Genomic DNA, 144,179 nt, shown 5'->3' with positions numbered 1-144,179 from the left:
ATCCCAGGGGTCCCCAGCAGCGGGACTCCCGCGATCAGGCATCTTATCCCCTATCCTTTGGATAGGGGATAAGGTGTGTAAGCACCAGAGAACCCCTTTAAAGCATTCCAGTAAGATTTTTGGCTTACATGGTGCAGCATAGGCTATTATTAGAGAATAATGTAGGGGGTTTTGTATATACCTGGTGCTTACCTTTTCTATCTGATTCGATAGACATGGGTTTTAAACCATGTTTGTTTCTGATTCATAACAAAACTGAAATTGTAATGCTCCCTATATTTCTATTGAATCCTCTGGCTTTGCAAGGAGAGGGGTGTTTCAATTCACCTAATGAGACCAACCTATTCACCTGGCTAGACTCCAGCGACAAGAAGCCTAAACTGCTGAGACTCAAAATTGAGTAGTCATTAGTTCACACTATATGCAGTTTTGATGTGTTTTCTTATTCAGGGTAGGGTCACACATAGCACATCAGCCAGAACGGACTGACCGGCTGGTCCAATAGGACATCGTCCGAGGGCCCGGCCGGGATAGGGGCCCGCTGCTGCTACTGAGAATCCAGGACACTCGTCCCAGATCCCCAGCAGACTGCTGCCTTTTCCGGTTTGTGTGATACACGCACATACAGGAGAAGGTGTCCCCTCTGTCTGAACCGCATCTGCAGCTTACACAGAAGAGACATGACCTCCTTCCCCACGCAGCACCCGGTACAGGCGCCGATGACGTCACTTATCAGCGCCTGTACTGTGGAGGGGAGAAGACGCGGCCTCCTGCTGCTGAGGAGATCGCTGCGTGGGACATCAGGTGAACATAATTTTTTTTTTTTTTACTCTGCCTATACCTATGGGGAAGGGGGAGGGGGTAACTCTGCCTATACCTATGGGGAAAGGGGGAGAGGTAACTCTGCCTATACCTATGGGGAAGAGGGGGGGCGTAACTCTGCCTAAACCTATGGGGAAGGGGGGGTAACTCTGCTGCCTATACCTTCAGGGAAGTTAAAGTGTTTCTTACATATATAAATTTTAGTTTATTGGGGGCATGGCCTGGATGCCGGCGTGAGTGGTCGCACAGCCTGAGAGCTCCCACTGCCCTGCCGGAAAATACCCTTACCCCTGAAACTCACCCTGTCTGGCTGGTCCTCGGCTGTCTCGGTCCCTCCAGAGGTTCGGGAGGGTGGGGTGAGGCTGCGGACTGACTCCGGTGCCTCAGAGTGGTCCGGGAAGCCTCTGGTGCCTGGGGCTGGTGGCGCTGGGTGGAGGTGCGCGGTGCAGCTCCGGGAGCAGGGTAGTTACTGGCAGAGGTCACCTGGTGCCGGGCGGTGCTGCAGTGGCCTGGTGGGGGCCCTCCTGTCTCCCTTGGCCATTCTGAAGAGAACGGGCACCATCTTCAGCCTTCGTGGGCAGGGCCTGTGCACGGCTGCTCCCGCCGGCAGGTGAAGAATCTCTGACATCACCGGGGGAGCAGGGCTGGAGCCCACCGCATAAGTCCTATCCCTCCTGAGTGAATACTGCCTCTGCCTGCATTGCCCTCCGGGCCCCTGTGGAACTTTCAACGCCCCTATCTGGGGGGCCCTCCCTATCTGCCACCTGCCTTCAGCTGTATATTAGTGACTTTTTGCCTGATCCTGGCTGTGAGGCTTGCTGGGACTTGTGGTGCTACCTTGGCTATCTGGGGCTGCCTGACCTCCTCTGCTGTCTCTTCCTAGAGACTCTCTACCTGCTCACTACTTGGCCTTGCCTGGCTGGGACTTATGGTACCTCTGCTGTGTTTTTTGTGGGCCGGCTCTGGGAGATCCTTCTACTCTCTGGACTGTGTTCTGGTGCCTATCTACCTGCTCCGTGTGTGGCCTGCTTCAGCATGGGTGGCTCCTGCAGAAATAAGAAGCCCAAGCAAGATGCTGAGGCCCTGCGGCCGACCTCTGATGAGGATGCCTCTTCTGATGAAGGGTCCTCACGCTCCTGTGGCCCCTCTCAGCGAGATCCCGATACTCCGACCCCCCTTAACACCAAGGTTTCCGCACAGGCAGCGAAGGTCCTGGGCCGGTTCTCCAGATCTCAGGACCGACCCCGGGTGATTCTCCTGATCCGCCTATCTCCTTATTTGAGGGTTCTCCGACCCCCCCTACAGCCACAGTCCCCTGACCAGCCTGTATATGATGCTACAGCCATGGATCATCAGTTCTCTGAGTTGCTGGTTGCCTTCACCTCCTGTCAATCCATCATGGTGACCAAAGTGGATGAACTGCGCCATGAGACCCAAAAGCTTTGTGAGCGCACAGGGGAAGTGGAGCGCCGAGTCTCTACACTGGAGGATACAGTCCATCCCTTGCCAGAGCGGGTTGAATCTCACCAGTGCCAGGTCACAGGAGTGATGAATCATATGGACGACATGGAGAACCGCCTGAGACGTAATAATATCCGCCGCGTTGGCCTTTTTGGCTGTTTCTTGAAACATGGCTGAAGGAGATTCTTCCGGTGGACACCTTCTCTCCTTATTTCTCCATTGAGCGGGCTCATAGGGTCCCTGCTAGCCCCCCTCCCCTCCTGGCGGTCCTCCTCATCCCTTCCTGGCCAAGCTTCTGCACTTCAGGGACAGGGATGCAATTCTCCGTGCAGTGCGCCTCAAGGGTGAAGTCCTTTCTGGCGGAAACAGAGTGCCCTCCTATCCTGACTTTTCTGTGGAGCTTTGTAAGCAGTGGGTGTAGTTCACTGAGGTCCGGTCTAAGCTCCGGGCAAAGGGCTACCGATATACGATGCTGTTTCCTGCTTGTCTCCGGGTGGTGGATGGGAATTCCACTAAGTTCTTCACTTCCCCGACTGAAGCCCTTCATTGGGTTGATGCAGCTCCTCCTGTCCAACCACCGGATTGAACTGTCCTGGACTGTCCTGCTCCTGGCTGCTCTCCCGTACTGTACTCTAGTTAGTTGTTAGGGAGGTAGGGTTGATAGGGTGGCCCTAGGTTCCGGCTCTTTAAGGCTTCCTGGGGTGTTACTCCTAGTTACTGGCCTTTTTCTAGGAGATGGTGGGGTGGCGGGAGTGCCCTTACTGTTTTAGGCTCACTTGGTGTCTTGACGACACCCGCACCAGTTGTATTCAGGGTATAGGTCTAAATTGTGTTAGGGCTTAGTTGTTTTCTATGTCCCGTTTAGTATTAGACAGGGGTTCATGGGGTTTGTTATGGTTCTGTTTTGTTACATTTGTTACATGTTTGTGCCCTGTCTGTCTGTCTGTTGCGTGTATGTGGTGTGTGTGGTCCCGGGTCCTGGTCCTTCCTACTTCCTTCCTGCTTTTTCATTTGGACGTCTTCTGGGATGGGGACCCTAAAGGTAGTTAGCTGGAACGTCAGGGGGCTTAACTCCAAGTTCAAAAGGGCCTTATTCCTTGACATTGTGAAACGTCAGTCCCCTCACATCATCTGTCTACAAGAAACTCATATTACGGGCCAGAAGGTACTTGCCCTGAAACGGGCGTGGATAGCGCAGGGCTATCATGCCTCATTCTCCAATTATGCTAGGGGTGTCTCTGTTTTAGTTGCCAAGTCCTTGCTGTTGCATGTCTCTCAAACGGCCTGCGATCATTTTGGCAGGTTTGTCATTTTACACTGTTCTATAGGCTCCTTTTCCTTTGTGCTTTTCTCAGTTTATGTGCTTGGTATAATATCTACTTTCTCAGCATACTCAAAGGAGCTGTCCCTAAGGAGTTCTGATTTAATCCAGGAAGTACAGTTGGTTTTTACATTGTGAAAAGAAGGAGGTTTAGGGAGGTTTATTTATGACATCACAATTAACATGTTACATTTTGATTGGTTGTTTGATTATTGTGTCCATATATATTAGCATATCTAGTGTCCATTAATTTCTTTCTTGGCCAAAGTTCATTTATGCAGCCCTCTCGCTCTTTGCCCTTCTTATACAATCTGCATTTTCCTCAAATGTTTTGACTCCCAACGTCTCATCTTGGGTCTTCTAGCGTTGCTCCAAGGTTATTTAGTCACAAGTAGATTGCAGGCTCAGGAACATGGTGCATAGTTTAAAAAGTAGGTAACAGATATCTTTTTTCAACACTAAAAATGACATATAAATACATAAGTATTAATGTATATATTGATCGGCAGTCAGAATCATTTTGATCAACTTGACAGGTACAGGATGAATGAGGAGTGTTTGACCCCTATACTACTTAAATTGTTGCACTCAATTGCTGTGTAGGAGTCTCTCCCAGATTCCATGAGAGAGGCGCTGATAGTTGTCCTTCCCAAGCCAGGTAAAGACCCTCTGTTGCCCGATTCTTATAAGCCGATTTATCTTTTAAATGTGGATATTAAACTCCTGGCTCGGATATTGGCTAACTGCCTATGTGGTGTTATCTCCTCCCATCATTCATCCTGACCAAACGGGCTTTATGCCGGGTAGGGCAACTGATGTGAATGTGAAGCGCCTTCAACTCAATATCGCGGCTGTGGGGGAGGGATTTCCTTCTGGCGTGGTAGTTAGTTTGGATATCTATAAGGCTTTTGACTCGGTGGGGTGGCCCTTCTTATGGGAGGTCTTGGGTGCCTTTGGGTTTGGTCCCCGCTTCTGTGCCTGGGTTTGGTTGTTGTATGACAGTCCCAGGCCCTGGGTTCGCACTAACATGGATGTATCCTCCCCCTTTATCCTGGGTCGTGGGACGAGGCAGGGGTGCCCGCTTTCTCCGTTTCTTTTCGCTTTGGCGGTGAAGCCTTTGGGCGCAACCATCCGTAATGACCCTACTATCTGTGGCATCCCCCGGGGATCAATTGTGGAGAAGGTGTCACTTTATGCAGATGATACGTAAGTGTATTTGGCGGATGCAGAGGGTTCTCTACTGTCCTTAATAGATCTTTTAGACCGGTTTGGGTCGCTCTCGGGTCTACGGGTGAACTGGTCTAAGTCCTCCTTAATGGCACTTTCCTCTATGATTTTTCTCACTCCCTCTCTACCGTCTGGGGTGCAGTTGGTCTCCCGATTCAGATATTTGGGGGTGGAGGTTACGGCATCTCTGACAGATTATATCTCCCTGAATTTAGATCCACTATTATACTCCACCATTGAGCAGTTGAATGTCTTGTCCTCCCTTCCTCTTTCCCTTGCTGGCAGAATTAATATCTTCAAAATGATTTACCTCCCAAAATTCCTATACTTCTTTCATTTAGCCCCAGTTATTCCCTCTAAGAAATATTTTAGTGTGCTTTGTGGTGCTCTGGGATCCTTCTATTGGCAGGAAAAGCCTCCTAGACTTGGTCAGGCTCTTCTCCAGGCTCCAAAGCAACATGATGGCTTAGCCGCCCCTGATGTGTATAACTATTTTCTTACCTCCCAACTTGTCTATGCAGCATGGTGGATCGAACTGGATTTGTCGAACTCGGCATCCGCCCTGGCTGGGGCACTTATGGGTTCGTATGAAGCCCTCACTAACTCACTGTACAGGTACCACTCTCACTCTACTTTTTCTCTCCCCCTTATGACTATTGCTAAAGTCTGGTCCGTGGTGTCAGGTAGATTTCCGCAGCCTCTGATCTCTCCTAGAGCACCTTTGTGGGGGAATGTACATTTACCTCACCTACATGGGTTACAGGGGGCCAGTTTCTGAGGTTCTCGTGGAGTCAAATTTGTGATCAAGCTGCTCGCAGAGGATCAAGTTTTCTTATCCTTTGCGGACATGAAGGAACGCTTTGGCATCCCTGGAATCTGCCTTTTATAGGTATCTTCAGTTAAGGCATGCAGTTCAGGTGCAGTTTGGCTCCCTGACATTAACTCCGGCCTTTTCTGAAGTGGAGCTTCTCCTGGGCACTACGGACCTTTCTAAACCTCTTACTCAATCCTATGCTCTCCTTCAGTCACTGGGGCTTAGCCCCTTTCTACGGGCCTTCCCTAAATGGGTGGAGGATGTCCCGAATTTATCTGAATGCCATTGGCGGAAGGTGGAGGGTACTTATTATTCTACTGTTGTTAGTAGCAGGGACATGCTGATCCAATCTAGATACGTCTTGCGGCTGTATAATACTCCTGCTAAGCTGAAATGTATTGGTGTTTCTCAGTCTGATCTGTGTTTCCAGTGCTCTTTGGAAGTTGGTACCTTTATCCATTCTGTCTGGGATTGTCCTGTCATCGCCTCGTTTTGGAGGGAGGTTGTGGGGTTCTTGGCAGATCATCTGGACTTCCCATTTATACTTACCCATATGGTATGCCTGTTAGGAGTCATTAATGACATCGTTTCCAGTCCTCATAGACGCTTGTTAATTCGCTTTCTGTTATTCTGTGCCCGTAAGGTAATGGTGATGTCCTGGAAGATACCTCCTCTCCCCCCCCTATCTAGGTGGCTGAATCTGGTGAATAGATATGTCCCATTGTACCAGGCTTTGTACGTTAATCGCAAATGCCCCAGGAAGTTTGACCAGGTGTGGGCCCCCTGGCTTCTGCTGGATGTCTCTGGTGACTCTCCGGCTTGTTGATCTAGTGTATCTCGTACAGTGTGTTATGGTTTCTTGGGTCGGGGGGATTGGGGTTACCGGGATGAGTGCGTGTATAAGTGGATGTGTGTTTGTTTGAACTGGGCTTTCCCTGGTTTGGTCCCTGACGCTTCCATCTCGTTGCTAATGGTTTGCCTGAATGAATCTTATCCTCCCCTATGGTGGTGGCATTGGGCTTTCGGACCCTAAGGGGTGTGTTATTGTTGTATACCTTGTTGGTTGTTTGTTATTTAACATGCAAAACGATAATAAACAAATACTTTTAAAATAAATTTTAGTTTATTGTGTGTGGGATCTGGGTGGAATAGGGGCGTGGCAGAAGATTGACGAGCTGCAGAGCCCAGCAGGGGACCTTGCCTTTTTTTGGTCCAGGGGCCTTGAATGTTGTCAGTCCTCCCCTGCGTATCGGCATTGTATTTGAGAAGCAATCTGCTGCTAAAAGCTGACACACAGAGATCTGAGAGTTGTGTGTGCGTGCGAATTGTACTTACAGACATTGCGGCCGCTCTCGGCCTAGCTCAGGGAGCTGGGGGAGCGATCGCGATGTCTGTGAGTAAATTGTGAATGCTCCCATAAGCAAACAATGCAGGACACACAAACACAGCAGGAGGCTCACTCAAGGGATGGTCAATAGCGCATCCGCAGTGTCAAATATACTGCGGATGTGCTACGTGTGACCCTACCCACAAAAGTGCATTTTTAAAGGAAATCTGTAAGTAGTATAACCCACACCAAACCTGTTTTACAGACTTGTAGTGCGGGTGATGCTGATTAAAACGGTATTCACATTGCGTAGATTCACCCAGCCGTTCCGCCACAAATTGTGTTTTTCGATATATGCTAATGAGGGCCATGGGGCATGGGCGGAGCTCCGATCCGAGAATCGGGCACCCTGACGTCATCTTCGCCGGGTGGCCGCTGCGCCCGGCTCCTCAATTTTCATAAAACCCCTCCCTGCTCCTTCTGCCGTGTTATAGTACTGCACATGCGCCGCTTACTGTGTCCTCCTGGAGGCGGCGTTCCCCTTGGCTTCACAGCTGCAGACATCGTTGCACAGTAAGCGGCGCATGTACATCCCAGCTCTTCACTCACCTCTGTCCTCTGCTGCTTCCTCTCAGCTCCAGCGCGCATGCCCCCGCCGCATGTTGATGTTCTGATCTGTGACTTCTAGTCCATCTGGCAACAGACTCTGCAATTTTTGTCTCAAGAATCCTCTTGCATGAAAACCCAGGCCAATAAACAAAGAAGATCGCCTCCGTCTTTTTCTCCGGGTGATAAAGTATAGTTATCCTCCAAGTACATTAGTTTCAAAATTCCCAGTTACAAGTTGGGTCCTTGCTTCCTGAATCCATTCGAGGTCCTGCAAAGAATTAACCCAGTCTCATATAAACTCTGTTTGCCATCTTCGTATTCCAAACTCCTTCCATGTGTGACTCCTCAAGCCTCTGGTAATTAACCATTTTTCTCAAAAGAACACTACTTGTACTCCTGTTTCTGGTTCCTCAGATGCGTTTCCGGTTAAGAAGGTTTTGGCCACGAAGACTGTGCGAGGTAAGAAATTCTTCCTAGTTGACTGGAAGGGATTTGGTCCTGAGGAGAGATCCTGGGAGCCCGAGGAAAACATCCTTGATCGTGGTCTCCTCAAACGTTTTCTCAGCCCCAAAAGGAGGGGGAGACCAAGGGGGGAGGCACTGTGACAACATGTGCTACGGCCACTCACTCTGGCCGTGAGCGCATTGTCCCCTTATCGTCCCCAGCTGGCGGGGCTGGAATTCACATTGCAGGACACGCCCGCATGCGAATCCCAGATCGTCACACACCTCTGCTGCTTCCTCTCAGCTCCGGCACGCGTGCCCCCACCTCCTAGGGTGTGCGCGCGCTGGAGCTCCAAGATATTTGTATTGGGTAAAAAATACCAAAAATAATAGAGAAAAAATTGCCATTGACAGTGCAACACCACAAAAAAAAACACAAAAAAACTAATTTTGTGCTATGAAGCAATCATAAAAAAAATAACAAATATATTGTTAAAATTTCATGGGGGGGTGCCATTAAAAGTTATCCTTTATTGATATGCATTAAAATCCATTAAGAATTATGTGCATAAATATATCCGCCACCTCTACTCATCCATACCACACTCAGTTGGACTTGGAGCGGTGGAATACTACCTCTCCTTTAGGGGGAACCACCTGAAATCTCATAGTGAATTGGTCCTGGAACTGCTGCGCTTCACCCTCACGCTTAACTATTTCCTGTTCAACGGCAAGTATTACCACCAGCTCAGGGGGACTGCAATGGGGAGCCCTAGTGCCCCCAGTTATGCAAATCTCACCCTGGGCTGGTGGGAGGCGACACAGGTCTTCGCGTTGACAGGGAATGTTATGCAGAACGGGCCCTGTTATGCGCCCATTTTATAGATGACATCTTTATTTTGTGGCAGGGTGATGCGCAGCAGTTCGAATCCTTCATTAGGTCCTTGAATGTAAATACTTTGGGCCTAGCCTTTACATATGAAGTCAACAAAAATGTTCTTCCTTTTTTGGATATTAATATTAACATTGAACAAGATGGTAGCCTTCGCACTACAATCCATCGTAAGAGCACAGCTACAAACAGCCTCCTGAGGTGGGAAAGCTGCCACCCGGGACCCCTCAAAAGGGGTATCCCGCGGGGGCAGTACCTCCGTCTCAGGAGGAACTGTTCTAAGGAACAGGACTTCATCAGGGAGGTGAGAGAATTGAGGAACAGGTTTGCCAACCGAGGCTATCCACAGCATGTTTTGAAGACAGCGTATTAAAACGCCAGAGGTGTTCCCAGACACACTATACTTACCCCAAAACCTAAAACAGAAACTGCTGAAACTATGCGGATTGTGGCGACATTCGATAGTTGTGCAGGTGAGATGAGGGAAATAATTACGAAGTATTGGGATATTTTACGTATGGACCCAGATTTCAGAGATGTGATCACAGACCCCCCTCAGATCACATATTGTAGGGGCAGAAACATAGGGGACATGGTTACTAGGAGTCATCTATCTGTCCTTCCGGCTGAACTTCCATCATGGCTAGATAGGATCCCACGCCTAAGGGGATGTTTCTCTTGTGGGCAATGTAAAGCATTCCCACAAATTCAGAGAATAAAAACCTTTGAAGACTGTGTATCTAAACGGAAGTTCAGCATTAAGGACTTCATTAACTGCAGAACCTGAGGAATCATATATATGGCTACCTGCCCCTGTCCCAAAAGGTACATAGGTAAAACCTTTAGGGAATTGAGAAAGAGGGTCTTGGAGCACATGGGGGATATACGTCATGATCGAGACACACCTATAGCCCGTCATATGAACTTACATCATGGGGGTAGGGAAACAGAGTTGAAGTTCATGGGGATCGAGAAAATAGACCCACCAGAGAGAGGGGGCGATTGGGATAGATTACTCCTACAGAAGGAAAGTAGGTGGATCTATGAGTTACATACCTCCCAACCGATGGGCCTTAATGAACAACTACATTTTGCTTGTTTTCTCTAGGAGACCTATGTCCCCCATACTGCTTCCTTGCCCTTCACCAACTCACACCAAACAGCCCATTACCCATGATGTTTCACACCTGTAGGTTATCAAGATAGCTTTTGTACTTTCTAAAACACTATCTGCATAGGATCTGGATTTCTATGCTGAGTATCATCAATGGGCTTTAGCATATACACCCTCCCCGATTGATCCCTCCTCTCCCCCTTGTCCCCACCTGTGCGGTAAGTGTGAGGAAGTAAGTGGAGATCCTAGTGGATCTAAAGTTAGTCTTACCGCTAGTAAAGGGTTCAATAGGACAAGTAGGAGGTTCGGGAGCGGGCCCGTCCTTCTTAGGACGGTTAAACCCGCCTAGGAGTAGGGTGATCATCTAGCTAGATTAGGAGAAGCTAGGGTCCCTAGGCTCCTGCAATTATCCTTCCCAGTTTATTACTTTTACAGGTTGGGGGAGAGGAGATAAGAAGATAAATAAAATATATATAAAATATATAAAAAATATGAATAACCAATAAATAACCTATTATACAGGGGTTATATATATTTTTTTTGGTTACTTGTTAACCTTGCCATTTATGGTGTGCCTGGGACCAGTTTCGGTTCAATGTGCTCCCTCTCAGTGATGGAGTTGTTAGATAACGCTGTCTTCCAGATTCGAATGGTGTGATAGGTCTGTTCCTCAAAATTAGAACTCGTTTAATAACGGGTTAAAAGAGAATAACGCCTACTGATGGGCCCGGGAGGGACCTCCCCCAGACGGCATCCACCTCCCTGGAATCACATCCAGGGAGGAGGATGCACATCTCATGTGAACCCAACCTTGCTCCTTATGAACTTAAGGGGAGCATGGAATAATGGACTCATATGTGCCACCAGTTTATTATACAGTGTTGCTCTTGGCAACTACCAGGACGCCACGGGTAGCAACTTCTATCCAGGGACCCTGTGCCTTCTTATAACACGGGGCACCTGGCACCCTTGGCGTCCTGCATTGCCTAGCAACGCTTTATATCCTGATTGTTTTTTATTTTATTACATAAAAAAACACTCACTTAGTGACTGATAACAATGTGGTTACTCTATGTATCTACCTGGTAGCTGTCACCTGGTTCTTGGCCGAAATTACATTTAGTATATTTATCTCTTGCCGTGGCCCAATAGCGCGCCGTGTCAGGAACTAGGACCCGCCTGTGACGCCATCAGCGGGCGTGCCCGGATGACGCGGCGCCGGGCTTCCGGTATATGACGTCAGACGCCGGAAGTATCCGGCAGTGAGCTCTGAGAGCAGTCATACGGAGACCGCTCCCCGCCACTGCGGGTATGCGCTACACCGGAACTTGCTGTTAACAGCAGAACCGTAAGTAGCCCAGTAGTGGCACCTTGCTGGTTTTCTTTCAGGTACTTTGGACAAAGTAAAAAGCAGCACATTATGTGTTTTTCCTTAGGTACCAGAAGCAAGGTGCAAAAACCAGTGAGTGTGGGACCTGAAGAAATATGTACCATCTAAGGGATCATGGTCTATAAGAGATATATTGATTTTGTATATATTTTCTTTATAGGTACCGTGGGCTCGGAGTTCTGCTGTTTTGTCTTTAGAGAGTGAGAGCACAAGTATCGGGTGCCCCTCTCATATATGATTTAAGCCACTTTGTTTTGCAATTTACTATAATACAACTTTTTGATATTTTCTGGGTAATACTCCTGAGGACGCCCCTATATTGGGGCAGAAACGCGTTGGGTTTGTCCCAGGCATCAAGTGCAAATATACTAAGTATTGAGAAAATCCACATAATTGTGGTAGTTGTTTGATGGTATCCTACATACTTTTGATTATTTGAGGTGGCGGATATATTTATGCACATAATTCTTGGTGGATTTTAATGCATATCAATAAAGGATAACTTTTAATGGCACCCCCCATGAAATTTTAACAATATATTTGTTATTTTTTCTATGATTTCTTCTATAGCCGGGAGGCAATTGCTCGGTGCAGGCATACTATTATTAATGCATAACTATTATATATCTGTGCTATGAAGCCCAGGCATGTAAAGCCCAGCCAGATTGATAATCAGGTAATGGTTTATAGCAGTTGATACAAATAGATACCTATCTTATAGTAGAGGGGATAATATGAAGTATTATCTAATACACTTAGGCTAGGTTCAGACTACGGAGTCTCCAGGCAGAAAATTTTCGTCCCGAGATTCCGAGTGTGGCCAGCGCCGGCTGAATCAGTCGGCGCTAGGACCGCGCGGACACTGCAGTCTCCAATAGACTGCAATGTGTTCCGCGCGAATTTCCACCTGAAGAAAGAGAACCGCCCTTCTTCAGGCAGAAATTTCCAAGCGGATTGTCCGTTCACAAATTCCGAAGTGTGAATTTGTGAACGGAAAACCATTCACTACACTATACATTTTAGCAAGCGGAATTTCCACCTGCAATTTCAAAGCAAAATTGCAGGCGGAAATTCAGTAGGCTGAACCTAGCCTTAAACAGAGGTGGTTCTCATTTAAACCAATAGAGATGGTGGTAAGATAACAGGCAGATAGATGGAGTAAGGGAGGGGAAGTGCCCACTAGCAATGTTGCCCATCCCTCTGTCCCTGCCTTTTGAGGGATATACCTCCTTAACAGGGTGGCCTCAACCACGGTGCCGGACCCTACGCTCCCTAAGTGAGGGGGGAAAAAAACAAAAAAATGGGTGACAACCTGGGGCTCCGGAAAAAAACAATATTAATAACCAAAATTGTGATACAAGAAACCTGTGCATTTAAAATCTTAAATGCTGCTAAATATGAATTTTAGCGCGTTTCGCCTGTCCATTCAATACAGGCTCATCAGGGTAACAAGGTTGGCAATATAAACCCTAATAACATAAAATTATTCAGCCACAGTACAGATAATATTATAGATGGTATAGATAGTATTATGGATGGTAAACAGTCTTAATAGCATGCAGCCATATGTAGCTCAGCAACAGTGACTTATTGCCCATGTAAAAAAACGGATCTCAAAACCCACACAGAAACTAGTAATCAGCTTCAGTGGCTTAAATAGTAGATGGAGCTACTAAATCAATATATTCCACAAGTTGCCCTCTTCAGACCTTAGATGAAAGCTAATAGATAGTGCAATCCTAGTCATTAAATAGCCCCTTAAAAAGCCCCTTAAAAATGCAGATATATATCATTGATAATAGCTGGGTTTGATAACCACAATAAGACAGATAGAATGCAAGAAGTAAATAGTCTCTAGGGGGGAAACAAGCCATATGGACACCAATATCTATTAGTAGTTCACACTCACAAAACCCGAATCCATAATAGATGCAGAGTGGGTGGTAGAGAGAAAACCCTGTGGTGTGTAATGGCACACCATCGGGAAAAAATACTTATCCCCCTCAGAGTGTCTCTGTGCTGGAGCGATGGCTGGAGGTACGGGCTCTATGAGATCCTGCTGCGGTCTGTCTAAGGGGATAAGGCCTGTAGTTTATATAGCGCGCCACTCACCTGGCTTCCGGTCTCTAATTCCCGAGCCTGATAGTTAACCATGCCGATCTGCAATGAACAGCGCAACAGCGGAAGTAGAATTCCGCATCGTGTGCCTCTCAGCAGTCACATGAGCGTTCCAACGGCCGGAAGTAGGTCCCGGATCAGTAGTGTTCCACAGTATTCAGCGGCATAGCGGAAATAAAGGTCCATATCTTATAAATCACGGCCATCACATGTGCGTTCCATTGGCTGGAAGTATGTCCCTAATTGTGATTTATTTGCGTTCCATAGAACAATGATCTTAGGCAACTAATGGAGATCTTCAGATTTATTAAAATTAATAATATTTAGTAGCATATCACCAATTTCTGGGGCTAGTAATCTAGAGAAAGTGCCTTAGAGAAAGCGTTCCTGTGAGTTGCCTTGCCGTTTTCTGACCTCATTGTTCCGTGACCTGACCTTGCTCCTTTGCCGCCTGCCTACTGTCCTCCTGCTACGTTCCTGACTACGCTCCTGCGCCACCTGCCCTGACCTTCTGCTATCCTAAACTCAAGTTGCCATATCCTACCTGTGCCTCGAACCCCCTCTGCCACCTGTGTGGTCAAGTCATGCAGGGGTAGAAACCTGGGTGCCGCCTGCCGCTGCAAGACTATCCCACCCTGGTGAAAACCAGCGCCACCTTAGACCCTGCTCCCCTGTACGGCCCATGTCATCTGCCACACAGGTCCAGCAGATCCACTACCACAAGTGTTCCTGTCTACTGAACCGTGAGTGTTAGAGTAAGATCCGTCCATAGATCCCGCTGAGATACCTCTGCCAGAAGTCTCGGATCCCGCTTCCGTTGTGGTGCGCCAGTCTCAGCAGTTGGCCCAACAAGCGAAGCAACTTACACAACTGTCTACTATGATGCAACAACTCCTAGCCATGCAGCAGCAACAGCAGCAGCCGCAACCTGATCCAGCATCTTCAGGCTCCAATTTGCATTTACCTCTACCCTCAAAGTATTATGGTGATCCTAAGCTGTGTAGAGGCTTCGTTACACAGTGCTCTATGCATCTGGAGCTCATGTCAGACCAATTTCCAACAGAACCATCTAAGGTGGCCTTTGTAGTCAGTCTTCTGTCCGGGGGAAAAACTTGGCTTGGGCTTAAACTTTGGGACCGTGGTGACCTGGTTACCTCCAACTTGACGGCATTTCTGGCTGAATTCCGCAGTGTCTTTGAAGAACCCGCATGTGCTTCTTCTGCCAAGACGGCTCTTCTGAATCTCTGCCAGGGGAAATCCTCCATTGGTGACTACGCGGTCAAATTCCACACTCTGGCCTCTGGGCTGGCATGGAACGATGAGGCCTTGGGTGCCACTTTCAAAAAAGGATTGTCTTGCAGAATAAAAGACACCCTCACTGCCCGAGATCCTCCGTCTTCCCTAAGTGAATTAATCCATCTTGCTACACTTATTGATGTGCGTTTTGCTGAAAGACAAGAGGAACTATGCTTGGAGAGGGAACCAGTTCGTACCCGGAGATTTCCTCGTTAGACTCCTGTGTTTCAACGCCCATCTCTACAAACTCCTGTGCCTCTTGCTGAAGAGGCTATGCAAGTAGATCGTTCTCGCTTGACGCAACTGGAGAGATCTCGATGACTCAATGAGAATTTGTGTCTGTATTATGCTAGCCCGGAGCACTTTCTCAAGGACTGTACAGTTCGCCCTCAGCATTCGGGAAACGCTCACACCTAGGGCACGTGGGAGAGGCGTCCCTAGGTGTGAATACTACTTCCCTTCGCCTGACCATTTCTGTACAAATCCACACTTCAGTCAAGTCATCATTCACTACTTCTGCATTTTTGATAGGCAAGCCTTTGTTCATCTACTCTGTTAATGGACAACGTCTGGACTACAAGGTGCTATTCCGCACAGAACCTCTCATTACGCAAGTGGGTGTTCTGCATCAGGAAAAGATTGAATTCTATGTGCTACCTCACTGTACTTCAGAGGTTCTTCTATGTCTCCCTGTCACGATTCGGCTGGCAGGAGGTGGATCCTCTGTGCCAGAGAGGGATTGGCGTGGACCGTGCTAGTGGACCGGTTCTAAGCTGCTACTGGTTTTCACCAGAGCCCGCCGCAAAGCGGGATGGTCTTGCAGCGGCGGTAGCAACCAGGTCGTATCCACTAGCAACGGCTCAACCTCTCTGACTGCTGAAGATAGGCGCGGTACAAGGGAGTAGACAAGAGCAAGGTCGGACGTAGCAGAAGGTCGGGGCAGGCAGCAAGGATCGTAGTCAGGGGCAACGGCAGGAGGTCTGGAACACAGGCTAGGAACACACTGGGAAACGCTTTCACTGGCACGATGGCAACAAGATCCGGCAAGGAAGGGAAGGGGAAGTGAGGTTATATAGGGAAGTGCACAGGTGAATTCACTAATTAGAACCAGGCGCCAATCAGCGGCACACTGGCCCTTTAAATCGCAGAGACCCGGCGCGCGCGCGCCCTAGGGAGCGGGGCCGCGCGCGCCGGGACAAGACCGACGGAGAGCGAGTCAGGTACGGGAGCCGGGATGCGCATCGCGAGCGGGCGCCTGCCGCATAGCGAATCGCATCCCGGCTGGGAGAGGTATCGCAGCGCACCCGGTCGGCAGGTCTGACCGGGGCGCTGCAATTGCGAGAATGTTGCGAGCGCTCCGGGGAGGAGCGGGGACCCGGAGCGCTCGGCGTAACAGTACCCCCCCCCCCTTGGGTCTCCCCCTCCTCTTGGAGCCTGAGAACCTGAGGACAAGACTTTTGTCTAGGATGTTGTCCTCAGGTTCCCAGGATCTCTCTTCAGGACCACAGCCCTCCCAATCCACCAGGAAAAAATTTTTTCCTCTGACCGTCTTGGAGGCCAGAATCTCCTTCACGGAGAAGACGTCAGAAGAGCCGGAAACAGGAGTGGGAGAAACAAATTTGGGAGAGAAGCGATTAATGATGAGTGGTTTAAGGAGAGAGACATGGAAGGCATTGGGAATACGGAGAGAAGGAATAAGAAGGAGTTTGTAAGAGACAGGATTAATCTGGCACAAGACTTTGAAAGGACCAAGATAGCGTGGTCCCAGTTTGTAACTGGGGACACGAAAGCGGACATATTTAGCGGAGAGCCATACCTTGTCTCCGGGCGCAAAAATGGGGGGAGTTCTTCTTTTCTTATCGGCAAACCTTTTCATGCGGGATGAAGCCTGTAAAAGAGAATTTTGGGTCTCTTTCCATATAGTGGAAAGATCACGAGTCACTTCATCCACAGCGGGCAAACCAGAGGGCAAGGGAGTAGGGAGGGGGGGAAGAGGGTGACGGCCGTACACCACGAAAAATGGGGACTTAGCAGAAGATTCTGAGACTCTGAAGTTGTATGAAAATTCGGCCCATGGTAGAAGATCTGCCCAGTCATCCTGGCGGGAGGAAACAAAATGGCGTAAATAGTCACCCAGGACCTGGTTAATTCTTTCTACTTGCCCATTGGATTGGGGATGATAAGAAGAAGAGAAGTTTAATTTAATCTTGAGCTGTTTACAGAGGGCCCTCCAGAATTTAGACACGAATTGGACGCCTCTATCCGAGACGATCTGTGTGGGCAAACCGTGAAGACGAAAAATGTGTACAAAAAATTGTTTTGCCAACTGAGGCGCTGAAGGGAGACCAGGAAGAGGAATAAAATGTGCCATCTTGGAAAATCGATCAACGACCACCCAAACAACAGTGTTGCCACGGGATGGGGGTAAGTCTGTAAAGTCCATACCAATCAGAGACCAAGGCTGTTCGGGGACAGGCAGAGGATGAAGGAGACCAGCAGGCTTCTGGCGAGGAGTCTTATCCCGGGCACAGACAGTACAGGCCCGCACAAAATCAACAACATCCGTCTCCAGAGTCGGCCACCAATAGAAACGAGAGATGAGTTGCAAGGACTTTTTGATGCCCGCATGGCCTGCGAGGTGGGAGGAGTGACCCCATTTGAGAATCCCGAGACGTTGGCGTGGAGAAACGAAGGTCTTCCCTGGAGGAGTTTGCCTGATGGAGACTGGAGAAGTGGAGATCAGACAGTCAGGAGGAATGATGTGTTGCGGAGAGACCTCTACTTCCGAGGCATCCGAGGAACGAGAGAGAGCATCGGCCCTAATGTTCTTGTCGGCAGGGCGAAAATGAATTTCAAAGTTAAAACGGGCAAAGAACAACGACCACCTGGCCTGGCGAGGATTCAGCCGTTGGGCAGACTGGAGATAGGAGAGATTCTTGTGATCGGTGTAAATGATAACTGGAAATTTTGATCCCTCCAGCAGATGCCTCCATTCCTCAAGTGCCAATTTAATGGCCAGTAGTTCTCGATCCCCGATGGAGTAGTTCCTCTCCGCCGGAGAGAAGGTCCTAGAAAAAAACCCACAAGTAACAGCATGCCCAGAAGAATTTTTTTGTAGAAGGACCGCTCCAGCTCCCACTGAGGAGGCATCAACCTCCAATAGGAAGGGTTTAGATGGGTCAGGTCTGGAGAGCACGGGAGCAGAAGAAAAGGCAGACTTGAGCCGTTTAAATGCGTCTTCCGCTTGGGGAGACCAGGACTTAGGATTGGCATTCTTCTTGGTTAAAGCCACGATAGGAGCCACAATAGTGGAAAAATGTGGAATGAATTGTCTGTAATAATTGGCGAACCCCAAAAAACGTTGGATAGCACGGAGTCCGGAGGGGCGTGGCCAATCTAAGACGGCAGAGAGTTTATCTGGGTCCATTTGTAGTCCCTGGCCAGAGACCAAGTATTCTAGGAAAGGAAGAGATTGACATTCAAACAGACATTTCTCCATTTTGGCATAAAGTTGATTGTCTCGAAGTCTCTGAAGAACCATGCTAACATGCTGGCGATGTTCTTCTAAGTTGGCAGAAAAAATCAGAATATCGTCCAGATACACAACAACACAGGAATATAAGAGATCACGAAAAATTTCATTAACAAAGTCTTGGAAGACGGCAGGGGCGTTGCACAGGCCAAAGGGCATGACCAGATACTCAAAGTGTCCATCTCTGGTGTTAAATGCAGTTTTCCATTCGTCCCCCTCCCTGATGCGGATGAGATTATATGCACCTCTTAAGTCCAGTTTGGCAAAGATGTGGGCACCTTGAAGGCGATCAAAGAGTTCAGAGATAAGAGGTAGGGGGTAGCGGTTCTTTACCGTGATTTTATTAAGTCCGCGGTAATCAATGCAAGGACGTAGGGAGCCATCCTTTTTGGACACAAAGAAAAATCCAGCTCCGGCAGGAGAGGAGGATTTGCGGATAAACCCCTTTTTTAAATTTTCCTGGATGTATTCAGACATAGCAAGAGTCTCTGGGGCGGACAGAGGATAAATTCTGCCCCGGGGTGGAGTAGTGCCCGGGAGGAGGTCAATAGGACAGTCAAAAGGCCTGTGAGGGGGTAAAGTCTCAGCTTGCTTTTTGCAAAATACGTCAGCATAGTCCATATAAGCCTTAGGGAGACCGGTTACAGGGGGAACCACAGGGTCACGGCAGGGAGTACTGGGAACCGGTTTAAGACAGTCCTTGAAACAAGAAGTATCCCAGCTCTTGATCTCTCCTGTGGACCAATCAAGGGTTGGGGAATGGCGTTGAAGCCACGGTAGTCCAAGGAGAATTTCGGAAGTGCAATTGGAGAGGACCAAAAACTCAATTTTTTCGTGATGAGGTCCGATGCACATTAGGAGGGGTTCCGTGCGGTAACGCACGGCACAGTCCAATCTTTCATTGTTAACACAATTGATGTAGAGGGGTCTGGCGAGACTGGTCACTGGGATGTTGAACCTGTTGATGAGAGAGGCCAAAATAAAATTTCCTGCAGATCCGGAATCCAAGAAGGCCTTAGTAGAGAAGGAGAAGGTAGAGGCAGATATCCGCACAGGCACAGTAAGGCGTGGAGAAGCAGAGTTGACATCAAGAACTGTCTCACCTTTGTGCGGAGTCAGCGTACGTCTTTCCAGGCGGGGAGGACGGATAGGACAATCCTTCAGGAAGTGTTCGGTACCGGCACAGTACAGGCAAAGATTCTCCATGCGGCGTCGTGTCCTCTCTTGAGGTGTCAAGCGAGACCGGTCAACTTGCATAGCCTCCACGGCGGGAGGCACAGGAACGGATTGCAGAGGACCAGAGGAGAGAGGAGCCGGGGAGAAAAAACGCCTCGTGCGAACAAAGTCCATATCCTGGCGGAGCTCCTGACGCCTTTCGGAAAAACGCATGTCAATGCGAGTGGCAAGATGAATGAGTTCATGCAGGTTAGCAGGAATTTCTCGTGCGGCCAGAACATCTTTAATGTTGCTGGATAGGCCTTTTTTAAAGGTCGCGCAGAGGGCCTCATTATTCCAGGATAATTCGGAAGCAAGAGTACGGAATTGGATGGCGTACTCGCCAACGGAAGAATTACCCTGGACCAGGTTCAGCAGGGCAGTCTCAGCAGAAGAGGCTCGGGCAGGTTCCTCAAAGACACTTCGAATTTCCGAGAAGAAGGAGTGTACAGAGGCAGTGACGGGGTCATTGCGGTCCCAGAGCGGTGTGGCCCATGACAGAGCTTTCCCAGACAGAAGGCTGACTACGAAAGCCACCTTAGACCTTTCAGTAGGAAACTGGTCCGACATCATCTCCAAGTGCAGGGAACATTGTGAAAGAAAGCCACGGCAAAAGTTAGAGTCCCCATCAAATTTATCCGGCAAGGAAAGTCGTAGGCCGGAAGCGGCCACTCGCTGCGGAGGAGGTGCAGGAGCTGGCGGAGGAGATGATTGCTGAAGCTGTGGTAGTAGCTGCTGTAGCATCACGGTCAGTTGAGACAGCTGGTGGCCTTGTTGCGCTATCTGTTGCGACTGCTGGGCGACCACAGTGGTGAGGTCGGCGACAACTGGCAGTGGAACTTCAGCGGGATCCATGGCCGGATCTACTGTCACGATTCGGCTGGCAGGAGGTGGATCCTCTGTGCCAGAGAGGGATTGGCGTGGACCGTGCTAGTGGACCGGTTCTAAGCTGCTACTGGTTTTCACCAGAGCCCGCCGCAAAGCGGGATGGTCTTGCAGCGGCGGTAGCAACCAGGTCGTATCCACTAGCAACGGCTCAACCTCTCTGACTGCTGAAGATAGGCGCGGTACAAGGGAGTAGACAAGAGCAAGGTCGGACGTAGCAGAAGGTCGGGGCAGGCAGCAAGGATCGTAGTCAGGGGCAACGGCAGGAGGTCTGGAACACAGGCTAGGAACACACTGGGAAACGCTTTCACTGGCATGATGGCAACAAGATCCGGCAAGGAAGGGAAGGGGAAGTGAGGTTATATAGGGAAGTGCACAGGTGAATTCACTAATTAGAACCAGGCGCCAATCAGCGGCACACTGGCCCTTTAAATCGCAGAGACCCGGCGCGCGCGCACCCTAGGAAGCGGGGCCGCGCGCGCCGGGACAAGACCGACGGAGAGCGAGTCAGGTACGGGAGCCGGGATGCGCATCGCGAGCGGGCGCCTGCCGCATAGCGAATCGCATCCCGGCTGGGAGAGGTATCGCAGCGCACCCGGTCGGCAGGTCTGACCGGGGCGCTGCAATTGCGAGAATGTTGCGAGCGCTCCGGGGAGGAGCGGGGACCCGGAGCGCTCGGCGTAACACTCCCTTGGCTCCAACGTCATTCTCCGCAACTTGATTGGAGATCTGGAGAGATTACTCGCTGGGGACAGTTCTGTCAAAATCGTTGTCTCAGGCCAGTCCAGCCTAAACTTGTTTCTTGTCATTCTCCTCTGCCAGGTCTGCCTCTTTTGTATCAAGATTACTCAGATATCTTCTGTGAAAATCAGGCCGAGACTCTCCACATTGTCCTTAGGATTGCCCCATTGATTTACCTTCTGGGACCATGTCCCCACGTGGAAGAATCTAACCTTTTTTCTGTTCCTGAGACTCATGCCATGGCTAAATATATCCAAGAGAACCTCCAAAAGGGATTTATCCGAAAATCCTCCTCTCCTGCCGATGCAGGTTTCTTCTTCGTATGGGAGAAGGATGGTTCTCTCTGTCCATGTATTGATTATAGGGGACGTAACAAGATCACAGTCAAAAATCATTATCAACTTCCTCTAATCTCTGAGCTTTTTGACCGTCTTCGTGGTGCCAAGGTCTTCACAAAATGGGATTTGCGGGGAGCTTACAATCTGATTCGTATCCGTTAGGGTGACGAATGGAAAACAGCCTTTAACACCCGTGATGGACATTATGAGTATCTGGTGATACCTTTCGGTCTTTGCAATGCTCCAGCCGTTTTTCAGGAATTCATCAATGATATTTTCCGAGATCTTCTCTACACCTGTGTTGTCGTGTATCTTGATGCTATCCTGATCTTCTCATCCAACCGTGAGGAGGATCACACACATGTTCGTCTGGTTCTTCAATGCCTCCAGAATCATCTATACGCTGTACTGGAGAAAAGCCTTTTCGAGAATTCAAGTCTTCCGTTCCTCGGTTACATTGTTTCTTATCAAGGCCTGCAGATGGATCCTGTTAAACTGTCTGTGGTTTTCGATTGGCCTCGCCCTACAGGACTTCGGGCTATTCAACGCTTTCTGAGATTTGCCAACTATTATTGTGAGTTCATCCCACACTTCTATTCCCTGGTTTCTCCTATTGTGGCTCTCACCAGAAAGAACTCTAACTCTAAGTCGTGGCCTCCTGAAGCTGAAGAGGCCTTCACATGCCTAAAGATTGCATTTGCTTCCGCTCCCGTGCTTTGTAGACCTGACCCAGAGAAACCTTTTGCTTTGGAAGATGATGCCTCTTCCGTAGAAGCCGGTGCCATTCTTACCCAGAGAAACTCCAAGGGTAAGACTGCAACATGTGGTTTCTTCTCTAAGACTTTCTCGTCAGCAGAGAGAAACTACTCCATTGGAGATAGAGAACTACTTGCTATAAAACTTACCTTGGAGGAATGGGGTCATTTGTTAGAAGGGTCTTCACATCCGGTCAGTATCTACTCTGATCCCTGTAGGTCCAGCCGTTCTCCTGCAGGAAAAACTTTTGTGCCCACCAGATTGAGACGCAAGGTTCTGAAATGGGGTCATTCTTCTTTGTTGGCAGGTCACCCCGGACTTCGCAAGACCATACTTTTAATCTCCTGGCACTACTGGTGGCCACATCTTGAACGTGATGTTTCAGATTTTGTCTGTTCCTGTGTAACCTGTGCCCGTGACAAAACTCCTCAGCAGAGACCTGTGGGACTCTTTCAGCCTCTGCCCATTCTGGAGACTCCCTGGTCTCACATCGCTATGGACTTTATTACCGATCTGCCTCCTTCTCAACACAGTCATTTGGGTGGCGGTTGATTAGTTTCCCAAGATGGCTCACTTTATTCCTGTACCTGGTCTCCCATCTGCTTCACAGCTGGCAAAGCACTTCCTGCAATATATTTTTCGTTTACATGGTCTACCAAATCATGTCTTTTTCTCCCGATGATAAAGTATGGTTATCATCCAAGTACATTTGTTTCAAAATTCCCAGTTACAAGTTGGGTCCTTGCTTCCTAGGTCCTTTCGAGGTCCCGCAAAGAATTAACCCAGTCTCATATAAACTCTGTTTGCCGTCTTCACTTCGTATTCCAAACTCATTCCTTGTGCCACTCCTCAAGCCTCTGGTAATTAACCGTTTTTCTCAAAAGAACACTACTTGTACTCCCATTTCTCGTTACTCAAATGTGTTTCAGGTTAAGGAGAACTTGGCCACGAAGACGGTGGGAGGTAAGAAATTCTGGAAGGGATTTGGTCCTGAGGAGTGATCCTGGGAGCCTGAGGAAAACATCCTGGATCGTGGTCTCCTCAAACGTTTTCTCAGCCCCAAAAGGAGGGGGAAACCAAAGAGGGGGGGGGGGGGTACTGTGACAACATGCGCTCCGGCCACTCACTCTGGCCATGATCGCATTGTCCCCTTCTCGTCCCCAGCCGGCGGGGCTGGGATTCGCATTGCAGGATGTGCCCGCATGCGAATCCCAGCTTGTCACTCACCTCTGTCCTCTGTGGCTTCCTCTCAGCACCGACGTGCGTGCCCCCCACCTCCTAGGGCGCACACGCACCAGAGCTCTAAGATTTAAAGGGCCAGGGCACCCGCAATTATCTATTGCACCTGTCACACTATTATACGTTTCTGCATCTTCCACTTACCTCTGCCGGATCTTTGTTGCCCTAGTGCCTTAGATAAAGCGTTTCTGTGAATTGCCTTGCTGTTTTCTGACATCATTTTTCCGTGACCCGATCTTGCTCTTTTGCAACCTGCCTACTGACCTCCTGCTAAGTTCCTGACTATGGTCCTGTACCGCCTGCTCTGACCTCCTGCTATCCTGACCTCGAGTTGCTGTATCCTACCTGTGCCTCGAACCTCCTCAGCCACCTGTGAGGTCGAGTCGTGCCAGCAGTAGCAACCTGGGTGCCGCCTGCCGCTGCAAGTCCATCCCGCTTTGCGGCAGGCTCTGGTGAAAACCAGTGGCACCTTAGATCCCGCTCCCTGGTATGGCCCGTGTCATCTGCCACACAGGTTCACCAATTAATTTCCAAAAAAGATTTGAGATGCCTGTCTGCTAGAAAACCCCAAAAGGCTACATTCAAATGTGCAGATTACCCGCAAGTTTCCCACTCCAGGTTCTTCCGCCATGGCTCAAACCTGCAGCAGGAAACTGGTGGGTTATCTGCCCGTTTGAACCCTAAGGTTGGGATTCCACTTTTTTTAGAAAACTGCCACTACAGTTTTTGAAGCAAAGTCAGAAGTGGATTCAAAAGAAAAGGAAAATATAAGGTTTATGCTTCTTCCTCTTAGATCCACGTCTGGCTTTGGCTTTTAAAAAATAAATGCACCCCTAAAAGAATTTAAAACAGGATTAAGAAATGTTGTTCACTATTTAGGTTTTTCACAGAAATTTAAGCAAAATGGGGGAAAAAAAAAATATTCTCAATTCAATCATTTTTTTTTCTGTGACACAACAGCTATTAACAAAAAATATCAAACAGATATTTATTACCCCGATTCTGCTGTTTTTAGAAATATGTGTGGCCATGATACACTGCACACAGTGCACTACATAGATTTTTTTTGTCTTTCTTCTTATAAGGATGTTTTCAGTTTGCCATGCAGGGTTTACAAAGAAGTTGAGGTGCCAAAACATAAAAATCACTCCCCAAAAAAAAATCTCATAGTTTAAAACTACACCCCTTAAAGGGGTACTCCGCCCCTAGACATCTTATCCCCTATCCGTGCCACGCTCCCTCGTGACGTCACGCCCTCCCCCTCAATTCTTGCATTGAGGGGGCGTGGTCATGACATCAAGAGGGGGCATGACCGTGACGTCCTGAGCCTCTGTTGCCACAGCCCCGCGATCAGACATCTTATCCCCTATCCTTTGGATAGGGGATAAAATGTCTAGGGGCGGAGAACCCCATTAAGTAGTTTCCCCCATTAGGTAGGTGCCACCAGTGTTTCCCCATGTACATAGGCTCCTGGTTAGTAGTTTACCCCTGTAGATCACCCCCTGCACGTAGTTCACCCTGTAGATAGACCCCAGTAGGGTAGCTCACCCCTGTAGATAGGCACCAAGTAGGTAGTTTCCTCCTGTAGATGGCTTCTTTTTGGGTTGTTATCCTCAATAAAAACTTAAAGCCAATCAAATGCCTGATGGGAGGCAATTTACGTTGCAGCATTCCATACTTTGGCAAGTCAATTAAAATTCTATCCTGGGGTTGGGGCACATAAGTCTAGATCATTCAAAGGAAATCACTGCTATATACAAAAATATTTATTTACATTCCACTTTCAAATATTACGTTTTTGAAATATTATCATTTACACGACAGGACCCATACATATATCTTTGCAGTCCATGTATGTAACTTGTTATAAAGGGGTACTGAGGTGGAAAAAAAAATTCAAATCAACTGGTGCTAGAGAGTTAAACAGATTTGTAAATTACTTCTATTTAATAATCCTAATCCTTCCAGTACTTATCAGCTGCTGTATACTACAGAGGAAGTTATGTAGTTCTTTCATTCTGAGCACAGTGCTCTCTGCTGACACCTCTGTCCACTTCAGGAACTGTCCAGAGCCAGAGAGGTTTGCTATGGGGATTTGCTCTTACTCTGGAAAGTTCCTGACAGAGAGCACAGTAGTGAGACAGAAAATAACTCTACAACTTCCTCTGGAGCATACATCATCTGATAAATACTGGAAGGCTTCATATTAAATAGAAATAATTTACAAATCTGGCACAGTTGATTTAAAAAAAAAAAATGTTCTCCACCAGAGTACCCCTTTAAGGATTTGAATCTTACCCCTTCACCTTTGTTGCTACTCATCAGCCTCCACATCTTGTTAGATAAGAGGATAGACTATATTTGGACAGGGGAAAATGGAAATTTACAACAGCAGCAGGCGGCACAAGAACTCCGTTCCCACATTAAATGTCTGTGTGCATCCTTGCATGCTATAAACTTTTTTTTAGATGCTATTTCATGTTTTTATAATATACTCAGCATTGCTCCATCAATTTTATGAGTCTCTTGTCTTCTGCTGACGGATTACTATACAACATTTATCAAACAAGACTTCTTTTCATGTGTTTCTTTTATGATGATGCACCAGCTCGCCTTGGCACCAAAAATATAAATTCTAGTTCAGGGCTGAAAAATTCACCAGGCAGAAAATTGTGATATTTGGACCTCAAATTAGTTTGGAATAAAGACACCTGAGAAAATGTTAATGTAAAGGCCTATTATCAGTAATTACTAATTGTTTTATAGTATTTAAACCAATTAACTTATACCGCTTCTATGTATCACTGTTCATAGTAAACTGCAGAATATCCTCACTGAATTTCCTCATGACATTCAAAATAGTCAGGAATCTGTGGTTGTATCTGCAGCAATCTCCCACTGACATAACCAATTGACATTTCTTTGGTTCCACCTAGAAGATTGAACATGTTCAGTCTTCAGTCAGAATCCAATTCCTTGTTGGAAGTTCTGCTACTGAACTTCCAACGTGTGAACAGAGAAGCGGAATTCCCATTGAGATCAATGTGAGGCTGTTGTAAACGTAACTTTCTGATGCTAGAAAGTTAAACAGATTTTTAAATTACTTCTATTTAATTATCCTAATCCTTCCAGTACTTATCAGCTGCTGTATACTACAGAGGAAGTTATGTACACTGCTCAAAAAAATAAAGGGAACACTAAGATAACACATCCTAGATCTGAATGAATGAACTAATCGTATGAAATACTTTCGTCTTTACATAGATGAATGTGCAGACAACAAAATCACACAAAAATGATCAACAGAAATCGAATTTATCAACCCATGGGGGTCTGGATATGGAGTCACACCCAAAATCAATGTGGAAAACCACACTAGAGGCTGATACAACTTTGCAGTAATGTCCTTAAACCCTTAAAGTGCATTTTTGCACTTTCGCTTTTTCCTCCTTACCTTTTAAAAATCATAACCGTTTCAATTTTGCACCTAAAAATCCATATGATGGCTTATTTTTTGCACCATCAATTCTACTTTGCAGTGACATCAGTCATTTTACCCACAAAAATCTACGGCAAAACGGAAAAAAAATCATTGTGCGACAAAATTTAAGAAAGAACGCCATTTTAAATTTTGGGGGCTTCCGTTTCTACGCAATACATTTTTCATTAAAAAAAGACACCTTAGCTTTATTCTGTAGGTCTATACGATTAAAATGATACCCTACTTATATAGGTTTGATTTTGTCTTACTGGAAAAAAAATCATAACTACATGCAGGAAAATGTATACGTTTAAAATTGCCATATTCTGACCCCTATACCTTTTTTATTTTTCCACGTATGGGGCGGTGTGAGGGCTCATATTTTGTGCCATGATCTGAAGTTTTTAGCGGTACCATTTTTGTATTGATCTGACTTTTTAATAGCTTTTTATTCATTTTTTCATGATATATAAAGTGACCAAAAATACGCTATTTTGGCCGTTGAAATTTTTTTGCACGTACGCCATTGACCGTGTGGTTTAATTAACAATATATTTTTATAATTCGGACATTTGACCACATATGTTTTGATTCTTACTTTTATTAGGGAAGGGGTTAAATGATTTTTATTAACATTTTTTTCTTCACTTTTTTTTTGCAATGTTATAGCTCCCATAGGGGGCTATAACACTGCACACACTGATCTTTTACATTGATCAATGGTTTCTCATAGGAAATCATTGATCGATGATTCTGCTGCTTGACTGCTCATGCCTGGATCTCAGGCACTGAGCAGTCATTTGGCGATCGGACACCAGGACGTAGGTAGGGGGACCCTCCTCGTGTCCTACAGCTGTTTTTTCACCACGGCGCTCCTGACCAGCCCACGAAGCTAACCGGGAGCAGTTTAGTTTCACTTTAGATGCAGCGATCAACTTTGAACGCCACATCTAAAGGGTCACAAGCGGGTGGCACCGCGATCAGTGCCGTGCGCTATTAGCCATGGGTCCCGGCCGTTGCTAGATACCAGGCCCGACCAGCTGTGGCCCCACGTTATAGAAAGGGAGCGGACTCAGGGCGTACAGGTACACCCTGCATCCTTAAGGGGTTAAAACAAGTCAACATGAGGCTCAATAGTGTGTGTGGCCTCCACTTGCCCCTACAATGCCTGGGCATGCTCCTGGACAGTCTGTGGTGCAACATGGCGTTGAAGGATGGAGCGAGACATGATGTCCCAGAGGTGCTCAATCGGATTAAGGTCTGGGGAACGGGCGGCCCAGTCCATGGCATCAATGCCTTCCTCTTTCAGGAACTGCTGACATACTCCAGCCACTAGGTCTAGCATTGTCTTGCATTAGGAAGAACCCAGGGCCAACCGCACCAGCATATGGTCTCACAAGGGGTCTGAGGATCTCATCTCGATACCTAATGGCAGTAAGGCTACCTCTGGCAAGCACATGGAGGGCTGTGCGCCCCCCCAAAGAAATGCCACCACACACCATTACTGACCCACTGCCAATCAGTTCATGCTGGAGGATGTTGCAGGCAGCAGAACGTTCTCCACGGCGTCTCCAGACTCTGTCACGTCTGTCACATTTGCTCAGTGTGAATCTGCTTTCATTTGTGAAGCGCACAGGGCGCCAGTGGCGAATTTGCCAATCTTGGTGTTCTCTGGCAAATGCCAAACATCCTGCACGGTGTAAGCACAACGCCCACCTGTGGATGTCGGGCCCTCATACCCCTTTCATGGAGTCTGTTTCTGACCATTTGAATGGACACATGCACATTTGTGGCCTGCTGGAGGTCATTTTGCAGGGCTCTGGCAGTGCTCCTTCTTGCACAAAGGTGGAGGTAGCGGTCCTGCTGCTGGGCTGTTGCCCTCCTCCACGTCTCTTGATGTACTGGCCTGTTTTCTGGTCTCACTTCCATGCTCTGGACACCACGCTGACAGAAACAGCAAACCTTCTTGCCACAGCCCGCATTGATGTGCCATCCTGGATGAGCTGCACTACCGGAGCCACTTGTGTGGGTTGTAGACTCCGTCTCATGCTACCACTAGAGTGAAAGCACCGCCAGCATTCAAAAGTGACCAAAACATCAGCCAGGAAGCATAGGAACTGAGAAGTGGTCTGTGGTCACCACCTGCAGAACCACTCCTTTATTGAGGATGTCTTGCTAATTGCCTATAATTTCCACCTGTTGTCTGTTCCATTTGCACAACAGCATGTGAAATTGATTGTCAATCAGTGTTACTTCCTGAGTGGACAGTGTGATTTCACAGAAGTGTGATTGACTTGGAGTTACATTGTGTTGTTTAAGTGTTCCCTTTGTTTTTTTGAGCAGTGTATATCCAACTGTTTCATTTCCAGGAGGGTCACTAGAGCACATAACGCCCATATTGGATACATTGTGAACTGTTATTTTGTATAGTACTTATCGTGCACTGAGAGACCTTGCAACATAGACGTTATATGTATCAGTGCACACCAAAAGGGGGAATCACGGTGAGTTGATTAATTTATGATTTACTAGGTTTGTTTTTATTATATTTTTTATTACAAACTATTGGGGAGAGTGTAAGGACCCTGCACTATACCTCACAAGACACTTTAATAATAAACACTACACTTTCCTATACTGTAACATAAGTGTGCTAGCCTGGGAGATGCCAAAAGCATGCACGTGGGGCTCTTGGGTCATGTTTGACGTGGTGGCCACAACTCAATAAAAAATTGGCAATATGGTACTAGTCAGTAAAATAAGCCTTATTCTTAACACCTGAAGACTATCCGCCCATTCTTAGGTAGTGTGGGGTGTACAGTGTAGCTTCCTAACTAAACCTAACATGTTGAGCAGTCAGCTTGTAGTAAGGCTAGGTTCACACTGCCATCTTGCTCCGCATTCAGCTCTTCATTTGAGCCAAAAGGACCCTAAGGCTGGGTTCACACCACTTTTTCAAATACGGTAAATCCGCTAAAAAACGTATGGCAAAAACCGTATGCAACCGTATGACTCCAAATTAAAACGTATATGGTTTTCCCCCGTATGGTTCTATCCGTTTGCATCAGTTTTTGCCAACGGTTTTGCTATTTTGTTGGAATTAGTTTTCCAGCAATTTAATAAAGTTACTATTGTTCTATTGAATTTCCAATCTGTGCATGTGTCAACTCCAAAAACGGATTAGAAAAACCGTGTGTAACCGTATTCTGAAATTCTGTGTACGGTTCTCATAGACAACAATGTTAAAAGAACCGCATACGGTTCGCATACGGTTTTACAACTGGAGTCAAAAACGTGGTCGACAGCGTTTTTGCCTACGGTTGAAAAATCGGCAAAACCGTATCTGAGGCAAAACGGATGCAACCGTACACAACATTTGGAATACGGTTTACAATGCATTCTATATGCATACGGTTTCGGATACGGTCGGATAAATTTTTTTGCGGAAAACCGTACACGGTTAACGTATTTGAAAAACGTGATGTGAACCCAGCCTAAACGTTTTGGCGCACAACTGACATGACCGGGTCCGGACTGATCCCATTGAAAGGTTTCTGTTGGGTATCTGGTATTTTTCAAGAGTTTAGCAAAGAAAAAAAAAAATAGAATATTCTGGTGGGTTTTTTCCTCAGCTCAACGTACTGACCAGTAATGCACACCAGCAGTGTGAACAGTGGCAGTGTTTCCCAAGCAGGGTGCATGCTGGGAGTTGTAGTTGTGCAACAGTTGGTGAACAATGCTGTGGGGTTGCCACACTAGTAGTGTCCCTCAGCACAACACAGACCTCTAAGCAGACATTCTCCGCCACGGCCACAAGGCGTGCCTACTAAAACTGCCCAGTTCCTGTGTCTTCATCGCGCATGCGCAGAGGCAACAACGCTTTATCAATAGTGCGCAAGGGTGCTTCCCTTCGGTAGAGCTCCGTCCCTGACGTCACTGCGCCGGAAGCTTTGCGCTCCGTGGCCCTCGGTGGCGTCGCTCCGCATACAAAGACAGGCCGCCGCCATCTTTCGTATAGGCCGGGCGGAGAGCTCGGGCCCCGGGCATGACCCCGCTGTCTCCTCGGGCCTCCGCCGGGCGGAAATGAGGCCAAGATGTCGGTGTCTGGGCTGAAGGCCGAGCTGCGACTCCTTGAGTCTATCTTCGGTAAAGAGCACGAAAGGTTCCGGATCATCAGCTGGAGACTGGACGAGCTGCACTGTGTGTTCATCCAGAGCACCGGGGGGGCCCTGACCATCCACTGCAACATCACGGTGGGTACATCCACGATGAGCGCTCACTGCACAGACCCCACAGCGCGGGCGGCTCCGGTACCGGACCCTATAGTGTTAGAGAGCAGCCTGTGACCACATTATATTCTGATGCCATCTACTCTATGATATGGTGCCCTTCACACCTGTGGGTCTCCTCCTGCTGTTGTAAAAACTACAACTCCCATCATGCTCCAGCAGCAGTAGCTTGGAATGCTTAATGGGAGTTGTAGTTTTGCAGCAGCTGGAGAGCTACAGGTTGGAGAACACTGCTTATGTTCTGGTGGGTATAGCTAGGTACCAGACCACCACACGTCCCAGCAGGTAAGGCAGTGTTTTATAACCAGGGAGCCTCCAGATGTTGGAAAACTACAACTCCCAGCATGCCCGGACAGCCGAAGGCTGTCCGGGCATGCTGGGAGTTGTAGTTTTCCAACATCTGCAGGCTCCCTGGTTGGGAAACACTGAGGTAAGGGCTGTGCTCCTCAATTGGCATCAGGTTGTCTGGAGCTCCCAACCAAGATCTGATGCTTATGCCCCCCCCCCCCTAAGAAAAAAAATGAAAATGTGGGAGCGAGGTGAGATACCATTTAAAATATTAGGGGCTGATCCCTCAAATCATTGACATCAGAAGTTTGCTTCTTTTTTTTTTTTTCCTTCTTGGTCATAGGAATTGAACGATGGAAATGGCGCCAAATGTGCTGGATTACGGCAAACCATCAGGTGTCAGCATCTACAGACTATGGCTGTCTGGGCATGGTGGGAGTTGTTGTCTTTGTAACAGCTGCAGGCACACTGGATGGGAAATACTGTCTTAGGGTACAAATATGCTGATTTTGCTACCCATTAAGGTCAATGGCTAGCAAAATCGGCTGCAGAAAATATGCAGCAGCTCCTGCATGTGCGTTTACCATTTACATGGGTGGATTTAAAGGGGGTACTCCGGTGAAAACTTATTTATTTTATTTAATCAACTGATGCCAGAAAGTTAAGCAAAGTTGTAAATTATTTCTATAAAAAAAAATTATAATCTTAATCCTTCCAGTGCTTATTAGTGGCTGTATACTACAGAGGAAATTCTTTTCTGTTTTGGATTTATTTTCTGTCATGATCGCAGTGCTCTCAGCTGACACCTCTGCCCATTTTAAGAACTGTCCAGAGCAGCATATGGTTGCTATGGGGATTTTCTTCTGCTCTGGACAGGTCCTCAAATGGACAAAGGTGTCAGCAGAGAGCACTGTGGTCATGACTAGAGATGAGCGAACTTACAGTAAATTCGATTCGTCACAAACTTCTCGGCTTGGCGGTTGCTGCCTTTTCCTGCATAAATTAGTTCAGCTTTCAGGTGCTCCCGTGGGCTGGAAAAGGTGGATACAGTCCTAGGAGACTCTTTCCTAGGACTGTATCCAGCTTTTCCAGCCCACTGGAGAACCGGAAAGCTGAACTAATTTATGCAGGATAAGTCCTCAACTGCCGAGCCGAGAAGTTTGTGACGAATCAAATTTACTGTAAGTTCGCTCATCTCTAGTCTTGACAGAAAAGGAAAAAAAAAGAAAATTATTTCCTTTTGTACTATACTGCCGCTAATAAGTGCTGGAAGGATTAAGATTTTTTTTTTTTTTTTTTTAGAGAAGTTTAACTTTCTGGCACCAGGTGATTTAATAAAAAATATAAATGTAAAAAAAATAAAATGTTATATATGTTTTCCACCGGAGTACCCCTTTAATTGCTAGATAGCATCGTGTTTCCCGCTGCGAGTTTTGAATCGGGTGGGTGCATTGCGGCAGATTTTCAGCAGTGTGGTCTGAAGCAGACCCCATTGATATTGGGGTCTGCTGACTGTATCGGACTGTTGGATAGGCCGTCACTAGATAACTCCTTTGTAGGGTTTTTTATGGACCTTCCCATTAATGGTCTATCCTCCAAATTCACAATAAAAAAAAAAAAGGAATACACTGTGGGGGAGATCTATCAAAACCTGTCCAGAGGAAAAGTTGCCCATAGCAACCAATCACATCGCTTCTTTCATTTTGCAAATGCCTTGTTAAAAATGAAAGAAGCGATCTGATTGGTTGCTATGGGAAACTGGAAAACTTTTCCTCTGGACAGATTTTGATAAATCTCCCTCTTTATGTACAGGACCATACAACACCTGGGGACTGTTCACCCAAAATAATTCTGTGGTCAGCATTCCGTAGACGGCAATGTGTTTCCAAAGGGATTGCGCCTAAAGAAATGACATGTCAATTGTTTTTGGCTGAATCTGCTTGCAAACGCATTGCTGTCTATGGAATGATCCTAGCGCCTGCTGACCACAGAATTCTTTGCATGGCCCTAGTGCCTGATATTTGCAGGATGTCCGCCCGTGTTGTCTTTTTAGACTTTTCACAAATTTTCTGCCATGTGGACATGGCCGAAGAGGAATAATGGCCTATCCTTAGGAATCCCGCCATGTGCACGATGCAGCAGAATCCCATTGAAAGCAATGGGATTACGCTTAAAAGGGAGTATTCAGCGCATTCTGCTCGGAAATTCTGTCGTGTAAACATGATAGAATTTTATTATACAGCAAGGATTTAACTTTGCCTTCTAACACACAGCGCAGACAGTTTTACTTTATTACGGGATGCGGTGTTTTATAAACATTGTGCACAATCCGACCCGAATACTGTGCTGCTGATAAAGCTCAGCTCATTAAAAGGGAGGAGCCAGGAGGGAGCTGTGTAGGGGAGCGGGGCTGATGAGAGGAGAGAGTGGAGTGCGGAGCTGAGGGAGGTGCAGAGTTGCGTCCTGCCCAGCTCTGCCTTCCCCTTGCTGTATGTTCGGCAATCTCTGAGGGGAGGAGTGAATGCTGAACTGCATGGGGCGCAGTTCTGTACCTCACACCAGAAGTGCAGCTGAAGCACTGCAGGAGGAGACTTCTCCCTGTATACTAGTGTTTTCTGTCTGAACCAGTGTTACCCACATCCTTACCCCCAAATCCCAGCCCCAGTATGATCTGTGTTCCCTGTCCTCCTGGCATAACCACAATGTGCTCCATGCTGGGCTCCCTGTTGCTCCCTGCCCATGTCACCCCTCTGCCCTGCTGGGTTTCCCTCCATTCACTGACTGGAGTGAGCTGAGGATGCTGGTATGAAAGCTGGCTCGCCCGGGCAAAGCCATCTTAGGCTGGGTCCACACTACGTTTTGTCCCATACGGGAGCGCATACGGCAGGGGGGAGCTAAAAGCTCGCGCTCCCGTATGTGACCGTATGCGCTCCCGTATGCCATTCATTTCAATGAGCCGACCGGAGTGAAACGTTCGGTCCGGTCGGCTCATTTTTGCGCCGTATGCGCTTTTACAACCGGACCTAAAACTGTGGTCAACCACGGTTTTAGGTCCGGTTGTAAAAGCGCATACGGCGCAAAAATGAGCCGACCGGACCGAACGTTTCACTCCGGTCGGCTCATTGAAATGAATGGCATACGGGAGCGCATACGGTCACATACGGGAGCGCAAGCTTTTAGCTCCCCCCTGCCGTATGCGCTCCCGTATGGGACAAAACGTAGTGTGGACCCACCCTTAGCAGGTTTGTAGCCATGATGGAGATAGAGGCTGACTTGTGCGTCAGGGGCAACTTCTTCTAGCTGTCATTGGGGATGTGGCCAGTAGGCAGCGGATGGGCAGTAGCAGACATGTTGCCAGGTATCGCAGAGCTGAATGGATCCCAGTGATCGCAATGTGTGCACCTTTGACTCTGTAGCTAGTGTAGAACTACTACTCCCAGCATGTCAGGGCATTCTGTGAGTTGTAGTTCTGCACCAGCTGCTACAGATCACTACTTTGTAGTTCAGCTTACCCAAAACTAGTACAACTCCCAGCATTCTTTGACATAGGCCATGGATCTGGAGATGACCCAAACCAAAACACTCCGCATGTTGCACTGTATAGTAGTATAGAATAAGTTAGTGTAACATGCTGAGTAGTAGTTAGATCGTAACTAACTGCAACTCCCATCATGCCCTAACATAGCCTATGGCCCTGCAGCTGATGCAAAATTTGTACTACATAACAAAAAAAATGTGGGTAGGGCAAGTCATGTTCAGTTTTTGGCTGAGCACATCCTAGATTTTATGGTTTCAGACCAAAATGTATTTTTGCGCCCCACTAATGAGCATCGTTGTTCAAGTGGGATAAACACTTCTGCTCCTTATACAGTGTGTAGATAACTTTTCTAGGCGACTTTCATTTTGGCATTTTATTTTTTCCTCCTCACTTTATTATAGCTATAACACTTTTGCTCCACCAATTGTAATTTTGTAATGACATCCATCATTTTACCACCGAATCTACAGTGAAACAAAAACATTTGCAATGCAATTTTTGGGCTTCTATTTCTACTTTTCAGTAAAAATTACACTATTTTTATTCTGTAGGTACATATGATTACCATGATACCCAATTTATATTTTGCTTTACAACTTTTAAAAAATAACTGTGTGAAAATTACTTTGCTTAAAGGGGTACTCCGCTGCTCAGCATTTGGAACAAACTGTTCCGAATGCTGGAGCCAGTGCCAGGAGCTCGTGACGTGATAGCCCTGCCCCCTCATGAATTCATGCCTGGCCCCCTCAATACAAGTCTATGGGAGGGGGTAGTCTACAAAATGGGAAGAGGGGGGAATTCAAATATTTATTAGGGAAGGTGTTAATTCACATTTATATTCTATTTTTTTTTTTAACAGTCCCCGTAGGAGACTTAATTTCATACACTATACAATGCTATAGATTCCTAGAGCCCTGAGACCAGCCAAAGCCAGGTAGGGACCCCTTGCCTGTCCTCTCAGCTGATCAGGACCTTTGATTTCACCTGGTGCCCCGATGAGCTCCTGGGATCGGATTGTATTACTTTTTAGACTCCATGATCCTCTCTGATCTTGGTGTCTAAAGAGTTAAAGGGGTACTCCGGTGCTTACACATCTTATCTCCTATCCAAAGGATAGGGGATAAGATGCCTGATCGCGGGAGTCCCGCAGCTGGGGACCCCCGTGATCATGCACGCGGCACCCCGATTGTAATCAGTGTCCGGAGCGTGTTCGTTCCGGTCTGATTACGGTCGACCACAGGGTCGGCGGCGTGTGACGTCACGCTCCGCCCCCTCAATGCAAGCCTACGGGAGGGGGCGTGATAGCTGTCACGCCCCCTCCTGTAGGCTTGCATTGAGGGGCGGAGCGTGACTTCACACGGGGGCGGAGGCGTGACGTCACACGCTGCTGACCCTGCGGTCGACCGATTACAATCGGGGTGCCGCATGCATGATCACGGGGGTCCCCAGCGGCGTGGATAGGGGATAAGATGTGTGAGCACCGGAGTACCCCTTTAAAGGAGTAGTCCAGTGGTGATTCAGTGGTGAGCAACTTATCCCCTATCCTAAGGATAGGGGATAAGTTGCAGATCGCGGGGGGTCCGACCGCTGGGGCCCCCTGCGATCTCCTGTACGGAGCCCCGACAGCCCGTGGGAAGGGGGCGTGTCGACCTCCGCACGAAGCGGCGGCCGACACGCCCCCGCAATACAACTCTATGGCAGAGCCGAAGCGCTGCCTTCGGCAATCTCCGGCTCTGCCATAGAGATGTATTGAGGGGGCGTGTCGGCCGCCGCCTCGTGCGGGGGTCGACACCCGCTATCTCGGCGGAGAGCCGGGGCCCCGTACAGAGAGATCGCAGGGGGCCCCAGCGGTCGGACCCCCCGCGATCTCAAACTTATCCCCTATCCTTAGGATAGGGGATAAGTTTTTCACCACTGGACTACCCCTTTAATGCTGGAAGTCGCCCTGATCAGGGATTTCCGGTATTGGCCATGGGTCCCTGCTGCTACACCCTGCATCCTTAAGGTGTTGAACTTTTTTTTCCTTGAGTCCTCTGAAAAAGGAAAGAGGCAATCTTATTGGTTGCTATAGGCAACTGCCACAGTCTGGCCTATGTCTGCTATGTAGTTTATGCCATAAGCAAAAATTTAGTTTAAAATATTGTTTTTTTTTATTTATTTTTTTATTATTATAGCTGTGGTCTTCAAGTACAAAACAGATTTAGTGTTGTCCGGGCAGTATGATTTAAGTTATTTAGTTTAAAAAAAAAAAAAAAAAAAAAAACTCCCTGAATTTAATGTGTTTAACAAAAAAAGGAGCGGAGCTCCAGGATACCAGCAGGAGCAGGGAAGCAAAACATAGTTTGTGGGAGTTTTATTTATTTTTCTTCCACCTCTGAACTTATATATAAAAAGGGCAAGAAGTTTTTGTGCCGATGTGCAACTGCTTATAGTACATTTCTTTTATGAACTTCAGTCTTAAATATTCCAATTCTATTGGATGCATTCACCACTCACAAACTTGCAGGAAATCATTTTATATTTTTTAGTTTTTTTTAGACTAAGGAAACCCCCATCTTCCTAAATGTGACTTTGTTCTTTGGATGTCTGCATGATGGGTGGCTCACCTGTGCAGCATGTTTCCTAGACCTCATCTGATGTAGATGAATTAGAGTTGTCAATGGCCGCATGCCTCAAACATCAGTGCCGGCCTCTATAGTTCTTGAGGTGGTTTGTGTGCTTAAAGGGGTACTCCGCTGATCAGCAACGCCCAGAGCCGGTGGGGGGCTTGTGGAATCACGCCCTGCCCCCTCAATGCAAGTCTATGGGAGGGGGCGGGCTGTGACATCACAAGCCCCCCCGCTGACTCTAAGCTTTCGGAACATTTTGTTCCAGATGCTAATGGGCAGAGCACCCCTTTAATATGAAGAGTAGAGCGGGTCTATTATGTGTGTACTCAAATGACTAGGTGCTGAGTAATGGGGCAGTAACTATAGTTTAGGAGGGGACTCTAAGGTATTAATACCCATAATGGCTCTGGTGGTGTAATCCTATAGTCATCGTTCTAAAGGGGTACTCCGGTGGAAAACATTTGTTTTTAAATCAACTGGTGCCAGAAAGTTAAACAGATTTGTAAATGACTTCTTCTATTAAAAAATCTTTACCGCTCCAGTACTTTTTAGCAGCTGTATACTACAGAGGAAATTCTTTTCTCTTTGAATTTCTTGTCTTGTCCAGTGCTCTCTGCTGACACCTGATGCCTGTATTAGGAACTGTCCAGAGCAGCATAGGTTTGCTATGGAGATTTTCTCCTGTTCTGGACAGTTCCTGATACGGGCATCAGGTGTCAGCAGAGAGCACTGTGGACAACACAAAAAAGAAATTCAAAAGAAAAATTTCCTCTGTAGCATACAGCTGATAAAAAGTACTGGAAGGATAAAGATTTTTTTAATAGAAGTAATTAGCAAACCTGTTTAACTTTCTGGAACCAGTTGATTTAAAAAATAGATTTCCACCGGAGTAAATAGAGGTCAAGGGTTCTTGTCATGTAATGAGGTAGTTCTGTCTGTGGTTGACATCCTGGATTTTTACACTTTTATTTATTTTATTTTTTTTATCCTGCGGCCTCAGTCCAGTTGAAGTTGGCCATTGTATTGTAGCAGATCCACACCAGATTGGAGGATAACTAGGGAAACATACCTATAAATAATGCATAGATTGGAAATTCCTTCCTGTTTCTAAAAATAAAGCGGCTATATGTTTGCATATTCTGCAGGTTTTCTGTGTTTTGCATGTGTAACCTTTTCAATGGATTTGCTATTATATAATGATGATTTCCTTTCCAACTAGGAATCGTATCCCTCTTCTGCACCAATATGGTTTGTGGAATCAGATGACCCAAATCTGACTTCTGTCTTGGAGCGCCTAGAGGATATAAAGAAAAGCAACACTCTGGTATGTTTACTGATTTCTTTTTGTGGAAAGCAAGAACTGGTAAACAGGTCTACCTTAAAGGGGTTATCCAGGAAAAAAACTTTTTTTTAATATATCAACTGGCTCCAGAAAGTTAAACAGATTTGTAAATGACTTCTATTAAAAAATCTTAATCCTTTCAGTACTTATGAGCTTCTGAAGTTAACTTTTTGTTCTTTTCTGTCTAAGTAATCTCTGACACGTGTCTCGGGAACCGCCCAGTTAAGAAGAGGTTTGCTATGGAGATTTGCTTCTAAACTGGGCGGTTCCCGAGACACGTGTCATCAGAGATTACTTAGACAGAAAAGAACAAAGTTAACTTCAGAAGCTCATAAGTATTGAAAGGATTAAGATTTTTTAATAGAAGTCATTTACAAATCTGTTTAACTTTCTGGAACCAGTTGATATATAAAAAAAAAAAAGTTTTTCCTGGAATACCCCTTTAAATCTGGAATCTGTTCATATTTTCAGCCACACTGATGAAATGAATTGATATTTTATAAAGGGGTGTGCAGGTATAATACTGGATAGGTGAAAACAATGCTCCAGTCTCCCATGTATAAATGGAGCGCTCCTGCTGCAGTCTCTCTGTGGAATTGTCAGAGGTATTAGGCACTGCAGTTGACCCACTTCTGCGGTCCCATAAAGCTTTTTTTGCACGCTTCATTGTGGGAGATGATTCTACTCCTCAGCCTTTCGTAGGTCAGCTGGTTGCCTGTGTACATGTACAACCTCTGTGATATGGAATGTCATTGTGCTTTGAGGAGTAATGTTTAGAAGTAGAGATGAACGAATTTACAGTAAATTCGATTCATCACAAACTTCTCGGCTCGGCAGTTGACTTATCCTGCCTAAATGAGTTCAGCTTTCAGGTGCTCCCGTGGACTGGAAAAGATGGATACAGTCCTAGGAGACTCTTTCCTAGGACTGTATCCACCTTTTCCAGCCCACCGGAGCACCTGAAAGCTGAACTAATTTATGCTGGATAAGTCATCAACTGCCGAGCCGAGAAGTTCGTGACGAATCGAATTTACTGTAAATTCGCTCATCTCTATTTATAAGCTGTCTAAGGGTACGTTCAGACGAGTAAGATCTGCTGCATATTTTTGCTGAATATTTTGCAGCCGATTTTGCTACCTATTAACTTTAATAGGTAACAAAATGAGCTGCAAAAATATGCAGCAGATCCTGTATGTGGTAACGTACCATAAGCTGGATTCACACACTTTTTTTTTTTTTTTTATTAAAAAAAACTTATTTTCATCCCTAAAGGACCCAGCCAATTTTATTTTTGCATTTTTTTTTTCCTTCCTTGCCTTCTAAAACTCATAACCCTTCTTTTATATTTTCATTCACAGACCCATATGGGGGCTTGTCTTTTGTGCGACCAATTGACATTGTAATGACATCACTCATCTTACAATACAGTGGTCTCTCAACATACAATGGTAATCCGTTCCAAACGGACCATCGTATGTTGAGGGATCCGTGCAATGTAAAGTATAGGACAGTGGTCTTCAACCTGCGGACCTCCAGATGCTGCAAAACTACAACACCCAGCATGCTGGGTGTTGTAGTTTTGCAACATCTGGAGGTCCGCAGGTTGAAGACCACTGTTAGAGGAAGTTGTACTCATCTGTCCCCTGCCGCTCCGGACCGTCACCGCTGCCCTGAATGTCGCCCTCCATCGCTGTCGCCGTGTCCCCGATGCTCCGGCAAGGCCTCTGCTTCCCCGGCATCCTCGCTCTCCGTCGCCGCCATCACGGCACTACGCACGCCACTCCTATTGGATGACAGGACGGCGTGCGCAGAGACGCAATGACTATGGAGAGAACCGACGATGCAGGGGATCCCGAAGAGGACGCGCCGGAGCCCCGAGGACAGGTAAGTGACCATCACCAGAGCTCACGGGGCACCGCTATCCAGTGGCAGCTGAAGCAGTCTGCGCTGCCGGATAGCCGTTTATGCGATGGCCCCGACATACAAAAGCATCGTATGTTGATGCTGCCTTCAACATACAATGGCCTCTGAGAGGCCATCGCATGTTGAAATTAACGTATGTCGGGGCCATTGTAGGTCGAGGGGTCACTGTAAAATGTTTGCTGCAACCGAAAAAATACTATTAGTGTGGGGAAATTGAAAAGAAAACTGCAATTTTGCTAATTTTGAAGGTTTTGTTTTCACGCTGTACGCTTTACGGTAAAAATGACGTGTTCTTTATTTTGTGGGTCAAAAAGATTAACATGATACCCATGTTTACATTTTCTATTAATGTACTGCTTTAAAAAAAAATCTCAAACTTTTTTTTTAACAATTAGTATCTTTAAAAGCCTTCTATTTTGACCCCCTATAAACTAATTTTTCCGTATACATAGCCGTACGAGAGCTCCTTCTTTGCGCTGTGATCTGTAATTTTTATCGGTACCACTTATGCGTACATGTGACTTTTGCTTTTTTCTACACGTTTATGCCATTCACCGTATGGCGCAGCGATACCAAACGTTTAAATGTTTTTAATGCATTTTGGCATAAAATGTGGGAGAAAGTGGCCATTTAAAGAAGTATCATGAGGGGGAAAAAAACTTATCACCTATCGCTGCACCCCAACCCCCACCCGAAACCCCCCCCCCCCCACAATCTCCTGTTTGGAGCCCGGTCTCTCCTTTACAGCGGCGCGCCACGATTCCCCTGCCCGGAAAAGGGGGGGCCCCCCACAGCACCTCTATTAGCCCTATGCTTCCTTGTGTCAATCTTTCCAGTGAAAAAAAACCATAAGCAAAGCTCCGACTCACCTAGGAGTTTGTGCTAATCCCGACACTACACGTACAAAGACAAAGGGCTGCAGCTACTTCCTCCAACACGCTCCAAGGCGTGGTACATAGAATTCCAACTCCATCAAACAGAGGATCCAACATGCGCTGCCCACCATAAAATAGAGGATACACTACTGTACCAGTGGCGTTTTTAATAATGTAAAATATGTAAAATACATCATGTTTTGAAGCCGGACCGGCTCTGAAGTGTTATCTTACATATTTTTTTATTGAAAACCCCACTGGTACAGTAGTGTATCCTCTATTTTTATGGTGGGCAGCACATGTTGGATCCTCTTTGTTTGGAGTGCGGAGTTGCAATTCTATACTTTTTAATGGGGCATCTGTTATGGAGAAGGGTTAGTTTGCCTTGGTTTACAAAAACATTATTTATTTTAAATAAACAAGATGAATGAACAGCAATTCTGATCCAATGGGATCCTGTTGAGAATACCAGAAAAGTTTAGTTTAGCCGCAGGATGCTACAGAAGAGGCCCCCTGTTTCAACACTCCAGCAGGATGAATAAACAAGGTGTGAATCTATCCTTACAGGAAGGATCGGGATTGGCTGATTCAACATGAGTCACAAAGCAGCAGAGGTGGGGAAGGAAGAAAATGATGTTAATTGCCTGGAGGTGTATTATGATACAGGAATAGTGCGGTCGTAGAGATCACACACAGAGCCCTTCTATATGCTGTTACTAGCAAGGTCGATCGGTCACTAACAAAAACACTGCAACTCTGGGGTTTTCCAGGGTTACACTATTGTTGGCCTTTCCTTTAGAATAGGGCAGGGATGGCTTATTACCATGCTTTTGAGTGCTCTATATACAGCATTTAATAAGCATTGTATATACAGCTCAGCAGGAGCCATAAGGCTTCCCGGTCTGGCAATCCCCTGATGTTGGCTCCAGAAGCTACTGGTGTCGGCAGACCCAAAACGGCTCTGCAGGGTCAGGGGTCTGTATTCTCCCTGTGACCAAGTGCTAAACTGTCAGCCTGTTACATGGGGAATCAGGATTGAAATAAATGTCATGTTAGAAGGTCTCAGTAAAGGTCTTTTTATAACTTTATAAACCTTTATAACCTTATAAATAAATAAATAAAATGTTAAGTGATAAAATAAAAAATGAGAAAATTACCTAAATCACTGGCCCACCCTTTATATGAAAATTACCATAACAAAAAGGGGGCACAATTTATATGTATGGCAGTGTTTTGCAGTCTGCAGTCACCACTAGAGGGCGCACATTTGGAGTAGGAGAAGGAGTAGTATGATTATGCAATATCTAAGGGATTTAACTGAGGGTTGGGTGCTGACAGGTTACCATGGCAGCTGGAGAACTATCAAAAGTTGCCAGACCTGCGATTACTGAATTCCTATAAATTTTGGCATTGTAAAGGCTCATTGGCAATGATCCATAGGTTTACGGTTTTATTTGCCTTTGCTAGTGATCTAAGTAGAAGGCCATATAAACCTTTTGATTTACTGATATGATTACTTATAGATAATAGGTGGGAAAATCCTCTTCTAAAACAGTTTGCCACACTCTGGCAGCATCTTCTCTTACAGAAAACAGAGGGGTCAGGTAGCTAAAATCCAAAATGCCTAATCCTTCTATGACCCAATTGTCTGCCCTCAGGAAGTCCGATTTACATTATATGGTGTGCCAGTCCAGCAGGCTGGAGCAATGGAGTACCGATAATACTGATCAGTGCTATGCTATGGCCCAGCATTGAACAGTGTATGCAATCTAATGATTGCATGTAATAGTGCCTTATGGGGACTAAAAAAATTGTGTAAGGAAAAAAATATAAGTAAACAAACCTAAACATATGGGGTATCGGTGCGTGCGTAAATGTCCGAACTATAAAAATATAATTAAAACGCACTGTCAGTGGTGTATATGCAAAAATACTAAAGTCTAGATTGCTTTTAACCTTTTTAGGGTTATACAAAGTGACCAAAAATACGCAATCAAAAAGTCCCATCAAAACAAAAATGGCACAAATAAAAACTTCAGATCACGTCGCAAAAAAATGAGCCTTCATACAGCCCTGTATATGGAAAAAATAAGTTATAGGGGTCAGAAGAGGACATTTTTAAACATACAGATTTTTGTACAAAAAGTTTTAAATTTTTTTTTTTTTTTAGGTAAAAAAAACTCAAACCTATGTAAGTTTGGTATTTTAATCTTACAGACCTACCAAATAAAGATAAGGTATAATTTCTACCGGAAAGTGCTCTGTGTAGAATCTGAAACCCCCAAAAGTTACAAAATGCCTTTTTTTTTTTTTTTTTTCAAAATTGTCCCACAAAAAAATATACACTTTATTATTTTTATTTTTATTTCCTCTTCACTTGATATCATTACCAAGTACAATTGGTGTTGCAAAAAACCAAGCCCTCGTATAGGTCTGTGGGTGGAAAATTAAGTGTTATGATTTTTAGAAGGTGAGGTGGAATAAAAGTGCAAAAAATGAGAAAACCGTGTCCTTAAGGGGTTAATGCCCATGGCCAGCTGAAAGAGAATCTATGGTCACGCTGAAAAGAGTTGCAGTAACCAGTCTATAGCTTAGGGGAAGCTAATTACATACCTGTTTATAGTGTAAGGATTGTGCTGATGTCCACCATTAACCCCTCAGATGCTGTAATTAATGCTGATCACTGCATCTACGGGTGTTCTGGTGGCTGATCTGATCGCCCGCGACTGTGCCGTGGGGATCAGATCAACCAAGATGGAGGCCGGAGGTCTCCTTTCCTGCCTCCTGCCGTCGTCATGGCTTCGAGCAGATCACCGAAGATTACAGAGAACACAGATGAGTGCTGTGTCTATGCATGGTACTGATCAGTATCTACAATCTAAAGGTCACAAAAAAAAAAGTCCGCTGTGTGGAATAAAATAAAAAAAATTTAAATGTGAATAAGCCCCTCCCCAATACAAAAAATTCCCCTCTTCTCATTTTTCAAAAACAGTAAAAAAAAAAATTTAAATCAACATATTTGGTATTGCCGCGTGCAGAAATGTCCCATTTATTAGAATATTATGCTAATGATCCTGTAAAGTGAACAGGGTAAAGGTAAAAAAAATACCAAAGTCTAAAATTGCTGATTTGAGGTCACATCACATCCCAGAAAAAAGGGGGGAAATAAGAATTATGGCTTTTTTAGAAGGCGAGAAGGAAAAAACAAACACAAAAATGAGAATTTTTCAGTGTCCTCAAGGCCAAAATGGACTCCCTAAAGGGTTATAAATGTGGCTTTGCACAGAGGGCATACTCCTTCATTAAATAGGCATGCTCCTGTACAGTCACTGCACGGAACTCAGCCAAACACAGCCCATATGTAAATAAAGTCATACTCCTCTGACAGATTCACTGAATCAGTCAGAGGGGACTACAAAGTAGGGATCAACCGATAATTATTTTTTAGAGCTAACAAAATCGTGAATATCGGTTGATCCCTACTACAAAGCAACTGTAAACAGGTATGTGATCAGCCTCCACATAAGCTATCTACTTGTCACGGCAACCCATTTAAGGGAAGGTTTTTTGGTCAAAAAAAAATTACCTATATAGCTTCAAATCCTGATTATAAAGTGTGTGCAGGATACTGTACATGTGAACGCACTCTTAAAGGGGTACTTTGCTGCTCAGCGATTGGAACAAACTGTTCCGAATGCTGGAGCCGGCGCTGGGAGCTTGTGATTTCATAGCCCTGCCCCCTCATGTCACGTCCCGCCCCCTCAATGCAAGCCTATGGGAGGGGGCGTGATGGCTGGCGAGACGCGACGTCATGAGGGGGTGGGGGCTATGATGTCACAAGCTCCAGCAGAGTACCCCTTTAAAGAGTACTTGTCATATCCCACAGTCATCTTACTCCTAAACCTGATCATGTACATATAATTTCTCTCTCAAATACCTTCTATCTGTTGCTCACTTGGTTTTTCATTCTTTGCTTTGGAGGGACCTTACTTTGCATGACTCCCTCAGTCTGCTTTGCTGTGCTGAGTGTCTCTATCCAATTACTGCTGACTTCTCTGTAACCCACCCCCTCCTCCTCTGTTTTCATGCTGCAGTTGGAGGTTAGGAGAGGGCAGAGAAGCGCTAGTCCTGTCCTCACTTACTGGACTTTGTCCCAGCCTGTGCTTCAGCTCGGACAAAGATAATGCTGCAGCCAGACAGGATTATGTTGTGGAAGGTATGGGGACATCTAGTGGGGTTTTTTATAAGCCATGATTGCTATAATAATGAAGTATACAGTAACCCCCCCGACCTACGATGGCCCCGACATATGATAAAATCGACATACGATGGCCTCTCAGAGGCCATCGCATGTCGATGTCAGCATCGACATACGATGCTTTTATATGTCGGGGCCATCGCATTAACTGCTATCCGACAGCGCAAAATGCTTAAGCTGCTGTCGGATAGCAGTGTAATGTGCCCCAGCAGGTTCACTTACCCGATGCTCCGGGTCCACTTCGCGATCCTCCGGTGTCTTGCGCATCTTCTCCAGGGTCCGGGCCTTGCTTTCCGGCGTCGTTATTACATCACTATGCACGCCGCACCGGCGCAGCAGCGTAATAACGTCACCTGAAAGCGAGGCCCGGACCCTGCAGAAGATGCGCAAGACACCGGAGCAGCGGGACAGCAGCGGGAGCCCCTGCGACAGCATCGGGAGCGGTGAGGACCTGGTCCGGAGCGACGGGGACAGGTGAGTATAACTTCCTATACTTTACATTGCACGGATCCCTCAACATACGATGGATTCGACAAACGATGGGTCGTTTGGAACGAATTACCATCGTATGTTGAGGGACCACTGTATTAGAAAGGGTGATGTTTTGCCAAGATGTACAACACAGGGATGTGGAATTCCTATCTCCTGACACCCGGACATGCAGTTCCGGGCAGGTGAATTTTTCCGGACCTAACAAGCGCTGTGTCGCTTTGCAGTCTGTATGGAGCGGGCTCCCGACTCGTGTCCGCTCCATACTCTGCAGCCCCCGGCTGTGGAAACTTGCAGAATGATCGCGAGGGGGGGCGATCCACTATAGAGGTAGTCGTAGGACTTACCTCTGCTTCCCTGCTGTCCCGGCTCTGTCATTGATAGATCCTGGCTGGACTAGGCTCTATCAATGGATCACAGATCACACAGATCAATTGAGTTCAATAGAACTCGATTAGACTTATAGGAGGAATCATTAGATTCCTCATACAGATGAATAAAGTGTTAAAAAAAACACACACATTAACCCTTACATGTTAAAAGTTCAAATCACCCCCTTTTCCTATATAAAAACATATAAACATAATAAAAATAAACATATTTGGTATCGCTTCGTGCGTAATTGTACAACCTATTAAAATATAACATTATGTATCCCATACGGTAAATGTAAAAAAAAAAAAAAAAAAAAAAAAAAACAGAATTGCAATTTTTATAATATCCCAGAAAAAAAAGTTAGTCAGATCAATACCAAAATGGTACCGATCCAAAAAACAGATTATAGCGCAAAAAATGAGCCCTCATACAGCCTGGTTTGTGGAAAGAAATAAAGCTACAGGGGTCAAAAAATGGCAATTAAAAAAAAAAAAAAAATTCTAAAGTTCAGAAGTTTTTCTAAATTAGTAAAACATGAAGTAAACTATAGAAATCTGGTATCGCTGTTATCAGGTGGCCTAAAGTATGAAACTAACATGTTATCTCAACCACAAGGTAAATGGCGCAGAAAAGAAAACCACCAAATCTGCAAAATTATCTTTTACTACTTAAATTTCACTTCGCCTATTTTTTTGGTTCAGAGAATGTTATAAAAAAAATTAAAGGTATCCTTATAGTAGGTAGTTATGGCTATGATAGGGTGAGGAGGAAAAAATGAGAGCGTAAAAGCGAAAATTGGCCCAGACAAGTGTATCGTCATGATCGTAGATTTTGCTCCATTTTAGTCCCGTGGACAAGTATTTTTTTTAAATAAAATTTCCACCCCCTGACAACATATAAAAGGTTTTTGCATCGGACAGTGCCCATTTGTCAAGTTTTTATGTCAAACATATTTAGAAATATTTAATTCTTTCATTTTACAACCCATAACATAACCCTTAAATCATGCGGTTTTCATTTTGACCGTTAAGCCTTATAAGCCAACCTTTCCTGTTGTGGAGAGAGAGCAAAAACGTAATGACAAAATGTGCTAAAAAGTTCTGTTATTCAGATTATAAAAATAAAACTATAGCTTTTATTCCGTAGATCAATAAAATGACATAAGTTTATATAGGTGTTTTTCTGCAAAAAAATTTTGTGCCAGAGTAGAAATCATGAAAGAAAAGTTAGGGTAATTTTTTTTTTTTAAATATTTAATGTGTGGGATAAAAAAAAATGTTTAGATATGGAAGGGACAATACAAAATGTCTCTTACATTCTCAGACAGATACTGACACCCATGGTAGCCCTGGGATCCTTCCACTGCATTGACAATAATGTTGCCAATAGGGGTTGGGTTGCACATAGATTGTGTACATGGTCACAATTTGACCACAGCGTGTAAGGGTAAGTTTACACTACAGAATTTTCGCGTACAGAATTGCACTACAGAGTTTTGCTGTTTGAACCTTGCAGAAGGCCCATTCACACCAATCACAGTACAGAATTTCATAGCACTGAATAGATCCGCTAAAAGAATGACTGACTGTAAAAAAAAAAAAAAAAAAAGAAAAATTCGGATTTACATGCATTGCATTCAGTGGTGACGTCAGATGGAATATCTGAGAGAAGTTTATGATCGGAATTCTGTGAGCGGATATTCCATAGTGTGTAATTTTTTTTTTTTTTTTTTTATTGAACACATTTACATATTACAGTTATATAAAGGTACAGTTTATATCCTGCACTTTATCTCCTATCTGTGCTCATTTTTAACCCCCCCCCCCCCCCCCTCTACAGCCAGAGGAATACAAAAGGAAGAACTGAGGGAAAGAAAAATATTTAGAATTACAGACTAGCATTAGGAGATGAGCTCTAGGATGAAGTCTAACTCCACCTCCTCCATTCCGCCCGTCTTTTGCCCAATAAACCTCAACTTTGATGCAATATAATAATTGAAAATTTGGGATTCCCAAACCTCAATCTTCAATGGGAATATTTAGATATCTTGGTTTTATTCTTACATGTGCTGATCCACATATCGGGTCATTAATTTTCCTTTCTTTTTCTTTAAAGTATTTATCCGGTACCCAGATCAGTGCAGCGATCAAATAGTGGAGTATCACTGGGAGAAGGACCCCCTTAACCAGCGTAATCTTATCCCCATCGCCAATGGAAGTTTTGCCAAGATCTTCCTTTTTCCTTCGATTTCTATATAATAATAATTTTTTTAATCAACTTCTTGATTCCCAGATAGTTTTTCTTCTCCCATTTCATGGACCTCTACTTCTATAGGGAGGAGGGCTGATTTTGACCAGTAATACTAAAACCGGCTTTTCCCTCCCTCCATTAATGCCAGACCACTCAAAATTTTAATTGGATTTAATTTTAAGGGCCAACAGTTCGAAGAACAGCGCAAACAATATCGCGGAAAGCTGGCCATAATACCCTCCCAAATTTCCTATGCACCTCGAAAGGAAGTCCATCCGATCCTGGTGTGCTGTTCCCTTTTAAAAGTTGATAATGCCTTTTCCAAATCTTGAATATTTATTGCTATATTTAATTCTTCTTGTTCTTTTCCACCTATCCTTGGAAAAGAAACGCCATTAAAGGGGTACTCCCACCCTAGGCATCTTATCCCCTATCCAAAGGCTAGGGGATAAGATGTCTGATCGCGGGGGGGGGGCCCGCCGCTGGGGACCCCCGCAATGTTGCATGCAGCACCCACCTGTTTCTTGGAAGCGCTGGAGGGTCTGGGTCACGACCACGGGAACGGAAGTCCGTGACGTCAGGACTCTGCCCCCGTGTGACGACACGCCCCGTCCCCTCAATGCAAGTCTATGGGAGGGGGCTTGATAGAGGGTTAATCTACTTGGTAGTTACAGCAGGAGCCTGCAAATGTGCTAAAATAAGGCCCCAAATGACTGCAGTAAAATGGCACATCAGCGTTCATTAAGAGGTAAAGGGGATCGAAAGTGGGGTAACTGAACAGGAAAAAAATTGAGGCAGTGTTTTGAGATCACTACCGCACAGTGACTTTAAAGGGTTATCCTACCTTTAACAATTGAACTTGACAAGGCTGCAGTACCTTGCCCCACTGCTACAAATAGTCTGAAGTTTACAAATATGAAGAGATTTGCTGCCTATGTAAACATTGAAGAGGCTGTAGTGCTCACACAAGCAGCTGATCACAGGAAGACCCCTACCAGTCTAATATTGATCACCTATCCTGAGAGTCGACCATCAATATTTAAATATTTAAAGGCTGAATAGCAGAGCGCACTGTGGTCAGACAGAAAATAAACTCAAAAAGAAAAGAACTTCCTCTGAAGCATACAGCAGCTAAGTACTGGGCGGATTAAGATTTTTTTTTTTTTAAATACAAGTAATTTACAAACCTGTTTTGACTTTCTGGCACCAGTTGATTTAAAAAAAAATAAACACAAAATAGTTTTCCACGGGAGCACCCCTTTAACCACTAAAAACTCTATGGATGGATGCAGGATGTAGCTTTATTGTGACCAATCCTTATAAATGACTAGCTGTAGACTCAGAACTGGGTTTGGTTGCTTGCATCATAAGAGCTTTATGAATGTCATCAAGTTTAATTTACCATATTCTAACATGGGTGTGCTTTAGAACTACGACAAAGGGTGTGTTGTGCGTGAGCCTTAAAATGATGACTTATACAATGTCATATATATATTAAAAAAAAATATTCTATTTTTTTAAACCCATTCACTATTAAGCGGGTTAATAGTGCAGGTTGAGGCTATTTTAAAAAGGCATGGAAAACATCAGTTCAGTTCCTGAGCAAAGTGCATTATAAACAGAATCACCTGCACTATGAACCTGTATATGTTAGTGTGGGTGCTGCTATCAGATTCTCTATGGGTAGGGTCTCACACAGTTCATACACAGTGGTATTTCACGCTGCACAGTGATAAATCCGCGGCATATTCTAGTATGAACAGACACACAGGGCTTCCCAGCAGCAGCCCTGTGTGTGCAGTGATGTTTGGAGGCAGGGCCAGCGCACCCACATGACTGACGCTCATGCCTGCATCCAAATGCTGTGTATATGTTAGATGTGAACCTACCCTAAAAGATTCCAAACGGAGGAAAGAGTTTTTCATTCTGTGGACTTGCACCGGTGTATTTCCTCTTAAACTTCTGTAATGTTTATATGAACTGCTCATTGCAATTACTTTGCATCCAGAGTCTTGTGACTTTTAAAATGCCATCACTATTTACATACCTGTGTGCATAAAATGTGTATTATGTAGTTACATGAACCAGCCATATGTACGTTAATGAAGGGCACAGGTGGATGAGATGCCTATAGTCTTAGCTGGGCTTGTGTGCTTGTTAGCACTAACCTGTACTTGTTTCTGTAGCTCCTGCAGCAGTTGAAGCGTTTGATTTGTGACCTGTGCAGACTGTACAATCTCCCACAACACCCTGACGTTGAAATGCTGGATCAGCCTCTGCCTACAGGACAGGTAGGAATCATTTCCTCAGGGAGGCATAGTTATGGGCTTGGCAAGACAGCACCGAGGAGAAAAGAATCTATTCTATTGATGCACAGCAAAAGAAAACAGACTTAAAGGGGTTCTCCGGCATTAAGACCTCTTATCCCCTATCCAAAGGATAGGGGATAAGATGCCTTATTGCGGGGGTCCCGCCGCTGGGGACCCCAGTGATCTTCCAGTGATCTCACCCCGTTAGAATCAGCCCCCGGAGAATGTTCGCTCCGGGTCTGATTACTGGCGATCACTGGGACGGAGCATAGTGACGTCACGGCTCCGCCCCATGTGATGTTACGCTCCGCCCCCTCAATGCAAACCTATGGAGGGGTGTGACTGCTGTTACGCCCCCTCCCATAGGCTTGCATTGAGGGGGTGGAGCCGTGACGTCACTATGCTCCGTCCCCGTGATCGCCAGTAATCAGACCCGGAGCGCGCACACTCTGGGGGCTGATTCTAACTGGGTGCGGTGTGGAAGATCACGGGGGTCCCCAGCTGCGGGACCCATGCCATCAGGCATCTTACCCCCTATCCTTTGGATAGAGAATAAGATGTCTTGGCGCCGGAGTACCCCTTTAATGATGTCCAGCAGTAAGGAGTTTATCCCCTATCTGCAGAACATGCAAACACTCTCCACCTCTCCCATAGAGATGAATGGAGAGGATGTGTTTCCACCAGCTGGGTGTGAATTGTTACTTCCTTGAGCAGAGCTGGGGCCGAGCCGGGGTCCCAGCGGTCGGACCCTCCGCGATCAGACATTTATCCCCTAGGGCAGTGGTCTTCAACCTGCGGACCTCCAGATGTTGCAAAACTACAACTCCCGGCATGCCCGGACAGCCAACGGCTGTCCGGGCATGCCGGGAGTTGTAGTTTTGCAAAATCTTGAGGTCCGCAGGTTGAAGACCACTGTCCTAGGGGGATATATTTCTTACCACTGGACATCTTTCAAATATATTTTGTTATAATACAGAATCTATATTTAAGTAGTGTGTACAATTGTATGCTTTGGCTTTAATGCAATTATAAAGGTTTTTGTACATTAAACAAGCGGACTAGCCACATCACCAGTCTGTCCTTGCTTGATAGCTTACAGGAATTTTCACATGAGGAAACAAAATTGTTAAATAAGTCGGGGTGCTTTAAAAAGTGAACATTTTTTTCAAAACCTGTGTAGAGGAAGAGTGATACAGTTGCCCATAGGAACCACATGGCTTCCTTTATTTTTAAAAGGCTTCTCTGAGAAATGAATCAATCTGCAGCATTCTACCTCTCCACAGGTTGTAATAAATCTCCCCAAAGCATACTCTTCTGCTAGGTCACCTCTGCTCCTCCATTTTCTCTAATGTTGTTGACAAGCAGGAAAGGCCTGCTCAGCCTGTCACTTGGGCACGTGTGCATGCTTTTTATTTTTAAAGCACCCTTCCACCCCCATCCCTTTCTTGTTGGAAATTGCTCTAACCCAGCTTAAGGGCTATAGTAGCTGTAAAGGTTAAAAGGTATGTATGAGAGCACGGACTACACGTGACAGGGGTTATTGAGATATCTAGCGGCTGATCCGTTGACAACCATAGAAAGTGAAGCTCAATAGGGAAGGTTTATTAAATATGGCGCAGTTGCCCATAGCAACTAATCAGAATGCCTTTTTAAAATAAACTAATTGGTTGCTATGGGCAACTGCACAACTTCTTACACAGGTTTTTTATAAACCTCCCCCAATATGGATTGCCATCCTTCCAAATGCTATGCTTTTCTGTAGTAAAATTGGACCCTTGATGTATTGAAATATGATGTCTCAGTTCTTAAATGAGAGAATTACGGTCATGATAAAAATAAAAAATAAAATAACTTTTTAAATGTCATCCCAACATGTAAAACGCTTTAATGGACTGAGCAAGAAAATAATGGATGTTTTCTTAGATAAAAGAAAATACATGACACATTACATCTTGCAGCTTACATGCCACCACTCTCGGAGCACATGAAAAAAATGTAATAAATGAGAAGTCTGACACCATATAGTTAACAGGCTATAATAAACATGAGTGGTCAAAATATACAGGGTGGGCCATTTATATGGATACACCTTAATAAAATGGGAATGGTTGGTGATATTAACTTCCTGTTTGTGGCACATTAGTATATGTGAGGGGGGGGGGGAAACTTTTCAAGATGGGTGGTGACTATGGTGGCCATTTTGAAGTCGGTCATTTTGAATCCAACTTTTGTTTTTTCAATAGGAAGAGGGTCATGTGATACATCAAACTTATTAGGAATTTCACAAGAAAAACAATGATGTGCTTGGTTTTAACATAACTTTATTCTTTCATTAGTTATTTACAAGTTTCTGACCACTTATAAAATGTGTTCAATGTGCTGCCCATTGTGTTGGATTGTCAATGCAACCCTCTTCTCCCACTCTTCACACACTGATAGCAACATCGCAGGAGAAATGCTAGCACAGGCTTCCAGTATCCGTAGTTTCAGGTGCTGCACATCTCGTATCTTCCCAGCATAGACAATTGCCTTCAGATGACCCCAAAGATAAAAGAGGGTCAGATCGGGAGACCTTGGGGGCCATTCAACTGGCCCCCGACGACCAATCCACTTCCAGGAAACTGTTCATCTAGGAATGCTCAGACCTCGGATGGTTCACCACCACATTACGGGTGTCAGGTCCGAGCATTCCTAGATGAACAGTTTCCTGGAATGTGGATTGGTTGTCGTGAGCCAGTTGAATGGCCCCAAGCTTTATGATCATCTTATTTGTATTCATGTGATAAAAGTTAGATTAATCTTTGAATATTTACAGAATGGCACAACAGAGGAAGTTACGTCTGAAGAGGAAGAGGAGGAAGACATGGGCGAGGTAGGAGAGAGTTTAATGCATGCAGTTACACAGTTTTGATAGTTTTTTTTTTTTTTTTTTTCTGGTCAAGATTTTATTTCTGGTAAAGTTCAGTGACCTGGTATCTAAGGGTTTAAACTGCCGTGATCAGAGTTCTTTAATCCCAGCCTTCACAGCAGTGTCATCTGCAATATATAGAGGACACTCACTGAGGCTAAAGTGGGTTCAGCTGCTGAGCCTATTTAATTCCTATGTGGTGATAACAAGCAGTACCAACCGATGGTTAAAGGGGTACTCCGCTCCCCAGCGTCCGCAAAATTCCACCTCACACCGGAACATTGCGTTCCTGGACGCTGTGTGCGGGCTTCAGTGTTCAGGCCCGCCCCCTCTTGACGTCACTGCCTGCCGCGTGCGTAAATGTTAGAACAATAAAAAATAAATTGTTAAATCGCACGGTCAATGGCGTACACGTATAAAAAATCCAAAGTCCAAAATGTCATATTTTTGGTCACTTTTCATACAATAAAAATTTTTATAAAAAGCGATCAAAAAGTCAGATCAATACAAAAATGGTACCAATAAAAACTTCAGATCATGGCGCAAAAAATGAGGCCTCATACATCCCCTGTATGCGGAAAAATTTTATATCGGTCAGAAAAGGACATTTTTAAACATATTAATTTTTCATGCATGTAGTTACTTATTTATTTTCCCAGAAGACAAATTTAACCCCTTAATTTTTATTTTTATTTTTCCATTTTCGTTTTTTTGCCTCCTCTAGCTTTAAAAAAAAAAGCATAACTTTCAATTTTGCACCAAAAAACCATTTGATGGCTTACTTTTTGCGCCACTAATTCTACTTTGTAATGACATTAGTCATTTTACCCAAAAATCTACAGCGAAATGGAAAAAAAATCATTGTGCGACAAAATTTTAAAAAATCAATTTTGTAACTTTTGAGGGCTTCCGTTTCTACACAGTACATTTTTTGGTAAAAATGACACCTTATCATTATTCTGTAGGTCCATATGATTAAAATGATACCCTACTTATGTAGGTTTGATTTTGTCATAAATCATTACTGTATGCAGGAATATTTGTTAAAAATTGTCGTCTTCTGACTATTTTTCCGCGTATGGGACGGTATGAGGGCTATTTTTATGCGCCGTGATCTGAAGTTTTTAGCAGTACCATTTTTGTACTGATCGGACTTGATAGCTTTTTATGAATTTTTTCATGATATAAAAAGTGACCAGAAATACACTATTTTGGACTTTGGATTTTTTTGCGTGTACGCCATTGACAGTGCGGTTTAATCAATGATATATTTTTATAATTTGGACATTTCCGCACACGGCGATACCACGTTTGTTTTTATTTACAGTTTTTTTTTTTTATGGGAAAAGGGGGGGGGGGATTCAAACTTTTATTAGGGAAGGGGTTAAATGGTCACTTTTTTTTCTATTTATTTTATTTTTTGCAATGTTATAGCTCCCATTTCGGGCTATAACACTGCACACACTGATCTTTTACATTGATCAATGGTTTCTCATAGGAAACCATTGATCAATGATTCTGCCGCTTGACTGCTCATGCCTGGATCTCGGGCACTGAGCAGTCATTCAGCGATCGGACACCAGGAGGCAGGTAAGGGACCCTCCTGCTGTCTCACAAAATAATTGCCAGTTAGCTCAGGAGGCTGTTCGGGATTTCCGTGGCGAAACTGTGGCATCCCGAACAGCCTCCTGAGCTAACTGGCAATTATTTAGTTTCACTTTAGACTCGTCTAAACGGTTAATAGCGCGCAGCACTGCGATCAGTGCCACGCGCTATTGGCCACGGGTCCCGGCTGTTGCCCCGCGTTATTGAATGGTTAGCGGAATCTGGATGTACCAGTACGTCCTGTGTCCTTTTAACAGGTTAAAGCTATATAAGTAGGGTATCACTTTAATCGTATGGACCTACAGAATAAAGATAAGGTGTCGCTTTTTTTTTTTTCCGAAAAATGCACTGCGTAGAATCGGAAGCCCCCAAAAGTAACTTTATTTATTTTTTTATTTTTTTTCTGCCGTTGATTTTTGGGTAAAATGACTGACTGACTGATTTTGATTACAGAGTAGAATTGGTAGCGCAAAAAAGCCATCATATGAGGTGAAGAGGAAAAAACAAAATGGAAAAACCCTAAGTCCTTAAAGGACATCTATAGTGCAATATAACTTATCCCCTATCCGAAGGATAGAGGATAAGTTATGGATCGCGGGGGTCCGAGCACTGGGGCCACCCGGGATCTCCTGGACGGGGCCGCGGCAGTGTACAGGAAAGGGGGCGTTCTGTCCCTGCATGACGCGGCTGCTGACACGAACCCCCTCCCCACGTACCCCATAGAGATACATGGAGGGGGCTTCTCTGCCGCAGCTTTCTGCTTCCTGCAGATTGCCGCGGCCCCATCCAGGAGATCCCGGGGGGCCCCAGTGCTCGGACCCCCCGCGATCTATAACTTATTCCCTATCCTTTGGATAGGGGATAAGTTGTTTTACGCGCGAGTATTCCTCCTATAAGGGTTTAAAGGGGTACTCTGCCCTTAGACATCTTATCCCTTATCCAAAGGATAGGGGATAAGATGTCTGATCGCGCGGTGCTGCCGCTGGGGACCCTTGCGATCTCCCTGCTGCACTCTGCGTTTGTTTAGAGCGTCTGGTGCAGCGCCGGAGGCTCGTGACGTCACGGCCGTGCCCCCTCAATGCAGATCTATTGAGGGAGCATGACCATGATGTCATGAGCGATGCGTGACCGCTCAGTCGCCGTTGTCCCCGCCGGATCAGACATGTTAGATGTCTAGGGGCAGAGTACCCCTTTAAGTAAATGGGTACCCACTGTGATGTAGACATAAAGTTGTCTAATAGACTCTGTTGCCCATAGCAACCTATCGCAGTGCAGCTCATGAAAAATGAAACCTGCTTTGCGATAGGTTGTTTAGGGTGACAGACAGGATTTTGCTTTATAAATCTGCCCCAGTGTCTTTTCTGTGCAGCATTTTCTGCACATTCCTAACATGCTTTCCTGTAGGAATCTTGCAGAGAATGCAGCTGATCCCTGCCACATTTGGCTAGTGGTCACAGGGCTGGGGCTTTGGATTTAGAAAGGAAAGGCTTGTGGGAGCAGGAGGAGGTGAGGGACCTCCTGGGTTAAATGTCTGCTGGGAATTAGTTTTTTCTTCTTTACATTGAAAATATCAATGACACTTGGATACTTGGCCCTTCTATAAAAGACTTGGGGAACTGTTGGAGTCATATCTAAATTTTTATTTAAAGGGGTTATCTGACCTTCCACCGTTTCTGAGATGAGGCATGTGACTCTGCTCTGTGTGCCTAGTAGCCAGTTTTTACTTATATTAGGTAAGGATTCTCCGTTCAATGATGCCCCCTTGTTTGCCACTTAGACTACATTTGTCATTAATCTTCAGTCTTCTCACGTCCACCCAACTACAGCTGCTGCAAGAAGTATACAGTTAATGTGTTACTTTTGACAAGTGTCTGGGGTACAGGGGGTGGGGGGTCTCTGTTGTTAAAGGAAATCCATCATCTGCACCAATGTATTGGTATAGGCTTATTGTGCTGGTGACCTGGAGGACAATGGTATTTATCATTTGCCGATGCATGGCCTTTTTCTGCCATTATTTCCCGTCTTTTTATGCAAATTAAGGGGCTTGGTGCACTGTGGGTTTTCCCAGGTCCCAAGTGCACAGTGATGTCCGGCCTGAAGCTTCAGGGTGAAATCTTTCCCCTGTAAAATCTCATGAGCAGAGGTTTCACTTTATATAGCCTGTCAGCCCCCGGCGATATGAGGGGAAATCCCTAAGCTTGCAACAGAGATTTCACAGGCGAGTAGGTTGTTTACTCTGAAGATCTAGGCTGAATGTCATGGTGGGCTAGGGGACACCCTGCGTGCACCAAGCTTATTAATGTGCATAATAGGAATAACACAGGGAAAAAGCCTCCTTGGGAAACAAAGTACCATTGTTATCAGAATCACCCGCACTAAAAGCCTGTTCCTATAGTAAAGTGCAGGTAATGCTGATGACAGTGCAGTCACACTTTTCTAAAGGGGAAAGGTTTTGTCCTGCCCTCTGCCGTCTATTCTAAATATACTTTTTAAAACACTGATAACCCCTTTTAAGGATATTGAAGACTTGGATCATTATGACATGAAGGAGGAAGAGCCAGTCGATGGCAAGAAATCAGAGGATGAAGGCATTGAAAAAGAAAATCTTGCCATCTTAGAGAAGATACGGAAAAATCAAAGACAGGACCACCTTAATGTATGTGTATATTCCATGCTTGATTTTTTATTTTTTTAAGATATCCTGATAGTCATTTCCGAATAGAAGGTGACTGTAAATGACTGAATAAGGAATGCTTTGTGTTGGGTCATGCTGCTCTATGTTGCTTTCCTTCTTCCACTGTAAAGACAAACAAGTTTTGTCCCGGTTAAATGTTGGTATCTCTCACTATGTATATGTGTGCCATTTTTCTTTTCTTCCTGCTGCTTCCTAATGCTACCTCTGGCTTTGCAGAGAGGGTGGAGTCTCAGCACTGCAGTTGCTGAATCCTGAGTGTTGTAACTGATGGATCAGCAACCTAAAAGCCCCCTAGTCTCCCTGTTAATGTAAACGTTACACACGGTCTGTATCACACAGGACACACTACAGAATCGGGTCAGATGTAGGACTCTGTGTAACTCTGCAGTACTTTGTTTATGGACTCGTCTGCTACTATGCGTTATATCCTGATTCCATAGAGATGGCAGCTGCATAGTTAGAACTGGGTGGAAAGGGGTCTGAGATGGGATGTAGTCTTGTAGTTCACTGGCGGTCAGCTGACACACAACAGACCACTTATTGTTACACAAAGTCATGTAGAGTTCTTGTGGGCTGAGTATCTGTCACGTGACCCAGCTACAGAAATGCAGCAGACTGGGATGAAACAGATGGCTCTACAGGTATACTGAGGGGATGAGTGTGCATTTTATGTGCAAAAAGAAAAACCCTGGAGTGCTTTTTTTTAAAGGCAATAATTATCTGATTAGTCGGGAGTAGATCAGTGACTGGATCTTCACTGGTAACAGAGCTAGAAGCAGATGGCTCCAGCCACTGTATAGTGACTGTGCCAGGTTACTTCAGCTCAGCGTCTGTTCACTTCAGTGGGAGTTGAACTCCAGTAACACTTAATTCTGTGTAAATCCAACCGCTGCTGATCAGCTATGGGATACAGGTAGGGTATGTCATAAATGTAACGCTACCACTGTATGTATTAGAAGCATGTGGCAGTAATTGTGTGCTACAGTTGTTCCAATTGTCTAAAGTGCGGTGACGCTGCAAAATAACACTTGTTTCCTTTTTTTTTTTGTATTAGGGTGCAGTTTCTGGCTCTGTACAAGCTTCTGATCGTCTTATGAAAGAGCTCAGGGATATCTACAGGTCACAGAGTTATAAAACAGGTCTGTACATTAATGACCCCCGTTCCATATGTTTTCTTGGCTGATGCAGTTTTGAGTATGAATATTTAAGAATAGGCAAGTGTTTCACATTGTAGTCTTATCTACCAACAAATAGCTCAGATCTATAGGACAGTGACTGTTTGCTTACACCTTTCAAACGTTTGAACTATTTCCCCTTTTACAGTCTTATGCTAGAAGTTGCATCTTTCAGTGCGGACAGGCTGCTTGTCTGCTAGTGTCCAACCCTGTACCCCCTCAGGCAGCTTTCATCTGTGGTATTCTCGATGGACACATGCATGGTTGCAAAGCCTACAAATTCTCACACCATTGTTTCAGATAATGTTTTGATTGTACGAACCATGTATTATTTGACATTCCTTTTTATTTTAATTTTTTTTATTTTTTTTTAACCAAATTCTGTTTTTGTTTCCTAGGAATTTATTCAGTGGAACTTGTAAATGACAGTCTGTATGAATGGCATGTTAAGCTGCTTAAGTAAGATAATTTTCTTGGCTCCTTCATTAGAGGTGATCTGTGTCCTGGTTTCCTGCTGTTTTTAGCATGCAATACACTTAGATAAGGGACTATCCTCGCTTATCCACACATTTTAAATGATGCTGGGGAAAAAACACTCACCTCAGTTGGACATAAGCCGCAGTGTGTATTTCCCATTTAAATACTTTGACATGTATTAAGGGAACTTTAGAAGTACATTTAGGTATATATCACACACAATGAATCAACCTGTGTAGAGGAAGAATGGTTGCCATGGAAAAATGCACCAATCAAATTGCTGCTTTCATTTCCAAAAGACCTCTGAAAAATTAAAGAAGCAATCTGGTTGTTATGGGCTACTGCACTACTCTTACTTTGCACAGGTTTTGATAAATCTCCCCCAGGGTTCCTATATGCAGGACCAGCACTGCAGAATTTGGGAATGGGAAACTCAATATAAACATTTGGGTGAATTGACCTATCTTGAGTAAACACTCGCACACCCCACTCTCTTGCCTCCCCAAACAGTCCGATAAATCTGAGGAAGGTACTTAGGGCCTGAAATGTAATTGATGTGTATTTACTTGGGTAGATTGTGATGAAATACTATCAAGCTGCTTAAAAATTATACAGTGCTGAGTTATTGTTAATATTAAGTAAACACTCTCCAGTGCAGGATTGTGCCAGATTTATCAAAAGGTGCAAACCCCTTGATAAACCCAGGTGCTTCTGAGACTGCCACAGAAATGTATGCCAGTCCGGAGCTCAGGTAGATGTACACCGATAGCAGGTGTAAATTATGGGAAATTCTTCTCACACAACAGCCAAGTCCAGCCAGATCGGGGAAAACGTAACAATTTTTTGCACACCTTGAAGTCAATAGCTTGTTGATAGTGACTTGCTAATATTGACAATGTAATCTAAAGCAAAGCAGCCAGTCAGTTTTATAAAGCCTGTCATTGCAGGAAGGAGGGTACCTCTCTGTCTCATAGGTGACTTTAATGAGTTAACTTCTTACTTTCAAAGAATGTTAGTTAACTCTTAGTCACCTACAAGACAGAGGCACTCTTCTTCCCTGAAATGGCAGGCTTTATAAAGCTGACGGCTAGTATTGACAATGTAATCAAGCAATCTGCAACTACAAACTTCTCCCTGTGCCAGAAGCCCATTGAATTAGGAGAGGTTTGGTGGCACTGTGCACATCGACAAATCTGCAGGATCCTGTCAGGAAAAAGAGCCTAAATTCTGCACCTGACAGATTGTATTTTGTGAACTGTTCCTGATCTGGCAGGGCTTGACTGCCCAGTATGCAGAATTTCCTATGCTATTCTTAGTATGCTAATAAACTGTTGTCAAGAAGTATATATTTTTTTTTTCTAGGGTTGATCCAGACAGTCCATTACATAGTGACCTTCTGGTCTTAAAAGAGAAGGAGGGCATAGACTCCATTTTACTGAATTTTTCCTTTAAGGTAACGCATGAATAGATGTCAGGTGGGTGTATTGTTCTAACACCAAAACTGCGTGTGCCAGGCTTCGATTATCAAACAGTTAAACACAATTATTTCTATGCATATCTCTTTATACTTTGTTCTGCATACTTCTACTTATGACTGATTTGAGACCCAGTGTGATGTAAACTTTTTCCTGTCAAGACATGTCAAGTTTTTCCAAATGACCGTAACTCTTTAATAATGTTTAGTTTCTGCTATAAATGTAATATATGTGTATATAACATCTCTAAAGAAAGTCATCAATGACAAGTTGCCCTTATGCTATGTAGGCAGTATTCACACATGGTACTCCCTAAACTTACAGTAAATTAGTAGAGGGCTGTACATTACTGCAGTGTTGTTGTACTATAGAAAGAAGATGTGTTCAGCTCACTTCCTTTAACCACCTTTGTACGGATCCACGGGGACTCCACCGCGTATGGATACAGAAGAAAAGATTGATCCAGCAGTGCAGTGAAAATTCCAGTTGATCGGCAAACAATAAAAGCAGCAGTACACACTTATGTATGCAGGGAATGAATGGACGCGTTTCGAGCAGCAACCTGCTCTTTATCACAGATACCAACTCGTTTCCCTCACTTCCTTTGAATAGGAAGAAGATAGGGAGAAGTTACAATGAAATGGTCAGCACACATGTGCATGATAAAATACAATTAAAAGCGAAGCACCATTGTTATCCACACTTGACCATTGCTCCTGGCGTGAAACATGTTCAAAAAGGGAGTTACCAAGAGCAACTGCACAATCACACACCATTGTAATTGGACTAGTGGGCGACACCCTACTTTTTAGTTAGAACATGGATGATATAAAGTAGCAAAAAATAGATATAGCAGACACACAAAATATATGTGCATGTATAACAGAGTGGTATGCAAAAAATAGTACTCACAAAATTAATTCTTGCCATTTTTTGTATATAAAAATATTTGTCAGATACCAAATTGCCACAATTAAGGAGTTGACTAAATGGCGCGATCTGAAATTTATTATATATTATATAATTATATATTAAATATTTTATAATGTTGATTCCCTATTCATTGAAATATAATTTTGTGATTATGTGGCATATCAAAACCTAATCAGTTAGGCTAGGTTCAGACTACGGAAACCCCAGGCAGAAAATTTCTGCCTGGAGATTCCGAGTGCGGCCAGCGCCGGCTGAATCAGTCGGCGCTAGGACCGCGCGGACACTGCAGTCTCCAATAGACTGCAATGTGTTCCGCGTGGATTTACGCCTGAAGAAAGAGCACCGCCTTTCTTCAGGCGGAAATTTCCAAGCAGATTGTCCGTTCACAAATTCCGAAGTGTGAATTTGTGAACGGCAAATCATTCACTACACTATACATTTTAGAAAGCGGAATTTCCGCCTGCAATTTCAAAGCAAAATTGCAGGCGGAAATTCTGTAGTCTGAACCTAGCCTTATAGAAAGGCAAACAAGGTGAAAGCCAGCTCACCCCGCCCCAGACAGTAGAGCACAGATCCAGGACGGTACCAGCCAATGAGAAAAAGGAGATCGGATCCAGCTCAATGCAGGTAAAATCGGGTTTAATCCATAGGACAAGGAAGGAACAAGTAAACACTTGTTCCTTCCTTGTCCTATGGATTAAACCCGATTTTACCTGCATTGAGCTGGATCCGATCTCCTTCTTTTTCTCATTAGCCTTATAGAAAGGATGAACAAAATGAATGAGTATAAAGAAGAAAACTGGAAATCCCTACTGCCAAAATGAGGGAGAAACTGCTGTGCCAAAAATAAATGACAATGCGTAAAACATTTTTTTATGAATCTACTCCGAATGGAGCGACAGTTCCTGTCTCATATTGAGGCCTATGGGAGCACACGTATCCAATGTGAACTGCCAGAAAGCCTCCCTGTTGGAGGTCACCTCCCCTGGGGCTTGAAATAAACTTTCAACAGCACAAGCCTGAAAATACGATCAGAAAAATTATGATCTGCAAAATGTGCAGATGCCCCTGACTTGGTGCATGTGGAGTTTTGTCATGTAAGTGCTGCAAAATGCGGCTCTTTATTAAATTTTTTTTGCATACCACTCTGTTATACATGCACATATATTTTGTGTCTCTATCTCTTTTTTGCTACTTGATGTCATCCATGTTCTAACTAAAAAGTAGGGTGTCGCCCACTAGTCCAATTACAATGGTGTGTGAGATTGTGCAGTTGCTCTTGGCAACTCCCTTTTTGAACATGGTTCTCACCAGGAGCAATGGTCAAGTGTGGATTACAATGGTGCTTTGCTTTTAATTGTATTTTATCATGCACATGTGTGCGGACCATCTCATTGTAACTCCTCCCTATCCTCTTCCTATTTAAGTGAGGGAGGTGAGTTGGTATCTGTGATAGAGCAGGTTGCTGCTCTAGATGCGTCCAGACGTACATTCCCTGCATAGGTGTGTACTGCTGCTTTTGTTTTCCGATCCATAAACTGGAATTTTCACCGCACTGCTGGATCAATCTTCTTTCCTTTTGTGGTACTAGGAAATGCCTCTTGCAAACAGTGGTTAAAAAGATCAGCAATAAGTTTCAGAGCATGCTGCATGTATTTCCATAAGCCAACACAACTTACAGTTGGCATTCTTGCATGCATTTGACCCTTTTGATTAAATCTTAGTTACTGTTAAGAACATTTTAAATAATGCCCAAGTCAATGTAGTAGTGTGCAATAGTCATGGTTTTTATAAGTAAAATATCTTTTGATCTATATTTTACCTTGCTCAATCTTCTGGCAGTTCTCTTGGAAGCTGGCATGTGTTTTCAAGATGAACCTGCTGCCCCTTCCCTCTTCCTTGTCCTGAGGTCTGCACAAACATTTTTACATTTTCAAAGATTTGTGGCTGAAGTGCATGCTCAATAGAACACTAATGCAGCCATGTTAACCTACATGGTGAGAGTACACAAGGAAAAACCTGCATTTTATGCCAAAAATAAACCTTTTTACATTTGCAAAGCTTTGTGCCTAAAATACATGCTTTTGTATAACCATAAATCAGCCATGTGGAACCTATATGGTGCAAATAAACAAGAAATAAGTTCAAAGACCAAAGAGAAATAGCTTTGCATATAAATAATTTAGCACCTTATATTGGCAGTTTGCATAGAAATGCTCCACTTCGGAAAAGGCTGCAAGCTGTCTCAGTTTTGGCTGGGTTCACACCACGTTTTTGTTAAATACGGTTCCCATATATGGCTGGGAGGAGGGAAGCGGGGCTTAATCGCGGCGCTCGCACTCAGACATTAAATACGGTTCCCGAATACGGCTATGAGCTGACCGGAGTGAACCGCAGCCTTCGGTCGGCTTCGTTTTCGGCCGTATGCGGTTTCCCGACCGTAGACAAAAACGCGGTTCACTCCGGTCGGCTCATAGACATACATTAAATACGGTTCCAGAATACGGCTGAGTGCAGGCGCCGCGATTAAGCCCCGCTCCTCCCAGCCGTATACGGAACCGTATTTAACAAAACGTGGTGTGAACCCAGCCTTTCACAGGTTAAGCTCATACTGGTGAAAGCTATAGTGTACACTGCACTGCCAAACCACTCAGGAAATGGGTCCAGATTTCTTATGACCAAAAAGGCTTGGCTACCAGGGTACGTTTGCAAAATTTAAGGGACATAGACCCCTAGTGGCTGCTAAAGATGTGAAAAATAAATAAATAAAATAAGCAATCTTTTTTTAAAGAAATGAATTAGGAAAATGCTTGGTTTTTAAGGGAGTTGTTTCTAACAACGAACGCTTTAAACAATGATTCGTTCAGTACAGTAATGAGACTGCTCTCTGCAACACCCTTACTTCACTGTGTGAATATACTCTTCCTAGCTGGGCATCTTCTACAATTTTCATTGTGATAAATGGAAACCTTTTTGTGCTAGGTTTAAAAATGTGAATCTGAAGTTTAGATCTATTATCTAGTTATAGTTAAAGTCTGTCGTGACATTATCTAAGAAGGGATAGGCCCTCTCAAAAGCTAGCCTTGCACAGGTGGCTTTTTTTTATTTATTTATTTTTATTTTACTAATGAAATCCATTACTATCACATGTTAGGATATCTGACTTCTGTATGATTTCTACTGCCTGACTTCGGAAAGACTCATCAACATATCTTTTTAATCCCTTAGGGACCCAGGGCGTTCAGGTACGCCCTGATGCCCTGGTACTTAAGGACCCAGGGCATATCTGCACGCCCTTGGGAATTTCGGTCCCCGCCGGGCGCAGGACCAGGATGACTGCTGATATGTATCAGCAGGCACCCCGTGCAAACCCCTGGGGGGGACCCTCAGCAGCGGCAGCTGTGCCGGCGGCAGGATACAGCAGGAGGTGAGGCCTGTTCACCACCTGCTGTTGCTTAGCAACAACTCTTAGCATGCACAGCCAAAGGGCATGCTGGGAGTTGTAGTTATGCAACAGCTGGAGGCACATTTTTTCTATGAAAGTGTACAGCCATCTGTTGCTTAAATACAACTACCAGCTTGCACAGACTACCAAAGGGCATGCTGGGAGTTGTAGCAGTGTGCCTCCAGCTGTTGCTAAGCATGCATTGACAGTTGAAGGGCATGCTGAGAGTTGTAGTTTAGCAACAGCTGGAGGCACATTTTTTTTCTATGAAAAAGTGTACATCCATCTGTTGCTTAAATACAACTACCAGCATGCACAGACTACCAAAGGGCATGCTGGGAGTTGTAGCCGTGTGCCTCCAGCTGTTGCTAAACTACAACTCTCAGCATGCCCTTCAACTGTCAACTGCTGGGTGTTGCAGTTTTGCAATAGCTGGAGACTCATTGCTTGTGAAAGAGTTTGTGTCCTGTGTTTCGCAACCAGTGGGTCTCCAGCTGTTGCAAAAATACAACTCCCAGCATGCACTGAGAGACTGCACATGAAGGTGTACAGCCATCTGTTGCTTAAATACAACTACCAGCTTGCACAGACTACCAAAGGGCATGCTGGGAGTTGTAGCAGTGTGCCTCCAGCTGTTGCTAAGCATGCATTGACAGTTGAAGGGCATGCTGAAAGTTCTAGTTTTGCAACAGCTGGAGGCACACTGGTTGCAAAACACTGTTTTAAGTAAAAAAAATTCTGTTGCGCAGCCAATGTGCCCGGGTCCTTAAGGTGAAAATGGGCTGGGTCCTTTAGGGGTTAAAAGTGTAGCTGTAATTTCAAAAAATGTCATTTAGAGCAGTGACAAGGTAATTTTAGTGCTCCCTGCTGTTGTGGATCGGAGTCTCCTCTATGGTGCACAGCTGTTTCTCCATTTCAGGGGTCTGGGTTGTAGCTGGGCTGTTTGCCACCTGTAGTTTCTGTCCCTTGTCTGGTCAATCACAGGACTGTTACTACTCCTCTCTGCTGTGACATGACATTGAGGCTATGTTCACACTGGGTAATGTCTGCACAGAAAATCCCTGAACAGAACATGCCGGCACTAGGACCGTGCCATGTCATAGACAGCAATACATTTCCGTGCACAGTCCAAGGAAAGCATGGACATGTTTAATCTTTCTGGGGACACCGGAATTTGCCAAATGTTTCTGGTGTGGAAATTCTATGTGAACAGCGCAACAGAATCCCATTGAAATTGTGAGAATTTCATTGTAGCCTGACTTTTGGTGGAACTGCACATGACTGAACAAACTGTACAGTGTTGTGTTGGTAAATGAAATAACACACATGATGGGAATAATCTAATAGTCTAAACTATCAAATGGAGGAAAGCTTGAGACTATGACCATCTAAACATATATATATTCCTTATCACTGATCTCTAGACATATAAAGATTTTTTTTTTTTTTTTTATATGCTGTGCATTTGTGCTTTTTAAGTAGTATTCCCTCAAACTAAGTGTTTTTGTGTAGTTCTTTAAATTTGTTCTGTTCTTTTACATTTGCACTATATTTATTTATTATTCTTCCTCTCTGTTTCAGGACAATTTTCCGTTTGATCCCCCATTTGTGCGAGTGGTATCCCCTGTACTTTCTGGGGGGTAAGTATCAAGCTTTTGAGGAAGGTTTAACTATAGGGTTTCACTGATCTTGTAGACTTCAAATGTAATAGCTAAAAAGCCGGTTGTGCAGAGTTGGATTTTCTTTAACCCAAACGGATCCGATTCCTCAGGAGGTGGGAGTAAGTTTTATAGGACAAACCACCTTTTTTTTTTTTTTTTTTTTTTTTTTTTTTTTATATATGTGCAAAAAACAGATGCAATCTTGACATGCACTTCTTTGGAAATAGCTTCTATAGTACCTCCAACTATCTGTCATTGGCTCCCTAGCTGATTTTATGTATAACTGAGTCCCCCGGCATTGCCTGGTTTTTATTTGACATAAGTAACTTGTGTACTAAGTTTCATCAAAATATCTCCAGCTATTTTGGAAGTTATTCTGGAACATACATTTCCCATAGACTTGCTTGGGACTTTAAACAAAAACCCAGACCCTTGCAAATGGAGGCTGGTAAGAGTTAATTTATCCTATGGTTGTAGTTGACATATAAGTAACGTGTACCAAGTTTTAGCGAAATCTTCTGTTGTTTGGAAGTGATGCTGGAACACACACTCTGTCTCGTTGCATGCTAGAGAGGGGCCAGAAGTGTTCTTGTTTCATATTGTTCTTTAGTAGAAATGTTCTGTCTTGTGCTTTTCTTTTAGGTATGTTCTGGGTGGAGGTGCTCTGTGCATGGAGCTTCTTACTAAACAGGTAGAAAAGAAATCTCACCCTCTAACTGTATTGTTAATTGTTTTTGATAAACTACTTTGTAAATCTGCTTAAATGCCACTTTATGACTTTTTTTTTTTCTCCCCCTCCATTACTATTCAGATCCTGTATTTAACAAGAGCACTCTTCCCTTTTTAAGCACTTCCAGAACATACTTACTTGTTACCCCCTTGCTAACCGCAACTATAGTGTTTTCTTGTTCAGTTATTCAAGTCGGACATAAAAAAAATGTATTGCACATTGTTTCCATTATGATAGTAAATTTCACATTTTTTTGAGATCAGGGGAAAATTAAAATAAAAAATTTCTAATTTGTGTCCTTTTTCCATTATTATATAGGGGTAGGGACTAGGGTCATAGCTTTAGACGCATTCCCCCCTTCTTTTTTATTTATTTATTTTTTACATCACTTTTAGTTCTCCTTTTTTGGGGGCGTTTTGTCACAAAAATTCTTCTTCTTTAACTGGTGCTGGCAGGATAAATTTAGCCCCCTGACATTGTCTGCAGCGCTAGTCTGAGTCTACTGCAAACCAACGATAGCTGTAGTTACCTGGCATTGCCGATCACATGATCGCTTAGCCGGAAAGTAGTAGTGCTACCTTCAGAGCTGTACGTACAGCACTCTCTGAGCCCTGTGCATACAGAGATCAGGAATGCAGGAACCATAATACCTGTCTCCTCTTGGGAGAGCCTGGCTGTCAGTGACTCGGTGTGCTGCCGCCACACTCTGCAGGGGCATTTAAGCGTGTTCGTGCAGCTATAACTGCATACTGCCTTGGTCTGCACGTGGTTAAGCAGTTTCCAATCGATAAGATCAAGATTTGCTATGTTCAAATTGAAGAAAATAATTTCACTACTGAAGGGATTTTTTTTTTTAATATTGTCCTGTAATATGTTTTATAGATTAAGACTTCTGACTGTACTTTACTCTTGTAGGGCTGGAGCAGTGCCTATTCAATAGAGTCTGTTATCATGCAAATCAATGCTACCCTAGTTAAAGGGAAAGCTCGTGTGCAATTTGGAGCCAATAAGGTGAGACTGAGTTTTAGCTGCTTGTCTAAAATCAATAAAATACAGTATCAATATTGCTAACTTTATTTATTTTTTCTTGTTTAGAATCAGTATAATCTTGCTCGAGCACAGCAATCCTACAAATCACTAGTACAGATCCACGAGAAGAACGGTATTTTCTACTTTACAGTAATGTATATAAAAGAGATCTTGAAGCTACAAAGAGCAGTAGGAGGCACTAAACTATACATTGTATGGCCACTTTATTAGAGATGCCATTAAGTGATGAAATTGTTCTCTGAAAAATATTGGTCCATGCACAAAGGATTGCTTTTCTTAGTTGCGGCACATTAAAGTACTGACATGCTCTCAACAGCCCGCTCTTCCCAGAGATGCTCTATAGGGTTAATTATGCTCTGGGGTTCATTTAATCCGGGGAAGCAAGGAGAACTGTCATGTTCCTGGAACTACTCTGACTATACGACCTATGTGGCATGGCGCATTGTCCTGCTGCAAGTGTCTTCTGCCATAAAGTGAATAGCTGCCATGGAGGAATGAACTTGATCATCAGCAATGCTAAGATAAGCCCTTTTGTCCAGCAATCCATTCACAGGTCACAGGATGGGGAAAACATTCAAACACCAATTCTGCTGCTCTGTACACTTCTGTTTTGTGGACCTTTCAGGTGCTAAATTCGATTTTGCCGAAAGAATGAACACGTTCATTCTTTTGGTAAAATCTGCCAGCAGAAGCCCATTTGTCAATGGGCTTTTGAATTTTAAAGCTTATTTTTGTGGAAAATAATGTCCATATCCTCATCACTTTTGCTGCCACGCGTTCAGAAAAAGGGCAGGTGTTCTAATAAAGTGGCCATTTAATATATAGTTGGTGCCAATGACTAGACTGTCTCCTTTTTATCAAAGTATATTGTAGAACTTTTTTTAATTGGGGGGGGGAAGCTTTTCCCCTCATAGGGTAGCATGATTGGACTCCCACCAATCCCAAGAATAGAGGGAAAATAGGCCCCAAATGGAGCATAGCGTGTGGGATATTGTCTGATCTTAAGCAAACACCTTAATGGAGTATTAAAGGGGTACTCCGGTGCTTAGACATCTTATCCCCTATCCAAAGTATAGGGGATTAGATGCCTGATCGCAGGAGTCCCGCCGCTGGGGACCCCCGTGATCTTGCACGCGGCACCCAGTTTGTAATCAGTCCCCGAAGCGTGTTCACTCCGGGTCTGATTACCGGCGACCACAGGGCCGGCGGCGTGTGACGTCACGCCTTCGCCCCCGTGTGACAAAACGCTCCGCCCCTCAATGCAAGCCCATGGGAGGGGAGCGTGAGGTCACACGGGGGCGGAGGCGTGACTTCACACGCCGCAGGCCCTGTGGTCGCCGGTAATCAGACCCGGAGTGAACATGCTTCAGGGACTGATTACAAACTGGGAGCCGCGTGCAAGATCACGGGGGTCCCCAGCGGCGGGACTCCCGCGATCAGGCATCTAATCCCCTATCCTTTTGGATAGGGAATAAGATGTCTAAGCACCGGAGAACCCCTTTAAAGGGGTACTCCTCCAGAGTGAAAAACCCTTTTTTAAAAATGGTGCCGAAAATTTTTATACAGAATTGTAAATTACTTCTATTTACAGATTTTTGATTTTTATTAAATAGAAGTTTAGAGCAGTGGCAAAACAAGGAGGGGCAGGGTGTGACTGAGGCAAAGAGTTTGAAAGGGCCTAGTGGATAGGCGGTAGTTGTCTTTAATTATTGTGCTGTGTTTATTTTATTAAATACAAGCTTAGTAGCCATTCTTATAACCCTCTACCCAATTATTGTGCTTATTTTTTTTACACAATGTATATCAGACCAGTAACTTTGTTCCTTTTCCTCTGCAGGCTGGTACACTCCTCCAAAAGAAGATGGGTAACTTGAACCGAACTTGGACCAAGATTTAAACCATTTTGTTTTTCTATTACTTTCCAAAACAGATCGAATATTGCCCTTTTTTGGTCCTCTGTACAGCATATGTTTAGTTTATTAGATAAAGGAACTGTCAGACCTGACCTGTATATTAGACCACGTCTGCTTCCCCGGCAATGAGAGCAGCTGCCTTTACTGAAGAGGCCACTCCAAATATTTTAACGTCCTATTTAATTCAGAAGATATAGCATAGTTACATCATTCCACTTTTATTAGACTGTTGTAAATTGCTTTCACTTTGTTCATGTGTTTTTGTTTATTCTTTTTCCTTGTTTGCAGAATGTGTTCTGCAAAATAAATAGCTTTGTATAGTTTCATTTAAAGCCAAACAAATGTTTGATACCTTTTGAAACATAAGAATGCCGTTTTAAGAAATTGATGTAGGTGACTCTAGCACTCTGGCTACAGTCGTATATGGGAGAAAATTGTAGCATTGCCAAACGCATTGTGGGTAAATTTAACTTAAAGGCCATGAAATGGAAATCTATAAATGTCTTGAAAAACATTAGCTTGGGGATTCTTTTTTATTTTATTTTTTTATTCATTTTTTTTTTCCTTCCCCTTTTTTGGAATGACTTAAATGATGAATCTTTCAAAAGAATTAAATGAAAAGATTTTACGATTTGTTCTGATTGAATGACGTGTCAAGTCCATATATAAATGTCTAATGTACATTTGCAATGAGCCCATGTGATGCATTAGTTACACTGGTCATCTGTCACCCTCTTCCAGGCTCTAAAAGGGGCAATAAGCCCTAAGCTACACTGGCATCTTGTGATGGCACAGGAACTACTTTAACTATATAGATTCAGCCTTTTTTCAATTTGAGTCTGTGCATTGGCGTGTGCTCACCAGTCCCCAATAGATGAAGTTCCTAAAATGTGCATACACATAACTGCACCCACACCACCCCTGCAACTTGGGCCTCAGTTCAGTCTATTGGTTATTGTTTCAGTAGTGTTGTTTGGGGGTTATTTTTGTTCCACCTTCTCCTTCATTCTTCTGGTACTTTCTTTACTCCTCTTTGAATATAGCACTATATCTGATGCCAGAGAAGCATAACAATGTTGCTTGAGAAGAGTATTAACTTTTTGTTTTGTTGTGACTTTTTATTCTTAACGGGTTGTTGCAATTCTGTCGATACAAGCGAATTGGCTTAGTCAAGAAGTTGAATAGGCCAGCGAGTGTACAGTTTTGAGTAAGAGTGAAACGCTGTGTTCACAATGACTTACAACTCCATACATAAGGAGCTCTTTGGATGTTGTGACCTTCAGACATGAGAGATCAGCCCATATTTTGTTTTTTCTCCTCGCCAAATGTTTTTTTAGTTTGTAAGTAGACATTACTTTTGTTGTATAGTAAGGATTAAAGGTGGGGTTTGCTTGACTTGTTGCCTTTTTTGTGTTTAATGGGGTGAATCTGTGCATTCTGCAAAAGGAAATGGGATTTATTTGGCCTCAAGTAAATTGTTTAATAAACTGTTTCCGGGAGGATACATTTTCCTATAGTAGTCTCTGACATTTCAAATATCAAACTGTGAATGGTAAAATAGAGCCATGAAAAAGTTTACTCCAATCTATATTTTCTTTGTGAAGATATTAGACCCATTCTAACCTTTTGTAGGTCTGTTTATTTTGATACTGCTGTTCTGTGCACGTGGGTTATTCCTTTTCTTTACAGATTGACCCCATTAGGCTTACTGCTGTTGTATCTTCATGTGTATTTGTTTACCTCTAACACTTGGTATAAAGGGCAAGTTGACACAAAGCTTTTGTTCTGGATCTTGCCATTTACTGTCTGACTCTCCCATAACATATATGCAATATTCTGCTACGTTGATGTATGTTTTGCTAATCTCCCATTTGGTTTGTTTTATCGCAGATATTTCTGTGGTACCTTGCAGGATTTGGCTAAAATATATTTCTCTCCTAAAGTGCTCCATTCTATATTTTTTGCCTGTACATATGTTTTTATAAGGACCCCCTGTTTAACATCTCTTTCAATGAACCTTTAGGCAAGACAAAAACCTGAAAATATTCTAAGTGGTATTGACTTTTTATAGGGTTTAGAAGGTTGCTGACTTGGCATGCTTTTGGGTTTTGTTTTATTTTTCTTTCTTTTCATTGCAGACTTATTTGGCAATGTACAGTAATCTGTAAACTTGCATCAAGTTTATGATTAAACCATTTTAAGATATAACTTGTTGATTCTGAGTTCTCAGTTATTTCCTATTTGCCTCTGTACAGTCGCAAAGCCTACAGCATACATGCAATAAAATAGAACATGAAACAGACATGTCTGAGTTTTTGCAAATTGATTGAACGGTTTATAACAAATGGAAGATGGGGAATGTGGTGTGCTGCACAATTCTACTCTAGTCCAGCACATTTGTGTGCATGCTGCCCACCTGCATCCATGTATTTGCCTATGAAGGTTGGCAGTGTTGGTTTAATGTGCCAGGACAAGTGCTGACAAGCTTTGGAAGATCAGCTAATTTTGAGGCTATTGTGGTAAATATATACTGTATATGAATTGAATTCACCTCTGAAGATACATTTTACAGCTTGCCTTATTTCTGTAAACAGGAACCAGAGATACATATCAGTGCAGCACTCTTCTTCATGGGCTCTTACAGAGGTAGTATGGGGAGCTAAACGTATCACCGGTCCACGGGATTCGGCAATAAACATGCCAAACTCCTCAATGCTCCAGCCCACACCTGGGACCCAGTTTAGTAAGGCCCAGACCAGGGCCCCATACAGTAGGTCATGTGAGGTCCCAGTGGTAGGACTCATGGCAATTACACACTTATCCCCTATCCTGTAGATAGTGGATGAGTTTAGTTCCCTTGACTACCCCTTAATGCATACCTTTCAGATGACAGTAAAATGCTTTTTGATTACTAGGTCTTGCAAATATTTTACATGATTTTATTATGAGTAGCTTTTTTAATTTGGCTCACACATTCCTCTGTTCTGCTGATCTGGGTCTTTTTATCCATTCATTGCAGGCTGCTCTGTAACCGCACCTCTGTATTTTCAGACAGGAATCTGATAAGACAAGACAGGACAGGAGTGAGCACAGAGTACTGCTAGTCCTGCCCTCACTTACTGGACTTTTTCCAAACTTAAGCACAGGCTGGGACAAAGATGATGCTGTAGCTGGAAACAAGTTTTCCCCATGATCACAACATTTTTAGCATGGTTTGACTGAAGAAAAATGCACATCATCTTTAAAGGGAACCTTCCACATGGAAAATGCAGTCCAATCTGCAGGCATTACTATAGAGCAGGAGAAGCTGAGCAGATTGATGCATAGTTATGTGGGAAAAGTTTTAGTATTGAAATTTATGTAAATTTCTGCAAATCCTCAAGTAAAGTGGGTAACCTTACTTACTGTGATTGACAGCTGTTGGTGTATGTGTGCTCAGTGTTTTCAATCATGAAGTCCACCCACATGACTACAGAATGAGCAGAGAATTTCATATACTAATGGCATGTTATCCTGGAACTTTTCCCTACATAACTAGCAGTCTGCTCAACTCCTGCTATAGTCACGTCTTAAAAAAAGGAAAAATCACTTGCTGGTAGCTGACCAGAAGACCTGTGGAGACCTGATCAGCTCAGAAGAGTGCGGGAGGGCCCTGCCTCCTCGCTGTCTGATCCGTGCTCCAATGCTACAGGAATCCATGGCAGCCTGTAGCAATGGAACGCCAATAACTCTTATCAGTGCTGTTCTATGGAGCCTCATTGTTCAGTGTTTGCAATCTATAGATTGCAAGTAATAGCCCCCTATGGGAACCAAAAAAGTGAGAATGTAAAAAAGTTAATGTGATTAAGCAGCTTGCTAAGAAGTTTAAATAGCCCATTTTCCCTTTTTTATTTTTTCTATAAAATATAAACACAATTGGCGTTGCCCAGTGTGTAAATGTCCAAGCTATTAAAATGTTAACAATAAACTGCACTGTCAGTGGCATAAACTTAAAAAAATGTCCCGAATTGCATATACCATTAAAGAAAAAAAAATAGTAGCAATAAATATCGCTGTGCTCAAAAGAAAAAAAATGTGCCTCATGTTGCCATATATACGGAAAAATAAGTTATAGGAGTCAGAAGAGAACAATTTTAAGCATAGTAATTTATTTTTTTTGTTATAAAACAAATAGTAAAGTAAAACAAAACCATATAAATTGGATATCATTTTAATTATGGACCTACAGAATGGAGGATAACGTGCACCCCAAAAGTTGCAAAATGCAGTTTGTTTTCTAGTTCACCCCACAAATTTAACCCCTGAATGATGCCGCAATTTTTCGTTTTTTGCGTTTTCATTTTTTACTCCTTTTTTAAATCCTTAACTCTTCCAATTTTTTTATACATTTTCCATTTTTAGGGCTTGTTACTTACGGAACTTATTTTATTTTGTAATCGCTCATTTTACCACAAAATGTATGGTAAGGGCAAAAAAAACACTCCATTATGTAACTTTTGGGGCTTCCGTTGCACTTTTCGGTAAAAATGACACTATTTTTATTCTGTAGGTACGTATGTTTACAATGATACCCAATTTATATAAGTAGTTATATTTTTCCACTGGCAAAATAAACAAAGTATTAGTAGGCTTAACCCTTTAAGGACTTGGCTCACTTTTGGCCTTAAGGAGCTGCCCAATTTTTGTTTTTGCACTTCCATTTTCTCCTCCTCCCTAAAAATCATAACTTTAAATTTTGCACCTACAGACCATTGGTATTTTTTTTTACGTGTACGCCATTGATTGAATTTAGCTAACCTTATATCTGATTAGTTGCGGCCCCTGGCTGTTGATTCCAGCCTGGGGCCGTAAAGTAAGTTTCTCTGCGTTAGGGCCCATCTGGAATTCTACAGAACGCAAATTCAATTTAGAATGGCCAAGCTGAATTTTAGCAGTGTGGATGGGCCCTTAGGCTATTTTCACACTGGAAATTCTGTGATTCTGCTCAAATGCCATTCTGCAAAGTTAGCTGAATTTGACGGGAATTTCAGCTAAATTTTGTGTGCGCTCAAAACACAGAATTCTGCCGAAATTCAAACTCAAGCGACTTCAATGGGATTCCACCCAGAATTCTGCAAATTTTAAAGACCTGTTCAGAATATCCTAGGGGAATGTTTCCAGCAGATTCTGCTTGGAAATTATGCTGTGTGAACATAGCCTTAGGGATAATGGGAAGGTTTTGCTGGAGGGCAGCTCACACAGGCTTAGGTGAGAGGAAAGCAGATACAAAGCAGTCTGCTTTGAAGAGTCATGGATGCGGTTTATACAAAGACATTTACAGAGCAAATTGTAGAAGCAAAACTAAGCAATTTAGTAAAATAACCCCCAATATGATGCTGCCTCCACCATACTTTATTGTAGCCTCCCTATTGGGTAGGTGATGAACAGTTGGGTTTTTTGTTTTTTCTGGAGACGCTGGGATTTTTTCTTTGGTGCAAACTCCAGGTGGCCTTTTGTGTCTTTCTTGCATCCATGACAGAATGCCCAGACTGGTGGTGGCTGCAGTGGTATTTGGCCTTCTGAAAGTTTCTCCCATCTACAAACAGGATCTTTTGAAGCTCAGACTCAGTCCTCATTGGGTTCTTGGTGTCCTCTCATACCAAGGCCCTTATGACCTGATAACTTAGTTTGGTTGGTGGGCAGGCAGCTATTGGAAGAGTCTTGGTTGTTCCAAACCTCTTCCACTTTATTCCCTTCCATGGAATTTCAGTGTAGCATAATGTTTTTGTACTCTTCTCCAAATCTGTGTCTCCACCTACACATGTTCTGTCAGTTCTTTACCTCCCATGATTTTTATTTGGTATACATTGCCAGCTGTAAGACCTTTTATATAGACAGAGCTGTCTTACCAAATCTTGTCCATTTTACCTGCATTTACCCTGGTGCTTCCAAACCAGGTGTAGAAACATATGAGATGTTCTCAAATAGGAGGCCATCAGAACTAAATTTGAAGGGTCATAGCAAAGGCTCTGAATACTTGTCAATGAGAAATTTCATGTTTTTTATCTTGAATAAATTTGCAAGAATTTCTAAAACCCTTTTTCACATTATCATTATGGAGCTTTGAGTGCAAATGTATTTGAGCCTGTGCCAAAACATGAAGGTCTGAAAATTTTGTATAATAAAATTTCTTCTACATTTATCAGAGCTTATCCATTGTCCTTTGCCTTATACCATACCTTTCTTTTGCTGTACAGTAACTGGCTACATTAACACTCTTGTAAAGCTCATTGGCAGGAGAGGCTTCTTAAAGAGTATCGAACACTCTGCCCTTAAAAAAAGAATTTCCGAGCTTTAAAAAGCTCTGTATCATACCTTTTCCCTTGCTCACATTGCCTGAGCTCCTGGCAAGAGAAAGTGGGCATTCCCCAGCAGGTGCAACGTCACTGAAGCCTGCAAGAGCTTTGCCTCACCATGCCCCACACACACTTTCTGAGTGGTTTATTGCCAGGTCGGGAGGAGACCAAACTTTTTGACTTGTGGCAGGGAACAGAACAGAGCCACCTAGTGGCTATTTTTTCAATCACATTAAAAACATATAAAGGTTGAGAATTTTAACAGCAAGTAAATAGCAAAGTGTCTTCTAATTACATAAGGAACAATATATTAAAAGTTTAGTTTTGTGATACTCCTATATATACAGTTTCTTCCTGTAATATGGCATTCATGGAGCGGTCTTAATGTTCTGGATTAGCAGGAGTAGAGATGAACGAAGTTTAGTAATTCGATTTGTCACGAATGGCTCGGCAGTTGCTGACTTTAGCCTGCATAAATTTAGTTCAGCTTTCAGGTGCTCCGGTGGGCTGGAAAAGGCTGATAGTCCTAGGAGAGAGTCTCCAGCCCACCGGAGCACCTGAAAGCTGAACTAATTTATGCAGGCTAAAGTCAGCAACCGCCAAGAAGTTCTTGACGAATCAAATCACTTTAACTTTGCTCATCTCTAATGAGGATAATTCTTTTCAGGCTAAGCAACATGGATCTGAGTTTGCTGACTCATTTTGTTGCTGTATCAGATTAGGATTAAGCTATTGAGGTGGTAGCGGAATTGATCATGGTCTGTTAGTCTCCCATCTTGCCCATTTTATGCCGTTAATGATTCATACCAGGAAATTGCTGCCCACTGAAGTGTATCTGATTCTCCTTTTAAACCTTTGTGCTATAATGAAGGTTATAAGGGTGGCACTACTATACAGTGTGTATGTATATATGTGTAAAATATATATATATATAATCTGTTATTTTATTTTTGAAAACTAATAAATGTAACATTCATATTTGTGCATTTGTACAAAAAAGTAAAGAATGAAAAAAAAATACAGTATGGATACAAAGGTGAAATAATGAGCCTAATAAATGTCTCTACCCTGATTGGAAATCTCTATAGAGGAAGGATAACAAAACTACTATACAGTTTTATAACCGATAATTGGAAAACTGCCTATAATTGCATGTATCAAGTCAGCAACAGGATTTAGGTTGGCAATGTGTTTTGTACATTTCTGATCGCTATGGTACTAAACAATAGCAAGCATTTTTATACAAAAAGTTTAAAATGACAAGGAAAGCTCAGTTTGAAAGCTATTAGAAATGTAGCTTGGCCTCTGGCCCTTTTCTTTCCCAGCCTGAATGATCTTCTAAGCCAATTTATGATTTGTACACATTTCTCACTTAAAGGAGATATCCAGTGGTGAAAAAGTTATCCCCATCCTAAGGATAGGTTTCTCATCGCGGGGGTCTGACCACTGGGGCCCCCTGCGATCTCCTGTACGGGGCCCCGACAGCCTGCGGGAAGGGGGCGTGTTGACCACCGCACGAAGCGGCGGCTGACACACCCCCTCAATACAACACTCTGGCAGAGCCGGAGCGCTGCCTTCTGCAATCTCTGGCTCTGACTTAGAGTTGTATTGAGGGGGCGTGTCGGCCGCCGCTTCGTGCGGTGGGCAACATGCTTTTCTACGAGCCCGGGGCCCTGTACAGGAGATCGCGGGGGGCGGGGGGGGGGGGGGGAGATACGTTTTTCACCACTGGATATCTCCTTTAATGAATTGCCTTTTCGTCATTTAAGGAATATCTGTAAGTGGGGTATTCTTGATATCCGCTATTATCTATATTTACACTCAAGCAATGTGTATTATTTGAATGATTTCTTGATAAAAAGATCTGTCCATTACATCACCAAGCAGGGGCCGCTCAGAGCATTGCCCTACTGAATAAATGAAGAAAAACTATGACCTGGGCAGAGCTGATGCTTATAGACCTGACAGTGATTCACAACAAGGGTACAGTGAACTCTCGGGCAGATCTTCTAAGAGAAGGTATCTTCTTCCAGGAGAGTGGTTTTTCAATCCCACAGTCAGAAAATCATGGACAGGTATGATGTCCTCAGTAGGAATTAATGGCCACGCTGGAAAACCACCAGCTGAAAAAGTTGTGTTCCCTGTATCTAGCAGATCACCCATTAGTCATGTATGCCTTCTTAGTGTCCTGGAAATGTGTCCTCATTTATGTCTAGCCTCTAGTTTCATTGATACACAAGGGCATTAGAAAAATTCAGTTGGAGAAATCCTCACTCCCGTCTGACCCAGAAGGCCATGGTTGCCAGTGCTATTGAAACGTTAGATCTGCATGTTCTGGAGGCTGCCATGCCAATTTCCTGCTACATAAAGGTGCATATCATCTGCGTCTATCCAAATTAGAGCAGACGGCCTGAAAGCTGAGAGGCACTGATTAAATGGTTTGTCTGGTGGTTCTTTTTTTTAATAGTTATATGGTGCAAATCATTATATTTAGCTCACCAGTTCTGTGCCTGGTTTCTTTTTCTTGTCTGGTGTTCTTTTGTAGTTATTTTAAAATCTTCCTGGAAGATACTGTTTGTTACTGGCGCTCACATTTTTCACTCAGTGTTGTCGGCCATGTTGTGAATGCCACGTCACTTACTCAGCTGTGACGTTTTCTGCTGCCCCTCCTCCCAGCTGCCGCTCTGCCCTGCCCCTCATGAATATGGTAATCACATTCACACTTTTTTTTTTTTTACTGATTCATCGGTTGTGGCAGTCAATGGCTAATGATCAGCCAATAGCTGTTCAGACCGGACTCTGCAGCAGCTATCTTCTTACTTGTGCGCATGTCTGTTCCTTGCTGTGCAACGTCCTTAGCAACTGACTTACTTCTGAGCAGACTCCTGCAGTGCTGAGAGACTACTACTATTCCCATCATGGAACAGGCTGGTTTCCATGATGAGAGTAATAGTTCCCCGGCTGCTGGAGTCTGCTGTCGGCTGGTGAGGCTACATTAGTGTTTGTATTACTACCCCCATCATGGAACAGAGTCTGTTCCATGTTTGGGGTAATAGTACAGGGGCTGAATGATTGATCGCACCGGGTCTTCTGACACCCGATGCGATCAGAAGTTATAAAGCAGGGGAGTGAGCGGCATGCTGCGCTACTCTGTGATGTATGCAGCCGGGGAATAAGACCACTGAGGGGGACATGTCAGGCGGTGGCTGCAGCAGAAAATGAATGAATGGAGCCGACATAATGGACATATTGGCTTCATTCATTCTCCGCCGCAGGCCGACATGTCCCCGCTGCTGCTCTGCTCCTAGAAGATGAGCAGCAGGCAGCCGGGGAATAAGACCACTGGGGTGGATATGGACATTTGGGGGGGGGGGGGGGGGATAAACTTATGCACACTGGGGCCAATAAATTATTAAAAATATGCACGGGGTGCCGGCCATTCAGGGCTTCCCGCGGGGGATTTAAAAATGAAAGTTTAAACAGTATATACATTGCAGAGTAGCACAGCATGCCGCTCGCTCCCCTGCTTTATAACTGTTGATCGCATTGGGTGTCAGAAGTGAGACCTGGTGTGATCAATCATTCAGCCCCTGTACTATTACCCCCAACATGGAACAGACTCTGTTCCATGATGGGGGTAGTAGTACAAACACTAATGTAGCCTCACCAGCCGACTGCAGACTCCAGCAGCCGGGGAACTATTACTCCCATCATGGAAACCAGCCTGTTCCATGATGGGACTAGTAGTAGTCCCTCAGCACTGCAGGAGTCTGCTCAGAAGTAAGTCAGTTGCTAAGGACGCTGCACCACAACAAGGAACAGACATGTGCAGAAGATAGCTGCTGCGGAGTCTGTTCTGGTCAGATATCGACTGATCATTAGCCAATGACTGCCACAACCGATGAATCAGTAAAAGAAAAAAAAAAAAGTGCAAATGTGATTACCATATTCATGAGTCGCAGGGCAGAGCGGAAGCTGGGAGGAGGGGCAGCAGAAAATGTCACAGCTGAGTAAGTGACGTGGCACTCACAACATGGCCGACAACACTGAGTGAAAAATGTGAGCACCAGTCACAGGAAGCCAGTAACAAACAGTATCTTACGGGAAGATTTTAAAATAACTACAAAAGAACACCAGACAAGGAAAAGAAACCAGGCACAGAACTGGTCAGCTAAATATAATGATTTGCACCATATAACTATAAAAAAAGAACCAACAGACAAACCCTTTAAGGAAAAATGTTTATCAGAGTGTGTCATTTCTACCTTACAGGCTGCCAGAAAACCTACCAACAATGTATGGGAGAATTTGGAAGAAATTGACATGCTGGTTACAATTGTCAAGCCGCTCAGAGCTGTCTATTGCTGCCATACTTCTGTTCCATTAAGATGGGTTTTAAAAAGTATTGATATTAAACACCTAAAGAGTAGGTCACACGTAACGGATCCGCTGATGACCCAACCCTATATTGGGGCTCTAGCTATTCCCCTCCATGTTCTTATCGCAGCGGCAATGTGCCTCTCCGAGCAGCCACACGCCGTGCGAGGCGCCTTGTGTACAGTTCCCACAGACATCACTGAGCCACTGCGTTGTCTGAGTACACTGCAAATGCGTGTGGTGACTTGCAAGTCCCTGTGTGGCTGCTCGGAGAGGCGCATTGCCGCTGCGAGCAGGACACGGGGGGGGGGGGGAATATAGGGTCGGATCCGTTATGTGTAACTCTACCCTAAGGGTGTATTCACACGTACAATATTATGTACAGAAGCTGCAAATTTGATTCTGCATTCAGTATTTTAGTTTATATTGAAATCTGAAACTCCTGCGCATCAAATATACACAGAATACTGATGATGATAAAAATACATTTTGCCTTAAAGAAATATATATATATATATATATCATAATTTTTTTTCTATAAAACTAAGATTTAGAAAAATGAACATATTTGGTGTTGTTACATATGAACTATAAATTGAATTAAATCTATGATAAAATTTCTGTATTTTATTAATCCACCTTCCAAAAGTTACAACTTGTACAGCAATAAACACACCCTCACATGGGTATGTGGACAAAGAAAAAGATGTCAATAAAGAGTCATAGACTTAACCCCTTAAGGACCCAGGGCGGATGAGTACGCCCTGTCTCACCGGTAGTTAAGGACCCAGGGCGTATCTGTACACCCATGGGAATTCCCGTCACCACTGAAATCATTCAGCAGGCATCCCATGCAAATGCCAGGGGTCGGACGAATAGCAGCTGGCAGAGGAGGGGTTAATATCCCCTTCTCGCAGCTCTGCTCGCCCACCTCGTTCAGTCAGTGGGCAGAGCTGTGAGAAGCTGTATAGTGCATGGTGAGATTGCTAGTAAAAAAAAAAAAAACTTTCCCCCCCATTTTTTTTTTTTTTTTTATTTTTATTTTTTTTTGTGCCAGCAGCGGGTTTCTTTCCCCCCCTATAACGGTGTGTGATTTATAATCACACACCATTATATATAAAGTTACACCAAGCACACACTACATACTACCGCTTTACAGTATGGTCATGACACGGAAGCGGTTTGAGGCCATTCAGAAATGCCTCCATTACACTGATAATGCGGCATGTCCCCCCAAAACCCCCGAGGTGATCCCGCCTATGACCGGCTTTACAAAGTGAGGCCAGTCATCCCTTACCCATGAAAACCTGTTGCTGGTCATGTATAAGGATAAGAGGGATGTCCTTATGCTGACCACTATTCATGGTAACGGCAGCTCACCTGTCCCTGTGCGTGGTACCACAACACCGGTCCTCAAGCCCAATTGTATTCTGGACTACAATCGGTATATGGGGGGAGTTTATCTCTGATCAAATTCTCAAGCCATACATGGCCATGCGAAAAACACGGATATGGTACAAGAAAGTTGCGGTCTACATGGTACAGGTTGCCATGTACAATGCTTTTGTACTGTCCCAGTAAGCTGGCAACACAGGGACATTCCTCCAGTTCCAAGAAGAAGTCCTAAGGCTCCTGATCTTTGACGACCGGGAAAGAGCAGGCCGGACTTCCCAAGGAACTGAAGTTATAGGTGCCAGGATTGTCCCAGGCCAACACTTTCCATAGGAAGTCCCCCACACTGGAAAAAAGGGACGATCCCAGAAAAAAATGCAGAGTGTGTAACAGGAGGGGGATATGGAAGGACACCACCACTCAGTGTGACACTTGCCCCGATCATCCGGGCCTCTGCATTAAAAACTGCTTCAGGGAGTATCACACTTCCATGCAGTACTAAATTTTCCCTTTTCATTTTAATTTCTCATAATTTGACCCCAATGTACCAAGTCCAGAGTACATTCCAAGTGTTAACCCTATAAACCACTAAATTGCCTCCAAAAAATGTTTCGGCAAAAAAAAAAAAAAAAAAAAATGATAAGACCTCTGGGGGTATTTTTTCCAAAAATGGGTCATGGGTCACTGAGTCACTATCATCGGGGACTTTTTTTTTAATGTTGCCTCAAATGCGCAGCGCTCTCTTTCCACCTGAGCGGGTGCGCATTTGAGGCAACAGGTTAGGGACGGCCACACACATCACATTCCCAGAATGATGATTCAGAGCATAGGGTTTGGGGTGGGCATATTTTTTTTTAGTTTTGGCTATGCTCTGGGTCATCATTCTGGAAACATAACCTTTATGATTTTACATCCCACTGTACCCCATTTTAGTTATTTAACCCATGTAACGCTCCTGGCTCCACAGGCAGCTATGTAAAAGCTCAAGGACCCTGACTGCGCTCCTGCTCTTCCAAGACCAGTGTGCCCCCGCAGAGCTGTTTACGCCCAGATATGAGGTACGTCCTTACGCCAAAGAAATGTACTTACAAATTTACAGTGACATTTTCTCCTGTTACCACTTGTGAAAATGAAAAATTTGGGGTAACCCCAGCATTTTAGTGTAAAAAATCTAATTTTTCCTTTTCACATCCCACTTTAATGAACATTTATCAAACACCAGTGGGGCTCACTGTATCCCTTGTTACGTGCCTTGAGGTATGTAGTGTCCAAAATAGTATGCCATGTGTTTTTATTTTTTTTATTTGCTGTTCTAGCACCATAGGGGCTTCCTTTTGAAAATTTTGTGAAAAATTGGAAAATTGCTGCTGAACTTTGAAGCCCTCTGATGTCTTCCAAAAGTAAAAACACGTCAACTTTATGATGCAAACATAAAGTGGGCATATTGTATATGTGAATCAATATATAATTTATTTGGAATGTCCATTTTCCTTATAAGCAGAGGGCTTCAAAGTAAAAGAAATGCTAAATTTTCAATTTTTTCATAAAATTTTGGAATTTTTCACCAACAAATGATGCAAGTATCGACAAAATTTTACCACTATCATTAAGTAGAATATGTAACGAAAAAACAATCTCGGAATCAGAATGAAAAGTAAAAGCATCACAGAGTTATTAATGCTTAAAGTGACAGTGGTCACATGTGCAAAAAATGTCCGGGTCCTTAAGGTGAAAATGGCTGGGTCCTTAAGGGGTTAAAGAACTGTTTCCCACTTAGAGTATCTCCAGCTGTTTTGCTTAAAGGAGTAGTCCAGTGGTGAACAACTTATCCCGTATCCTAAGGATAGGGGATAAATTGCAGATCGTGGGGGGTCTGACCGCTGGGGCCCCCTGCGATCTCCTGTACGGGGTCCCGACAGCCCGCGGGAAGGGGGCGCGTCGACATCCGCATGAAGCGGCGGTCGACACGCCCCCTCAATACAACTCTATAGCAGAGCCGGAGCGCTGCCTTCGGCAATCTCTGGCTCTGCCATAGAGATGTATTGAGTGGGCGTGTCGGCCGCCGCTTCATGCGGTGGTCGACACTCGCTATCTGTCCGGAGAGCCTGGCCCCCGAACAGAGAGATCGCAGGGGGCCCCAGCGGTCGGACCCCCGCGATCTCAAACTTATCTCCTATCCTTAGGATAGGGGATAAGTTTTTCACCACTGGACTACCCCTTTAACCCCTTAAGGACGCAGGACGTAAATGTACGTCCTGGTGAGGTGGTACTTAACGCACCAGGACGTACATTTACGTCCTGTGCATAACCGCGGGCATCGGAGCGATGCCCGTGTCATGCGCGGCTGATCCCGGCTGCTGATTGCAGCCAGGGACCCGCCGGCAATGGCCGACGCCCGCGATCTCGCGGGCATCCGCCATTAACCCCTCAGGTGCCGGGATACAATACAGATCCCGGCATCTGCGGCAGTGCGCGATTAGAATGAATGATCGGATCGCCCGCAGCGCTGCTGCGGGGATCCGATCATTCATAACGCCGCACGGAGGTCCCCTCTCCTTCCTCCGTCCGGCTCCCGGCGTCTCCTGCTCTCGTCTGTGATCGAGCAGACCAGAGCAGAAGATGACCGAAAACACTGATCTGTTCTATGTCCTATACATAGAACAGATCAGTATTAGCAATCATGGTATTGCTATGAATAGTCCCCTATGGGGACTATTCAAGTGTAAAAAAAAATGTAAAAGTAAAATAAAATGTTAATGATCCCGTACGGTGAACGGCGTGAACGAAAAAAAAAAAAAAAGTCCAAAATTCCTACTTTTTTAATACATTTTATTAAAAAAAAATTATGAAAAATGTATTAAAAGTTTTTTATATGCAAATGTGGTATCAAAAAAAAGTACAGATCATGGCGCAAAAAATGAGCCCCCATACCGCCGCTTATACGGAAAAATAAAAAAGTTAGAGGTCATCAAAATAAAGGGATTATAAACGTACTAATTTGGTTAAAAAGTTTGTGATTTTTTTTAAGCGCAACAATAATATAAAAGTATATAATAATGGGTATCATTTTAATCGTATTGACCCTCAGAATAAAGAACACACGTCATTTTTACAATAAATTGTACGGCGTGAAAACAAAACCTTCCAAAATTAGCAAAATTGCGTTTTTCGTTTTAATTTCCCCACAAAAATAGTGTTTTTTGGTTGCGCCATACATTTTATGATATAATGAGTGATGTCATTACAAAGGACAACTGGTCGCGCAAAAAACAAGCCCTCATACTAGTCTGTGGATGAAAATATAAAAGAGTTATGATTTTTAGAAGGCGAGGAGGAAAAAACGAAAACGTAAAAATTTAATTGTCTGAGTCCTTAAGGCCAAAATGGGCTGAGTCCTTAAGGGGTTAACTACAGCTCCCAGCATGCCCGGACAGCCTTTGGGCAATGTAGTTTTGCAACAGCTGGAGGTGCACTGGTTGGGAATCAATGGTCTAATACTATGGGTGATTTATCAAAGCCTGTGTAGAGGAAGAATGGCACCGTTGCCCATAGCAACCAGGTTGCATCTTTCATTTTTAATGAAAGTAGCTATCTGATTGGTTGCTATGGGCAACTGCACTACTCCTCCTCTACGTTTCTTGCGGACGGTGTTCATGAGTGCCCTATTGTGCAGGAGATTGGTCCGGGTAAATACCCATCTCAATTTTCCATGTTGTAGCTGTGTTAAGACATGACGGCGGTCTGGTCACCAAGGGGTTAAGAGTGGACGCACAGTCTGCAGCCCGTACACACGACTCGCCCAAATCAAACATGGCGGATACCCTGTTGACTGGTGCTTCACTTTACGCCGTGCGTGGTTTCCATGGCACCCATGAGACTCCGTGACGCCGAACTAATTCCGGCGGAAGCTGGAGGTGTTGTTCTCTGACAATGTCTGCAAAGGAAATGGATTCGTGTGAGGAAATGTTGGAGAATAACGGGCCCAGGACAGCCGGCAGTACCAGCAGCGCGGAGAGCCAGGGACACTACGTGCTCAGCAGCCTGGCGGAAGTGGTGGAGAGAGTCATGAGCTTCTTACCCAGCAAGGCTCTGCTGCGGGCAGCCTGGTGTGTGTACTGTGGAGCACTACAGAGCCCAGCATGATGTCTGCTTAGTGTCCTATGTAGAGCAGGGTCAGTGCTGTACTGTGTGCAGGACTACAGAGCCCAGCATGATGTCTGTCACATGTCCTATGTAGAGAAGGCTCAGGGCTGTACTGTGGAGCACTACAGAGCCCAGCAGGATGTGTGTCACATGTCCTATGTAGAGCAGGGTCAGGGCTGTACTGTGGAGCACTACAGAGCCCAGCAGGATGTCTGTCACATGTCCTATGTAGAGCAGGGTCAGGGCTGTACTGTGGAGCACTACAGAGCCCAGCATGATGTCTGTCACATGTCCTATGTAGAGCAGGGTCAGGGCTGTACTGTGGAGCACTACAGAGCCCAGCATGATGTCTGTCACATGTCCTATGTAGAGCAGGGTCAGTGCTGTACTGTGGAGCACTACAGAGCCCAACATGATGTCTGCTTAGTGTCCTATGTAGAGCAGGGTCAGTGCTGTACTGTGTGCAGGACTACAGAGCCCAGCAGGATGTCTGTCACATGTCCTATGTAGAGCAGGGTCAGGGCTGTACTGTGGAGCACTACAGAGCCCAGCAGGATGTCTGTCACATGTCCTATGTAGAGCAGGCTCAGGGCTGTACTGTGGAGCACTACAGAGCCCAGCATGATGTCTGTCACATGTCCTATGTAGAGCAGGGTCAGGGCTGTACTGTGTGCAGGACTACAGAGCCCAGCATGATGTCTGTCACATGTCCTATGTAGAGCAGGCTCAGGGCTGTACTGTGTGCAGAACTACAGAGCCCAGCATGATGTCTGTCACATGTCCTATGTAGAGCAGGGTCAGTGCTGTACTGTGGAGCACTACAGAGCCCAGCATGATGTCTGTCACATGTCCTATGTAGAGCAGGCTCAGGGCTGTACTGTGTGCAGGACTACAGAGCCCAGCATGATGTCTGTCACATGTCCTATGTAGAGCAGGGTCAGGGCTGTACTGTGGAGCACTACAGAGCCCAGCATGATGTCTGTCACATGTCCTATGTAGAGCAGGGTCAGGGCTGTACTGTGGAGCACTACAGAGTCCAGCATGATGTCTGTCACATGTCCTATGTAGAGCAGGGTCAGTGCTGTACTGTGTGCAGGACTACAGAGCCCAGCATGATGTCTGTCACATGTCCTATGTAGAGCAGGATCAGGGCTGTACTGTGGAGCACTACAGAGCCCAGCATGATGTCTGTCACATGTCCTATGTAGAGCAGGGTCAGTGCTGTACTGTGGAGCACTACAGAGCCCAGCATGATGTCTGTCACATGTCCTATGTAGAGCAGGGTCGGTGCTGTACTGTGGAGCACTACAGAGCCCAGCATGATGTCTGTCACATGTCCTATGTAGAGCAGGGTCAGGGCTGTACTGTGGAGCACTACAGAGCCCAGCAGGATGTCTGTCACATGTCCTATGTAGAGCAGGGTCAGTGCTGTACTGTGGAGCACTACAGAGCCCAGCAGGATGTCTGTCACATGTCCTATGTAGAGCAGGGTCAGTGCTGTACTGTGGAGCACTACAGAGCCCAGCAGGATGTCTGTCACATGTCCTATGTAGAGCAGGGTCAGGGCTGTACTGTGGAGCACTACAGAGCCCAGCATGATGTCTGTCACATGTCCTATGTAGAGCAGGCTCAGGGCTGTACTGTGGAGCACTACAGAGCCCAGCATGATGTCTGTCACATGTCCTATGTAGAGCAGGGTCAGTGCTGTACTGTGTGCAGGACTACAGAGCCCAGCATGATGTCTGTCACATGTCCTATGTAGAGCAGGGTCAGTGCTGTACTGTGGAGCACTACAGAGCCCAGCATGATGTCTGTCACATGTCCTATGTAGAGCAGGGTCGGTGCTGTACTGTAGAGCACTACAGAGCCCAGCATGATGTCTGCTTAGTGTCCTATGTAGAGCAGGGTCAGTGCTGTACTGTGTGCAGGACTACAGAGCCCAGCAGGATGTCTGTCACATGTCCTATGTAGAGCAGGGTCAGGGCTGTACTGTGGAGCACTACAGAGCCCAGCATGATGTCTGTCACATGTCCTATGTAGAGCAGGGTCAGGGCTGTACTGTGGAGCACTACAGAGCCCAGCATGATGTCTCACATGTCCTATGTAGAGCAGGGTCAGGGCTGTACTGTGTGCAGGACTACAGAGCCCAGCATGATGTCTGTCACATGTCCTATGTAGAGCAGGGTCAGTGCTGTACTGTGGAGCACTACAGAGCCCAGCATGATGTCTGTCACATGTCCTATGTAGAGCAGGGTCGGTGCTGTACTGTAGAGCACTACAGAGCCCAGCATGATGTCTGCTTAGTGTCCTATGTAGAGCAGGGTCAGTGCTGTACTGTGTGCAGGACTACAGAGCCCAGCAGGATGTCTGTCACATGTCCTATGTAGAGCAGGGTCAGGGCTGTACTGTGGAGCACTACAGAGCCCAGCATGATGTCTGTCACATGTCCTATGTAGAGCAGGCTCAGGGCTGTACTGTGGAGCACTACAGAGCCCAGCATGATGTCTGTCACATGTCCTATGTAGAGCAGGGTCGGTGCTGTACTGTGGAGCACTACAGAGCCCAGCAGGATGTCTGTCACATGTCCTATGTAGAGCAGGGTCAGTGCTGTACTGTGTGCAGGACTACAGAGCCCAGCATGATGTCTGTCACATGTCCTATGTAGAGCAGGGTCAGTGCTGTACTGTGGAGCACTACAGAGCCCAGCATGATGTCTGTCACATGTCCTATGTAGAGCAGGGTCGGTGCTGTACTGTAGAGCACTACAGAGCCCAGCATGATGTCTGCTTAGTGTCCTATGTAGAGCAGGCTCAGGGCTGTACTGTGGAGCACTACAGAGCCCAGCATGATGTCTGTCACATGTCCTATGTAGAGCAGGGTCAGGGCTGTACTGTGGAGCACTACAGAGCCCAGCATGATGTCTGTCACATGTCCTATGTAGAGAAGGCTCAGGGCTGTACTGTGGAGCACTACAGAGCCCAGCATGATGTCTGTCACATGTCCTATGTAGAGCAGGGTCAGTGCTGTACTGTGGAGCACTACAGAGCCCAGCATGATGTCTGTCACATGTCCTATGTAGAGCAGGGTCAGGGCTGTACTGTGGAGCACTACAGAGCCCAGCATGATGTCTGTCACATGTCCTATGTAGAGCAGGGTCAGTGCTGTACTGTGTGCAGGACTACAGAGCCCAGCATGATGTCTGTCACATGTCCTATGTAGAGCAGGCTCAGGGCTGTACTGTGTGCAGAACTACAGAGCCCAGCATGATGTCTGTCACATGTCCTATGTAGAGCAGGGTCGGTGCTGTACTGTGGAGCACTACAGAGCCCAGCAGGATGTCTGTCACATGTCCTATGTAGAGCAGGCTCAGGGCTGTACTGTGGAGCACTACAGAGCCCAGCATGATGTCTGTCACATGTCCTATGTAGAGCAGGGTCGGTGCTGTACTGTGTGCAGGACTACAGAGCCCAGCATGATGTCTGTCACATGTCCTATGTAGAGCAGGGTCAGGGCTGTACTGTGGAGCACTACAGAGCCCAGCAGGATGTCTGTCACATGTCCTATGTAGAGCAGGCTCAGGGCTGTACTGTGGAGCACTACAGAGCCCAGCAGGATGTCTGTCACATGTCCTATGTAGAGCAGGGTCGGGGCTGTACTCTCATCTGGACTGGTGCCTGTGCACAAAGTGATGTACAAAGTGCCTGAGGTGCACAGGTGCAGTCGAGCTGACTTTTCATGTCAGTGCCAACATGGGCATCATAAGAATTTACAGAGCTGTGGATTAGTTCTGTAGAAAACACCAGATGTTGCTGTGATGTAGAACACACAGTGAGCTCTGCGGCATCCATTGCTGTCATGTGACATGCAGTATTTTCACAGTGTTTAACAAGCAGTGTGCCTCCAGCAGTTTATACTATAGTTTTTCCCAACTAGCATGCCTCCAGCTCTTGCAAAACTACAATTCCCAGCATGCCCGGACAGCCTTTGGCTGGGATTTCTAGTTTTGCAACAGCTGGAGGCACGCTTGTTGGGAGACACTGGTATAGCAGTTTGTTACAGTTCAGAGGTGTTTATTGGCTGATTACAGGGCAGCACAGACATACAGTAACCCCCTCACAGCCGTGCCCTGGCCATTAACTTACTGCTGTCTGTTAGTGATAATAACTCTTTGTAAAATGTTTTTCTTGTTTTAGTGTTTGCAGGTTATGGAGGGATTGTGCCTGGCGTAAACTGAAGGCAAGGCAGCGGGTGGCATGGCTATCCTCTGTGGGGGCAGCAGATCTGGATTTAGGTTCCCACTCTCTGGTCCATGTTGCCAAAGAAGAATTGGAGGTCAGAAAAACCTTTTCACTGCAAAATGTTATTTGTAAAAAATTTTATTCTGCATTAAAGGGTTACTCCGCCACTGGACATCTCATCCCCAAAGGATAAGGGGATAAGATGTCTGATCGCGGGGTCCTGCAGCTGGGACACCCTCCCTCTCTGTGCAGCACCCGGCGTTCCTTAAAAAGCTGGGTGCGGGGGTCGTGACGTCACAACCATACCCCTTGTGACGTCATGCCACGCCCCCTCGATGCAAGTCTATGAGAGGGGGTGTGGCGGTTAAACAGATTTGTAAATTACTTAAAAATCTTAATCTTTCCAGTAATTATCAGCTGATGTATACTACAGAGAAAGTTCTTTTCTTTTTTAATTTCCTTTCAGTCTGACCACAGTGCTCTTGGCTGACACCTCTGTCCATGTCAGGAACTGTCCAGAGCAGGAGAGGTTTGCTATGGGGAATTGTTCCTGCTCTGGACAGTTCCTGATATGGACAGAGGTGTCAGGTGTCTGTTTAACTTCCTGGTACCAGTTGATCTAAAAGTTTTCCACTGGAGTACCCCTTTAACCTCTTAAGGACGTAGGGCGTACCTGTACGCCTGGTCCCGGTGTTAAAAACGGGGTCACACCATGACCCCGCATCACACCGGGTCGGTCCCGGGGCTAACAGTGCGCGGCATCGATCGTTGTGCCGCGCGCTGTTAACCCTTCAGACGCAGTGATCAAAGTTGATCGCCGCGTCTGAAAATGAAAGTAAACGCTTCCCGGCAGCTCAGTCGGGCTGATCGGGACATTGCAATAAAATTGCAATGTTCCGATTAGCTGGGACGCAGGCGGAGGTCTCCTTACCTTTCTCTGCGGCGTCCGATCGTCAATTGATTGCTCCAAGCCTGAGCTACAGGCTTGAGCAATCGAGCCCCTATCTGACTGATCCGTGCAAAGCTATGGCTCTGCAGGGATCAGCATAGGAGATCAGTGTGTGCAGTGTTGTAGGTCCCTATGGGACCTATAACACTGCAAAAAAAAAAGTGGAAAAAAAAAGTTAACAAAGGTCATTTAACCCTTTCCCTAATAAAAGTTTGAATCACCCCCCTTTTCCCATTAAAAAAAAAAAAAAACTGTGTAAATAAAAATAAACCTATGTGGTATCGCCGTGTGCGAAAATGTCCGAATTATAAAAATATATCGTTAATTAAATCGCACGGTCAATGGTGTGCGCGCAAAAAAATTACAAAGTCCAAAATAGAGTATTTTTGGTCACTTTTTATATCATGAAAAAATGAATAAAAAGCGATCAAAAAGTCTGATCAATACAAAAATGGTATCGATAAAAACTTCAGAACACGGCGCAAAAAATTAGTCCTCATACCGGCCCGTTCTCGAAAAAAAAAAAAAGTTATAGGGGTCAGAAGATGAGAATTTTTACCATATACATTTTCGTGCATGTAGTTATGATTTTTTTTCCGAAGTACGACGATATCTAACCTATATATGTAGGGTATCATTTTAACCGTATGGACCTACAGAATAAAGATAAGGTGTTATTTTTACCGAAAAATGCACTGCGTAGAAACGAAAGCCCCCAAAAGTTACAAAATGACATTTTTTTCTTCAATTTTGTCGCACAATTACGTTTTTTTCCATTTCGCCGTGGATTTTTAGGTAAAATGACTGATGTCACTGCAAAGTAGAATTGGTGGCGCAAAAAATAAGCCATCATATGGAATTTTATGTGCAAAATTTAAGTTATGATTTTTAGAAGGTGATGAGGAAAAAATGAAAATGCAAAAACGGAAAAACCCTGCATCCTTAAGGGGTTAAAGCTGCGTTAGTTCATTTAGGTTTAATTGAACTCTGCAGCTTAAAATTCTTCACGTGAAATATGCACAGGATACTGTATGTGTGAATACACCCTTGAATCGATGAATAAGTAGCTGTATGTCGTAATTATTTCAATTGTGTACAATAAAGTTTATTAAAGAGAGCACAGCACAGGAGATGGGGCTACAGCACTTCATATAAGCTGTGATTGTCAAAGGGGTTATCCAAAGACTTTAACCCCTTAAGGACCAGGGTTTTTTTTGCACTCTAATTTTTTCCTCCTTACCTTTAAAAAAAAAATCATAACCCTTTCAATTTTGCACCTAAAAATCCATATGATGGCGAAACGGGAAAAAAAAATCATTGTGCGACAAAATGTAAAAAAAAACTCAATTTTGTAACTTTTTGGGGCTTCCGTTTCTAAGCAGTAAATTTTTCGGTAAAAATGACACCTTACCTTTATTCTGTAGGTCCATACGATTAAAATGATACCCTACTTATATAGGTTTGATTTTTGTCGTACTTCTGGAAAAAATCATAACTAAATGCAGGAAAATGTATACGTTTAAAATGGTCATCTTCTGACCCCTATAACTTTTTTTTTTTTTTCCGCTTATGTGGCAGTATGAGGGCTCATTTTTTGCGCCGTGATCTGAAGTTTTTAGCGGTACCATTTTTGTATTGATCGGACTTTTTGCTCGCTTTTTATTGAGATTTTCATGATCTAAAAAGTGACCAAAAATGCACTATTTTGTACTTTTTAGAATTTTTTTGCGCGCACTCCATTGACCGTGCGGCTTAATTAATGATATATTTTTATAATTCGGACATTTCCACACGTGGCAATACCACATATGTTTATTTTTAATTACACAGTTTCTTTTTTTATGGGAAAAGGGGGGTGATTCAAACTTTTATTAGGGAAGGGGTTAAATGATCTTTATTAACTTTTTTTTCCCACTTAGCCCATAGGGGGCTATAACACTGCACACACTGATATTTTACATTGATCAATGGTTTCTCATAGAAAACCAGTGATCAATGATTCTGCCGCTTGACTGCTCATGCCTGGATCTCGGGCACTGAGCAGTCATTAGCCACGGGCCCACAACGTGGCCCCACATTATAGAACAGGAGTGGACTCGGGGCATACAGGTACGCCCTTGGTCCTTAAGGGGTTAAAATATTGCCGGGGGCAGGTAAACAAAAGCTGTTCCCCCCAGGGCTCCGCTGTGATGTCATATGGTCCCTGCGGCTCAGGCTACTTCCCATTTCCAAAACAATCTCTTTCTGCAGTAATGGCCCACTTAGCCTATCACTGGCTGCAGCTGTGTCCATCCCCAAAGAGAGTCCGTCCCCAAAGAGAGTGTCTCAGAATAAGGAGGTAGCCGGAGCTGGGGGGGGGACCAGGTGACATCACAGCAGGAGCCCTGAGTAAAGTGGTAGGTGAGTGTTTTTGTTATTTTTTTTGTTTTATTTCTATTTCTATTAGATAACCCCCTTAGAGCCTGTCATTAATTGAACTGCGCCCTATAGTATTTTAGCTGTATTCCCTTATTTATACAGACTAGTGATACCCTCTGGGTGTGTACATTCAATATCAGGACGCAAGGTGTTTGAAGTACATGTACATGGCCCACATGGACAATACCTGCCATCATATAAGCCCTTTTATGGAGTTCAGATTTTTTCTGTTTTTCTCCTGCAGAAAGTCTACATCATACCAGAGGTGTTCCTGTACTTCACAGATCAGGAGTCACTCAATGATCACGGAGGACAGTGTGGTCCAAAGAAAGGTAAAGTAGTCATGGCGCTGTTTTTCCATCTGGAAGGTTCTGTGCCTTGAGCTGTAGGCAGGGTTTCCACTACAGAATTTCCAACCAGAATTCTGCTTGGAAATTTTGGTCAAAAATGCCATTGTAACAGAACCCCGTTGCTGTCAATCGGACTCTGCTGCACAGTGCACACTATAGAATTTTAACAGCAGATATTCCACCGCTGAAATTTTGCCGCCAAAAGAATGATCTCGTCGGTGGTCTCGGAATCCACTCCGTAGACATTGCCGTCTACTTGGATAGCAATGTTCTCGCTGTACTAATCATTATTTGAGGTATTAGTTTAAATAGTCCTTTTTATAGATAGAAAAGCACAGATCTGGATGTCTCCAACTGGAAACAGGGCCCTTTGAAACTATGATATTGATGGCTTACCAATAGCAACTGAATGGGATGAGCGGGAATACTAGGCACAGCCGCCTGACAGCCGCCGCCAACACTATGTAAGGCAGTGTTTCCCAACCAGGGTGCCTCCAGCTGTTGCAAAACTACAACTCCCAGCATGCCCGGACAGCCGTTGGCTGTCCGGGCATGCTGGGAGTTATAGTTTTGCAACAGCTGGAGGCGCACTGATTGAGAAACACTGATGCAAGGGAATGCGGCTCTTGAAGGAGCAGCAATGTGTTGATTGGGGGAGATCCTGAAGGTCAGACTCTCACAAATAAAACACTGGTATCTGTGTTATTCTCCCAGAGAACCCTTTAAAAAAAATACTATTAGAGCTGCTATATCAAATAATAATTGTCTACATGTTGGTTTTAAAAAGGGTTATCTGGGAACAGATTCTGCTTCCACCTACCTGTCGGGGTAAATACTGTAGTGTGATCACATTGTGGCAACATTTGCCATCGCAAGGTGGCATAGTTTTGCCCTCATGCAATGATCAAAAAAATTACAGGGAGGTGTGAGTGGAGCACCAGGGTGCGAGGAAATGTAGTACTTTAATTATTAAAGGTTTGAAGCCCAGAGCTGTACTTTGCTTAGTCCTTTTGTAAGAACAAAGCCTGGATCCCAATTTGTGATGTGTAATGTATGTCCACATCCATCATTTGCTAAAATGGCTTAGTCACATGATCTAACGTTGAATCTGAGCAATGGGTACACTGGGACCCATGTCTCTTTCAGTGGTGCTGTGCGGTGTCAACTACAATGTCAACATGAAAAATTGCAGCACACTTTGTGAATTTATTGCTTCTGAAAACTAAATCCATGAAAAGGAACATCACTCAGAACTGAACATCTGCAAAAAGGGGCAAAATGTATGTCTGCCTGTGTGCATGAGGCCGTAGCAACTATTTTTGTCAATGATGCTAATTTGTCTTTTGTAGCAAAAAAGAAACATGGTTCAGAAACTGCAGCTTCTTTGGAGAAACTTCTGCCAAAGGACTGTGACATTTTGGGACTTGCCACACCTGGAATTGTAGGTAATATTATATGTGCCCTATCACAGAGCTTCAATGTGTTTATTTTTTTTTCCTATCTCTAAAGGGGGGGGGGGGGGTTATATTCAGGCGATTTGTATTGTGGGTGAAGTATAAAAAAAATGAAATTAGTTGCAAAATTTTTTTTTCTCTCTAAAAAATATTTTTTTTTATTAGGGATCGACCGATTATCGGTTTGGCCGATATTAGCGGCCGATAATCACGATTTTGGGCATTATCGCTATCGGCAATTACCTTGCCGATAATGCCCCGCACCGCGACCGCCCCCCTCGACGCGCTGCACCGCGACCGCCCACCCGACCCACCGCACCGCCCCGGCCCCATTGCCTCCCCGGTTTTATTACCTGTTCCCGGGGCCCACGCTACTTCTGGCTCCTGCTGCGTCCTGCGTTACGCTGTGCACAATGACGAGTGACATTCGCAACGTGACGTCACCGTCAGTGCGCACAGTGACAGCTCAGGAGAATGCCACCGGAGCCAGATGTAGAGTGGACCACGGGTGGGCCCAGGTAATTATAAAACCGGGGATGGGGGAGGTAATGGGGCCGGGGCGGTGGGGGGGGGTTCGACGCGGTGGGGGGAGTGGTGCGGGGGTGGCGGTGATAGGACTCAGGACCCCCGGACAGGCAGGGGGAGAGAAGCGGGTGGCAGCGGTGGCCTATGGCACCGCAAAAGCCACTGCAGTGCATTGATTTAAAGCACCCGCTTTAAATCAATGATCTGCAGCGGTGTCGCGGGGGGATAAATAGCAGATAACTTATACCAGAATATCGGTATAAATTATCGGCTATCGGCCCTAACCTCCACCAATTATCGGTATCGGCCCTAAAAAAACAATATCGGTCGATCCCTAGTACCTTTGTAAAAACTTTTTATATAATGTAGATAATACTCTGTGCAGGCTCTTGGCTTTTTAATCAGCCTGCTGTGTGAGCCAGGGGCATGTCACATAGCCTGTGTCATGCAGTTAGACTTTTAGAAGGCCAAGCAACATTTTTAATGAATTAGAACAATTAGCTTTACTGACATAGCACCAGCAAATTTTGCAGTGTTGTACAATTGGGTTTTATATATACAGTCTGACAAAGAAGTATTTAGTCAGCCACCAATTGTGCTACTTCTCCCACTTACAAAGATGAGAGAGGCCTGTAATATAGGTATATTTTATATATGTATAAAATATATAAATGTATATTTAGGTGTGTATATATACATCATAGGTATACCTCAACTATGAGAGACATAATGTCTGACATTGTCTGATTTTTAGAGAATTAATTTGCAAATTATGTTGGAAAAATAAGTATTTGGTCAATAACAAACGTTCATCTCATTACTTTGTTATATACCCTTTGGCAATGACAGAGGTAAAACGTTTTCTGTAAGTCTTCACAAGGTTTTCACACACTGTTGCTGGTATTTTGGCCCATTCCTCCATGCAGATCTAGAGCAGTGATGTTTTGGGGCTGTCGTTGGGCAACACAGACTTTCAACTCCCTGCAAAGGTTTTCTATGGGATTGAGATCTGGAGACTGGCTAGGCCACTCCAGGACCTTGAAATGCTTCTAAAAAGCCACTCCTTCATTGTCCGGACGATATGTTTGGGATTATTGTCATTCTGAAAGATCCAGACATGTTTCATCTTCAATGCCCTTGCTGATGGGAGGAGGTTTTCACTCAAAATCTCACAATACATTACCCCGTTCATTCTTTCCTTTACACAGATCATTCGTCCTGGTCCCTTAGCAGAAAAACAGCCCCAAAGCCTGATGTTTTCACCCCCCATGCTTCACAGTAGGTATGGTGTTCTTTGGATGCAACTACTTTGGTTTCTACTTTGGTTTCATCTGACCATATGACATTCTGCCAATACTCTACTGGATCATCCAAATGCTCTCTGGCAAACTTAGACAGGCCCGGACATATATTGGCTTAAGCAGGGGGACACGTCTGGCACTCCATGATTTGAGGCCCTGGCGGTGTAGTGTGTTACTGATGGTAGCCTTTGTTACTTTGGTCCCAGCTCTCTGCAGGTCATTCACTAGGTCCCCCCCTGTGGTTCTGGGATTTTTGCTCACCATTCTTGTGACCATTTTGACACCACGGGGTGAGATCTTGCGTGGAACCCTCAGATCGTGGGAGATTATCAGTGGTCTTGTATGTCTTCCATTTTCTAATAATTGCTCCCACAGTTGATTTCTTCACACCAAGCTGCTTGCCTATTGCAGATTCAGTCTTCCCAGCCTGGTGCAGGTCTACAATTTTGTTTCTGGTGTCCTTCGACAGCTCTTTGGTCTTGGCCATAGTGGAGTTTGGAGTGTGACTGTTTGAGGTTGTAGACAGGTGTATTTTATACTGATAACAAGTTCAAACAGGTGCCATTAATACAGGTAACGAGTGGAGGACACAGGAGACTATAAAAGAAGTTGTTACAGGTCTGTGAGAGCCAGAAATCTTGCTTGTTTGTAAGTGACCAAATACTTATTTTCTACCGTAATTTGCAATAAAATTCTTTAAAATTCAGACAATATGATTTTATGATTTTTTTTTTTCTGTCTCTCATAGTTGAGGTATACCTTTGTTGAAAATTACAGGCCTCTCTCATCTTTTTAAGTGGGAGAACTTGCACAATTGGTGGCTGACTAAATACTTTTGCCCCACTGTATTCTTTTCGACCTACTTCATCACTTCTTATTTAGTGATTAATTTAATTATAACATTTACAGTTTACTGACATATATACTTTACTTAACATTAGTAACTCCTGGAGGATCAGCAAGTAATCCACCCATTGAATTCGAAGATGGAGAATCTGGCTTTGCACTTCTTTTTCCAAAAATCAATGGAGTAAAAATCCAAAAATTTCACTTCTTCAAAGATGCCAAAAATAAAGAGTTTGATGAGAGCAAACTTGAAGAGGCTGGTGAGTCTTACTATGAATACCAGCATATTCAGCACTTTAAATTGTACTTAAATTAACTTGTTTAATCCAGAGGTGAAACCATGACTTATCCACTTACTATACACACACCTGAGAGTATGAGCCGTTTCAACCATTAACCCCCTAACGACTTTGGATGTAAATGTACATCCTGATCCGGTGGTACTTAACGCACCAGGACGTACATTTACGTCCAATACATGACGCTCGCATCGGATCGGTGCTCGCATCATGCACTGTGGGTCGCGGTTGCTATCAGCAGCCAGGGACCTGCCAGCGAACACGCTGATGTCCGCCATTAACATCTCAGATGTCATGATTAATACTGATGGCAGTGCGGCACTTGAGCGGGTGATTGGATAGCCCGTGAGGCTGCAGCAGGGGATCCAATCACCCAAGATGGCAGGCAGAGTTCTCCTCACCTGCGTCCTGCCAAGTGATTGCTATAAATAGTACTATATAAGTGTAATAAAAGTAGAAGAAAAAAAAAGTTTAAAAATAATGTGATGCCCCTCCCCCACTAAAGATTTAAATTCCCACTTTTCCCTTTTTACAAAAGTGTAAAAAAATAAATAAATGAACATATCTGGTATCGCCGCATGCATAAATGTCCAAACTATAAAATAGTGTTAATGATCCTGTACGGTGAATGGTGTAAACGTAAATTTTTTTTAAAAAGTCAGAAATTGCTGCATTTTTGTTACATCACATCCCAGAAAAATTTTATAAAAAGTGATCAGAAAGTCAAATAAATGCAAAAGTGGTACCAATAAAAACTACAGATCATGGCACAAAAATATAAGCCCTCATACAGCCCCGTATACGAAAAAATGAGAAAGCTATAGGGGTCTTAATAGGGCGACCTACCTAAATTGGTACAATGATAGCAAAGCGTGTTAACATGGGTATCATTTTAATCGTATTGACCCACAGAATATATAGAACATGTCATTTTTATCATATCATTTACTGTAAAGTGCACTGCATAAGAACAAAACCCTCCAAAATTTGCAAAATTGCGGTTTTCTTTTTAATTTCCCCACAAAATAAACAATTTTTGGTTCCGCCTTACATTTTATGGTAAAATAAAAGGTGTCATTACAAAGTATAACTGGTCATGCAAAAAACAAGCCCTCATGTGGGTCTGTGGATGGAAAAATAAAAAAGTTATGGATTTTAGAAGGTGAGGAGGAAAAAACAAAAATGAAGCTGGCTGAGTCCTTAAGGCACAAATGGGCCTAGTCTTTAAAGGGGGTACTCCAGTGGAAAACTTTATTTATTCATTTATTTATTTATTTATTTATTTTTTAAATCATCTGGTGCCAAAAAAGTAAAACATATTTGAATACAAGTACTTATCCACTGCTGTATGCTTCACAGGAAGTCGAATTGTTATTTTCTGCCTGACCACAGTGCTCTCTGTTGACACCTCTGTCCATGTCAGGAACTGTCCAAAGCAGGATAGGTTTGCTATGAGGATTTGCTTCTGCTCTGGACAGTTTCTGACATGGACAGAGGTGTCAGCAGAGAGCACTGTGGTCAGGTAGAAAAGAACTATACAACTTTTGTAATTTTGTAATTTAACTTTTTGGCACCAGTTAATGTAAAAAAAAAAAAAAAATTTAAAAAAAATTTTGTTTCCACCGGAGTACCCCTTTAGGCCTCAATTGCAGTAGTTTTAGGGATTTTCCATGTGCTCATACTTTTTTAGTATTTTTACACACATTCTTACGAAAAAGCAGAAATGGACCATCATAAAAAGATTGGCTATAACCACATGAAGGGACCATGATGTGGCTGAAAACAGCACCAGCTGCTGCCCAGGCATGTCAAAAGTTTTTTTTGCACCACGTCTCATTCCTAAGACCTCTTGCAATCACTAGTTATAAGCAGTGAAAGTGTGCAGCATCCAGCCGAGAAGTGAGACCCGATGAGATTAAAACTTTGGACATGTCTGAGCAACATTTCAATAGTGTTTTTTTTTATTGAAAGTAAGCCTTCAATGGTTACTATGAACCATCATTCATTAGTCAGCAATATGGTAAATTTGGCACATTTAACATTCCCGAAATGGAATAAAAGTGGAGTGGACTTTTGTCCAGTGTCTCATTGCTATTTCATATGCTCATAGTACTAATCTGACCTATGGACATATTTCATTCATTCAATTTATTCATGTATTTTAATATTTATTTATTTAGTTATTTTATGTAGGTATTTCTTGTCTGTTTATGATTTATCACTATGTTGTCCACTTTGTGCAAACACCAGGTTTACAAGCAATAAAATTATAGCTTGTATACTTTTTATACTGCAAAATATTTTAAGAGCTGTGTTTTACACTATTTGGATTATGCTATTTTGTCTTCTATATTAGGGTAGAGCTATCTCCCCCCCCCCCCCCCCTCCCCTCTCCATCCTTTTGCTTGTGAGCTTGTCCACTTTGGCACCATTTTTATCATGTGGCACATTAGAGAGGATTAATTAGTGCAGTTACTCTGGCATTGAAATAACATGTTTCAAACAGTTCTAAATCGTAGGGTACCCTAGATAGAAGTTTCCCCTGGACACAATTTTTATGATGCCTTCCTGCCAGAGTTTACAGGTCCCAGTTTTCTGGAATTTTCTTGGTTCAGTAACTGCTCCATATTTTTCTGCATGCTTCATTACAATTTTTCCCTGGTGTGCCATATGGTAGTTAATAGTGTCACTACCTTTTCTCCATCATTTTTGGGGTAAACAATGTTGTCTTAAGTATTTATTTTTTCTTATTTTGCAGGCCTTAAAAATAACCCAGATCTGCGTGTAGTTCTAATCTTTGGATACAACACGTGGAAGCATGGAACAACACGTTTCCTACATCAAGTGCTTAACTCTTTAAATGAGAAAAGTATTATAATAGCTGGAGGGCTAGCGGAATATCTTGCATCATTCTCTTCCCAAGCGTAAGTGTAGTTTTCATTAAACTCATAGTTAAAGCATAGCTTCACTTTTGAATAGTCTTTTACACACATAACACAAGGAGTTGGATAGCTATGCAAATACATTGCATGATTTATTTTGCCCTGATCCTGATTTACAACTGGATTATGAACCGCAACAGCATTCACAGTACTGCAAAGTTTATAGCTGAAATCTGTTAGATCCTTTCCGTTTACATTGCAGACACTTAGCCGGCTGAGTCCCATTGTTTTTCAATAGAAGTTTGCTGCTCTGTGCACTCCAAAAGGACGTCCACCAAAGAATAACAATGTTCATTCTTTGGGTGGAATTCCGTCTGACTGCATTGCTTTCTCACGGAGGAGCTAGAACAAAACAGCACAGCTCTCCTGTGCAGGGATCACAGGAGCTCGGCCGTCAGGATGATGCCACCTGCACCGATATTCTTGTGCTAACATTGGCAAAGGGGTCCCATATGTATATATTAGGTAGTCAGGAATATTGATGCAGAGGGGATGGAGGCAGGGAAGCTAGGTATGGTTGGTTCTGCCTCAATTGTGCAAAGCTGTCTATTTCCAAATTAGCAATGCAGGCTAATACAACAGGTATCTCCAGAAGCAGACCACTGATCTGGAAAGTGATACCTCATTGTAATCTGGCTTACCCGCACTATAAACCAGCTGTTAGTTTACTTTTAAGGCCCCAAAGGCATGCCAGGAAAAGGAGTTTATCGTAATAAAGAAAAAGTTATGTAACTCACTGTTTTACTTTGGCAAGGATTTCTAAAGTGTAATCGGACTGTAGCAAGATGTGCCAAATTTAAGAGCCATAATTCTGGCACATCTTTCATTATGCAACACTTTAAAATATATGTCAGCTTGGTGCTGAAGTAGAAATCTGGCATAATGTATGCCAATTTCTGGAATAAATTAGTGTGAATCCAGCCGGCTGCAAGCAGCCACAGCTCTCTGCTAAGCACTACCCACGATTGCCCCTAACTTGACGAGAGCAATGTTAAAAAGGGAAAAAAATCCCCCAAATTTTGACTTTTATTCTGCAGGAAAACTAGTGCATGAGCTTATTAAATTCTTCTGTGTGTTTTTAGTCTCTCACCATTTTTAATATACTAGTGCTCTTTGCCTTGCAGAAAAACTCGAGGTACAGATTGTATTGGTGTTGTTGGACTGGCACTGAGTGGACCACAGATCCAAGGAGCCACTGTTCTTCTTGACCAGGATGTGTGTGATGAAAAGACTACAGACTCTGCCATGCAGCGTCTAAAAGCAGCAAACATCCCAGAGCAGAATAGTGTTGGGCTCATGTTTGCATGCGTTGGCCGGGGAGAACAGCACTACAAAAAGAAAAATGTTGAGGCTGACTCTTTTCGAAAACACTTTCCCAATGTGCCTTTGTTTGGCTTTTTTGGTAATGGGGAGATCGGTTGTGACCGGGTGGTTAGTGGCAATTTTACTCTACGAGAGTGTAATGGTGAAAAGGACAATCTTTTACATGGATACACTACAGTGATGACCATTATTCATTTTGGACACACCAAGTAATGCTTCCTGCATTTGTGCTAATATATACATTCAGAACTGTTCCTGCCTGAAACTTTAGACTAGTGATTTCCTTTCAGATTTTGTGCTACTGCCTCAAAAAAATGCTTTGTAAAATGTCAACAATCCTCCTTTACGTAGCTTTAATAAAAAAAAAATTGTGTCTTTTGATCTTATAAAGTTATGTTACCATCGCTCTGAAGGCCAAAAATAAGTAAAGAATAATTCAAATGTTATAATCTGACATAGGATGTTGCTAAATGTTATATTGCACATGTATATAAGAACTGTAACGTAACAAAAACATTATGTACACAACAATGGTTAACAAAGGATCTGTATACCTGATAGTATGATTGAATGACTTTGCAGGCAGAAACCTACTGGCTGTATGCTGGAGTTGGTTCCTACATGTGCTGACGCCTCTGAAGGAGCACATTCTGTTTCTGTAAGTATCTAGACTTCAGCTACAGGTACACACATGTTTAAGGAGATGTTCCAGGCTGCTGAGTTGCAGCATGTAAGGTTTGGCTCGTATGTCATTTCTGCTATTGCTCCAATACATTGTTTTACTAGGGTACAGACCCTGGAACTTTGTGATATTCTGTGTCTATTCAGCACATGTAGGAAAATTACAGAATGTTGATGCTTTACTGTTAAAAGTGATGTTTTTTGTCATTTATAAGTTCACATAGATAATACAAACAGACTTTCTTTAAATTTTCAAACAAGTTTTTAAAACGTGATGTAAAGACATTTGTCTTATTGGTTGACAATTGGTAAATGTCACCAAACGTAAAGGAATATGTGGCACGCACTGGTTACTATTCAGCTCTTTATTTGGTATCCACACAAGTCAAGAAAAGAGTGTGTGACTGGTAATGGCGATAGTTGTTTCATGTGTCCTCATGCCCCCCCTCAGGCCTATCATTAAATGTATTGGATATTTAATGTTATCTTGATTTATAAGGGTAGGGTCACATGTGCCATATTTTGGTGCTTATTTGCTGCATACCCTACCTACCCTAAAATTGATGGCCTGTCACTGGGGCATGGCTATCAGTATTAGATTAGTGGGGCCATGGAACTTGTGCAAGCCTTCAGCCTCTTCAACATTCACCTTAGCTCATCCTTGTATTATCAAACTATCGGTAGCGTACTGCAGCTTTGTCCCAGTCACTTAAATGAGACAGTGCTACAGTACAATGTACTGCCACTACTAGCCCAGAACAACCAAAAGTAAAGATTGGCATTGTTTACATAAGTCCCATGGCCCATCCAAACAGCTAGTTGGTAGGGGTACCAGGAGAGCCTCTCCCCATTCCCCCACAATTTAATATTGATAGCAGTCAGTTTTATAATCAATTTTTTGATACTGTGGTTGAACTCGCACAGAATGGAAAATGTTGGTATATTCTAGTGATATGCCATTCATGTTTTCAGAGGGGCACCCTGCTTTTTAAATGCTGCTGCTTACCATTTTTTCAGAGGCTGCATGGCCAGGCTATAAGATCCTGCTCCAGAGATCAGCGATAGATACTACAATCAGCATTGTCCTACTTCAGCCATTGATTGCAGACTAGAGATATGAGAGCAGCAGAAGAAGGTAAGCATGCGTTTATTTGTTTTCTACCAGTCTGAGAGCAAGAAAAGCTAATTTATTCCCCAGAGTACTCCTTCAAGAGGAAGAACTCCCTTTAGCCCTTTATTAGTTACATTTTCTACACTATATCAATCACTGTGTTCATTCTGGGCCAAATACCAAACAGAGTCAGAAAATGACTTGATCGGGGTTACAAGCTGACTCCGGCACAGATCTGGCAGCAAGCGGTTTTGAAATTCTCCTGCTGGATCTTGCTGATGAAGACGGGAAACATGTAATTTGAATTCATATGTTTTCAATCAGCAGAATATGCACTACACACATATAGGTTGTCCCACAAAGAATACTGCTAGAGATTTATTAAACCTGTGTAGAAGATGAGTGGAGCAGTTGCCTATGGCAACATAAGATATCTTCTTTCATGTTTCAGAGGCCTTTTTAAAAGTAAAAGAAGCGATCTGATTGGTTGCTACAGCAACTGCGCCACTCTTCCTCTACACAGGTTTTGATAAATCTCCCCACTGTGTATAGTGCACCCAAAATTATGAACATTTTTAGTATTTACACTCATTCATAAGAAGTGCTTGTATCACCAGATAATGGAGGAATAATGTTAGTTTAGCTCCACCTGCTGTTTCTTTTCAATAGCTGAAAGCTGGGTTCACATCTGGATTTAGAGGTTCTGTTAGGTGACTCACAGGTCCAAAATGTTGGACAAAATAGCGCAGCTTGCTGCCCTGTTTTGTCTAATGAAACGTCAGGAACCCAGCAAGTTGAATTGGTCTCCAAAGTGTCACGAACAAAAACCCACCAAATATTCTAAGCATCAGTCAGACATAATAAATCTACCGGGGTGAGAAATGAAAATTCTAATATGGCATCATAGTAGGAAATCTGAGCCAAAATTGCACCCGAATAATGGCTCAAGATTCTGGCTCAGTTTAAGCTAACTACTAGTTGGTCCAAAGTTAGACTACACAGTCTAAAGATTCTCCCGATTTATCAAATCACATGAGCTGCTGTGATAAATATGGCACATTCTTAGACAGTCTAGTCTAAGTTTATCCTGTCTGGGAATTAGTTTTAGTAAATCTGGACTAGCAGCAATCTGGATGTAGCATTTATAGAAAAATATAATTAGCAGAACATCATGATCGGGACTAATCTTCACCACTGCCACCAATAAATTCTGTATGCTTTTTAGAGTACTTCATCGTTGCACAATGCCGCAGTACACGCAGCAAAAAACAAAATTACGCATCTTGATGCTAAATACAATGTTTCTGTAATAAAATGCTAAATATCATAAAAGAAACCTTAAAGGGGTACTCCGGTGAAAACCTTTTTTCTTTTAAATCAACTGGTGGCAGAAAGTTAAACATATTTGTAAATTACTTCTATTAAAAAATCTTAATCCTTCCTGTACTTATTAGCTGCTGAATACTACAGAGGAAATTCTTTTCTTTTTGGAATGCTCTCTGATGACCTCACGAGCACAGTTCTCTCTGCTGACGTTATTATAATAATAACGCTTTATTTATTGTTGTCCTTAGTGGTATTTGAACCCAAGTACCCAGCACTGCAAGGCAGCAGTGCTAAACACTGAGCCACCATGCTGCCCTTAGCATACATCTGCTATGCATCTGCTATGCAACTGCTATGCATGGTTGCTAAAATGGAAAGAGATGTCAGCAGAGAGCACTGTGCTCGTGATGTCATCAGTGTTCCAAAAAGAAAGGAATTTCCTCTGTTGCATTCAGCAGCTAATAAGTACTGGAAGGATTAAGATTTTTTAATAGAAGTAATTTACAAATATGTTTAACTTTCTGCCACCAGTTGATTTAAAAGAAAAAAGGTTTTCACCGGAGTACCCCTTTAACATATTACTTTCTAAGCATATAAGCCAAAAAGTGCACAAAATATTTAAATGTAGGCTAATACAAAGGAAAAGTGCATTTCCTTTAATTTTTTACAGTTCATATAATTTTCAGAGTTACTAGTTCATACGGACAATACTATATATAAGCTTTATAATAGTACATGATATGCTAACATAAATATGAAGATTTTATTAAGCTAGCCAACTGACCCTTTTTGTAAATGCAAGGCTCAACTGCATTAAAGGGGTACTCCGCTGCTCAGCGTTTGGAACAAACTGTTCCAATCGCTGGAGCAGGCGCCGGGAGCTTGTGACATCATAGCCCCACCCCTCATGCTTTCACGCCCCGCCCCCTCAATGCAAGTCTATGGGAGGGGGCGTGACAGTCGTCACGCCCCCTCCCATAGATTTGCATTGAGGGGGAGGGGTGTGACATCATGAGGGGGCAGGGCTATAACGTCAGGAGCTCCCGGCGCCAGTGCTCGGAACAGTTTGTTCCAAACACTGAGCAGCAGAGTACCCCTTTAAATACTTAAATTAGATATTTCCACAGATCAGAATCACATCAAGCATTAAGTGAATGATATATTTCCCATTTGTTTTCTTCCCAGTCACTGGACCCAGGTCATCCATCCTCATTTCTCATTTATTGGCTTGACAACTGCTGGTTTAGCAAGTCTTGCTAGCCTATAATTTGATGTTAATGCTATGAATAGTCAGCAAAGACATTCCCTCGTCTCGCTTGTCGCCTAAGTTGGCTTCAGCTCACATATCCGCCCGTTCCAGCACTCACTTAGTGTAGCTTGAATATTTGTGGATTTTGCAGATTCTTTCCTGCATCTTATGACCTATTAGCATAATAGCTTAGTGGATTCATGTGATCAGATCCAGGTTGTGCAGTATATGTTTTAAAAGAGATGCCCAAAAAGCATAAAAGCAGAGTCTAAATTCTAATCGGCTTGCAAAATCTGCGGAAGCTGCCAGGTAACTTGCTGTGAGGGAAATCATCATCTTGCTAGTCGCAAAATTCACTTCAAATGTCCAGTCCTCCAAGGCAGCAAATGTCTTCTTAAACCTATCCAAATGACATATGGGGAGAGTTTATTAGTGGTAAAGCAATTTTTACATGGTTTAGCTGTAAGTGCTTCTGTATAAAGGGGTGTTGTAGAACAATTTTCCTGATTTGCTTAGTAGCGGTAATGTATTTATAAAAATGCATCTATACTCCAGGACCTCTGGCTGAACGCCTGGGGTAAAAAAAAAAAAAATTCAACTTATAATGAACTCTCCACTAAAATCTAACTTTTATTATTATTTATCTCTGAAGTGAATCAGGTGCAAATGGAACACTATTAAAACTACTCAGAGCAGCGTGACAATATTCAATGTATGGGAGTGATAGGCTGGGATCCCCATAGCTTATAGAGTAATGGGGAGATTTATCAAAGCCTGTGTAAAGGAAGACTGGTGCTGCTACCCATAGCAACCAGTCAGATTGTTTCTTTTATTTTTCACAGGCCTTTTTGAAATTGAATGAAGCAATCTGATAGGTTGCTATTGGCAACTGCATAACTCTTCCTCTACATAAGTTTTGATAAATCTCCTTTTAACCACTCTGTCACTGCTCTAAATACATAATCAAGATGTTCCCTCAATATGTAGGGCAAATGTTACGAAAAACATGTAGAGGTGGCATGCTGCTGAAGAACGTGTACTTGATAAATGTGGGGGAAGTACACAATTTATACCTAGGCAAAAGTGGTTAAAAAGAACTGGATGTTCCCTTAGGGTACGTTTACACGGCGGATTTTTTGCAGAATGTCCGCACAGAATATTCCACATGGACATTCTGCTGCAGCAGATTCCTATTGATTTCAATGAGATTCTGCTGCACTTTTCACATGGCAGAATTTCTGTGCCAGATGTTTCCGCCTTGAAAGTGCATTGCCGTCTATAAGACAGCATATTTCCGAGCTGTCCTAGCACCTGTCGGATCGGGCAAATGTGTGGAATGTCTGTGTGAACCCGGCCTTATACTTTTTGGAATGTATGATATGATGCAAAGTCAGTTTCAAATACTGGTCTCTAGCTCCAGAAAGTAAAACAGCTTTGTAAACTACTTCTATGAAAACATCTTAATTCTTCCAGTACTTATCAGCTGCTGTATACTACAGAGAAAGTTATTTTCTGTCTGACCACAGTGCTCCCTGCTGACACCTCTGTCCATGTCAGGAACATGCAACTTCCTGTGGAGCATACAGCAGCTGATAAAAACTGGAAGGATTAATATTTTTAAGTAGAAGTAATTTACAAATCTGTTTAAAGGGGTACTCCGGTGCTTACACATCTTTTCTCCTGCGGTCGACCATAATCAGTCCCGGAACGTACACGCTCAGGGGACTGATTACAAATGGGGTGCTGCGTGCATGATCACGGGGGTCCCCCGCATCCTTTGGATAGGGGATAAGATGTGTAAGCACCGGAGTACCCCTTTAACTGACACCAGTTGACTTAAAAAAATAAATAAAATAGTTTTCCACCAGTGTACCCCTTTAATCACTAGACCAATTTTCATTTTAGCACTTTCATTTTTTTCTTTTCATCTTTTAAAAGCCATAATATTCTTATTTTTCCATTTACGGAACCATGTGAGGGTTTGCTTTTCTTCTTGGATTAATTGTACTTTCTATCGACACATTTTTACCATAAAATGTACAGAATTCTTTTGATATATGATATGACCAGAAATCAGCTATGATTCTATTGCTCATACAAATCAATGTAATACTGTAGTATTACATTGATCCATAAGATCAGCACTTTAGCAATAGATAGGACGTGGCAGCCACGGAGACCTAGTACAGGCCTTGGGCTCCCATGACAACAGTTTGGGAAGTCGATCCAGCCACTGCACCATCAAGGACGAGCACTAAACACTGTATAAATGCCGATGTCAGCTTTAACAGTGACATTTAAACAGTTATTAGCAGACAACAGACATCGCTCTATTCTGAGAGGTTCCAGCTATGGAGTGGGCTTGGATCTGGAGCCCTTTCCATATACTCTTCACAGCAAAATCATGTACATGTACTTGATTTTGCAGGAATGGGTTAATGGGTTCTTGTGGAAATCTAGGCTAGCCAGTTACTGGCATGAACAATAGTAAATCTGCTGAGGAATGGAAGCCCTGCTCCCTTTATGATAAGCTCCACCCATGTCTTTCAAAGTGGTTAGGGAGGCGTAAAACTCCCAGAAAGATGAAAATGTTTGTGCAATTAAGCTTTGTGCAAAAAAATTATTTTTAATACTAGAACCTAGTGTAAATTTCCCTTAATGAGAATACACATTAAGTTTAATTTCAGATGACTATAAAATCGATACAATTTTGACATCCATATTATGGCTGCAACCCATACTCCTGCACATCAAATGAGCCAAAACCAGCCTATATAAAGATGATTAAAAGAATAAATTGAATTAAACAACTACCTCAGGTTATCTGGAATTCCACTGGGTCCACACAAGTGTCATTTTATGGTCCGTCTTCACTACGATTCTTTAATTTTCTTCTGGGGAGTTGAAGAAAAATGTAAAAATTACAAATAAAACTTGCAAAGGTAACAACTCTAGTAGACAATATTAGATGGGAATAATACCAATGTCATAAAGTGATAGTATACTGCTAACATAGCACTTTATTATTAGTGGCAGTCTGCTGCATCTCCTTCCAAGTTTTACCCTGCACAATACAGTGGTTCAGAGGATACAATACTGCTTTGCCAGTGGGTCGTTCACCCTGTGGGCACTGGTGTTGCGGCAGTGGTGGTCGCCGCTCAGTGCTACACCATTTACTGCTAGGGACATTAGGGATCCGCTACTTACAGGCGTCCGTGACATGGCTAGCGGGCTTGCTTTTCATTATCATAAAGTACACTAACGACCTGTTAGTTTTATTAATGTGGATGTGCAAACAAGTCTGTTTTCTTTATTTGAATTCATATTGTGTTTTCTATCCCCCTCTTTTTTTTTTTTCTACTTGGTCAGCACTCTGCCCCTCCCCCTCAGCCCAGGCATATATAAATTAGCAGGAAGCTGCATAGGACCCCTTTCTTTCTGGAAGCCTCCCAGTCTCTGACTGGGAGCACATGGTGAGTGAGCTTTTACTCATTCACATTGGTTTGGTGCTGTGCGGCATCCATTTCTGCCGCAGAGCCGTGTCTGTCGGGAGGCGTGGCCCTGGGACTGGTTTGAGTGGCATTGGGGCTGCTCTCTGCCAATGGGTCATTTCCCCTGTGGGCACTGGTGTTGCGGCGGTAGTGGTTGCCGCTCAGTGCTACGCCATGCTTTTATGCTAGGGACGTTAGGAACCCCCTACTTACAGGTGGCCGTGACGTGGCTAGTGGGCTTGCACTTCATGATCATAAAGTATACTAATGACCTGTTTTATTAATGTTGCTGAAAAGTATTAGATCAAGGTGCATGTTGTGTATGTGCGACCATGTCTGTTTTCTTTATTTGAATTTACAATATATTCACCTTTACAATGGCCCTTTCTAGTAACTTTCTTATCTATGAGAAACAATTATTGGTAGTGAGGAATAGCATATTTATGGAAATATGAGTGCTTCTGCACACTGCTAGCCTATTTGCTGACTTACCTGCAACAAAAGACAACTAATCCCAAAAATATCAACCCCAAAAAAGATCCTAAAACCAGGAAGTTAAATAAAAAGTTGCTTTGCGGTTCTGTTTCCACACTAGCCAAGAGGACTTCTTCACAGCGCTGGCCTGTGTAGTTGTCAATACATCTGCAGAACATAAAATCATTTCAAGTTATTGAAGGGGAATTTTCATCTTAACCTGTTAACAACCAAGCCAATTTTAATGTTTTCTACTTCTTGCCTTAAAACCATGAGGCTAGGTTCGTTCATATTGCGTTTGCACTTTTTGTCACGGGTATCCGTTGGCTTTCCACCAAGAACAGGATGCCGATGCTGTATACGGCATCATAACAAAACTCAATGGCCCAGATTTATCAAACTATGTGAGAGTAAAACTGGAGGGATTTTCCCACAGCAACCAATCGCAGCCCAGCTTTCACTTTACCAGAGCTCGTTAGCTGAGCTGTGATTGGTTGCTGTGGAAAATTCACTCCAGTTTTTATCTCACAAAGTTTGGGCCAATAGTTTGGTCTTCTGTGCTTCTGAGTGCAGTTAAAACAGCATATATGGCCTAAACAGAGTCACTAGGTGCCATTTTTACACAGTGCACTATACAAGAAAAAAACGGACATGGTATCTTTATTCTGTGGGTCAGTATGATTACAATCATTCCCAATTTATATAGCTTTTGTTTTATACTACTGCTAAAAATGAATGCTACAAGTTGCCCTTTTCTGACCCCTGTAACTTATTTATTTTTTTCTGTCTGACAGCACCATCTAAACAGTTGAAATAGCTGGCAGTGCAGTTCACTCTGTGACGACTATTAGCTGTGACCCTCCTCAGGTATGGCACTTGAGTCCCCAGCCCACTCCATACACCCTTGTACATGACTGGTCATTAACCCCTTAAGGACTCAGCCCATTTTGGCCTTAAGGACTCAGACAATTTAATTTTTACGTTTTCATTTTTTCCTCCTCGCCTTCTAAAAATCATAACTCTTTTATATTTTCATCCACAGACTAGTATGAGGGCTTATTTTTTGCGTGACCAGTTGTCCTTTGTAATGACATCACTCATTATATCATAAAATGTATGGCGCAACCAAAAAACACTGCGTTTTTCGTTTTAATTTCCCCACAAAAATAATTTTGCTAATTTTGGAAGGTTTTGTTTTCACGCCGTACAATTTATGGTAAAAATGACGTGTGTTCTTTATTCTTAGGGTCAATACGATTAAAATGATACCCATTATTATATACTTTTATATTATTGTTGCGCTTAAAAAAAAATCACAAACTTTTTAACCAAATTAGTACGTTTATAATCCCTTTATTTTGATGACCTCTAACTTTTTTATTTTTCCGTATAAGTGGCGGTATGGGGGCTCATTTTTTGCGCCATGATCTGTACTTTTTTTTGATACCACATTTGCATATAAAAAACTTTTAAAACACTTTTTATAATTTTTTTTTTAATAAAATGTATTAAAAAAGTAGGAATTTTGGACTTTTTTTATTTTTTTTCGTTCACGCCGTTCACCGTACGGGATCATTAACATTTTATTTTAATAGTTCGGACATTTACGCACGCGGCGATACCAAATATGTCTATAAAAAAATTTTTTTACGCTTTTTGGGGGTAAAATAGGAAAAAAACGGACGTTTTACTTTTTTATTGGGGGAGGGGATTTTTCACTTTTTTTTTACTTTTACATTTTTTTACATTTTTTTTTACACTTGAATAGTCCCCATAGGGGACTATTCATAGCAATACCATGATTGCTAATACTGATCTGTTCTATGTATAGGACATAGAACAGATCAGTATTATCGGTCATCTCCTGCTCTGGTCTGCTCGATCACAGACCAGAGCAGGAGACGCCGGGAGCCGCACGGAGGAAGGAGAGGGGACCTCCGTGCGGCGTTATGAATGATCGGATCCCCGCAGCAGCGCTGCGGGCGATCCGATCGTTCATTTAAATCGCGAACTCCCGCAGATGCCAGGATCTGTATTGATCCCGGCACCTGAGGGGTTAATGGCGGACGCCCGCGAGATCGCGGGCGTCGGCCATTGCCGGCGGGTCCCTGGCTGCGATCAGCAGCCGGGATCAGCCGCGCATGACACGGGCATCGCTCCGATGCCCGCGGTTATGCTTAGGACGTAAATGTACGTCCTGGTGCGTTAAGTACCACCTCACCAGGACGTACATTTACGTCCTGCGTCCTTAAGGGGTTAAATGGGTTATCCAAGATTAGAAAAAGAGAGCAGATTTCTTTAAAAAAACAGCATTACACATGACCTCAGGTTGTGGCATTGCAGCTCAGTTCCATTGAAGTAAATGAAGCCAGGTTGTGATACCATACACAACCTATCTATTCTAAGGGGTTAAACAAGGATGGATGGGGGTTCTACCTCTTGGGGCCTTATCTGTTGGGAGAATTAGCTTTTTAAAATATGAAAGCTTGGTTGATAATTTTGGGTCACTAAGAATGCACTAAAAATGTGCAACTTTTTTTAAAGGTGCAAAAAATTGTCTAAACTCTTGACACTTAAATGGGCACTGTCAGATACAATAACTTTTCATCTGTTATAAAGCACGCAAAAACAAATTGCTTTCATCAGAACATTTTCAGTATTTTATACTGAAAAAGCCAGTCAAAAAAGTGACCACTAGGGTCTCCCTACCTCCTGGGACACATACCAGTCCTGCAGTATCCAGTGGTCATTGACACGTCATGGACACCATGAGTGATTGACAGGGCTGCTGGCAGGTCCAGAGCTGCTGTGCTTGCTCCTGGCCCTCTGTGAGTCAGAGCAGAGTGAGGGAGGGGGAGGAGTCATCACATTGAGGAGAAGAGAGGGACATGCCCCATGCCTCTGCATGGACAGAAACCTCACTGAGCAATGATGGCAAGTAAATAAAGATAATTCCGAGCGAAATATAGGTCGTAGACACATAAAAATTAGATCAGGATGAGGTACTGAGCAACATATTACAGGTTTTTTTTGGGGGGGAGGGGGGGATCTTACAGGTATGCTTTAAACACCTCTTTTATACTGAGGCCACATTTGCAATAGTAATATGCCTCAAAATGATGTACCTTTTATTGACTGATAAATAGATAAACCATACCAACAACCAGTACTGTGCCATATATGTAAAAATGTGACATCAGATTAGTGACACCTCTAAAGTAAATGAATTTAGAAGGGAAGGAAGACATAACATGTTACTCACTTGCAGAGTTGATTAGGACCTATGCTATAACAAATGCCTCCATTCAAACAGAAAGATTTCTGGCCTTTCTCTGCACAGGGTACTCCATGACCTAAAACGCAAAGTGAATCCAATGTAAACAATGGTAGAATCACATTCTGTATGAAGCATCAATGGAGAAGAGAAGACATGGTCGCACATCTACATAGGTCCTGGGCATCTCACTGTATATATATATTTATTTAACAAGTTGTTAGTTTACATTAAGATCATGCACTTTATGATCACAATATACACTAACAACCATATATATATATATATATATATATATATATATATATATATATACACAAAAATAGAGAAAAAGAAACACAGCCGCACATCCACAATTTGTATTTTGATCTACGAATTGTAGTCTCTCCTCCTCTTTCATAGCCAGCCCTCTGCTCCACCCATTCAGCCCAGGCATTTTTAATTAGCAGGAGACTGAATAAGGGTTTCCTCCTAACATTCTCCCAGCCCTCTGGCAGGGAGCCTTTGGTAGGTATTCACATTGGTGTGGTTGCACTGCGGTGGTCATTGTTTCTGTGATGCTTTGCCTGTGGGGTGGTGTGGCCCGGAGCCGTGGGCTTGGTTGGGCAGCAGTGGGGCTGCCTGGCCACTGGGTCGCTGCCCCCTGTGGGCATGGTGATGTGGTGGTGGTGGCCGCCGCCCGGCACTACGCCAATGTTGGGTTAGGGTCTAAAAAGGCGGCCTTGACGCGGCGAGTGGGCTTGTACATTTTGATCAAAATGTATACTAACAACCTGTTAGTGTTAGAATTTATGCTGAGAAGCAATTAGACCAAAGTACAAATTGTGGATGTGTGGCTGTGTTTTCTTTTTCTCTATTTTTGAGATAGATATATATACACACACACACACACCCAATGAAAAGACAGCAGCACCTCCTTAGGCAAAAGTGTAGCTTTTATTCAACACAAAAGTGCCAGAGCGACGTTTCAGCCGTCTCTCACGGCCATTGTCAAGGCACTTTTGTGCTGAATAAAAGCTACACTTTTGCCTAAGGAGGTGCTGCTGTCTTTTTATTGTGGATCTCGTGTGAGCTGTGGACCCAGGCTCTTGCTGCTAGCACTCCGCCATTACCTTTCTCCTTGGTGCTGCTGTCTTTCTGGTGTGTGTGTGTGTGTGTATGTATATATATATATATATATATATATATATATATATATATATATATACACACACATACACTGAGAAGCACAGGCCCTTTGTGCAAGATGTAGATGTGAGACCATGTCTTCTCTTCTCCACTGAGGTTACATTCTGTATGAAGTTCTCATTTTACACTGTGTTAAGCTGAGTCCACTGGACATATGTTGAGGGACTCCCTGACGTACTTGTCCGACATATACCTATGATCATCATACATAGAGTAATATGTTTTTCAGTGGATCCAACTCAATGAAATAGTTCAAAATTCTGCGCTATTTCATCCAGCAAACACCAGCAGAATTGTCATTGTTTCAGCAATCAAACACAGAGGCAGAACAAATCCCTGTACTCTTTGCCACAAATCTGTGTACATAAAAGGGATGGAAGTCTAGTTTAGCTAAAAGATGAATGACAAAATGGGATACAGTTGTATCAAAGCGTATAACAAAGTATATTAGGAAGTTGCAAGTTTAGATTATACAATGATTAATCTCTATTGACACAGAACGAGAAAGCGTATTTAACGTAGTTGCACTTGACCAGTTGTGATTGTCTCCTCTTCCTGTTATCAGGTTATTATTCTCTCTATTAATACAGTCTCAGTTACTCTTCAACCTGGATTGCACTTTATCCCATTGCACATTTTAACACTTATCTCAGAGCCAGGTACAAGCAGTGACTAGCAGGGGACTGGAATGGGCTGGAACAGGAGCTGCTCTGGCCTTTTTTTTTTTTTTTTCCTTGTCCCCAGCAACAAATCCAAATTATTATAATTTTTTTTTTTTTTTGAGAATACTCCCTTTTTTTCTTATTTTTATATGAACTTTTAAGAAATACAATAAAGTACAAATGTCCCTCCAGCAATGACAATAACAACTAAACTGCAAAAACAGTTAAATCCCAATATAGTCCCTGCCCTACTTTAACCACAGCCTTGCCATTGCTAAATATTGAAAAGTCCTTGCCCAACAACATCACACCAGATTAATCATGCAACCAAAATGTATCCAAGATGAAATGACAATTAAATCAATGAAACTTGTTAAACAGGAGAGCAAATTTATAAATCAAAAATAAAGCATTAACCCCTTAAGGACCCAGCCATTTTACACCTTAGGACCCGGCCATTTTTTGCACATCTGACCACTGTCACTTTAAACATTAATAACTCTGGAATGCTTTTAGTTATCATTCTGATTCCGAGACTGTTTTTTCGTGACATATTCTACTTTATTTTGGTGGTAAATTTTTCGGCGTTACTTGCATCCTTTTTTGGTGAAAAATCCCCAAATTTCATGAACATTTTTGAAAATGTAGCATTTTTCTAACTTTGAAGCTCTCTTCTTGTAAGGAAAATGGATATTTCCAATAAATGTTATTTTTCTTCACAAATACAATATGTCCACTTTATGTTGGCATCATAAAATGGACATATTTTTGCTTTTTGAAAAAATTAGAGGGCTTCAAATAGAGCAGCAATTTTCAAACATTTCATTAAAATTGCTAAATCTGAAAGGACAGATGTTACAGAACTAAAACTCCCAGCATGCCTGGGCAGTCTAGGCATGCTGAGAGTTGTAGTTTGGCAACATCTGGAGGGCTACCGTTTGGGCACCACTGTAACAGTGGTCTCCAAACTGTAACCCTCCAAATGTTGCAAAACTACAACTCCCAGCATGCCCAGACAGGCTTTGGCTGTCTGGGCATGCTGGGAGTTGCAGTTTGGCCTTCCTAGTGGTTGCCACAGTAAAGATCGTTTTACTTTCACTTTCAATTCCCCCCCCCCACTGTCGCTTCCCTTCCTGAGCAAGGATCCAGCTGTCTCCAGCGACGATCAGCTGTTCCTAGGCATCTTCAGGTAAGGTACCCAGCCTCCATCTTCTTCCCACGATCCCCTCGACATCCAGGGGTGGCCAGGACGGGGGTTGCCATGGCAACCCACTGTCCTGCTCTGCCATTGGTCAGAATCAATTCTGACTAATGGCAGGGGATAGGAGGAGATCGCAGCATTGCGACTTCACTCCTACCCTGCAAGATGATCAGGGCTGTCACTGACAGCTCCGATCACCACAATTTTCCGGGTGATCGGGTCACCAGAGACCCGATCAGCCCGGAATAGGAGAAAATCGCATGTCTGAATTGACATGCGATTTTCTGCGATCGCCGCTTTGGGGGGGGGGGGGGAGGATTTCAGCAGGCATGCCGTTCCGATCTCCGCCCAATGAGCGGCAGAGACCGGAAAATGCCATGACATACTCATACGTCATGGGTCCTTAAAGCCCAGGGTGCGGAGACGTACGCATACGTCATGGGTCCTTAAGGGGGTTAAAAAGGTGGATATTGACATTTGATGCAAATTTCTATTACTGAATAGTGCAGAGGCAGTAAATTCTTGCTCCACAGCCCTCCAACATCTGCAGATATAATCTCTGCATCTGTAAAGAATGCATTTTGAGATGCTGAACACATTTTACAATTAAAAAGCTGTCTTAAAATAAGCTGCGTCCCACTAGAAGATAGCATACAATACCTGCCACCTCCATACTGTTTGGACTAATATTCAGTATGGACAATGTATAGGGAGATGTTGAATTTGGACCATTCTGCTAGGGCAAGCAGATTGCTGTGCTTTGTGGTGCTATATGTGCTGCCTTTAACTAATTTTCATCTGTTTTTGGTAGACTAAAGGCTGGGTTCACATAGAGTATTTTGATCAGTATATGGTCCTGAATTTTTTTGATCAGCATTTGTAGCCAAAACCAGGAGTGGATCCAAGACACTGAAAAAGGTGCTTTCCATTAGTTCTTTTTTCTTTGTCAGTCTTAGTCCTGGTATTGGCTAGAGCTACTGACCAACATAAGGTATAAGGTGTAAAGTATTCCAAATACTCTCCAAACTACTATGTGTGAAACCAGTCTAAGGTTTGAGAAAAGAATCACATTTTTTGCAGACTAACAGCTCCACCGTTTCCCATTGAATCAGTTTACTTAAGAAGAGTGAGTGCTATTTCCAGTCTGCCAAGTAGATACAGTAAAATTTTCCTTAGCGGACACCTCCCAATAGGGGACTCCTCCCAATAGCAGACAGTTTTTAATTCCCTGGCAGAGTCCCATAAGACTTAAGGTATTTGTACCCTCCGAATAGGGGACATTCCCAATAACCGTTGTGGACACACCTGAAAGGGGACAAAACACTCCCAATAGGGGACAAAATATTCCCAATAGGGGACAACCAGGCTTATGTGCCGGCCCTACCTTGTATACAGGGCTGCCATCAGGGGGTACAGACAATACCCCAGTAAGGGGCCCAGGCCACCGATGCACACCCTGCAGATGTTTAAACAGTGGTCTCCTGCTTCTTTACATACGTCAGCCACATCATTCACCCCCTCCCCTGATCCCCCTGTGCCACTTTATTTCCTCTGTGCCAAATCACCCCCCCCTTTTTTTTAACCCCCTGTAACACATAATTCCCTCTTGATCCCCCCTGTGCTAATTCATCACCCCCTCTTTACCACCCCTTTGCCTTTTCATTGCCCTTTTTCCCCCCTGTGCCATTTCATTCCCCCTTTATCCCCCTGTGCCACTTCATAAAGAGGGGAGTGATGAATTTACAGAGGGTAATACAGGGGGAATGAAATGGCACAGGGGAATCAAGAGGAAATGATGTGGCACAGGAGGTATAGGGGGGGGGGGATTTGGCACAGGGTAATAAGGGGGATGAAATGATACAGGGGAGGAATAAGGGGTGATTAATCGGCACTGTGAGATTCTACTGTAATATTGCTTTTTATCATGTTTTATAGTTAATTACACTCTGGAATGAGTACAGTACAGTTTTCCGTCACTTAGAAAGCTTTTTTTATTCCCTGTGAGTGTCTGCTGTTGGGAGATACAACTGTATGTTCTTATTGTAGAAATCTGAATACATAAAACTGCTTATGCAATGGGAAAAGCACTTGACAGCCATCCCATATTATGCCAGCTGTATCTGTGTCTTGTGACTGTAAATAATCCAGTACTACTTATTGCATCCTTTGCTTCCCATTGCATCATACAGGAAGTTAGGTATTACACCTAAGGGCAGCACTTGTCACCTCATGAAATTTACAAGCCTAACTTGAGCAACACTATGTAGTTACCACTATGTAGGTTTAAAGCATGAGCAAAAAAGCTTTTCAATTACATCATCCAGATATTTCATACATAGATGATTTAGTGGGTGAGGGTTGTATATAAAAATGTTTAAAGAATGTAACAACAAAAAAGGCTTAAAAAAGCATTTCAAACTCCAGAAAAATGTCTTAGACAAAATTTGCCTGTTAAACGGATTGTGCACACAGCCTAACCTGCAATATGACTGACTAAAACATTAAATGGGCAGTGTCATTAAACATGATTTTTAATATTTGATTCCTTATGTCAAATAAATAGCTTTTGTAATTGGCCTCCATTAAAAAAAATGTTTTATGTTAGTCTTTCTGCTATATACTTCTGGCCACCAGGGGACTCACTTCTTTGCCAGAACACATTTTGTCTGGTCAAAGTCTCAGATTTTGGTCTCCTGCTTGTAATGGCAGGAGACCAAACTTGGGAAGTCTTTCTCTGCACTGAGCTTGATTGACAACTGCAAAGAGCCTCACTGAAAGCAGCTGCACAGACTAAACTGAACAAACTAAAAGCTGAACAGAGCCTCACTGAAAGATACACAGACAGAAAGCTGCTGCACAGAGCTTGAGGTCTTCTATTCATCACAGCGCTGCAACAATGTGAGGTCGGAAGATGTCCCCCAGCAGGCTTCAGTGATGTCGCACCTGCTGGAAAACACCCACTTTCTCTTCCTTTGAGATTTCACTATGTGAGCAAGAAGAAAGATATGATGCACAGCTTTTAAAGCTCTAAAAAAAAATTTAAGGGTGGGAGGGGTGTTAGGAGTAGTTAGGGAACATAGCCTGAGTTAGTTTAGAAAAGTTTATTTAGTGACAGGTACTTTATAAGAGCTAAATTTAACCTTTACCTATTCAAATTATTTAATATTTATTATGAGCCATAAACAATCATGTTTATACAATTAAATTAATGTACAAACAGCCCCAGGTTTAGTGTATTTATTCCATTCCCGGTATACATTATACAGTTTGTAGTACTAGTAGGAACAGAAATGACACCAACATAGTCACCAGCAGAGAACACAACTTTTGTTGGATATCAATCAGCTGTGAAGTCCAGAATCATAGGGTTTTGAATACTAGTCATACCCGTCGGTAATGGTGGACATCCGAGATCATGCGAATGTCCCCCATTAACCCCTCAGATGCCGTGATCAATACAGATCACGACATCTACGGCAGTGCGGTACTTTAAATGGATGATCGGATCGCCTGCAGCACTGCCGCGGGGATCCCATCATCCATAGTGGCGTACAGAGGTCCCCTCACCTGCCTCTGTCCTTCTCCAGGGGTCTTCTGCTCTGGTCTGAGATTGAGCAGACCAGAGCAGAAGATCCCCGATAACACTGATCAGTGCTATGCCCTATGCATAGCACTGAACAGTATTAGCAATCAAATGATTGCTATAAATAATTCCCTGTGGGGACTATTAAAGTGTAAAAAAAAAAAAAACATTTTAAATCCCCTCCCCCAATAAAAACTACAGATCACGGCGCTAAAAATGAGCCCTCATACCACCCCATATACGGAAAAATAAGAAAGTTATAGGTGGTCAAAATAGGGCAACTTCAAACATACTAATTTTCTTAAAATAGTTTGAGATTCTTTTAAAGCGGTACAATTATAGAAAAGCATATAATAATAATGGGTATCATTTTAATCGTATTGACCCACAGAATAAAGAAAATATGTCATTATTACTGTAAAGTGTACACCGTGAAAACAAAACCTTCCAAAATTTGGTAAATCGCAGTTTTCTTTTCAATTTTCCCACATAAATAATATTTTACCATAAAATGTACGGCGCAACCCAAAAATAAGTGATGTCATTACAAAGTAAAATTGACGCAAAAAACAAGCCCTAATATGGGTCTGTGGATGGAAATATAAGAGAGTTATGATTTTTAGAATGCGAGGAGGAGAAAACCAAAATGCAAAAATATAATTGGCCTGGTCCTTAAGGCAGCTATTGAAGAATTTATTATTTTTTTGAATGGAGACCTGTCCTATCATAAAAGCAGCAGAATATATATATATATATATATATATATATATATATATATATATATATATATGAACCTTAATATGTGTCTGCCTAACTCAAATGGCAGGCGATATTTTAGTAAAACTTAGTACACTCAAAAACTTTTGCCATCTCCTAGGAACATGTCAAACATTTTGATCAGTGGGGGGGCCGTGTGCTCCTCCATGCTCTGTGTCATGTGATCAAGATATGCTCCATAGACTTACATTGAGGGTGTGTCTCGATGACACAGAGCTGTGGGAGAATGCGCTGATCACAGACTTTTCCCAGCTTGTTCTCCTGGATCTTTTTTTTGTGGCCCTGTACTTCCATTATTGTTGGTCAAACTTTCCCTGATACACTAAGTGATGTGCAGCTAACAAAAAATATTATTTTTAGCCTGCTTAAAACATTTGATCAGCCAATGAACTGCTGACAAGTCCACTTTAAATCCATGATTGCTGAGATGACAGCTCATCTGACAGCTGAATCTCATATCTCTGTTGCCTTTAACTGCGGGATCAATAAAGCTCAGATATGATCAAATGAAGACGGTTTACTTTAATTTTACCATATTTGAGCTTAGATGATTACTCAGGACCCCCAGCGATCTGCAACTTATCCCCTATCCTTAGGATAGGGGATAAGTTGTTCACTACTGGACTGCTCCTTTAAGGACCAGGCCAATTTTATTTTTGCGTTTTCGTTTTTTCCTCCTTGCTTTCTAAAATCCTTAACTCTTTTATCTTTCTTTATATTTATATTTTTCTGCGTGACCAATTTACTTTGTAGTGAAACCTCTCATTTTACCATAAAATGTACGGCGAACCCCCCAAAAAAATTTTTTAGGGAGTAAATTTAAATGAAAACCAAAATTTTGCACATTTTGGAGGGTTTTGTTTTCACACTGTACACTTTACGGTAAAAATGACATGTGTTCTTTATTCTGTGGGTCAATACGATTAAAATGATACCCATGACTAGATACTTTTATATTTTTGTACCGCTTAAAAAAAATCTAAAACCTTTTGTACAAAATCAGTAATCTAAAATCGCCCTATTTTGACCACCTATAACTTTTTCATTTTTCTGTATATAGGTCGGTATGAGGGCAAATTTTTTGCGCCGTCATCTGTACTTTTTTTAGATACCACACTTGCATAAATAAAACTTTTAGATCATTTTTTATAAAAAATTTTTTTTTATAAAATGTGACAAAAAGCAGCATTTTGTGGACTTTAATTTTTTACGTTCACGCCATTCACCGTATGGAATCATTAACATAATATTTTGTTAGTTCGGACATTTACGCACGTGGTGATACCAAATATGTTTATTTTAAAAAAATGTTGAAATGGGAAAAACGGACAATTTTCATTTTTATTGGGGGAGGGTACTTTTCACTTTTTTTTACTCTTTTTTTTTTTTTTTTTTTTACATTTTTCACCTTTTTTTTTTTTTTTTTTTTTTACACTTTTTATGTCCCCATAGGGGACTATCTATAGCAATCATTTGATTGCTAATGCTGTGCAGTGCTATGCATAGGACACAGAGCTGATCAGTATTATCGGTGATCTTCTGCTCTGGTCTGCTTGATCGCAGACCAGAGCAGAAGACCCCGGGAGACGGCCGGAGCTAGGTAAGGGGTCCTCACGGCATCGGAGGAGTTAATGGCTGACATCCGCGCGATCGCGGATGTCGGCCATTACGGGCGGGTGCCCGGCTGCTGCTAGTAGCCGGAACCTGCTGTGTATGACGCGAGCACCCTTCCGATGCTCGCGGTCATACACAGGACGTAAATGTACGTCCTGGTGTGTAAAGTCCCGCCAAACCAGGACGTACATTTACGTCCGTGGTCGTTAAGGGGTTAAAGCTAGAAACATACACTTTTTTTGAGTAAAAATTAGAGTGGAATGGTAAGCTTCTCCTTGCTGGTCCACTTCTGGTTATGGTTCAAAAAAGTACATGTTGAAGGAGGTGAGTAGAAACTTTTTTGTTTTATGGGCACATTAGTTAGAAAAAACACTGGAAGACCAAAGCATCTAGCTATATGAACATGTTAGGCCTGGTATGCACGGGCAACAAATTTATGGAATGTCCGCACAAAAAACAGGTGTGGACATTCCTCACATTTGTCTAACTGGCGGGTGCTAGGACCGCTTGGAAATCTGCTGTCTCATAGGTGGCAATGCATTTCTATGCAGACTCTGCAGAAAGAGTAGACTTGACCATTCTTTTTGTGAATGCTGGAATCAGAATTTCCGTGGCAGAAATATCTGGTGCAGAAATTCTGCCATGTGAACAGTGCAGTAGAATCCTGTTGAAATCAATGTTGCTGTGGCGGAACATTTACGCAGAATTCCATGAACATGTTTAGAACACAGTTTATATTTTTATACACGTATTCATATGGGTAAATTTATACTAGCTGTTTAAAATTCATGTGACATATTAGTGTGACATACAAATGGGAGGTTAAAGGGATCCTGTCATCACTTGCTTGCTCCCTGAACCACAAGTCATCAGGACTATCACAGGCAGCTTTGATTAATAGGTCTCTCCCTGTTTAGATATAGGGAAAGATCTATCAGTCAACGTTGGTGGAGCGGAAGGAAGCCACCAGGGACTGCCCCCAATGACTCATGGTTCAGGTTGCATGAAAGGCATGACAGGTTGCCTTTAAAAGTGTTGTCCAGGAAAATTTTTTATAATTCTACAAGGCTAGGGGTGGGGAAAACCTAAAGAGCAAGCTATAATCCCCTACCTCAATCCCCCTCAGATACTGGACTAGTACTTTAAGTTCCCCACTGGTCACTGCTTTTTCCTGGTTCCTGTGACATCAAGACCCCACAAGAAATGCCTGCTCAGCCAATCACTAACTGAGGTCACTGAGGGAGCCAGTTGCTGTGGGGTCAGCATTTCACAGGAACCAGGAAGAAGCGATGACCATTGGAGGACAGGGAGAGTTGGCTCGCAGCTGCAGGGGACCAAGGTAGGTGAGTATAGCTTGTTTATTTTTACATCACCCCTGACCTTTTGTAAATTTTATTCCCATAAACAATCCTTTTAAATTAGGTAAATCAAGAACGTAACATGTAAGCAAGTTGTCTCCATGGATTTCCTATATTCTGAATAACACTTCATCATCCAAAGATGTACAATTCTGTGTAGAAATAAATAATTATCTTCTTACCACTATAGAAAATCTCCCACTCAAGAAATGCAATTTAACTAGTCATTGCTCTATGTAGTTATCTCTTTAATGTATCATGTATAAAAATTACCTGTTGTCATATTATGAAGACAAAAAACTTGGTTTAAAGACGATAATGTATGAGAAAACAAAGTCTGGAACGATAAATTAGATATATATTTAATTTACAAACACTCTAAATGATGAGAAACAAATATTTTACATTCAACAAAAAGTAGGCGCAAGAATGCACACATTGACATACACTATTTGCCTTAAAAAACAAACATAAACAAACAACTTCATAAAGAAACGCAGATTTATGTGTGTATGGTTTTCTCTCAATAAAGCATATTTCTTCTAATGCACAACTATATAGCAACTAACTCAATTCACCTAGTCAGGCAGATCTGCAAAGCTTGTCACACAGGATAACAAATCAGCCCATACAGAATAGATTACTGTTATGCATTGCCTTTGCCACACATACTTCACAAAACCATACAGTGCTGACACATAAAACTGGGCTGTGCTAGTGTGTTTTGTTACTTACAGTATCCTGGCATCTAGGGGAGAAACAGTGAAGCTTGTTGCCTGTCACTGATCTGTGCACTGTCTGTGCCACCCCATGCAGTCCCAGTATGGATATAAGGCTTCCTGAGCTCCACAGCTGCTCCTCCCCTGGGCTGATCTCTCCCTTTTCCTCTGGTTTTTCCACTATCACTTCTAGTTTTTTTTTTGGTTTTTTTTCTATTTCTAATCTTTTACTAGTAGTACTATTGTACAGTACTGAGCCCCTGTTTAAGCTTTACTGTTACCTTTTCAGCACTTTTATACCTATGACTTGCATTTCCTAAAGACTCATTGCGTCATTGGAATGTTGCATAATTTTGCATGTGATATTTTTAGCAGAGGCATGATTTTGTCTATGGTGGCAAACATGTGGCACTAATCTTGGCACAGTATGTCTGAAAGAGTGCTTTCTTATAACTAAGCATCCTGTCTGCCTGTTAATCAGCAATTCTGAGGAATCTGACATCAGATGAAAACAGGAAACATATTTATGAAGTTATAGTTAGATCGAATGATAGTACCAGAGATGAGCGAACTTACAGTAAATTCGATTCGTCACGAACTTCTCGGCTCGGCAGTTGATGACTTTTCCTGCATAAATGAGTTCAGCTTTCAGGTGCTCCCGTGGGCAGGAAAAGGTGGATACAGTCCTAGGAGACTCTTTCCTAGGAATGTATCCACCTTTTCCAGCCCACCGGAGCACCTGAAGGCTGAACTAATTTACGCAGGATAAGTCATCAACTGCCGAGCCGAGAAGTTTGTGACGAATCGAATTTACTGTAAGTTCGCTCATCTCTAGATAGTACCTACTTTGTTAAAATACAGTAAAAGATAAAAGTTGAAAAAGTCTATAGCAGGATTTGTGTTGAATAACACTAAATAATGTGTTAAATTATTGTGTTAAATAATAGTGAATTAAAATGAAATAATACTTGAAAAAAAGTCACAATAGAAATGTACCTGAAAAAGAACATGCTTTTTAAGTAAAACTCTTAAAACAAAACCTATTTTACTTATACAACATGTTAAATAATTACTAGAGAAAGAAAAGGTGTGGGTACCTGGTTGGTGAGCTGGTACTGTCTTTGCTGCCTACTGTTCCTTGGGTACTAGGGTACTTAAATCATCTGCACTGCTGGTTATGGATCAAGACATAAGTCATTGATTGGCTGAGCTACAGCATCTACTTAATTACCATTACTTAATTGCAAAGTTGTGAGTGATTGTGAAACTATGTGAATGTCTACATTCCTGCATACACTTAAACAGAAGCAATGAATTCACTGCTAAGAATTGACCTTTATAGTCGATTAAATCATTATTTCTAAAATGTATAAGGAAGAACCTATTAACACATTTGGGAGCTTGTAGAGTAAGAGGGGCATTGGTGCTGGTTGCTATGGGCAACTGCACCAATGCTTCTCTGCACAGGTTTTGATAAACCTTCCCTATTGTATCAAAGCCTGTGTAGAGGTAAAGTGGTGCAGTTGTCCATAGCAACCAATCAGATCGCTTCTTTCATTTTCCAGAGGCATTTTTAAAAGTGAAAGAAGAAATCTGGTTGCTATGGGCACCTGCACCAATCTACTGTGACTGTGGTCATGCGCTTGTCAACATGTCAACCATTCCTCCCTTCATCTGCTTCATAATACTCTAAACAGCTAATCTAGTTACCAGTCATCAAAGGTAAGGGTGTCCAGCACAATGTCTACATTGTTTCCTAAAACAAATGTGCCAGTCATCCTTTATTTTTGTCATGTGATAAAGGCCCTGGCTGCACTGATTAGGTCATCTAATTCATCAGGGATAACTATCGACACCTTGCAACCATGTCATTATATGCCAATGATGTTATCTTGACACTGACTCAACCACTCGCTTCCCTACTCCACTTTTCAGAAATTTCTGAACTGAACACTGCTAAATCATACATGCTTTCTCTTAATATTACCCCTCAACTGAGAAGAAACTTCTCACAGAAAGTCTCTTTTTGCTTGGGCGGAAGACTCTACCTGCTGGGTATAAAGGGGTACTCCAGTGAAAAACTTATTTTTTTTTTTTTTTTTTATCAACTGGTGCCAGAAAGTTAAACAGATTTGTAAATTACTTCTATTAAAAAAAATCTTAATCCTTCCAGTACTTATTAGCTGCTGAATAGTACAGAGGAAATTATTTTCTTTTTGGAACACAGTGCTCTCTGGTAACATCTCTGTCCATTTTAGGAACTATCCAGAGCAGCATATGTTTGCTATGGGGATTTTTTCCTACTCTGGACAGTTCTTAAAATGGACAGAGATGTCAGCTGAGAGCACTGTGCTCTTGATTCAGCAGAGAGCTCTGTGTTCCAAAAAGAAAATAATTTCCTCTGTAGTATTCAGCAGCTAATAAGTACTGGAAGGGTTAAGATTTTTAATAGAAGTTATTTACAAATCTGTTTAACTTTCTGGCACCAGTTGATTTAAAAAAAAATAAAGTTTTCCACCGGAGTACCCCTTTAAAATTGCCCCTACTACTCCCAAAATTGCCCCTACTACTACCAAACCTGGTAAAAATGCTGTGACGATTCTAAACAGGTTGATGTCAACAAACCACTATTTAGTTGTAAAACTCACAAAATTACTGTAATTCTCAAACTTAGTAGTGTACAGAATTATTCCACACAAATATGCTAAACAAGATTAACCCCTTAAGGACATGTGCCGTAAATGTACGTCGCTGCATAGTGTCACTTAGCGCACAGCGCCATACATTTATGGCACGGCTGTGAAGCGAGCGCAGGAGATGCGTTCGCTTCATTCCCAGCGGGTTCCGGCGGCTGTCAGCAGCCGCGGACCCGCCGGTAATGGCGGACAACAGCGATCGCGCTGATTTCTGCCATTAACCCCTGAGATACAGATCGAGGCAGTGCGGCACTTATATTGGCTGATCTGATTGCCCGTGGCACTGCCGCGGGGACCAGATCAGCCAAGATGGCGGACGGAGGTCCCCTCACCTGCCTCTGCCCGTCTCCCGAGGTCTTCTGCACTGATCTACTTTTCAGCAGACCAGAGCAGAAGATCGCCGATAATACTGATCAGTGCTATGCCCTATGCATAGCACTGAACAGTATTAACAATCTAATGAATGCTATAAATAGTCCCCTATGGGGACTAAAAAAGTGTAAAATAAATGTAAAAAGTAAAAAAAAAAATAGAAAAAGCCCCTCCCCCAATAAAGTTTTAAATCACCCCTTTTCCCCATATTAATACAAAAAAGCGTAAAAAGACGATAAATAATAAATATATTTGGTATCACCACGTGCGTAAATGTCCGAACTATAAATATATAATGTTAATGATCCCGTACAACGAACGGCGTAAACGTAAAGAAAACTGCAAAAAAATGTAAATAAAAAGCTATCAAAAAGTCACATATACACAAATGTGATACCAAAACAAACTACAGATCATGGCGCAAAAAATGATCCCTCACATATCCCTTAATACCGAAAAATAAGAAAGTTAGAGGTGGTCAAAATAGGGCAATTTTAAACATACTGATTTTGTAAAAAAAAAAAAAAAAAGTTTGAGATTTTTTAACAGCAGTGCAATAATAGAAATGTATGTAACCATGGGTATCATTTTAATCGTAATGACCCAGAGAATAAAGAAAACATGTAATTTTTATCGCAACGTGTACAGTGCAAAAAAGAAACCCGCCCAAATTTGCATAATTACGATTTTCGTTTAAACTTCCTTACACACAAATTTTTTTTTTTTGGGGGGGGGGGGGGTTAACCATATATTTTAGGGAACAATGAGGGATGTCATTACAAAGTACAACTGGTCATGCAAAAAAACAAGCCCTCATATGGGTCTGCGAATGGAAATATAAAAGAGTTATGAATTTTAGAAGGCAAGGAGGAAAAAACAAAAACTAATAGTGTCCTTAAGGTCAAAATGGGCTGTGTCCTTAAGGGTAGAGATGAGCGAACTTACAGTAAATTCGATTTGTCACGAATTTCTAGACTCAGCAGTTGATGACTTATCCTGCATAAATTAGTTTAGCCTTCAGGTGCTCCGGTGGGCTGGAAAAGGTGGATACATTCCTAGGAAAGAGTCTCCTAGGACTGTATCCACCTTTTCCAGCCCACAGGAGCACCTGAAAGCTGAACTAATTTATGCAGGAAAAGTCATCAACTGCCGAGCTGAGAAGTTTGTGACGAATCGAATTTACTGTAAGTTCGCTCATCTCTACTTAAGGGGTTAAAGATTATTTTTTCAAGAAGAATCATTTGGGGAATAAATAGTTCTTTATAACTAGCCTGATTTCCAAAGATGACAACTATTCATCTACACACATAAAAGAACGTTGCTATACAATTCATTAAATTAGATGTGGAACATTTATGGTGAAATTCTACAGGAAAACAGATGTTATATTTACTGACAACAAACTAAACATCTTGGTAAAAGAGGTTGTTGACTTGCATTTATATCTATAAATATTTGACTGCAGGTTGTAAATAAGTGAGCTTATTTGTTATATAGCTGCCTTTCCTGTTATCTATCCTAAAGCAAGTCCCAGATTTTTCAGCAGTTTCCAGGATGAGAAAACTGTCCTTTATGGTAGGGTCACATGTGCCGTATTTTGTTGCGTTTTTACTGCTGCGTATTTCCCTACCCATTGAAGTCAATGTCAGTTTTACCAGCAGTAATCACACTGATGTCCACCATTTACCCTTTAGATGCAATGATCAATGTTGATCACAAAAACGTAACTCTGTCAAAGACAGATCACAGCATACATAGAGAAAATGGAGGTGTTTGGGGGGGGGGGGGGGGGTTCTCAAGGGGGTGAAGTGGAAATGGAGGATGGAGGTCTTTTACCCTCCTTTGTGCCGCAGGGTGGCTGATAGACAATAGTATGGATCAGTATTAGGTCATTGCATTTTTGGTCACATCATATGTCGGAAGAAATAAATAAAAATTTGTATTGAACTACAGAATAAAGATAAAATGACAGTTTTACCATAATATTTACTGCCGAAAAAACAAAGAGCGCCTATACCCACTATATACAGTTTTGATTCTCACATATACTGCTCCCAATAACCTCCCCACTCCCACATACATTAGTTTTTCTACCTTACCACCCAACCCCCTTACTTTCCTTATTACCTCCTCTGTGCACTTTTGCAGGACCTGACGATGTCAACACAGGTCCTCAAAGGGCTTTAACCGGCTGCCATCTCAGGACGAGCCAGCTCGTCCTGAGACGGCAACCAGTGTATGCCATACCGGCCGGCCCCAGCTGATTCTTGTAGCTGGGGGATGCCATTAATCGCTGACATGCGCCGATCGCCGCGGCCAGCTATTAACCCTTTAAAAGGTGTCTAAAGGGACCTTTAACTAAGTCCCTGGTGGGCCACCCCACAAACCTAAACGCCCCCGCCCCCCTCCATACAACCCCCACACCCCGCAGCGCGATCGTAGGGGAGTGATCCACTTCTGAGGTAGCAGGAGGGCTTACCTCTCTTCCTGTGCCGGTCCCGGCTCTGAGATGGACCAGGCTTTATCAATCGAGCGCAGATCACACAGATCAATGTGGGTCTATGGAACTACATTGATCTGTATGAGGAATCTAATGATTCCTCCTAAAAGGGACTAATAAAGTGTAAAAAAAAAAAAGTTGAATAAAAGTAAAAAAACAAAACAAAAACAAACATTAACCCCTTCCATAATAAAGGTTTGAATCACACCCCTTTTCCCAAATTCCATATAAAAAATATGTAAACATAATAAAAATAAACGTGGTATCGTCGCATGTGCAAATGTCCGAACATTAAAAATATAATATTAATTAAACCGCACGGCCAATGGCGTTTACGTAAAAAAAAAATACCAAAGGCCATAATTGCATATTTCTGGTCACTTTGTATACCCTAAAAATTTTTTATAAAAAGTGATCAAAAAGCTTCATCAAAACAAAAATGGTTTATGGGATATTTACTGTCAAACAGTGGGGGGACATTTGTGGACCTATTCCAATTATTGTAATCAGGTAAATTGGAAGGGTTTATGGAAAAAAATTTTTTTAGTAAAAGGGATAATTACAACATGGAAAACATTAAAAAAAGAACTGGATATAGAAGGTGTATTGGGCATTGCCACCCTGTTTGATAACAATAAGCTGGATAAAATCAATCTATTAGATAAATTAGGTACAATCGGTTACAGAAATAATATAACAATTAAAGAAATATGGGAGAATGATAATATAATAGATTGGAATACATTTAAAGAGAGACTAAAAATAAAAGAAGGAGGGTGGTTGAATTATAAGTCTTAAAGAAATTTTTAGGGAATATAAAAGGAATGGGGGAAAGATACACTCTACTTACCCTATTTTACTAGAAAAGATAATAACCCACAGGATAAAAAAAATCATATATCTAATATATACAAACTGATAATGAGTACTAACAAGGGTCTTAAAGGGGTACTCCGCCCCTAGACATCTTATCCTCTATCCTGCCATTGCTTATAAGACCTATGTACCTTAAAGGGGTACTCCGCCCCTAGACATCTTATCCCCTATCCAAAGGATAGGAGATAAGATGTCAGATCGCCGCGGTCCCGCTGCTGGGGAGCCCCAGGATCCCCGCTGCGGCACTGCGCTATCATTACTGCACAGAGCGAGTTCGTTCTGTGCGTAATGACAGGCGATACAGGGGACGGAGCATCGTTACGTCACGGCTCCGCCCCTCGTGACGTCACGTCCCGCCCCCCTCAATACAAGTCTATGGGAGGGGGCGTGACGCCCCCTGCCATAGACTTGCATTAAGGGGACGGGCCGTGACGTCACGCTGCTCCGTCCCCTGTATTGCCCGTCATTACGCACAGAGCGAACTCGCTCTGTGCAGTAATGATAGCGCAGTGCCGCAGCGGGGATCCCGGGGATCCCCAGCAGCGGGACTGCGGCGATCTGACATCTTATCCCCTATCCTTTGGATAGGGGATAAGATGTCTAGGGGCGGAGTACCCCTTTAAGGTACATAGGTCTTATAAGCAATGGCAGGAGGAGATTGGTTATATTGATAATACAGAGTGGGAAATAGTGTTAAAAAAAAATTGGACAAGGCATAATAAACTTAAACCATAAGCTAATACAATTTAACATAGTTCATAGATTATATTTTATGCCCTTATTTTTGGAAAAAATTGATTTAAGAAATCATAGTAACTGCAATCGGTGTAAACAGAATGGCGCTGGACAGCTTCATATGTTATGGGATTGCCCGGAACTGTCCAAATTTTGGAGAGAAGTTTTTGAGTTGATTGATAGAGAGACTGGGTTCCTAATTGATTTTTCACCAAAAGTAGCCATATTGGGGGTCATTAAGGAGGACCTCGGGGGAAAAAAGAAACTGTGTATGAGAATGCTTTTCTATGCTAGATTAATGATTGTTAGGAATTGGAAATCCCCAAAATGTCCCAGTAGTATAGACTGGTACAGGAACATGTGTAAATTTGAGTCATATATAAGGAGAGAGACAAACTATTAATTAATTTACTTTTATTAATTTTTTTGTTACTGTAATAGTTTTTGGGAAACTGGGGCATGGGCCACTTCTAAATTTATGTGTAGTATATAGCTTGGGAATAATTATAATATTCACTGTTTTAGTGGCTTTCGTAGCACATTGAGGGGTTATTTAATTTACATATTATTGTAGAATTGGAGACAGTTATTGGTCAGATCCCCCTGTTTCCCATTATCTAAAAGGGAAAATAGAAGGAAAAGGAGAGAGAAAGAGAAGGAAAAGAGAAGATTTGTGTTGCCTGTGGAGGAGGTGGGAGGGGGGGGGGAGCAGAAGAATAATTTAAATAATGATCTGTTGTATGTTTACCTTTTATTATTATGTATTAAAATGAAAAGAAAAAAAAATGGTACCGATAAAAACTTTAGATCACAGCTCTAAAAATGAGCCCTCATATATCCCCTAAAAAGTTATAGGGGTCAGAAGATGACCATTTTAAATATACTAATTTTGGTGCATGTAGTTATAATTTTTTTAGTTAGTAAAATAAAATAAAACCTATATAAATTAGGTATCCTTGTAATGGTATGGACCTTACAGAATAAATATAAGGTGTCATTTTTACCAAAAACTGCACTGCGTAGAATCAGAAGCCCCCAAAAGCTACAAAATGGCGCTTTTTAAAAAATTTAGCCCCGCAAATATTTTTTTTTCTAATTTTGCTGTAGATTTTGTGGTGAAATGATTGATGTCATTACAAAGTAAAATTGGTGGCAAAAAAAACAAGCCCTCATATGAGTCTGGAGGTGGAAAACTGAAAGTGTTATGATTTGTACAAGGTGAGGAGGAAAAAATGAAAGTGCAAAAATTTAAAATGGCCCGATCCTTAAAGGGTTAAAGGTCCTGTAACAGTGTTTGTATCTCTGTATCCGCTCTGTGCAGCCCCAACAGCTATAGGACAACCTTTAAGGGCATCAAAGGGCAGGTGCAGAAAAAGGGCAGGGGCTCAATCCCTTTTTATGTCTATGTGTGCACTTCCCTGCTTAGAAGGCAGTTGGTTGAGACCTTTTCTTTTCAATACTTTGTAAAACAAAGAAAAACAGGCGCTCCCTTGTGGAGAATCAACAGGATCACAGGTGTGTGGGAGGGGAGGGAAAAGGTAAAAGCTCACCCTGCCATGTTGTGTGCACTCCCACACAACCAGGATATGCGTTTGATAAGATGATCCCGGTCTGCAGCCTTCCTAAGAACAGTAAGGAGATGTATGGCAAACTTCGAGAAGGATAGGAATTCCGGCGCTGACCAAGGAGGAGACAATGGAGCCAGGTGTGTAACAAACAGATTTAATCCAATGCGACGCGTTTCACGGCGCTTGCGCCCCAAGGGGGCTTGGTCTTAATACGTTAGCATGCATTTGTCTTCTTTATACCACCCTGCCTTTGGTAATGTGTTGCCTAGATTGTTTTCCTGATTAGAGCCATATACTGAAACCTGTTCTTTTTTTGTAATGTGTTTCTATTTTCTAATTGTATTTTATTTTTTTGTAATTTTTTTTGTTTCTATTCAACAGTTAACCTCTTGGGGACGCAGGGCGTATGTATATGCCCTGCATCCCCAATCCTTAAGGACTCAGGGCGTACCTGTACGCCCTGGTCCGGTATAACAGGTTACCCGATTTGAAGGTTTATTATATTTCCGTACATTTGGCGCGGGTAATAGAATGGTGCAGACAACCGACACGTAAACTCTGGGTGGGAGTTGAAAAGGCAGAAACAAAAATTCCTCTAAAAGTACTCTAAAAAGAACTGGTTAGGGGGTTTCAAAAAACATCCAACCATAGGCGCCACCTGCGAGATATACACAGAGGACAGGGTACGGGAAGTGTTTCTCCCCCTCAACTCCCAACAGATGCCCATAATAGGACACCCAGCTTTTCCTGGTAGTTTAGAAGAGCCAGTCTTCAGACAATGGATAGCAGCAGATAGATTTAGAGTAAATGATATGAGGAATGAAGAATGGCCTAAGGAATAGAGGGACTTTGGGGAAATAGGAGTATCAGTAAAGTTGGGAGTTTGGAGAGAGTTTCAATTAAGACACTTTATGGCCTCAGTTCCAAACCCAGATTGGTTCAGGAATGTGAACACTAAATTTGAAGAAATGTGCTTATCGGAGACTCAGGTCAAACACGCTGTTTCCCGTATATACAAGATTTGGATTACATCAGCAGAACAAATTTTACCAGGATACACGCAAAAATGGGAAAATTAGTTAACCCCTTAAGGATGCAGCCCTTTTTCACCTTAAGGACTGAGCCCTTTTTTGCAATTCTGACCACCGTCACTTTACGAATTAATAACGCGAAAACGCTTTTACCGAATATTCTGATTGTGAGTTTTTTTTCGTGACATATTCTACTTTATTTTGGTGGTACATTTTCGGCGTTACTTGCATCCTTTTTTGGTGAAAAATCCCAAAATTTCATGAAAATGTTGAAAATTTTTCATTTTTCTAACTTTGAAGCTCTCTACTTGTAAGGAAAATGGATATTCACAATAAATTTTATTTTTCTTCACAAATATCCACTTTATGTTGGCATCATAAAATGGACATATTTTTGCTTTTTGAAAAAATTAGAGGGCTTCAAAGTAGAGCAGCAATTTTCAAAAATTTCATGAAAATTGCTAAATCTGAAGGGACTGTTACAGTCGAGGCATGCTGAGAGTTGTAGTTTGGCAACATCTGGAGGACTACCGTTTCAGCACCACTGTAACAGTGGTCTCCAAACTGTGACCCTCCAGATGTTGCAAAACTACAACTCCCAGCATGCCCAGACAGCCTTTGGCTGTCTGGGCATGCAGGGAGTTGCAGTTTGGCCTTCCTAGTGGTTGCCACAGTAAAGATCGTTTTACTTTCACTTTCAATTCCCCCCACTGTCGATTCCCTACCTGATCCTGCAGGCTCCAGCGAAGATCCCGGGTCCCCAGGCATCTTCTCCTGCAGGTACGGCCTCCATCTTCTTCCCAGATCCCCTCGACATCCAGGGGCGGGCAGAATGGGGGGTTGCCATGGCAACCCCCTGTCCTGCGCTGCCATTGGTCAGAACTCCGTTTTGACTAATGGCAGGGGATAGGCAGAGATCGCAGCTCTGCGACCTCACTCCTATCCCTTAGGCTGATCGGGGCTGTTGCTGACAGCTCCGATCAGCCCTATTTTCCGGGTGATCGGGTCACCAGAGACCCGATCAGCCCGGAATTGGAGAAAATCGCATGTCTGAATTGACATGCGATCTTCTCCGTTCGCCGACATGGGGAGGTCTCAGGACCCCCCTTGGCGATGTGCCGGTGTGCCTGCTGAATGCTTTTAGCAGGCATCCGGCTCCGGTCCCCAACTGGCTAGCGGTGGGGACCAGATTTCCCAGGGGTGTATGGATACACCCTGTGTCCTTAAGGACTCGGAATGCAGGGCGTATCCATACGCCCTGTGTCCTGAAGAGGTTAAACAGACACTTTTCACTAGAAGAATGGACTAAAATGTTTAGTCTTGCACATAGTACAGCTATTTCCACACATATACAAGAATCCAATTATAAGATAATGGCGAGGTGGTATAGAGTGCCAAAGGGGTTAGGAAGAATTCACGGTGATTTAGATACTACATGCTGGCGTTGTGGAGAGGAGTTTGTTACATGTCTTTTGGCAATGTCTGTTGATAACTGTTTTTTAGGAACAGGTCCACAGGATCATTGGCGAGGTAACTGGACAATCTGTCCTGCTGTCTCCAGAATTTTTTTTACTACAATATAATGATTTACCGGTAAAGAAATATAGATATTACCTTCTCAGTTTTTTGATAGCTATGGCTAGGAGCTCGTGGTGCTGTTTTGGAGACAAAAAGAGCTCCGTCATTAGCATGTTGGTTTACAAGAGTGAACGATGTTATGTACCTGGAGAATCTGCGTTTAGCAAATAAGGACGAAGGCATTAGTTTCCTAGGCATTTGGCAAGCATGGAAAGAATTCCAAAACTCATTAAAGTATGAGGAAGTTTTTGTTAGGGGGTAGAGTTAGGTGGGGGGGGGGGGGGGGGAGAGGGTATAAAGGGAGAAGAGTAGAGGGGGAGGGGTTAGACATAAAAGCTATGAGAGATATATTAATAATAGTATAATAAGGCATATATGTAAAGCAAAGAAGTTTAGGCAGGGTATGATTGCTGCAATTAGGTTAAATGACGCAGTATTGTCTTTCTCTTTCTTTTGTCTGCCATATTTTATGGAATGTAATTATGCATTCGTATATATATATATATATATATATATATAAATAGTTTTAAAAAAAATTAAAAACTTTCTCACTGGCGGAGAACGGGTTAAACCCGGTGGGTCCCGATTGCTACAGGCACGCAAGACCCACGGCTAATGCCGGGCACAGGCGTTCGGGCCGATGCCCAGCATTAACCCTTTAGACACCACAATCAAAGTTAATCGCGGCATCTAAAACTAAAGTAAAAAAATCACGATGTCCCGATCAGCTTACCGGACGACGGAGGTTCCTCACCTGCCTCTCCGTTGTCCGATCGGCGATCTACTGCTCCCCCCTTTTGCCATTTTTTAAATTAAATAAAATAATGTAATAAAGAATAAAAATAATTATATGTGGTACCGCCGCGTGCGTAAATGTCCGAACTATTAAGATATTAGCTAAACCACACGGTCGATGGTGTACACGTAAAAAAAAAAACAAAGTCCAAAATTGTGCATTTTTGGTCACTTCATATACCATAAAAATATTAATAAAAAGCGATCAAAAAGTCCCATCAAAACAAAAATGGTACTTATAAAAACTATGAGCCCTCATACTGTCCCATACACGGAAAAATAAAAAAGTTATAGGGGTCATAAGATGCCAATTTTAAACTAACTAATTTTGGTGCTTAAAAACTATATAAATTGGGTATCCTTGTAACCGAATGGACCTACAGAATAAAGATAAGGTGTCATTTTTACCAACTATATCACTGAGTAGAAACAGGAGCCCCCAAAAGTAACAAAATGGCTTTTTTTTTTATCCCACAAAAAATTTTTGTTTGGGGTTTCGCTGCAGGTTATATTATAAAATAAGTGAGGTCTGTTTAAAGTACAATTGGTGATGCAAAAAACAAGACCATATATGGGTCTGTAGGTGCAAAATTGAAAGAGTTATGATTTTTAGAAGGGAAGGAGGAGAAAGCGACCTTGAGTCCTTAAAGGGGTTATCCAGGAAAAAAAATTGTTTTTATATATATCAACTGGCTCCAGAAAGTTAAACAGATTTGTAAATTACTTCTATTAAAAAATCTTAATCGTTTCAGTACCTGTGAGCTGCTGAAGTTGAGTTGTTCTTTTCTGTCTAAGTGCTTTCTGATGACACGTGTCTCGGGAACTGTCCAGAGTAGAAGCAAATCCCCATAGCAAACCTATTCTGCTCTGTGCAGTTCCCGAGACAAGCAGAGATGTCAGCAGAGAGCACTGTTGCCAGACAGAAAAGAACAACTAAACTTCAGCAGCTGATAATTATTGGAAGGATTAAGATTTTTTAATAAAAGTAATTTACATATCTGTTTAACTTTCTGAAGCCAGTTGATATGAAAACATTATTTTTTTCCTGGAATACCCCTTTAAGGTGAAAATAGGCTGAGTCCCTAAGGGGTTAAAGTAGAAATCACCAGAGTGACATGGGTATATTAACATTTCCCAGATGAGGCTGCCATCTTGCCTGAACTGCTTTTAACAGCATTTAGTGATATGCTTTACTGCAGAACCAATAGGCCATTGACAGGAATAGACAACCTATCTCCTATTCAGATAAACTGGAGACCTTTAAGAGGTCATTCTACAGCAGTGCTTCTGTCTATAAAATTGTTATAAGTACACCTCTGCATAACACTGTATCCTTATTAACGTATATGAGGCTCTGTATACTGACAACAAGCAGGGCACTGTACACTGACAACAAGCAGGGCTCTGTACACTGACAACAAGTGGGGCTCTGTACACTGAGGACAAGCAGGGCTCTGTACACTGACAACAAGCGGGGCTCTGTACACTGAGAACAAGAGGGGCTCTGTACACTGACAACAAGCGGGGCTCTGTACACTGAGGACAAGCAGGGCTCTGTACACTGACAACAAGTGGGGCTCTGTACACTGACAACAAGCGGGGCTCTGTACACTGACAACAAGCGGGGCTCTGTACACTGACAACAAGCGGGGCTCTTTACATGGAGGACAAGCAGGGATCTGTACCTGAGGACAAGCAGGGCCTGTACGAGAGAGAGCAGGGCGGCGGGCGCACTGCTCGGTGGCACAGTGAACTCTGACATGGTGGGCTGCTGCGCTTAGACGTGACCTCACGTCTGAACGTAGCAGCGCGCCACGCCGGAGTTCAAAGCGCCTCTCCCAGGCAGCCACACTGACAACCCAGGGCCGTAAGTAAGATCCAGCCGTAGAGTTGCTAGGCAACCGACGCCGTGTGGGACGCCGCTTGCGAGTGAGTCTGATAATCCGATCTAGACATCCAATATGACAGTATTTGCCGAGGTCAAACGAGCCCCCCTTTATGGAGCCTCGCGCCCCCCCTATTTGAGAAGCACTGTTCTACAGGGAGGTGGATGCTGATTTTTTTCAGAATAGGAACTGCAAGATTTTAAGATTATTATAAAATATAGATAGCTAAATCACCAACCATTCTTAAAAAAAAATATGGGGTTAACATAAAAATTTAATTTAAACAATAAGTCATTTTTTGATGACACATTCACTTTGAGGTAACAGTATTACCTATTTCATATATAAAATGTGACTCACCACAAATTCTTCACATTTTTGCCTCTCTGTGGAACAGTTTGGAGTCCCATAATATGCAGTAATTCTGAAACTTATGGAGAAACTACATTAAATATGGGTCGCTGACTCGTTTCGAGATCAGTTACCAGAAATTGGAAGTCATGGCCCTAAACACACCTCCATCTCAATAACGACATCGTTAGGGTGCTTGCACACCACGTTTTTGCTATACAGTTCCCGTATACGGTTTCAAGTTAAAAACTGTACGGAACCGTACAGAAAACTGTATGTCAAACTCATAATCTCGTTTAGGCCGTTTTGCATCTTATACAGTTTTGTAAGTTTTTTACCTGTACCCAAAACCGTAGACAACCAAGTTTTTTGGTCCGGTTGAAAAACCGTATTAAACCGTATACAGGTTTTTTTTTTAACATGGGAGTCAATTGGTATGTGCATCCGGTTCCATCCGGTTTTCACCATACTGTTTTTGACTTTGCACAGTTTTTTTTCATGGAATTTCAATCAAACAAGTGAAACTTTATTCAAAATGGAGTGAAAAGTTAAAAACGTATACGTTTTTTTCTTAAAAAACGGATGCAACCGGATATAATTTTTCAAACCGTATACGGGTTGAAATTTGTACCTTTTGATACAGTTTAGTCAGGTTTTGAGGAATCCGTTTTTCATCAAAAACCTGATACAGGAACTGTATAGCAAAAACATGGTGTGCATGCACCCTTATTTACTCTTTTCCATGTGAGTGGGTCACCTACTTGATTAAATATTTGGGCATACACCTACCCATATTAGTTGAACTCTTATAATTGTTCAAACCGCAAAATTAGGTGTCATTGCCTTTTGCTGTAGCCCCCAAAAAGTCTAAAATTAAGGCTGAAAAAGGGCAAAAAGTATTCAAAAGGAAAAAGGCTAAAAAAAAATTATATAAATTTCTGATATTTTCTAGCCTAAAAATTGCGCTTTTTTAAGATTGAAATGAGCAACAAAAATGATGTGTACATTGCTGATTGTCGCTAATGAGATCATGTTTCACCATGAGGCAGAAACCCTACCTGCATGTCTGGGCTCACAGCAGCTGAAAATGAAATACGGAAAATGGATACTTTGGTCTTCTTTTTGAGGGCTTTTGTGGATGGCCTATTAAATCAAAAAGATGCCATCCCGTTTAACCCCTTAAGGACCAAGCCCATTTTCACCTTAAGGACCAGAGTGTTTTATGCACATCTGACCTCTGTCACTTTAAGCATAAACAACTCTGTGATGCTTTTACTTTTCATTCTGATTCCGAGATTTTTTCGCAACATACTCTACTTTATGTTAGTGGTAAATTTTCGTCGATACTTGCATCATTTCTTGGATATCGAGTGGAAACAGGAGAAAAAGCCAGGATCTGTTGGCGCATGCCGTAATAATGTTCAGCAATCGAGTGTGGTTATAAGTTCTTTTTTATTGCCAGATTTTAGACGCGTTTCGAGGATACAACCTCTTTCTCAATAAAACATAGGCTTCTAATAGGCTCATTTCTTGGATAAAAATTCCAAAATTTGATGTAAAAAAAAATTTTTTTTTAAGCTCTCAGCTTGTAAGGAAAATAGACATACCAAATAAATTATACAGGGTGGGCCATTTATATGGATACACCTTAATAAAATGGGAATGGTTGGTGATATTAACTTCCTGTTTGTGGCACATTAGTATATGTGAGGGGGGAAACTTTTCAAGATGGGTGGTGACCATGGCGGCCATTTTGATGTCAGCCATTTTGAATCCAACTTTTGTTTTTTCAATAGGAAGAGGGTCATGTGATACATCAAACTTATTGTGAATTTCACAAGAAAAACAATGATGTGCTTGGTTGTAATGTAACTTTATTCTTTCATGAGTTATTTACAAGTTTCTGACCACTCATAAAATGTGTTCAATGTGCTGCCCATTGTGTTGGATTGTCAATGCAACCCTCTTCTCCCACTCTTAACACACTGATAGCAACACCGCAGGAGAAATGCTAGCACAGGCTTCCAGTATCCGTAGTTTCAGGTGCTGCAGAATGGGCAAAACAAAAATTGGAACAGGACCCTCAGTTTACACAGAAGATTTTGTTCAGTGATGAGGCAAACTTTTATGTGAATGGTGAAGTTGACAAACAAAACCACCGCTATTGGTCTGACACTAACCCACATTGGATAGATCCCTCAAAGACTGTTGGAACACAAAAATTGATGGTGTGGTGTGGTTTATGGGGTACAAAGATAGTGGGGCCATTCTTCATCAATTGAAACCTCAAGGCCACTGGATATGCGAAATTGCTACATGATGATGTGTTTCCCTCTTTATACAAGATGTGCAGCACCTGAAACTACGGATACTGGAAGCCTTTGCTAGCATTTCTCCTGCGGTGTTGCTATCAGTGGGAGAAGAGGGTTGCATTGACAATCCAACACAATGGGCAGCACATTGAACACATTTTATAAGTGGTCAGAAACTTGTAAATAACTCATGAAAGAATAAAGTTACGTTAAAAGCAAGCACATAATTGTTTTTCTTGTGAAATT

General features: G+C 43.1%; 3 protein-coding genes across 3 annotated transcripts; 2 read left to right on the top strand and 1 right to left on the bottom strand.

Annotated features, from left to right (window-relative positions):
• The first annotated feature begins 30,882 nt into the window (after positions 1-30,882).
• Positions 30,883-73,841, top strand: UBE2Q2 (ubiquitin conjugating enzyme E2 Q2). Its single transcript, XM_056572955.1, has 13 exons — positions 30,883-31,274; positions 38,965-39,069; positions 51,444-51,548; positions 54,382-54,438; positions 58,595-58,735; positions 59,829-59,913; positions 60,348-60,408; positions 61,789-61,879; positions 67,861-67,919; positions 68,583-68,631; positions 69,586-69,681; positions 69,766-69,832; positions 71,558-73,841. The coding sequence occupies exons 1-13, from the start codon at positions 31,116-31,118 to the stop codon at positions 71,587-71,589; spliced, it is 1,107 nt and encodes a 368-aa protein (XP_056428930.1). The 5' UTR covers positions 30,883-31,115; the 3' UTR covers positions 71,590-73,841.
• A 13,750-nt stretch (positions 73,842-87,591) lies between these two features.
• Positions 87,592-105,541, top strand: FBXO22 (F-box protein 22). Its single transcript, XM_056572954.1, has 7 exons — positions 87,592-87,843; positions 92,074-92,212; positions 95,730-95,817; positions 97,185-97,280; positions 100,057-100,221; positions 103,019-103,184; positions 104,327-105,541. Exons 1-7 carry the CDS (start codon positions 87,668-87,670, stop codon positions 104,736-104,738), a joined length of 1,242 nt encoding a protein of 413 aa, XP_056428929.1. The 5' UTR covers positions 87,592-87,667; the 3' UTR covers positions 104,739-105,541.
• Positions 105,542-108,721: 3,180 nt separating this feature from the next.
• On the bottom strand, positions 108,722-127,406 carry NRG4 (neuregulin 4). Its single transcript, XM_056569310.1, has 6 exons — positions 127,250-127,406; positions 126,788-126,851; positions 116,120-116,210; positions 112,876-113,025; positions 111,707-111,786; positions 108,722-109,292 (listed from the first exon to the last, which is right to left on the bottom strand). The coding sequence occupies exons 2-5, from the start codon at positions 126,795-126,797 to the stop codon at positions 111,750-111,752; spliced, it is 288 nt and encodes a 95-aa protein (XP_056425285.1). The 5' UTR covers positions 126,798-126,851; positions 127,250-127,406; the 3' UTR covers positions 108,722-109,292; positions 111,707-111,749.
• Between the last annotated feature and the right edge of the window lie 16,773 nt (positions 127,407-144,179).

The sequence above is a fragment of the Hyla sarda genome, chromosome 4, assembly GCF_029499605.1.
Source record: "Hyla sarda isolate aHylSar1 chromosome 4, aHylSar1.hap1, whole genome shotgun sequence".
Classification (NCBI taxonomy): domain Eukaryota; kingdom Metazoa; phylum Chordata; class Amphibia; order Anura; family Hylidae; genus Hyla; species Hyla sarda.
This window is presented reverse-complemented; position numbering and strand designations above follow the sequence as displayed.

Bases quoted from the DNA above. Each gene is read 5' to 3' on its own strand.
- NRG4 (XM_056569310.1), bottom strand. The intron at 113,026-116,119 runs GTGAGTAACATG...TATGTTCTGCAG, and splicing joins GGTCCTAATCAACTCTGCAA to ATGTATTGACAACTACACAG. The intron at 111,787-112,875 runs GTAAGTCAGCAA...TCAACTCCCCAG, and splicing joins TTAGTTGTCTTTTGTTGCAG to AAGAAAATTAAAGAATCGTA.
- UBE2Q2 (XM_056572955.1), top strand. From the start codon at position 31,116: ATGTCGGTGTCTGGGCTGAAGGCCGAGCTGCGACTCCTTGAGTCTATC. The intron at 39,070-51,443 runs GTATGTTTACTG...TTGTTTCTGTAG, and splicing joins TAAAGAAAAGCAACACTCTG to CTCCTGCAGCAGTTGAAGCG. The intron at 69,833-71,557 runs GTATTTTCTACT...TTTCCTCTGCAG, and splicing joins ACAGATCCACGAGAAGAACG to GCTGGTACACTCCTCCAAAA.
- FBXO22 (XM_056572954.1), top strand. From the start codon at position 87,668: ATGTCTGCAAAGGAAATGGATTCGTGTGAGGAAATGTTGGAGAATAAC. The intron at 92,213-95,729 runs GTCAGAAAAACC...TTTCTCCTGCAG, and splicing joins TTGCCAAAGAAGAATTGGAG to AAAGTCTACATCATACCAGA. The intron at 97,281-100,056 runs GTAATATTATAT...ACTTAACATTAG, and splicing joins TGCCACACCTGGAATTGTAG to TAACTCCTGGAGGATCAGCA.